We start from the raw sequence: 134,431 nt of genomic DNA on the forward strand, positions 1-134,431 counted from the left end.
TGTTCCTAAAATAGAAGTTGGTGGACATTCCTCAGTACTAACTGAGCAAAGAATGATGCCAATGTTGAATATTTAATCTATCTTTAATCTTTAAGCGATTTAGCTTGTCATTACAAATAAGGAACATTCAGTTTAAAGCAAATCAGTGTCTCTTCTTCCAATAACAGTTTGAGATCAAAACACATTACTATAGTTTTTCCTGCTGTCTACACTGAATCTTTAGAGCTTAGGTGCCCAAACTTTTTCCCCATGAGGGCCAAAACTGAAACTTGAATTGAACCTTGAGGCCGGCCAACTTTGGCCTGCGGGCCTTACGTTGGGCAGCCCTGCTTTGGAGTGTAAAAAACATTTTCAGCCAATAAATTGTTTTATACCTGTAAGCTTTACCACAGAAGGATTACTTGCTGTTTAAGTTGTTTCTTTTGTTTTTGTACCCTTTTACCTTTCCTTTTACCCCATGTCTCTGTGGATTTACAGTTTGATTGTCATGTCATTGTTATGTCACAATAGCATGGTAACTGGTAATCTGTCAGAGCTTGTACCCACCTCATATTAGGATGAGTCAAGGCAAGTTCATTTATAAAGCACCATTCGGACACAAGGTAATTCTGAGTGCCTTACAGAGACGTGGAAATATGTTAAAATTTCATTAAAAAGACAACAAAAGCAAAAAGCAGGAGAGTGGAAAGTTACAGATTAAAAAGAAGTCTTGAAATCTAACTAACAAGTGTAAATCTTGGTTAATTAACTACTAACTTTCTCTTGTCTTACAGCTCAGACTATGGTGATCAGTGGTAAATGAGCCCCTTGTTAACCCTCATCCTGACCCCCCCCGATCCTCACCCCCTCCGATCCTTTGATTCACCAACGATCAGAAAACCCTGGGACTCTCCACATACAACCTGCACTGGACTTTGTGACGCTCCATATTTGATTAGTTATTGTGCATGAAAATCTCTCTGTTTGTCTTCCTCTCTCTCAGTACAACTATCAGTTCTTTGGCCAAAAAAATAAAAAATGTAAATAATTTGTATCAAAAATCAATCAGTTTACAATAATTGAGTGGAATAAAGGTATTCAGTAGACACACACATGCTCTGGTCTTCATTTGTCATCCATTAAACGCCGGCTGCACCTGCTCCTCTCGCCACTAGATGTCACTGTATCACCAGGAGACGCGCTGGACAGAGTCAGTGTGTTACTGCTGCTGCTGCTCGGGGTTCATATCGACGGCACCGCGGACACGCTTCAACTTCACACGGGGGGTACCAGCCCAAAAAGGCGCGTTTGTCACCACAAAACCCCGTCCGGGACACCCTCTTGGCGACCAGCAACAGCTAACACACTGTTTTTTAATCAATGGAGCTATTTGTAAGAGCGCGGGAGGCGTTTTAGGTGAGGTCTCGTTTAAAGATAGCAGTTTGTGTGGGCTGCCGCTGGCTCCGGGCTGCCGTCAAAGTGACTGCACACATTCAAGTGGACCTGCCGAGTGGAGATACCTCACAGCCAGTCCCCGAAGAGGCATCCGGATAAAAGGTGACCGGGCAGGTGAGCGCTTCTACCTCTAGCTGCTTGTTATCGCCGAGGGGACGTTGTGTTTAATGTAGCAGGGACGTAGCACACCTCCGACACCCGCCAGGTGGACGCTGCTACACGCACTCATCTCTCCTGGGAAAGTAAGAGCTCCAGAAGAGATTAAATGTTATTGACGACATTAAAAAAAACACTTATTGTTTAATGTCGTCAAGCATTTTCCTCTCTCAACGCATTCAGCACGAGACAGCTACGCATTACCGCCGTGCGTTTGTCTCAATCAGCAGCCACATGCAGTTTTTTAATGAAGCTAGCCTCCCTCCGGCTGTTTACTGTGGCACCTGTATTAAACCCGGGGAGCACAACCCTGACCCTGACAGCCTATCTTACAGATAATGTAGACCTCGTTTGAGTGGCTGGAGATGAATTAAGAGGATGATAATGTTGATGGTGGACGTCGTGCACCTGTTCAGTGCCATTGCGCATGCCCACACATTGGGGACGCGCACCGTCCAATAGAAGGGCAGGTGTGTTGATGAGTGTCTGACATGTAGGTAAATAAACATGACATGAGAGGGAGCTACCCTGTTCCTCTAGGATTTAAATATACACACTATGTTTTGGTCAGAGGGATTCATCGTGACAGTTTATACAAAAAAAATTATAATAAAATAACATCAAATAAATACATAAAAAAATGGTTAAATTTAGATTTAAGCTACTTAGATGTATGTTTTCTACATTCGCTCTAAACTTTCACCCCCCAGAAATTGCAAAGGAGCCGTCTTTATGCTTCCAGCCATTTAGTAGCTATGATTTATATTTTATTTTCTATATTTTATTTTCTGAAAAATATTTTCCTAATTTATTTATTAGGAATGCACAATATACCGTGGATCGGTCTGATCTTTATTATCGGCTATTTATCGGTATCAGTGAAATTGCCCAGTTGCTTTCATTGACTTAACAAATGCAGCATTTACAGCAGTAGGTGGCTGTTTGCACCTCGAGAGTTGGTTTGTGGTCAAACAATAAACAAAGAAGAAGAAGGCTCTTGTCACAATCATGTCTGGTTAGGACTTTTTTATTCACAGTTTCAGAGGAAGACGACTCCCCCGGGGAGGGAAAAGTCTCAAGTTTTAACACAACAAATCTTATTAGAGCTGCGGAAAATTAAATCATCCATCTCTGCTCACTACATCTTAGCTTTTCTTACCCTCAGGTGTGCAGAAACGTTTTATGTTTAATGTGACTCATCTGTATCGGTATCGACTGAAATAAATCCGTATTGTGCATCCCTAATATTTACATAAGCAGCTTAATGTGGCGAGCCCTTTCCCTCCTCCTTCCCTCATTTTCTCATTAGGTTCATCTCCTGTTGAATATTCATTCATTTTAAATCCCTTGCACGGTATACAGTTAGTTTAAGCACCAACAAGCTGTTTCTTAGTTAATGGGTAAAATGTCCCCAGATTTCTTCATAAGCACTAATTTTGCCTCTCAAAGAATGCTTTATTTCCACTTCCATACATTGTGTCATAGTTTTTACTCATCCACCAGTGTTAGGCCTATATTATCACTGTACAATTGTGAGGTTAGAGCAACATTATGTAACTTTTTACCTTAAAATAACAGCTTCGAAATCAGTTTAATGGTACAACGTCACAGCGGCCTGCTTGGCTGGGCCCTACTCCGGAGCGCGGCGCGGCTCAATTCAGCGCGGTAAAACTAGTGATGGAAAAGCAAATCAGCGTGGCTTGGTTTGACTCGCTGTAGCCAAATGTGCTAGTGGTAAAAACAGCATTGTTACAGACCTGAGATTTGAATTTACGACAGTGGTGTTGCTCTCAGAAACTGTGGGGGGCGCCAAATCACACAAAATGCCAATTTCTGCATGTTGTTGCTTTAAGGTGAGCATTTTAAATGTAACCTAGATCAAAGCCAAACTTGATAAGTTTTCTCTGACAAGGAAACATCAGAGACTCTTTGATTTGTGATGATTATTGACATAACTGGATATCCATCTGTTTTGCCTAATGTTAAGTTTGTAATCTTTTGTACAAGTTCATCTGGTGCTTATGGATGTTGTTCAGATGTCTATGATCTCGTCTTTTCTGTCGAATGCTTTATATCATTGCACTGTGAGGGCATTTTATTACTACAGAGGAAGTATTCAAATGTTCTCTGCCAGCACGAGAGAAGTTATTGCCTTTTCAGTGGTAATAGAGATGTACCATCCATTTGTGACTCCTCTGGCTGATAACGACAGAGCAATCTGAAATTCATTCTGGGCCATTACAGTAACATGACTTTGGTTTACATGCATATTTATTTATAAACTTAAACCGAGACTGCTCATCAACATGCTTTCTGAAAATTTAAGGCTGACTTCAGTCTAATTTGGAGGACATTTATTTAGTCAGCAGCACAGCAAATAATATTATTGAAAACATAAATGAAAATAACTTGTAAGGGGTTGACTTTATGGCTAAAAAGTAATATCACATCACGTATGTAATTGCAATCTATGATCTAAATTGTGATCTTTTCTCTCAAGTTTAAATGCCTTACAGATTATAGCCAGTCTGTAGATTTCTTAAACATTCAAAAATCAGCTAATATTATCAGCAGAATGTGAAGAACTTTGGACGTTATGTCAAAGACATCTATGTATTGTGTTAGAGAGATAGCATGCTAACCAGCTAGCCTCAGTCGTCTTGTCTTGTAATGCCACTTTGTACCTCTTACTCCTAACAGGACCGCTAGCTGCATGGCTAACTAAGCTAACTAGCTGCATGGCAGCTAACGTTAGCAGCACTTAGCAGTTACTCTGGTGATATGCTGCCCCCTGATTGTTTGGAGTATGAATTCAACAGGTGGCCATTTCACCTACATATTACATCTTCAAAGATAGTTCCAGTCCTTCTGAGGTAATATGAACAATCACCTTAGCCATATATAGCTATACGAGTCAATTTGTTTAGTCACGTAGCACGGATCAGTTAGTCAGTGAGGTTATGTGAAGTTTTGAAACAACAAATCATTACATTGTCCACCCGTTAGTCTCATTTCAAAGAGCTTTTGTCTGGATTAAAGAAACTTCCGCCTTCTTATCAATTTCTGTTTTGGAAGTGGGAGGTTTACCATAAATTTCCCTGCTTTTGACAGCTTTGGGTATCAGCTAAAGGATCAGCGGGTCTGGTTCTACCTCAACAAGAACATCGTCTAAGCACTTCTTTAACGATTTAAGAGCTCCGCTTGAAGTCGGACTCTTTAAACTTCAAAAAGAAAAAATTATCCTTCACTTTAAATTCTCTCACATTTGAATACATTTTGTATGAGATATTAGATTGGATCAAATCAGAGCAAAAAGACCAGTGTGCCGGTGAAGACAGTGTGACCATGACATGTCTGAGCCTCTGAGTAATGCACACTTGAATTAATACAAGTCCTTTAACACATTCAGAGAGCTATCCCTGTGTGTGATCCTCACCCAGATGAATTCAGAAAGCTTCCTGGTTATTTAACATCACATATTGATAACTCTTAATAAAACACCTTCAATGCTGTGTGAGTATGACACTGTGCAGTTTTCCAGTGTGATTAATTACTGCATCAAACAGGAATTCTAATCAACTGTAGCTTACAGACAAGCTTTAGAAGTAGGACTCATCCACACTGGATTCCACTGGGAGATTAATCCGCAGCAGTTCACACAGCCTCAGCATCTTTTTCCAACCTCAGTAGTGTCATTCATAAAAAACGATCAGCTCATTTACTCTCACACCTGCCACCTCATCCCCTCCGGCACAGATCTTCACATATAGAGGCTGTGTCATTGAACTGCCGACTGCATTGTGAGGATTTTTAATGGGCGAATGTGATGTTTATAGACATGCCGGCATGACGGAAGAAAAACTCAGTTGGTCTTGTCGATCCACCGCTTTTGGAAATATCTCAGCAAGCGTTGGATGGACTGCCATTAAATTTGGAACAGACATTCATGTTCCTGAGAGGATGAAGCCTCCTGACTTCTCATCTAGTGTCATCAGAAGGTCAAATCTTTTACTTATTCAATTAAATATATGTTAATGTCTACTAGCTAGATTAGCACAACATTTTTACTGATATTCATGGTCCCCACAGGTCCCTAATTAGAGCGCTACAGGGATGATATATTTTTGTAGGCTAACCCGGAAGTTTGCATTTCTCTATGGGATCTGGATTATTGCAGGGGATGAGCTCTGTGGCGAAGACAATCAACAGACTGGTACCGGAGGTATAACTCTAACGGTATTGGAGATATTGGGGATATTTTCTTTTTCAGAGATCCTTTATTGTTTTTATTCGGGAAGAGGGTTGACATGGCATGGCCCCAATATTACAGGAGAAACAGGACTTTGTAACACACTTGATTTCTAGTTTTTGATGTTAATTGTTGAATCACAGAAGGATGTTTGCTCTTTGTTCTGGTAAATATAATATAAACTTATCAAACCCAAACCCGCAAAAGCCACCAGGATAAAGTCGAGCTGTAAAATTCCACCACCTTTTTTAAAAAATAATGAAAATAAAAGAATAATAAAGAAAATGAAATTGACATGGGCATAACAACAATGATCTATTCATATTTACAAACCCAGATGCGATAATCTAACAATGCTAAAGCCGCCAGTGCTGGAAAAAGTGTTTAAATTGAATATCAAACTGGGAGCGGGGCGCCTGGTTGAAAGAGCAAGTGCATGCATCACACAGCTTTTCCTATCTCTTCCACACGTCAGCGAGCACTGAACTTTAATTTACTGATGGTGGTTTGATATATAACGCTGTGCTCTTTGGATCAGCTGTCTGGAGGAAATGTCTTCAACACGCCGGCCAGGCGACTTGGCATCGTGTTATTACTACGTGACAGACAGTCAGACATCTGATCTGATACACAATATCATCTGATCCAATTCATGTTTATTTTTAGACTCTTTGTTGTGGTTTAGGGTGGGGTGAAGATATTACAGCGCTCCACCCCATCAGCAGAGACAGAGTCTGTTCTTAGTTTGGAAATTGAGTGGCTATAAAACTGTTTATCAGTTCTTTATTCAAAATGAGACAGTAGCTGCACTTTTACTACTCTTTGCCCCACTGAGATTTCTTGCAGTGTCCCTTTAATAAATGCCAATAAATGCATGGACAAGCCAATGTGCCAGCCTTAAAGTGTGGATTTGCTCTGTAATATTGGGGCTTTAACCTCCAGACTTTCTCTCTCAAGAGACTTGAGTGACATTCAAGCAGTGACATTCATTTAGCTTTATTCCATCATGGCTGCTTCCTCCGAAAAAATGGGGATCTTTAATGAAATCCCAGCAGGGTGGTGATTGTGAACGCTCCCCCTGGTCGACTCTCAGCAGTTTGCCTGAGTCCTTTAGCTTCTCAGTGGTACGTACATGACATTTAATTCTAATTACACTAATTACAATCTGTATCAGCTGAGGGAAAAGGAAGCCCCACTGCACTAAGTTCATCAGGTTTTATTCGATGTCGGGCATCAAGGGATGTCAATAAATGATGGTATCTCTTGTGCCATTGTGCCTTTTTAAAGAAGAGAATTTGTTGCTCTTTAGTCATAGAATCATACATCACAACACAATTACACAGGAGATAACGAACTAAACTCTCGATTTGAGGATCTCTCGGTAGCTCATGTGGCTGCAGTGGCTAATGAGTCCCAAATCTGTTAAGCTGCTGGTTGATCATTTACGATTAGACTTTTCAAGGCACGTTAGGTTTCATTGTTCAATCTGTGTGCCCAGGAAAAAGACAGCGAGTGCTCTTTTTCCACCAAGTAGTACCGCGTTGTGTGTATCAGTATGCGTGCTGGGAATATGACACACCTTCATTTTTGAACTCATTCAACCATACAGCACATAGCTTGAAGCTGCACTTAAATTCATCCTCTCCTTCAGAAGACCTCCTCACATTATTTTGATCTGTTGGAGTGACTTAGGTGTTTATATGAGCCCCTGTAGGCAAGAATGAATAAACTACTTTAATATTGTCTGTTGAAAAAGAGTTTAGCCTGAAATGTGGTTTGACAACAGACAGCTGGTGCTTTCTTTAACACACTTCAGGGCAGATCGTCAAAGAAAGCTCTTGTGGTAGTTTTCAGGAAGCAATATTTTTGCAAGAATGGTACAAACTCTGACAGGATTGTTTTTCTACATGATCTCTTATCATCTTTCATTTGAATCACCTGCATTGTATTGTAGACTCTAATAAATCTCGGTGCATAACACAAAAACTATTTGTGTGATTACATACCACTAGGAGTAAGTGAGTAAATATGTTATTTTGTGCTTTGGGTGAAGTGACCCCTTAAAGGGATAATATTTGGCCTGCTGTCTAACTCATATTTCAAACAAAAAGGGGGCAGCATATGACATTGTAACCGCTATATGCTGCTGACTGTAGCTGCCGTTAGCTAGTTAGCTCAGTTTGCCATGCATCTAGCTGTCTGGACTGGGGGCTCAGAGCACCAGCGGAGTGTTAGTTCACACCGCTAGCACAGGAACTTTGGACTGGACAGGTCTACAACACAATGCATACATGTCATGACTTCAAAATAACTATTTTCATATTCTGTCGATAATTTTAGTTAATTTTGAAAATGTTATCAACAAAAATCTTACATATTGCACCTTTAAGTTTAAATCGAATTTGTGACTTTACTTTCAAGATTACCATAAATGTGTAAACTTTTTAATAATAGACAGAAAAAACGTTTTCTGACTCTCTCTCAATATAAGAAGGGAAAACATATATGATTAAAAAAAAAATGTGTTGCTCTGGAGCTGTAGAAACTGTTAAGTTGAAATCACAGTAATAACATTGCTTAATTTAATTATAGAGCTCAACAAGTGCTGGTGAACACTGTCAAAATGGATTTCCTCCCTGTTATGTGAATGCTACGCTCTTTTTTATCCACTTATGATGCTGATTTCCTCTTATAAAGCAACTCTGTATTGAAGTGTAGCTTCAAACCTTTTAATAGACCCAATTTTAGCTCCAACTTATTATTATTTTACGCATTTTCCCTTGTTGCCATGGCAAAGCGCTGGGGGAAAAGGCGAAGAGCTGCTCGTGGTTGTCTTGGATACGACAGTTTTCCCTTGTAAAGTAATGAGAGGAGCTGAACCTGTGGGAGCACAGGGTTATTTTTAGGCCTGACGCCAGCCTGCATGTGTGGATTAAGACTTGTTTGGTCGCTGGTGCGTGTGTGTGTGTGTATGTGCGTGCATGTGTGTGTATGTATGTTTTCAGGCTTCAATGCAGCCTCAGTATGGGAACAGCTCAAGGCGTTTTACACTTGGCATATAAACACCTGGGCCACCACATGTGTCAGTGCTTTAGGCCAGAATGTGCTGGAAGATGCAATTAAAAAAAATTTCATCTTCAGATGTAGGCTTTATTTGTTGTGGTTGTTATGTTTTAGAAGTCTGCAAGTACTACCTTTAAACTACCTTGAAGGAAATGGATGCTTCCCTCAACATGTACTGAGGATCCTTATGTGTTATACAATCATTTTTAACACTAATATAAATTGTTTTCTTATCAGGCTGTAGGCTCGCTAATCTTGTAGATAGGGCTTGGCGATATGGCCTTTAAATAATAATATTGCAATATTTTAGCCTAAATCACAACATGATATATATCAATGTCATCAAAGGTACTTCATATATGCAATATACAGATAATGTCAAAAGTGTTATTTCTTCAGACTCTGTTGTTGATTCTTAAATGATTTCAACTGAAATTCTTGCATATTGCACCTTTTTAATATGAATATAATTAATGACTAAGTAAAGGCAAGTATTAGAACAAGTAGAACAATCTGGTAAGTTCAGATGGTTACATCAGTTTACTTTATATCTGGGTGAATCCTCTGAACACCACATGATGACATTCATGTGGATGTTCTTTGGCACATAACACCCATCTACACACTGCTGCAGGCAAAGTAAACTCTCTCATGGCTATGGCATTACCTGATGGTAATGCCCCGCCTAGCAGGACAAAGCATCTAGGGGCACCACACAAATAATTCACGAAAAGCTTGAGGAAGGTGACAAAGCGCTCAAGGCGACGTCGACCTGATGCCAAAACTCCCCAGATCCCAATATGATAGAGCATCCATGGGACGTGCAGTGTCAAGTCCAATCCATGGAGGCACCATCTTGCAACCCACAGGTGTCAAATCAACCACAACATTAAAACCACTGGCACTGATCCGCTGCAACAACATTTCAATGTTGTGGTTGATTTGGGTCTTGTTGGTTGCAAGGTCCCATGGATGCTTGATCGGGTCTGACGGCCTGACTGTCACCTTGAGCTCTTTGTCACGTTCCTCGGCCCATTCCTGAACTGTTTTTATGGTGTGGTATGGTGAGGTTTCCAGACAGAAAATTGCGTTGTAAAGACATGATCAATGATATTTAGTTCACCATTTAGGTCAGTGCTTTTAATGTTTTGGCTGATAGGTGTATAGTCTCATTTCACATTAATAATATAATATCAATACATTGCCTAGCCCGACTTGTAGACAGAATCCATCAGGAGCAATTTGAAGCAGATAAGTGACTATCCTAAATGGACAGCAGAAGCACAGTAGAGAGAGAACATCTGATCTTTTTTTGGCTGTAGCACTGACTTCCTTGAATTTTAGGGATATTTTCAGACAACAAAGCCTTAACATTTGCCCTCAGTTCTGGTTGAGTAAGATCTGGGTGATGCAGATATTTAAACTTAGTCGGTGCCTGGAAAGAATTTATTGGTAAGGAACATCCAACATGTCTAGAAATATAGCATACATAGATCACACACACGCACCCAACAGCTGGCCTCTTGTTTTTAATAGATTGACAGTGCAGAGATGATAGCAGGTCTCCAAATGTGATGTCATTGCAGCTGCGCTATTGAGCTGTGCTCTTTGTGGAATAGAGCGAGGGAGATGGAGATCTGTGTGAGGGTGTGTTACTGTATGTGTGTGTGAGAGTTGACTGATAGAGAGAGAGCAGAGACATTTTCTGTATACAAGGTTTGATTGGCGAGACGGACTGGCTCACAATGTGCACAGCTGCAGCAACCAATTTTGACCTCTGCGAAGGATCCCTTATTTACGCACTGTTCAACTTCAACATTAGTCTTAATGGTCTTATTAAGGACACCTCTTTAATCCTTGATTATAGGGAATGATGACTGGTTGCAGCTCTGAGTAGACATCCAGGCTGTTCGGCAAGAAATTGCTACCAATTACCAAGAAAATGCCACCGCTGCTGACGACTGCACCATCATTAGATCTTGGCCAATTATTCCTCCTCAGTTCTATAAAATAAGAGCCAGTGAGACTGACAGAGAACATCGTACCCACCCTCAAACCTCCTTTCTCCCAAACCCCCCTCCCCAGTGTGTCAGCACAGCTCCAGCACGGCCAAGCTCTGCTGCAATCGGCTTTGACTTCTTAGCGGCCGTGTGGTCTCTGCATACTTTTAACAAGCTCTGTCATTTCGCAGTGCAAACACGGGATGCCACGGATAAGCCTTGGGGACTGGTATGCGGCATTAAGGACCTGATCCGCATAGATCAGACTTTTGCAAAAGCGCCTGGTCCTTGAGCGTCTAAGACTGTGTGCTTCAATGTCACACCAGTGAAACTAATCACAGCTTTTCATCAGATAATCTGTTGTTGTCCTCACTAATGACGTGGGAGGCACTGCTTGGCTTACATATTTATATGTAAATATGCAACCCACTTCCTCAAAGAAAAAATTATGTACGCACACTCACCAATAAATTTGCCTAGTCCTGTCCTCCCTCCCGCTGGATCGAATAAAAAAACAAACTCTTACTTACCTCTGAAACCTAATGAAGTCGCCTACACACAACCAGAATTGATACACATACAGAAAGGCACTTACAAAATACGACAGCTTTTCTCTGAGTCAGCTACGCTCAGAGTTCAAGTGGTACTATTCCAAATATGATATGACATGTCCGTGGGTTAGGAAAAATAGATTTATTACATAAGGCAACGAGAGGGAGTTAAATATAGATTGGAATCCATTGACGGGAACAAAACATATGGCCGAACAAACCGGGTTATTGAAAGGATTAATGGACGATGGAAAATAAATTTATGGGAGGATACATTTTATGTAACGTGTCATTAGTGTGATGAAGTCTATGAAATATCTTGAAGGGGATCTTGATCAGATGGAGGTATGGAAAGTAATAAGTAGTAACAGGTGTCCCGAATCTCTTCCAGAATTCAGCAGGCTCGCCCTATTATTATGAAGCATGTTGGGATTATAATCAAAATATTCCCTCTGCCAGCAAGTTGACGTTTAGTAGTTTATAAGATGAATCTTTAACTGGTGCCCTGGGATGCGCTGACAAAATGACATAAAACCAGCAAATATCTGAACAAATTGGATTTGGGAATAGTTTGATCTCTGCGCAGAGAAGCAAATTAATAAAAAGGACATACCGCTGGGCCTGGAGACGTTTTTACCATTTCTGTTCAGTGACAAGGCTTGAAAAGAAATAAGTGAGTGATAAAAGTTTCTTTCCTAATGGAAAATGTCACCTGGAGAGCCAGTTTAGAAATATTAGTTGATAAGTAGTAAAAGAGAAATGTGACTCCATCTGAAGGAAGAAATGTATTCATTCAGTTACTTACAAAAATAATATTGGGAGTCAGACTGGAAGCACTTAGAATGTAGCAATCTTTTTGTTAGCGCCCGCATTCGGTCAGTTCATAGCTTCAATGCTGGAACATATGAAGATGCTTCATCTCTCAAAATCTGAGTAATGATTGTTTTTTTCGTTGACACATGCACACACTGTCACGCTCTGACCCTGTAGTGAGATTGCAGGGTTTTGGATCCATGGATTGCTCCTGTCATGGCAACCATGAATTGGCATCCTTGGATACCACGGTCTCATCGCCGTCGTCAGCTGCGCTCTTTTCTTCCTCACCATTGTTGTCGTTTGATCTCTCTCCGTCCCTTTCTTTCTCTCTCTGTTTCAACACAGCCTGTTTAGGTTCCCCACACCTGCTCCTTAACCCTTAATTGCTCTTCACTGTGTGTATTTCTCAAAGTCCATATCACCTGACAAGTTAATTTTGAATCTCTGGACAACAGATATTTATGCCCTTGTCCACAGGTATACGGATTTTATGCAATACAAACATTTTCCTGTGTTTTTCCGCCTCTCGGTCACATGCAAATGTAGCGACAGTCGGCCTAATTATAACTTAACTTAGAGTTTCTCGACAGGACACGACTGGAGACGCTGTGAGTGGTGCTGGCTCAGGCATGTGTGAGCTGACCAATCAGAGCAGACTGGGTATTCAGGAGGGGGGCCTTAAAAAGACAGGAGGTAAAACAGAGCATTTCAGACAGAGGAGGAATACAGAGCTGCAGCGCTGATGTGTTTTTTGAGGATTAAAGCATGTAAACCTATTTTAGTAGTAACCAAAAATAAGACCATGAACCTGACAAAGAACATAATTCTCCTTTTAAAATGAATAAGCTCACTACGCATGTAGGAATGTTTTTCTCTGGTGTATGACGTTTCATTGACATAGACTCTGTTGCCACCAGCTGGCCCGCTTGCTTATTTGAGCATGTGGAGTTCACTCCTCGTATGTTGGATTGATGTCACGGATCCACGCACCAACCCAGATTCCATTGTCGAACGTTTTAATGAATAAATGTAACCATGTAATAATGCAATTTTAAGCCCATAGCCATAGTGTTGTAGCACAAATTATTTAAAGGAGACATACCCCCTCCTGAATACACAGTCTCCTCTGATTGGTCAGCTCACTCACGCCTGACCCAGCACCACTAACAACCACAGACCAGTTGTGCTAAATCAATTCTTACGTGCCAGACTAGCTGCTAGGCATATATTTTGCAAATGTGTGACATGGTGACATAGTGTGTTGTCAGTGTTGTCAGTGTTTTCTGTAGGAGAGAGGAGCTTCTGTTGGTGCTGACTTTGACCTTTTTAACTTTTAATATCTTTTGCATGCACAAGTACCTATATCACTGAAGGAAAGGGGAAAAAAACAACAAAAAAGCATAATAGAGTTAGACAGACAGACCGGCCTTTCACTGGACAATGAATCTGCCATACTGTAACACAAGACAATCTGGAACCGAGTGAGTTTCTAGCTTTGAGATAGTTTAGTCTCGAACCACAGAAAAGTAGGACAACAACTTGTAATGTCTGTAAAGCCAACATTCTGAGGGGTGGAAGTCGTACTGCATCATACAGCCAGATGTCGGTAATTGGATTGGAACTCAAATAAAGTGGATCAGTACATCTCTAGTTTGCATTCTCATGTGTATAGAGATATTTTATAAAATGCCGGTTGTGTGGACATATTTTGTATTTTAACAGAGGACAGAATGTGTGTACAAGGCCTTAGTCTCCCAGTCCTCTGTCCGTGGTGCTTTTTGCCTTTTACTTGCTGCCTGATGTTAAAAGGATCAATTAGAGTCAATAGAGATCCTCACTAAGCTAATGTTAGCTGGCCTGCCCACTCACTCACCCACTGGCTCACTCAATTTTCCAACTGTTGCTAATAGTATTCCCTACGGACATGATGGCTAAACCTGTTTGGGTGTTACCAGAGCAACCGGCTACTCTATTTATAGGTATTAAACAAAGTTAGAGACCAGTTGTTGTGTGTGGGAGCGTGTTCGGACAAATTAGGAACGAGCTGTGCACGTACGTAAGTCCATTGACTGTGATTACGACAGAGAAGGATTTGTTTTCTTTGTCATGGCTGGATTTAGACTTGCACTGATCCCTGTGTGTTGAATTTGAAGGACCTCAACCTGACAACACAGTTTATAGCTACAAAAACTATAAAAAGCTCAAAAGAAACCTCCAAGCCATAAAATATGCAACACTCTGTGTGAAATAGTCCTTTTATATGCCCTTTATAGAACAGCCTCTTCCTTTCCTTGTTTCAACCTTAATATTCCGCCTCAGTGGTCTGACAACAAAGATTTTGCATTCATATTCACAATCAATACCTCATTAGTGTTTTCAATGCCTCTCTCTTCTCTCTCTCTCTTTGCACTCTCTTTCATTGCAGTTGACCTAACAAGTTTTGTGGAGGATACTGGGAGGAACCAATTTTCAAAATGCCCGTGGCGACATCCAGCTCTGACTCCGGTAAGTGGCTCTGCCTCGCTATGACGAAGGGCATCTCTGTGTGTGTGTGTCAGTGAGAGCGAGAGAGATATCAAGAGAGAGGGAACAGGGAGGAGATACTGAACGGCTGAAGATTATTCCCGCACTCAGGACATGTATCTCATCTCCTGAGTTCTAATGTGACTTAATGAGCTGGCTAATGGAGCGCTAAAACTCCAGCCTTAGATCAGTCATGCCTCGAAGGATTTGCAGTTGTATCCTTCGCGGCCCTGCACTCTTGCACACATGCAAGTTAAATCTAGCACTGGAGGCCAGTAGTGCTAATGCGCACGAGTGCATGCACAGACGCGCACATGCTCGCACACAAATACACGTTCCAATTTTCTTTGGAGGCATTGGGTGAGTGTTTTATTATGGATTGTACGACATAGTACGCTGTGAATGACTGATTGGCAAAGGTATTTGCAATTATTTGTTTGATTATCAGTTAATCTGCCAATTTTTTCACTGTTGTTTCATTATTATTTTAATAGTTTTGTTTTTTTCTTTACTGGCACAAACGCACAATGTGTGTATGTAGTCAGTGTTGTAAAAAAGTACCCAAAGTCATACTTGTGCTATTGTGGTAAAACATTACTTTGGTAAAAGTGAAAGTCACTAATACGAAGGTACTTAAGTATCAGAAGAAATTTTCAGGCAGTAAATAGACTTAAGTATCAAAAGTACAAGTAAAAGTAAATTCTACATACACGATGTATGTACGTATATATTGTATAAGTGTCTACCAACTGTCAGATCCGATATTAATTATTTTTCCGATTATCAGAATGTTTTCTTTATTTAAATCTGATTGTCAATAAAATAAATTAATTTAAAAATGTGCTTCTTTGGCTCTGATGCAGCATCACTGAGCCCAAGAAACATTTGCCTAAGGGGATAATAAAGTCGTATCGCATCACACCATATTAACATCGTAAAAAAATGCTCATCACAATCTCCAAGAACCCAGAGTGACGTCGGAAACAATTAATTTACAATCAAAATAGTTGGCAACTAATTTTCTTTCAATCGACTGATCTATAAATTAACTAATCACTGCAGCTCAATGTCACCTTTCGGGCCATAGTGACTTGTTCAATTCATATTTTGTGTTACCAAATTCAACATTTATTTGAAGGAGGGTGTTTGATATCTTTGAAATGGATCAAAATGTAATGGTGTTTTTCATGTTAGCAGACAGTTTGGTACTATTTCAAGGCTGCTGTGAAAAATTTAAAACATTATATAACTTTTTAACCTTTTTAAATAACCGTTTCTAAATCATATTGATGGTGCAGTGTCTTGTAACAGGGTGAATGGTGTCTCTGTCACAGCCACTCGACCCCCTTGTCGCTTGTTTTCAACACATAACACTGTCATGACGTAATGAGTTTTGTTTGTAGTTGGCACCTACATTACGTCTGACAAATTGTTACAGACCTGGGATTTGTATTTATGACAGTGGTGTTTCACTCAGAAACTGCGAGGGGCGCCGGATCGCACAAAATGCCAATCTCTATAATAACGTTAATGAGGTTAAAATACAATCTCCGAAATACTTGTGTTTTCCATAACTGAATAAAGCTGTTCTCAGAGGAAAATAAGGTCTCCAGAACACTGTTTGAAGCTAGAAAGGTGGCAGGGTCCGCCACATATAAACAAAAAAAGTCAGTATGAAATTGTGTTGTCTTTTAAGGTCAGTTTGTTTATTCAGTTTATTCAGTCATGAAAACAAAGAGTTTGTTTATTTAGTTTGTTTGGGCAATTAAAAAATCAGTCAATTAATATCTTTCTCTTCTTCTTCCCCAAAACTATGTAGTGCACCTTTTATTTAAAGCAATGATTTTGTACACACATTCAATCTGGCACCTCACAACAGACAGCAGGAGTCAGTGCAATAACTGAAACATGGCAACTGCACCCAAGAGTGCACCATGTGTTGCGCAGGAACCCAGGCTATATAAACTGGTGGATAAAACTGATCCCAGTATAGAAAACATGAGACTGAATTTGTCCAAAATACCAACGAATGTATTACACCCTTGATGATGAACCTATTGATGAGATTTTTTAGATATATGCCTTGACATTGACATCAGAGTTGAATATGTAGCACTGTGACAACAGTACAATTAAATTTCCTTGTTTGAGCGCCAAAAACGGTGCCCACATTAAACTCTAAACTGGCACGTAGCCACGCTTCCATGCATTTCCCCTTCACTCATCGCTGTAGGCATTTGATCGAGACACATAAAAGATTGAAAAGCCGCGGCCAGATGTCTGAGAAATTAAGAGTCTAAGTATATTGGTTAACAGAGGACCACATCTGAAACTTAAAGCTTTATAGTGTATTATCGTGTGGTAATAAACTGCCGCAGTCAGCTGGCGAATAGAGGAATAGAGGGAGAAAAGCGTTTTCCATGGAGAGTTAAAATATGTGTGGAGTTTCTGTTTTTGTAATGGGCTGTCAGTCAGTGTTGATTTGTACACTGGCCGAGGGCTTAGTCTGGATGACTGGCATTTTTAGTAACACACAGTAGATTGTTTCTCCAAACCAATTCATGTCTTTGTTTAATTTAAAAAGCAAGGCTATTTTTTGCACAAGCTTCAAGAAGGGTCAGAGAAGGGTCACCTTTATAGATATTCAGACATTTTTCAAAGGAACTCAGATAAGCATTTCCTGGATTTATAAGCAGAAAGCACAAATATAAATTCACCCAGTAAGCACCCATCACTTACAGAGCATCTGCAAGGCTCGCTTTGTTTGTACCTGTGTCTGTGATGTAATAGTAATGGAGGGTCATCTCTCACATATGTGTCAGCTCCCTACGCACCGCCTCTTTCACCGATCCCCCTTCCTACGAGCCAACCTTCTGCTGCTCTTTCCCCCAGTTAACCCCCACAGGGAAGCCTGGAAGGAAAAAAATCGCCCTGCCTCCTTTTCTCCATCCTCCAAGAGAAAGCATCATACTTCCCCCACCCCTTCCCTTTCTCATGCACACACAACCCTCTCTCGTTTCCATTCATTCATGCGGAGGAGAAGACGCTCAGCCAGGCATAGCTTATACACATTCATGTCAAGAGCAGGTGAAGAGGGAGGAGAGAGCGAAGGAGCCGCTTTGGCAGGAAGAGGAGAGAGGCAGGGATAGATAGGGAGGGAGAGAGAGGGAGATCTCTCAGTCTGCCTCAGATACCGTATTGGGTGTGTTACTGTAGAGAGGTGTTGTTCACCATGGCCGGCACCGTGTTTGGAAGGCTCTCCCTGGAGGAGGGGGACTCAGCCAACTCCCTGGAGGGCCTGGAAATCAAGCTGGGGGGAGAAGGTAAGCACACAAGAAGTCCCTACCTGCCGTGTGTGAGGGATACAGGACTGTTTATAAGACAGATGACTTCTCCGGCTATGGACAGAGAGCGTGGAGAAGCCGTGATCTACGGTTGAATCACTGTTTTCTAAGCAGGTGACAATGTGCTCACGTTGGCGGACGAGGGCATGAGTTGGTGTTTTAAATTCGCAATGCACCTGCACTTGATGCGCTGGTCCAAACCTCCAGAGTGTGATGAAGATGAGCAGAGACAGATTAGGACCCAGGGCAGCATGTGATGTTCAGGAACCTGAGGCAAGGAAGGGAAGAGAGCAAGGCGCAGTGAAAACAAAGCCATAGTTTCTTTTCTATTTATTGAATTTACAACGAGTGCCTTATTGTAACGTGAGGAATGCACTTTGAGACAAGTGCGGAAAAGAAACAAAGTCATTAAAAGAGGAAGAGCCTGTGTAAAAGCAAGTATTTGTTGTTTGAATGATAATGAACAGATAGTGGGAAGTACCATTCACCCTCTTCATTATTAATGCAGTTTGTTAATAATACATGTGGATGCATACAACACAGTCATATGTTCTCCCCGTATCTATTTATGAACTTCTGTCTGTTTGATGAAGTCATGTTGAATAAGTCGAGGTAAGCAGCATCATTACATCATTGCCAAGTGTATTGCATGTCACACAGTATACAGTGTTGCAAGATATCCTCTGCTTGGTAATGTAGCCTGACAAGACAGCAGTGACAGCCGTAATGAATCACAATTTCTGCCAAAGCATTTGCATCCTGTCTATCAGTTCAGAGTGTGTGTGTGTGTGTGTGTGTGTGTGTGTGTGTGTGTGTGTGTGTGTGAGAGAGAGAGAGAGAGAGAGAGATTAAGAGGGAGAGAGCGAGCGAGACCTCCTGTGCATTGTACATTCATGGTGAGTAGGTAGGGGGTCATTCATATGCAACAGTGTAGTGTTCTGATCAGAGATGGCATGCCTGGATGTGTCAGACTCACAACCTTCAAATAACTTGGTGGCTCTCACACTTTCTCCCCACACACACACATATAACACACAGACTCTCTTCTCTCCGAACCCCTCACACTATCACAGGAGTGTTCTGTGTGCCTACCGGACTAATGAAGCAGTAGTCAAACACAGATGATGGATCATTGAGTACTGCATGTTGGTAGGATTAGGCTGTCAGAGATAATCGTGGGGTTTCAAGAGAATGGGACAATTTAATTCTGTTCTGGCTGAGGGTATTCGATAATGTGGTGACACTGGCAATTATTTCATCCGCGTCACACCCTGAAGATCTCTGTTTGCTCTTTCATTAACCGCCGCAGGGAAAAATAAATGTGCAGTCAACGTCAAAATGTTTGGAGTTCAGTCGGTAAACTTGTTCGTGTCGGTTCCCCTGCAAAACTTCACATGAAATTATCCTGCCCTCGCCATCTGGGTGAGGTGTAATGGGAGTTGCTGTCCATTTGCGAAATGTCAACAAATATCACAACTGTTGTCTCCAGTGGTGACCTTCAGACGGCTAATAAGGCAATCCAGCCTGCACCCTGTATCATGCCAGCTTGGAACAAGCATCACCATGGCAATGTGGTGGCTTAAATGGCAGCTTTAAAGTCCCTCGTTCCTGCTGATTGGCTCCCCAAGACAGAAGGGGTCAGGGTTAGTGTTTCCTCAAGAAATGTTGCTTTTCATGGGACAGTCATGCACACTGCTGCAATGCTTAAGACAGTTTCATTTTCACAAATTAAACGAGAATGTCAGGGAGTTTATAGAAGAATAATAGATTAAAAACGACAAATTACAAACACTATTTACCTGACAACACACATTTTCAGTAAACGGATATATATTGTACAGTATTTTAAGGTCCAGTAAGTAGGATTAGGAAGATAAGGGTCATTACAAGGCAACGGATATACAACATGTCATGGTTTGAGTTTTTGGTTGAGTTATTTCCTGTTTCATTTTGAAGTTCTCTCCTCATGTGTCATGTTGCATTTTATTTTTTAAAAAAGGTTTGGCTATGTGTAGTTTTTGTTCTTCTGCAGAATGTGCTATTGCTCAAAATAACTGCTACAAGGATGTTTTTATGTGTCTTGGATTCGTAAAAACCTTCAATAAAGTTCTAGTACAATATCAAAAGTGCAATATATAAGATTTGGCCACCTGTTAAATTCATACTCCAAGAAAAAAGAGGGCAGAGTATCACCAGAGTAACTGCTAAATGCTGCTCACTTTAGCTGTTGCTAGCTAGTGAGTTCAGTTAGCCGTGCAGCTAGCGGCCCTGTTGGGAACTGGAGGTACAAAGTGCTATAACAAGACAGGATGGGCTGAGGTTAGCTGGTTAGCGTGTTAACTCATTTTTGAGTGTTTTAAACTTAAATTCATACATGTTGCACTTTTAAGCTTTATTACCAGGTTACTAGGACTAAAATCAATCAATCAGATTTTATTTGTATAGCACTTGTCACAGCAAGCACTAAAAAACATGAACTTAGTAACATGGAAATCTTGAGTAAAAGAATAAAATAAAACGCTATTGTTAATGAAATACAGAAATTAGACACTGTCATTAAAACAATACATAAATAAAACACCATAATTGATAAAATACATACAATAGGTCAGTAAGTCTGAGACCACTAGTCAAAACAAACCCTGCACCCGTCCTGAATATAACACGATCCTCTCCGCTACAAACGACAACACAGGCGCAAAAATCCAACTCCTCATATAGTGAATGCATGTGATCGATAGTGTTCAGCTTGCCTGGATAAGTTTATGGCCCTGAACATCCGTAGTACACCTACATCCACATTACGAGTGATTTCAATTATTTTGGCTGATTAGATGTCCTCTGAGGACTGTGTGGGCGTGTACACACTGCAGTTGATTGACTCTCACTCTCACACTCCTGTTATCTTTATTGAACCTGTTAGAGGGGAAAATGATCTCAATCATTCTTATGCTGTTTTCACGTCATTGACTGTAATTATGAGCAACTGAGCTGGAAAACCGGTTCTTGTCAGCCTCCAACTCGGCAGCAATATCTCCCACTTGGTGAAAAAAGATATAGAATTGTCAAAAAACAACTGATCAAACATTTACATCAAAATAAAAGCAAACATTAACACTATTACAGTCATTTCAAGTAGTCTAAAGGAGCTATGCATAAATCATTTGGCTGTAACTGTAACTCGTTATAGTTTCGAGAGTTTCAGCGATTTAAATAATGTGACTACAAGGCTAACAGTGGGGGGCTATCATGCTGTTGAATATCAGCCTGCGCGCACATTTGTTCGGCCTAACATTGTTGAAACAGTTGCTTGACATTAACTGCCTGGCGCTAGCACCATTCAAATGTTTAGGAAGGAAGTGTGCTTTGGGACAAGGTGACACAGAGGTGCCAGGGGAATTTTAAAAAAGGCACATAGTAAAAATGATGATATGGATTGATATTTTCACGTTGTATCAATCACATTGGATCATTGAATCTATAAATCAGTACAGATTGATGTATAATTACACCCCTAGTCTACAACTCATTGCCTGTATAAATATAGATTGAGCTTTCCGGTCTGAAAAGTGAGGCCCATGTGGAAGTGCCTTAAATGTACATTTTTTTCACTATTCAGAGGTGGCTTGGTGGTTGCAGAAGTCTGACTGTATGTAAGCTAATGAGAAAATGACCCTACTTCTCACTAGATTTATTACCTCTGTAAACAGTTTCTAATGAGTTTATGGTCTTGGTCATTAGTTTCAAGTCTTCTTCAAAACAGCATGATATTCATTTTGTAAATTAAAATACAATTTAGAGTAAAATAAACAATAAAGAAGAGTGTACTTCAGATAGGGGCTGCCTTGTGATTGACAAGTCCTACACTGCATGTTCTCAGGTTCTCAATCAGATCCAGTCAGAATATTCTCCCCTGGCCCACCCCCTTATCCAAAAATAGTCACTTCTGTCTCCAAAAAAACAAAGATGTAACGTAATACCAAACTCGAGGTTTCGAAGCTTTATCACAGTCGGTTTGCACTCGCTACAACTGCATTTGTACAGCAGATAATTCAAATAATGCAATTTTCTGCGGTAAGCTAACCAGATGAGGGGAGCGTTTTTATTTGAAAGCCAAGCCTGTTCAAGTTACACTAAGTACATTACACAATGGATGTGCCCACACATGCTTTCACACAACGTTCTCTGAACTTGTCATGATGAGCCAGCCTGTCAGCGCTGCTCCATGAGGAGGATGTTGACTTAATTTTCCTGAGTTAAACACACATCCACCAGAGCAGTGTTCTTTAGCTGTAATAGCTGTATTCTGCATGAATTTTGTATTAGCGAAAGAAAATACTTCAGACTGATTGCACTCTGCAAGGACATCAAGATGGAAAAAACTGAAGCACATGCCGTGAACAGATGAATTAAAGTTTTACTTTAGTCATAAATGATTAAACGGTTGTGGTACACACAATGGAATATGCTCCAATCCAATATAATTCTCCACCACTGTGTTAGACATTCATCTTTTGCTTCCTGAGGGATTGATAGTAATTATATTTTGCTGGAGAGCAGGGAGCAAAATCAAATCCAAGAGTAATCTTAAAGTATTTAATAAAGTCTGTCGAGGCCCAGGAGTATTTTAATTTAGAGAGGTGACTTTGGCGATTCGACATAGTTTCGATTTCATCAGTAACATGCCTCTTTTATAGAGAATAAGGCTGCCGTAACTTCCATCAGTGTGTTCGGGAGACAATGAGAATATCAATGAGTTTTTGAGGAGAAGTCTATTCAGAAATCTGCCGGTGTTTCCACAGGACAAAGCAGGTGTTATTTCTGCGGAGTCACTCTGCACACTCAGAAGCTTAACATTGACCTTATCATTGAGCGACCCTGATTAATTACCACCAGGTCTTTGCTAAGAATGACTTTCGATGTCCTGTTCAGTGTAATTCTGGACATACAATGAATTTTAAGTACGTTTTTCAGACTGAAATGTTTTGTAGTAGAATCACGATAACACAGATTAGGCACCTATGAATATACAGTTCGTCCTGGTTTTGTGAGAGGACTGTTAATCCAAGACCTCTAAAAGAGCCAAATAGTGTAAATCAAAAACAGCTGTAAGAGTTTTGTGATGAGAATAGTTTGAACTAATTGTGTTTGAGGAGTTTTTCTGACAGTGTTTCACTTATTCCTTCAGAATTTTACATTTGTCCCATTGTCTTTCATCACTGACATGCAAGTCTCGCTCTGCTTATCAAGTTATTCAGAATTCTTCAATTTTCTTGTTTTTAAGTAATATATGTGACTTCAAATAAAGTTTAGGACATTTAGAAACAAACAAACTGACAAAAAGTGAGGGAAAACCAGACTTAAATACACAGAGGGAAGACTAATAGGGACAGGTAAACGAATAAATGCAATCCAAAAAGGCAGGAAACAAACAAATACAGGAAATGTAAAACAGAACATGACACATGAGGAAGAAACCTACAAAATAAAATAGGAAATAACTGAACTAAAAACCCAAAACCATGACAAAAACTTTGATTGAGGTGAGTTGTCAAATTGATTGGGTAAGGATTCAGATTTGGTTAATAGAAAGAAACTTCATTTCTACCAAATGGGCTTTAACGACATAAAGAGATTCATTTTCACAGGTACGGTACAAATCCATAATAATAATGGACAATAACGGAAGGGTTGTTCGTCATACCCTGCCCTGTTCCCTAGGTTATGTTTTTCTTTGTTTTATATCATATTTTTGTGAAATACTCTCCCCTTGTTTCAGTTACTTCACTTCCTGCCAGTTTCCAGCCCTGATCAGTCTCACCTGTCCCTCATTAGCCGTCCCTCTCCAGTGTATCTAGTCTGTGTCTTCCCCTCTGTCTGTGCCAGTTCATTTTTGTTCCTTGCATCACACAGTCTCCTTTAGATTTTTGGATCTTTACTCAGTTGTCTGGACCTAGCCTGTTTATCCGACCTTTGATTCCTGCCTGCTCTTTGTTGGATTTCTTTGCCTGCTGTGAGAGCCTTTTCTGGTCCTTACCCATACCTGCCTACAGCATCCCGTAAGCCTTTTGTACTGTGATATTTTGCATTAAAATCATTTCAATGCACCAGCTCTGCAACTCTGCCTCTGAAGTCGGCTTTTTCGGTCCTATCCCTTGTATTCCTGTCCTTTTCACTGCTTGCACATTTGCGTGACATTGTCTGAATTGCATGCACCCAATGTACTGCCTAAGAATTTAGTCTCACAGATCTTCATCACAATATTACAAAGCATTTGCAAGCGTTACTATAAAGCAGTTATAATTAGGAATGCAACTAATAACTAATTTTGTTGTCAATTAATCTGTTAATTATTTTCTGGATTATTACAGCAGTTGTTTGGTCAATAAGATGTCCATCAGTGTTTTCCAAAGCTTAGGATGACGTCCTCAAAAGTCTTGTTTTGTCACAACCCAAAGATGTTCAGTTTACTCTCATAGGGGAGTAAAGAAATGAGAAAATATTCACATTTAAGAAGGTGGAATCAGAGAATTTTGATATTTTTTATTTCTTAAAGAAATGACTCAAACCGATTTATCAAAATAGCTGGTATCTATTTTAATAATTGACAAATAATCAATTAACTCCAGCTATAATCAATATTTTTGTAGTAAATGTATCATGTGACATGTGAAAGGGGCCGCATTTATTGATGAACTCATTGATGAAACGATCTGCATACAGTCATTCATGCATACAAAGCAATATTTTTGGCTTTTTTTTTTTTTTTTAAGCAAAAATGCTCTAAAAGCCAGTTCACTTCCTGTCAAGACAAATGACCAACATAGTTAGCAGCTAGTAGCTAAAGAGCCTCTTGCGAGTTGGTGGAAACCAAAAAACTACAACTAAAACTACACTTACTGTGATAGTCATGGTCTGCTCATTACCTGTTTATGTAATTGTGCCTCGTTCACCTCCCATAATGCTTCTGGGTAGAGTATTTACTGTATTTGCGTTTTTCAGCCCACTTGTTTATCTCAAGAAATTTCATCAGACCAAAAAGTGTTTATTGCCACTGAAAGGATAAGAGTCAGCTGCACACTGCACTCCTCTGTGTTTGAGTCCTCATGAGGATTCATCACGAAGAAACACCAACACGACCACATGTCCCACATCTCTTTCTCCCCTGATCCACCCTCCCTCCCTCCCTTACCGCCGCTACATAGCAACAGAACAACCTTCACTAAGTGCCGGCTAAGAGGTTCATGTTCCTGCGCTGTGCTTTAACCACAAACAATAACAGCCCAGATTGTTTGTCTGCCTCCGTGACATTGAGTTTAATTAGAATTCTCCTTGGAGGTGAAGTCGTGCTCAGATGAGACTTGAAGAGACAAAAGCCTTTCACTTTAATTCAGGTTCCTTGTGATTACAGGAAACTGTTATTCTTGTAATCTTTGTCAGAAGGTGACGCAGGAGGCCACCGCAGTCTGTTATTACTGTACATTTGTATTAGCTGAATGACACATTGCTGACAAAGTAGCGTTGCACCTTTTCTCTAAAGCCGTATTAAAACTAAATGAATCATTACGTGTTTGTTGGCTTTCTTTTTTTGTTGCTAACTTTTGAATGTGCCATGTCAGTATTGTAAAAAACAACATGTACTCAAGCATGAAAAGAGCTTTAAATTTTACATCATTTCCCTTGAAGAGTGTGTTCTGTTGAGCACATGTACATGTAGCTGGTTCAGTCTGTCTGCACAACTGAGTCACCTTTTCGGGCTCTTAAACCCTCACTTGCTAAATGGAGTCCTCTAATGGTATCAAGTTACAGTGTGCAGTATAGGGAATTTGGATTCACCGAAGCAGAAAATGACTTTCGCCTGGGTTCTCACCTGTAAAGGCTCAGAGGATGAGAAAAAAACAAGTTTATTATTACGCAAATGTCTACGTGCAGCTTTGAAGCTGGTGTGAGACACGAGCAGAGAGAAGATCAATAGTGTTTATGATTTAAAAAAAAAAAAAGTGTAGTTTGGTCCTGGCTGTGCAGTTTTATATGCAGGCTTATGTGAGGGAGGATGGCTTTGACATAGCGGTATACAGGATAAAATACTCTGCCTGAATGCTAAAGAGGAAGTTTGTTTTTTTAAAAATTTTGCAGCTAGAGAAGTAGAAAATAAATACTGTATGACATTCACACCTCTCCCTGTGTAAACTTTTGACCTGCAAGGCCAATCCTCCATCGTCTATGCTTGGATGCCTTCCAGTGAAATGAGGGAAGCAACCCTGTTTATCCATGTATATAGAGAGAGGAAGGGCAGCGAGACCCTAGAAAGAGGACAAGTTGGATTTTTAATAATCTCTATGAATAATAGAAAGACCTCTGGCTTACTCAGCACTGAGAAAATGGCTATTATTCTCCAGAAACTTTCACACCTTCTCCTGACTCTCAAGTTAAAGTAGGCCTATTATGCTTTTTCATTTTCTTTTTATGCTTTTCTTTTCCTTCAGTCTTTTATATAGGTCCTTATGCATATAAAAGTTAAAAAGGTCAAAGTCCATGCAAACTGGAGCTCCTCTCTCCTACAGAAAACACTGCTCCTGAAACACCTCGTCAGTAGTCCCGCATTTGACTTTGTGACATCATACTACGTCGCCATGCCACACAATTGCATAATTCATGCCTAGTGGCTAGTTTGGCATTAAAGAACTAATTTAGCACAGCTGCTCTGTTGTTGTTGTTACCAGTGCTGGGTCAGGCGTGTGTGAGCTGACCAATCAGAGCAGACTGGGTATTCAGGAGGGGGGGGGCCTTAAAGAGACAGGAGCTAAAACAGAGCGTTTCAGACAGAGGGGGAATACAGAGCTGCAGCACTGGACAATCTGAGAAAACTGTGTGTTTTGAGCATTAAAGCATGTAAACCTATTCTAGTAGTAACTCAAAATAATATTATGAACCTAAAAATGAGCATAATATGTCTCCTTTGAGATAACATGGGCACGTGTAAGAAAGTATAAGAATCCAAAAAGCGGAAAGTAGAGAAACAATGAGTAAAAGAGAAATAACTCCACTCATGTCAAGTTGATGCAGAGAGAGGCTCAACATCGGGAAAAGTGCCGATGTGGCAACAACAGCAGTGTACAGTTGCTGTGATTAAACAGAATTATGCAGGACCTGTAAGCCGAGCCTGCTGGTCTGATATTCTGTGCCAGGCGCATATCTGGCAACTCTCCTGCTGGAGCAGAGCCGCTCTTCATGGGAAAATACAAGAAAAACAAGACTTCACTGCGGAAGACTTGTCCAATTATTTATTTAATTTACTTATCTAATTGTTCAGAGAGAGGGCGGATGGACAGTGTAATCAAGGTCATCTTGCTCTGGCCTCTCGCCTCTTTCTTTTATTCTTTTCTCATGTCTTTACTTTCAGAACACCACAGAAGAAGACCAAAAATAGTTTTCTGTTCATTTTCAAAATATCTGTTACCTCATCACTTCTCTTTAAGCACCTTAACAAAAAAAAAAACTCCCACTGCGCTCTGCTGAGCAAAAGAAACATAAATCATCTGCCAGCTTCTTGACAGACCTGCTGCACACACATACACACACACACCTTGTGTTGTGTGTTAACCGTGACTGATATATTATCTTGTTCAAATGTACAGCAGCGATGAACAAACTTTTTTTTTGTCTTGTCTTGCTGACTTGTGTTTTCACTCTACAGTAACCGACTGAAAGCCGTGGGTTTGGTGATAAAAGGGATAAAAGTAAGGGAATTAGAGAACATTTTCTGTTGGAGTCGACATTGTTTGATTCCACAAAGTCATTTTGCTGTTTATTGTCAGAAGAGCAGCTTGGGGCTGTACATCAATAAAACCGCTGAATAGAGCGATGGTGCTTCAGGTTAGAGAGACTTTTTCCTAAATAATCATGGGTCCTTTCTCACACGAAAAATGTGAATTCTTCCATTGAGTGAGTTTCTGTGGATCATTGAAAACTTTATTTACTATTTGATAATGGTTTATTGGTTTTTAGAAATGCTAGAGGCATCAAATGGATGGCAACATTTCAACAGCTGTGGGGTGGACTGCCTTAAAATTGGGCAATAGACAGTATTGTAGAGACAGTCATGGTCCCCAGAGAATAAATCAAATTTTTGAGGACACTTTTGGTTTTGAGTGTGATGCCTTTACAATCGGTCTGAGGGAGTACTACTGCAGATGTGACAAAATAGTATAGAGCCTTTTGGGGCTCCAGAGGAAGCTGCACGTAATCTGAATTGCCTACAGTGATCTCAGTGATGTTGCGTTGTGGGTAAATTAGGCTCCAGTTGTGTGGAATGAAAAAGGTGATAGTTCGGGCCCCCCCTGTCAAGTTTAATTACTTGTTTTTAAACTGTCCCACAGTGTTATAGAGGCGCAATGGTAGACCAGTGGACTGCTTTTCAAAACCTGGTGCCTACATTACCTACAATGCAATTTCGCCACTGAGTGACATCACTGGCAGTAGTACTCCTCAAGACCTGTAAACACACTTTAATGTGTACAATTGGTAGAATTACCCTTTAACTTCTAATTTAATCATCAGGTCAAATTTCCCAAATACTACTAGGGTATGTGCTAATTATTTCCAGTTTGCTTCAGCTGTACTTTGTGTTTAGAGCTAATTAGCAAATGTTATAATGATAACATGCTAAACCAAGAGGTTTAACATGGATGCATGTTGACATTCTTATTGTTACCATGCTGGTGTTAGTGCTACTGCTGTACCAAAGAACAGCCTCACAGCTGCTGGAATGGCTGTAGAGTCTTGTTATTTATTGGCCTTTGTACCATGGCTCACTTTAAACGCATGGCTATCTCTATTAATGTACCCAGACCAGACCATCGATCTCATATGATCTGTTACTGTGCACAGGAGACTCATGGGAGCTCAATGGGAAGAACACATTGGTGCATTTCTGGCGATTAGGGATGGGATAAAATAGTTACTTGTACATGTTAAGTGATACATTTTCTTTATCGGGGTAATTGTGAATTGAGATTATCATGAACATCTTCACATGAATGACTTGTTACCCCCATTTATTTATCCTTTATTTGTGCAGGAGGACCTTATGTTGTATGACTATTTATTTAAAGGTGCAATACGTAAGAAGTGGTCACCTTGAATTCGTACTAACAATACAGAGTGGCAGCATATCACCAGAATAACAGCTAACTGCTAACTGCTGCTAACTGTTCTTTTTATACAGCCATGACTGTAGCTACTGTTAGCGTGTTAGCTCAGTTAGCCAGGGGAGTGTTGGTGCTACCTGGTTAGCATGTTAATTTTGGTGGGTATCTCTTCAACACAATACATAGACCACGTAACGTCAGCACTGTTGTTTCTTCACATTTTGTTGTTAATTTTAGTTCATTTTCGAAGGTTTTGAAATATAATTCTTATTCTTACATATTTCAAGCTTAAGATTCTTTGATGATTGTTTTTCACACAAAAAAAGTGTCCTGTCAGTGATGCAGTTAATGTAACAAACATACTGAGTCCGCCACTGTAACAGAGTAACTTTGATTGTATGATTTAGTATACAGTTGAACAGTTAAATGCACTTTTATATCACTAACAGGAAACATAACAAGATTGATAGGCATTAATTCAGCTGTAACTGTAAACATCCCTGCCAATTACAAAATGTGAACATTTCACAGGCTTTGTATGAACTATCAAGTTTTCACTTTCTTTTTCTCTTTATTTTGTTGTTTCCAACGTGTTCAGAATTAGTCCACAGAAATTGGGACATCTTCAAACGCAAAACTGATTAGCAGCCCTCTAATTGGACCAATCACCTCCTTGATGCTCTTTTATGCCCTTATTAGGACATGAGACCTGTGACGTGGGTCGTACAGGATCTGTTACAGGCCACCAGTCTGCCTGCTTTGTGAAAATTAAAAGCCAGAGTTGTATTTTTAGCTCTGGAAAACAAAGGCCTCAGTGTCTGCTGAGTGAATTACAGCAGAATAAAAATGCCCACTCTTCTGACAGTCACGTCTGCTGTGATTAATGCCTGCTTGTAGGTGATGCCACTGTGTTTGGCACCTTAATGCGTCACACTCCCAGTCACTGGAGATGCTTTTGAAGCTAGAACCGCACCATCTATCGAATTGTTGACGCCACCTTGCGTCTGCTGATTGATTGGTCGTCTTATTGAGTGACGTCTGTGGTTTAGCAGTTTGACTTTACATCTTTGAGATAAGGCTGTGTGCGTGCGCATGCAGTTCCTTTTATGTGCTTAACATCAAGGCTGCACCTTGAACGAGGAAAAATAATCTTATTCTTATCTCTCAGACAATGTGCTATAGTTTGGTGCAGGCATACAAAAACTGATGAACACAAAAAGTCATGGTGAAAATGTTTTTTCTCTCAGGAACTTTGTTGTTGTTAAGCTGGTGTGTGTGTGTTTGTGTGCGCGCGTTCGTGATTGTGTTGGAGGGAGGAAGTCGGGAGTTGTGGGAGAAAGATACTGTAGCTTCTGACAGACTTAAGAGGAGGGTGAGTGACAGAGGTGAAATTGCTTGGGAAAGGATGTGAGGCAGCTCCCTCCTCCCTCCTCCCTCCTGCTCACTTCCCCTCCCGCCTCCCCTTGTTGAGCCCTGTAGTGTGAACTACTGTAAACATGCTCTCCCTCGCTCTTTCTCTGCCTTTCTTCAGTCTATTTCCCATGAGAAACTGTAACATATGGAGGGAAGTGGAGAGAAAATAAACTTTCTCTTTTTCCCATGTGTGTGTTTGTAGCCATGCATCAGGCCCTGGACACTCTGAGTGACAGCACAAGCTCCACGACTGCCAATGACCTGGACCTCATCTTCCTCAAGGGCATCATGGAGAGCCCAGTGGTGAGAACAACTTTATACCCTGCACTTTTATGTATGAGAAGGAGTGTTCATCAGCACAGGCTAGTTATATAAAGTTGGATGCCAGTTAGTGATTATGCTGCAAGATTAGAGATATTTTATGCATGCAAATTAACAATTTGAATACATTTAGTTAAATGTCAATGCAGTCTGTGCACTGCATTTTGCACACTTGGCTTAACATTACAATTTTATTTCACTATCATCATTTGCATTAACACTGACACCCAGTGCATAACAAATTATCATGTTTTTCAAGAGAGTTGCATGTTTTATGAGAGGATTCATTAAGAAGATGCTGCAAAATGGAAATTAAATATTCCCACCAATTATTGCATTTAAATTTTTAATTTCAGCTTGCAATAGTTGTCCTAAAAAGACAGCTTAATTTAATCAAGTGCAATGGCATTGCCACGTTAATGCTCTTGCTTCATTGTTTTCTCATAAGTTTAAAATGCTGTTTTTAAGAGAGTAGTAGCAATTAATTTGCAGCCACTCTGCACAGGCCAAAATTAGATCAAAACCCAAAGCCTAGTTAGTTAAATTTGCCCACCTAGCTAAGTTATTTACGCGTTTAAACACAGTTTTATTCTCCCCAAAAAAGCCAGAATACCTTATAATACAATTGTCATAGAGTCTGTGCCTCCTCTGTGGTCTGTTAGCCAATTAAAGCACAGCAAGCCATACTATTTGTCTGATACTTGCATTAAACACTGCAAATGCTGTAAACATAGTTGAGCATTTTAACATGGGGTTTTATGGGGATTGATTTGCTTTTGCAGCCAACCTCAAGTGGCCATTTGAAGGACGGACATTATTTGGCATTTCCTCATTGGCTTCATTTTTCATCATCATCATGACGGTTTTATCTATAAAGCTCAAACTTAGTGGAGACAAAGGAGGTAAAATGCTTGCAATTAAATATCTTCCACCTCCTCATCTCTCCCGGTTGCAGAGAAGGTGGACAAGTTAGATGTAGATGGATATATTTGATAACAAGCACAGCAGAGAGAGCCGTTGATGTTGTGGTATATTGAATATGACACTGTCAAGAATAAAAACATCGGAAAGGATTTTTATTTAGATCCAGAAAAACTCGGCATACAACAATATTTAGCTAAACAACAGACAACAGACATCTTTCTCTCTAACATTTCCACTGTTTCTCAACTGTCAGTCATTTTAACAAGGCAACACAACATTTGCCAATCAGAGCAAAAGTTTGAAATAGCAGTCAGGGTGCTGCTCCCTTGACATGTTTGACAAATTGACAAGTGCAGGTGGAGCAGCAGCCCCTGTGATCAATGAAGAATCCAGGAATGACTGACAGCTATTAGGTTTGAGACTTATTTATATATTCCTGAAAGCTGTTTATGTGTTCAGTAGAGGATCTTTATTTGGTTTATAACTACACAGAACTGAAAATGACTCACCTGTGCATTATCCATGGTTCAGGCAAGTTTTGGATGAAATATTCAAGGCCACAAATTCTTAACTTTGCCTTTATTTCAACAATCTGCTACTATAAGTTACACATCATCCAAGATAGAGGCAGAGGAATATACATGGAATCAGCTGCACCTCGTAGCTCACCACAGTAATCCTCAAACACACACTGCTAAAGCACATATGAAAACAGCACTCAAGAGGGATTACAAGTATTTCCATTCCACCTAGATGTGGTCTACTTGACACACAGGACATACAGTACATAGTTTTTTTTGTCCGCAAAGCCTGTATATTTGTAAGAATGAAGAAGACACAGGTTCAAACGTTGTTGCATTTGTAGAGACTTCTCTTGGGCAGTTGCCCAGACGCAGGATTAAAGCTCATCCTGGATGGAAGCAAATCAGTGAAGTTATTCCAAGGATGCTCCGTCTATTTATCCAAGAAAACTCAGACATGGCTGGCAATTGGGGCTGGGCATCATTTATATCAGTATATTAGTTCCTTTAGAGATATTTCAGTAAAAATACCAGTTTTGCTTGGTATGAAAGAGATTCTGAGATAACTATTGCTGTAAATAATAGGAACCCTCTAACTTTGTGCATTATTAAAAATATTAATGTTTACGTGAGGAATTGAATCAGATCTTCTTGAGGGTCTGTGATTAAAACCTGCCTATGGAGAAATGAACACCAATGTTGTTTTAATTTTAGCATCCAATTCTTAAACATGCTGTAGAAATTCATTCTTCTCTTACAGGGCCGATTTTAAGTTGGAACAATCAGCTGTTTGTTTCAGGTATCGCCACAACTTCTGGACTTTGACCTGAAATCTTAATCCTACAAATTCTTCAGCCATTCTAATGTAGACTCCCTTGTGTATCAGATTGCTATTTACAATTCAACACTCAAAACAGAGTTCATAGTTTCATAGTTGATGACGAATCTTTCAGGTCTTGATTCGACAAACTCTCCCCAAACCTTGGTGCCGTTTGCACTAGATGTGACCACCGCTCTTCATCTTTTTAAACAGTTAAATCCACCTGCTATTTCCCCACTATTCAGTTTCTGCAGTGAGTGCACATGATCTATGTTTAATTACGTTGGATACCCGAGATAATGAGGACCAAACATGCTTTATGTTTTTAATTATACTGAAGACTCTAAAGGTACCACAAAGGTACACTTTCTGCAAAGAGCCCAGTATTATAATACATTTCTTTTTGCAAAGTACCTCTTATGAAACCAATTCCAACTCGTTCTCTATTTCTACATGGAGAGATGTGATGTCGCTGCTCAGGAGTACAGCCTTTTGTAGAAGAGTGAAAGAGCTTAGCAGTAGCAGACGGTCTTTTCAGAGTTTCATTCCACCGCGTCTCGTGTTCTTACTATTTGCTATTGCGCCAAGAGCACGGTTTCGCATATCTTTTTTAAAAAGTGCTCTTCTGTGTGTTTTAAGTATGCAAGGAAAAAAGGGACATATTCCGTTTATATCATGCACTGAGATTTCTTTGCCTTTTCCTCTCTCGTTGTCAATAGTCATTGGTGTGGATCTCTACATTTATCCTCCTAGCACTGCACAGCAGTCAGTTGGTTTGCTCTAAGGTGGAAGCTGTTTGTAGCCTTAAGGCTCCTGTCCAGGGAGGTCCAATGTGAGCTATTTCTCAGACTGAGACAGAGCCGTAGGGAACGACTGTGCACTCTTATTCAGTAATTCAGAGGCAGCTCTGTTCAGGAAATTTGGAGATGGACTATCCATAGGGAGCAGCAGGGAGTACTGCATCAAAAACCTCCCATACTTCTTAAAAAACAGCCTCCTCTTCTCCCATTCATCGCTTTTTCTCTCTAAAGACTGATTGATTACCTCTGCAGAAAACTGCATATGTATGTGTGTGTGTGTGTGTGTGTGTGTGTGAGATGTGTGTGTTTGTTGTTTGTTTTTGCTGGTACCAGTGTATTGATGAGCAATCTCATAAAAGATTAATCTGCTGATGCAAGCTATGAGTAAAGATGCCTCGCTGAAGGATGTGAAAAGGATTTCCAAGATAATAGTTCCTCTTGACCCCATGATAGATTTATAAACCTTTAACAAGCTATCACTTAATGTGCTGAGAGTGGAAAGGAGACACTAACGGAGGGATGAAGGAACAGCTCAAGCAAGGCTGCCTGCTTGTATGCGTATGGCGCAAGTGTGCTGATTACAACCCACGCAATACAAAACGATGCAATCAGCACAACCTGCAATTCTATAACAAATCTAAATGATGATTAGGTCCACAATGAGCAGATATTGACAACAGGAGCTATCAGCATGCAAAAGAGCTTCATCAGCGCTCGATTATTATCAGCCACGACTGTGGCACTGATTCAATGCTCGGCTCTTCTGTTATATCTAAGCGAGCAATCAGGATTATCGAGGCATTGAGGACAGCTCAATGAGCTCACACTTCTTTTAGACATTTGGTTATGTGACTTGTGCTTTTTAACCTCACGTCCAAGTTATCACACTTCCCCCATTCAGACTGTAAATGAGACTCCAAGGTCTTTGTAAAATCGTGCCATATGGTCGAAAACAATGAATTCTTGTGCTCTACAAAACAGCTTGTGCAAAACAATTTAGTCATCATGTCACAAGAGGTCAAATCCTGACAATTACGAACGCATTTCCTCCAAGCTCTTGACATTTAACTGAAAGTGCGGAACCTGATGAATATCATGCAAAAAAGCTTTTCTTCACATGATGTAGTAAACCTTATCTGATGTGGCATTCAGCGCTGATTTAAATACTCCCACCAGCCACAACATTACAACCACTGACAGGTGAAGTGAGTAACATTGATCAGTTTGTTACAACGCAGTGTGCTTTTGGGAAACCTTGGGCTTTGATACGCAGGTCAAGAACAACCCCTCATGGTAACAGCGTTTCTCGATGGCAGTGCCCCCCCAGGAGGACAGTGTGCCCTACCACGCAGCACAAACTGCTCAGGAGTGGCCCAAGAAACAAGACATAGTCCTCAAGGCATTGACCTGGCCTCCAAATTACCCAGATCCCGATCTGATCAAGGACTTATGGGATGTGCCAGAACAAGTCTGATCAATGTAGTCCCTACCTCACAACCCATATGCTGGAAGGATTCACAGCCGAAGCCCTGATGCCAGACACCACAGGACACCATAAAGGTCCTGTGTCCATGCCTCGATGGGTCGGAGCCAATCCAGATTCATGGTGAGGTCTCCGTGGATCAGACTTGTTTGGACATGTCCCTTGGATGCTTGATCATGCTTGGTGCCTTTTGCTTTTGGTCACGTTATAACCCGCTGTATAACATCAATGGACTAAAGCGACAATTACAGTATAATGGCTCATGCGAACACATACAGTAGTATAATAGTCATACAGTTTGTGAGCTGACTCAGTGATGTCAGATCAAGTAAGGCTGTAGCAGCTGGTACCCCTCAGTGTATTGAGCTGAGCGCTGAGCCTTTTATTGCTCATGAATTCAAGCTTTCATATCAAAGATGAGGAATATAATATTTTGTATCTGTAAGAATGCTACAACTAATCTATTAACATTATCAGCCTCTATTAATGACCAGTAGAGGCGATATTGAATGATTAAATCACAGTACAAGAAGCCACTGAGCTGAAGCGGTAGGTGAGGGTTTGTTACATTTTCACAGAGAAAGGAAGGCTATCGGTCCAACACAGACATCTATTATAAATGTCTCATGGAGATGAAAAATATAATGATAACGCTGCTTTGTCATTTGCTTTTTGCCTTGAGAGCAGCAGTGCTCATTAGCCTTTTTTAGCTGAAATGTATAAGCGGAGGGGAGTGATAAGCAGTGTCTTTTTCAGTACTCGGCAGAGTGATTGTGAAATAATTGGCCTCAACGATGGGCTGAACATGAAAAACTGATATTGTAAAATGCACAATACAGTAAGACAGTACAACAATATTTATTTATTTTAGGCATTTTTGACATAGATAGTCAAATTATTTTCAGGAATGTTGTGCCTCATGTTCATGGCTTTCACAGCAGTGCAATTATATAGCAGTTCCCATGCTGGCATTTTGTTCAAGTCCCAGACAAAGAATTCTGCCAAAACACCAAAGTCCTGCTGCCGAATCACTGAACAGGGCTGAAGAGCTTGCGTGTGTGTGTGTGTGTGTGTGTGTGTGTGTGTCTGTGTGTCTGTGTGTGTGTGTGTGTGTGTGTGTGTGTGTGTGTGAGAGTGTGTGTGAGTGTGTGTGAGTGTGTGTGAGTGTGTGTGTGTGTGTGTGAGTGTGTGTGTGTACTACAGTACATATAATGATCTGTGTGCGTGACTGTGTACATGCAGGCATTTGTGCATATCTGTATCTATTAGTGTGTATATGTGCACCATATCCTGTCCCTCGGCAGGGATTCTTCCTCTCTTCCTCAGCAAATAAACAACGTGGCTGCCAGACTAGTCCCGCCAGAGAAATCCTCTGTGGGATCGCCTGACAATGTGATTCTTCAGATACAAAAGTGCTCGGTGTACAGTTACAAGTAGAGCTACTGTAAATGTTTTGTTGTGCATGTTTGGTACACATAGAAGCATTTTCAAGGGTTTATATAGTAGCAGTGCTTTTTTTTTAACTTGCATGTAATTTGCTTTTACTTAATTTAAATGCACAGTATGTAACTTTTGCCACCAGGGTTCTCTCTGTCAAAACAATGAAAACAAGAGACATAGTTTGATGATGTCAGGAAGTAAAAATCTATCTGAAATTAAGAAAACGGCAGAGAGAGCTGCAGAGAAGAAACACAGCTGCCACCATTGTAAACGTGCATCTTAGGTTCACCTAGCTGATTATATAACTGGATTAATAAGAAGATAAGAACGGCAATGGTGACGTAGTTCATTGACCAGCAACATCAATGTCGCTTTATAATTTCTCCCACTTAACACAACTCCTACCGATCGTATCCTGCATAATCAAAGAATTGGCCAGCATATCACCAGAGTGACTGCTAACTGCTGCTAGCTGTAGCTGTCATTAGCTAGTTAGCTTAGTTAGCCGTGCATCTAATGGTCCGGACTGGGAGGTCGGAGCAATATAGGAGTGTTTGCATTCTTAGCATGGGAGCTTTAGAGCCAGGGCTAGCTGCTTAGCATGCTAACTTCAGTAGATATCTCTGCAGCACAATAGTCATTATATAGATGTCATTCTGTAAAAACTGTTATTTCTTCATAATCTGTTGGCATTTTTTAAATGGTCTCAACTAAAATTCTTACATATTGCACCTTTTAAGATAACTTTGAGGAGACACAGTCCTTTTTTGGACACTAGTGATGGTGGAGGGACTCTTAAATCACAGTGTTACGATGATAGAGGGCTTCGTTCTCAGTGACTGTCTGCCATCAGTGATGGACAACGGCATCATCCAGCAGCCCAAACCCTAACGCAACGTGACTCAAACTCAAACATCACCTTGTCTATGAACAGTGAGAAAAATTATGTATTTTTCTGGGTTTATTTGTTGGAAACAATTGGGATAACATGAGTACACAACTCAACAAAATACTTAATGAGTAATCTTAATCTTAATGCCAGAATGTTACATATTGTATCTTTAAATTCTATCATATATCAGTATAGAAATCTATCAACATTTAATTGCAAAAATTGAAAAACAAAAGTCAGATTTTTTGTCACAAAAATATAACTGAAACATCCCAAACCAAAATCCAGATGGGATTATGTAATTAATTTTATATCAGTGAACCTGGACCAGAGGTGTGAAAGCCATGTCAATAAGACACTGGATCCTGTGTCCTTGGCAGCAGAGGAGGAGAAAGTGAGAATGAATGCAACCTGAAATATTGATGTTCCACAGCAACACATTGAAAACAGCCACAGGGCACAAGATTTGACTCAAGTTTGTGCTTTTTTTTCTTGATTTTCATGTTATTCAGTGAAGATTTATAAGTATAGACTGTGTGTTTTTCTCAGCAGGGTGTTGGTTTGAGGTTGCTGTTTTACTTGCTTGTTATTATGTTCTTTTCGGTATTACTGAATAACAACAGTCCCGCAGAAGTCAGAAAACATTTCATTATACCTCGGCGAGGTGCATTAGCTGCTCACTGAGAAGGAGCAGAGGAACTAAATGTTATAAATCCCTTCCCAGAGACTGGACTGGTTTTTGTATTCATTAAATTCCCAGGCTCACGAGCAGTTTGAGGAGCCCAAGCTCGAGGCGGTGAGGGAGAACAACATGGAGCTGGTCCAGGATATCCTCAAGGAGCTTAGCCCGCTTGCAAACAGGAGCCAGGCGGCCGACGAGCTGGTCCGCATCCTGAAGGAGCCTCACTTCCAGGTTTGAGTGATAGGGCTGACTCTTGTTAACAGGCACTCGGGCTAAACCTTTGATTACTTTTCAAAGTGATGTTCCTGCTTAATGATGCATGTGTTGCTAACATGGATTAAATTGATTTGGAGCTACAGTAGTTTATGTATTACAGCCCATGCAGTGTCTGACAAGAGCTCTGACTTTTCCAATATAGCATGAATCTATTATCTTATAAGCTCCTGATGTGGAAAAACAAGTCTTTGCATCACCTGCTGTTCTGCTCACAGTCCCTCCTGGAGACCCACGATTCTGTGGCATCCAAAAACTACGAGACTCCTCCCCCCAGCCCATGTTCCTTCATGGACGCAGCCCTCAACAACCAGCCCGTCCCCCCAGACGCAGTCAGGATGGTGGGCATCCGGAAGGTGTCTGGCGAGCATCTGGTGAGTCTGCCGCTGTAATCACTGAGGCAGGATAGAGGCTTCTTGTAAATTATAAAGAGATAAAGCTCCTCAGTAAATGGTATGATTTGTGTTTTGTAGGCGGCACGTGCACTCAGTATAATGAGCTCTTTTTGTAGCATTGTTAAAAAGGGAGTCGAGTCAGATATATGCTGCTTTGTAGCACAAAAAAGAGGCACCTTATCTGCAGTAGGTTGACATTTTGTTGAGGACTCTGTTATAACATTAGTACATTATTCTTTTGTTATTCTATTATCTCACTTTCTACCCACAACCTCAGCCAACTGTCTGTCATTTGAGACATTCATTTTGTATAAAGGAAGTTCTCAGTGCCAAGGTGAGGAAGCATAAGTGGATCCTAAATGGGAAAAATGACAACAGCAACTGACTACCTGTGTTTATTAATCTAAATATCTCCTGAACGGAGCAGTTGGATGTTCCATTTGGCACTCAGCCATAGCGTTTGCTGCTTGTTCAAAAACACTCAACCTCACCCCCTCCTACTTGTACTGCTATGTAATAGAGGACATTGCGAGACCATTAATAAAAGTTAGGCTGTATTTGTTTTGAGGAGCCCACTTGATTATTATATTTTTGGCCTGTGGCTGTTTATGTAGGGAGTGACATTTCGAGTGGAGAGCGGCGAGCTGGTGATTGCTAGGATCCTCCACGGCGGCATGATCGACCAGCAAGGTCTGCTCCACATGGGCGACATCATCAAGGAGGTGAACGGCAAGGAGGTGGGCAACGACCCCAAAGTGCTCCAGGAGATGCTGAAGGAGGCGAGCGGCAGCGTGGTGCTGAAGATCCTGCCCAGCTACCAGGAGCCACACACAGCAAGACAGGTCAGCTGAGAGTGCAACCAACTGCCACAATTCACAACTCTATTGATCTTCTGGTGGCGTAGTCACTTTGGGTCTGGCTGATCGTGCTTTGGTTACAACCGATCCAGTTTCTGTAAAGCATTTTTAGACTTCCATGCACTGCCCCTGTAGGAGCATTGACTCCAGCCATGAGCTGATGCTGAGAAAGCTACTCTTTGCTTAGAGTAACAATTTAACTTCTGACACTTTGATTTACTTTCTGATTACCTCAAGATACCTGTACAAATCTGTTCATGACAGTGGCTACACAGCTCAAATTTGTGCTTGTTTTGGAGTTTTACTGCAACTCCTAGTGGTTAAAATGTCTCGCCATGTCCTTCCTTTCAAATGACCCATCCAGAGTCAAACTTTATATAAAAAGTTGTGATTAGTTTGAAAGGATACTGTTGTTTTCATCAGTAAAGTAAGTACCACTCACCGTCCTCCCTGGCATCCTCCCTGCTCTCTGTAACCTTGTATGCCATGCCAAGAATCATATATCTAATTCTACAGCGGGACTTTGTAGATGACATTGGCTACTTGGCTATAATACCTGCATTACAGTTTTGTCACTTATCCAAACGTAGAGTCATTTTCTGCTTATACATTTTAGAGAAATTATCAAAGTCCTTGTCCTTGTACTTGTTGAATCAAGTCCTTCCCTCCGATGGTTGTAAAGTTCACATCAAAAAGACGAGTTGAGTTGGTGGATACGAAATATTTGTTGGAAATTAATCAAGAAGTGTTGTATAACAGCTGAAAAACTTTTAGAGGGAAACGTAGTGTGGACGAGCTCTCCTTGGGTTATACTAACTAATGAACACTAGCTTTCTCAGGAGGCCTTTCACTGAAACTGTGACCCAGTTTAGAGTAAAGGGACATAAAAGGGTTATCTTGTGTGGTGATGTATTGCCAATAGGATGTGAGGATAGAGCACATCAGTGGATGCAGTGTACAGCTAGAGATGTGTTAGAAACAAGTCTCTGTGACTGATTGGTCTCAGCAGCAGAGAACAGGAACACTAGAGCTTGAAGAAGCCATGCCGAATTAATTCCTTACACCAGACCGAAATATACGAGAACATAATGTACAAGAAAATGATGTGGAGCGGGTTTATGTACCGAGATTATTAGCATCGACATAAATTTTTTTTGAAGCATATTGTTGCCGTTTGGTGAAAAATTGCATCCGTTTGACAACTAATTTTTCAGTTCCTCTAATTCCCAAAATTAGAGGAACTGAAAAATTAGTTTTCAAACGGATGAGAATTCATTTTCAGCCACACTATAATGTCGGCTCTTCAGGAGACTGAAACATCTCTTCACTGTCGGATGGATTATTTTTTTGTACAGATGTCCCAGAGGATGTCTCCTGCTGACTTTTGTAATCCTTTAAGTTTTCCTCCAGCACCGGCTCAGTTGACATTTGAGGTTTTGAGTGAAAACTATTTTATGGATTGCCATTAAATTGAGACATTTATTCCATCCATGAATTATGATACTTTTTGGTTAACTGAACTTTTTTCTTGCAGCTCAGGTCCAATTTTATGCATCCAAACTGTTGGTTTATGACAAAATGCTAAACTAAGATGATGAGGAGGGTGAACAATGCTAACATGCTGAGACGGTATAACCTAGCATCGTCATTGCGAGTATGTTGCCATGGTAGCATTAGCATTTCCCTCAAAGCCTCACAGAGTCCCTTGTTACACAACTCTTTTCGCTGTGACTTTGTGACATCACACTACGTCACCATGTCACACATTTGCATAATTTATGCCCAGTGGCTGGTTTGGCGCGTAAGAATTGATTTAGCATAGCTGCTCTGTTGTTGCTAGTGGTGAGCTGACCAATCAGAAGAGACTGGGTATTCAGGAGGAGGGGCCTTAAAGAGACAGGAGCTAAAACAGAGCGTTTCAGACAGTGGGTGAAGACAGAGCTGCAGCACTCGACGGTATGAGAAACCTGATGCCTTTTTTGAGCATTAAAGCATGTAAACCTAATCTAGTAGTAACCCAAAATAAAATTATGAACCTGAACATAAGCATAATATGTCTCCATTAATATTAAATCAAAACTTGGCAGGTTTACATTTGACAGCAGCAATACATAATTGAAAAAAAAAAAGAAAATCACATTTCCAGCAGTTTATCGGTGCAGGACCACAGCCCGTCTGGCAGAAATGCTCTAAGATTGCTTTTGTGTAAGAAAACTTAACACCCTCCAATTTGGTAGGCCTATTCACTGGAAAGGTATGTGCCGTGTCACGGCTCTTTCAAACATTTCAAAAGATGCCAGCTTTTCTGTAAGGACACATTTCTTCAGTATGTCATCTGAAGACCTTCACTTTGTGAAACCCGGAGTGTTAAGAGTGTTAGGTTTTCCTCTTTTGTGGTATCAGCTCCCGATATCAAAGTGCCCACTCGAACACGTAATTGCGGCCGCCTGTCACAGATATTAAAGAGTGATTTGGCCGTGCTCGAGCTGTAAAGAGCTGTGGAGGTGGATGCTGGCCGGCGTGAGGAGTTGCAATTATCAGAGTTGTTCCCAAAGGTTCTCTCTGAATGCAATCCAGCTGTCTGCGCTTCACGCCTCGAGCTCGGTCATCACTTGGTGACTAAACTCAGCTGACAGCTCCCTTTGGCCAGTTGAGACTATCAGAGTGTGTGTTTTTAAGTGTATGTGTCCTTACAGGGGAATAACACTCACTCTCACACACACACACACACACACACACACACAATGCCGTACAGTAAGGGCTGGCAGCCTTTTCATGCATCAGTTCAGTACGAGGAAAGGCGTCAAGTGCAGGGGGGTGGGGAGGGGGGGGATCGTTGCCATGGCTACAGATTTTGGCTCTCTCTCTCTTTATTTCTGTCTCTCTCTGTCTCTCTGTATGACTGTCTGTCCGTCTCTCCGACTCCTTGTCCTGTCAGTGGGGGTTGGGATACAGGGTTTGGTTTATGAGCTGAGACCTGTAGCCTTGAGATGAAGGGAAAGTGGTCTGAGAGATGGAGAAGTGTATTTCATATTGATGGACACTCCCCACAGATCATGTTCATATACCACATCAGAGGCAGCATAGGTTCATAATGTATTTCCAGCCTCAGTTGAATATGTATTTATCCTGTCTGTTTTGACATCCATTGCAGCAATTTTACTGACACGTTCCCTCTTTTCTTTATCCGTTTAGGCCTTTGTCAAGTGTCACTTTGACTATGACCCATCTCATGATAACCTGATTCCCTGTAAGGAAGCAGGGCTTGGCTTCAACAGTGGAGACATCCTACAGATTTTCAACCAGGAGGACCTCAACTGGTGGCAGGTCAGCAACGCCTCAAGAATATTTCAACCAGAGATGTTAAACATCGATCGCTTGAGCTTAGACCAAAGAGTTTCTATCCGTATGTGTGTTTCCCTCGCAGGCCTGTCACATCGAGGGAGGCAGTGCAGGTCTAATCCCGAGCCAGCTACTCGAGGAGAAGAGGAAAGCGTTTGTGAAGAGAGATCTGGAGCTCGCCACCACAGGTACGCCTCTCAGCAGCACGCAGCAGAGCAGAGAGCCACTTCTCATTATGCAGATTCGACGCGGGCTCCTCGCCGCACAAACACACCGGCAACAAAGACAACATCTGTTCCTCTCCGTATCATACAAGCATTTCATCCTGCGCCGGGGCCGCTCAGCCTCCTCTTGCCTCACCGGTCTGCTGCTTCGTCAGTCAGCACTGGAGAACTGGTAATGAGCATCCGCCGTGACTTAGCCAGGCCCGATCCAATCTGCTGGTTATTAAGCTGCAGCATCTGACATTCACAAACAGCCCTCAGGAGTGGTGATAAGACCCCTGTAAATACAAGCAAGCCTGATCAATAATCATCTCTATGAGAGTGAAAAGAGGCTCCTTTCGATTTATCTGAGTCCTCAACAGCCAGGTGGTGAGTCACAGCCGGCTGCGTGCCCTTCACTTGTGGAGGAGAGGAAGATGACAGCCCAACTGTACTGCCCTTGGAGCCTGGGAAGGACACATCTGTGTGTTAGCTCCTTTTCCATGTATTATCCCGACTGAGAGGATGTTTTGAATAAAAAATCTGAACAGGCCTTTTTCGGATGGTTTAATCAAATCATAAATTAAGGAAATTACGTCATGTTTGGCACGCAGTAAAGCTACAAGGTGCACACAGTATTTGTTGTCACAGCTTGAAGTGTTCTGAAATGAGGCGTTTGCCTTCATGCATGTCTCGGCTCAGGAGACATTTTCCCCCCTGTGGCTAAATAATCTGCCATATTGAACAGACGCTCAGCAGATCGCCGAGTCACAGGTGTCCTCTGGCAGGAGACATAGACTAATCAATGTTAGTGCACAGTGCCATCTAGTGGTGCTGTCTCCCTATAACCTTCGCAGACTTTGGATTTATGACCCAGCAGTGCCTTCAAAGACATTTCACCTTGATAGTACATCATTCTAACAGGGGATTTGTCGAAGTGGCGGGCAGACACAAGCACCAAGGTTGTAGGTTTGAATGTGTTTTATGTGTCTGTCTCAGGTCCTCTATGTGCTGGGATGGGTGGTAAGAAGAAAAAAAAGATGATGTACTTAACGACCAAGAATGCAGGTACTGCCACAGTTTCTGTTTCGCATAAATTGGACTTGTTTATTGTTTTATGTGTTTATTTATCATGTTCATCTCCCCGACTCTGAATAGAATTCGACCGCCACGAGCTGCGGATATATGAAGAGGTTGCCAAGGTCCCGCCCTTCAGGAGGAAGACGCTGGTTCTGATTGGTGCGCAGGGGGTCGGCCGTCGCAGTCTGAAAAACAAGCTGCTGGTGTCAGATCCCCAGCGGTACGGCACCACCATCCCCTGTGAGTGCATCCATCCATCATCACTGGGAAACCACATACAGTGATACACAATCTGTCATTTAGCAGCTTGCAACATATTCGTCTTTTATTGTTGTGGTGTTTGATGAATTTTTTGCGTACTTCTTTCTTTGTCCTCATGATCTCATATCTCCTGGGGCCCTATTGAAATGATCTATGGAGCCCTTAATGTTGAAGTTGAAGTACAATAGTATTTTTTTATTTATTTATATATTTTCCCCTCGTTTTTGTGATTTAATCCTTGTATGTTACCAGTTAATATTTGTTCAGAGGATCAATTTCTGCCTCTTTTTATCCTTCAGTCACCTCCAGAAAACCAAAGGTGGACGAGAGGGACGGCCAGATGTACTCCTTCATGACCCGCAGCGAAATGGAGTGCGACATCAAAAACGGCCGTTTCTTGGAGCACGGCGAGTACGACGGGAACCTTTACGGCACTAAGATCAACTCCATACACGAGGTGATAGAAACAGGAAAGATCTGCATCCTGGACGTCAACCCACAGGTAGAGGAAGCTCACATATGTACGCTCTCCTTCTTTATTTCTTGCTTCTGATCCTCTCTTTGTTCTGCAAGTGTATTCAAACAAATTATGTACAGCTTGTTGCTACTGAAGTATTTTCAGGCCGAGCACATCATCTATATTTATCAAAAAGGTTCTCTTAATGATCAGCATTACTCGCTGGAAACACTCAGCTAATCTTATTTACGCACATTAGCTTGATGAATGTGTTGGATGAAGATGCTGCAGTTGTGTTGTAATCACATTCTCAGCTTTATAATTGCACGTTAGTCTCAGCTTTTCCCATTGCTCGCTGTGCATCGATGCAGTGATTGTAAAATGTCTCACTTAAATTAGTTTTTCTCCGAAAGGCTCTCAAAGTCCTGCGGACGTCAGAGTTCCTGCCCTACGTAGTGTTCATCGAAGCTCCGGATTTTGAGGTTCTCAAAGCTATGAATAGGTCAGCGATCGAGTCGGGAGTGGTTACAAAACAGTTAACGGTGAGTGTGTGTCTCATTTATTGTCTCCTGTGACAAATAGGCTCCTACATAAACACAGTCTTCTATCAAAGATGGATTTCACTTTAGAGAGTGCTGCAGCTTCACTGATTTTAATTTTAGGATGAGATGATGGCTAAAATAAACCTAATTGTGTTCCCGTCATGCAGAAACACAAACACTTCATCTCTTGAAATCTGGCTGTTATTGTTGTAGAGTTTTATTGTTTTGAAATCTTATTGATGTGGTTGTTGTTGGGGTTGCTGATGTTGTTTTACAGTGAATATATATTGTCTTCTGTTTTCTTCTATACTATAGTCTTAATTTTCTTAATGGCCTTTGTTTCTACTAATTTTGAGTTGAACAATTGTAATCAAGGATTTGTCATCAACGGAGGCCGTTTCACAATGTGCGTGAAACGGTTCCACGTTGGTAGAAAATTTGTATGCTTCTGCTGTTTTGTCTCTGCGCGTCACACTGGTTTGATGTTTGGTGGATTATGTCATATTTGAACATTTCCAAAAATCACGTTGATATGCAAATATTTCATAATGTTTATAATTAGGTACCAGAAATGTGGTCTTTTCTGTAGTCTCTTTTTTTTGTGTGCGTGTGTATCGACCGCCGCCTTGCAAATGGTTGGCCAAGCAACGCACAGAGCTGACTGTAACCAGGCAGGAGACGGTGAAACTGTGATAAAAACCCTAATTGTGGCACACATTCTGAATAAATGCTCCTAAAACCCGAATAATATCAGCATATCACGTCCTTATCAGAAAATGTTACATTTGGAATAAGGCCTAATTTAAAATATCCAATCAGAATATGTTGTTTATATGACACAAATCAAATTTGACACATTGTCACGTTTGGAATATTATTGGAAAATGATTGTGCTTGTAAAGGTGATCATTGTTGGTAATTGAAATGCCTAATGTTTGCATATTTGCATTCCTCTTCGCAGAGCAAATCAAACAAGAAAGTTTCATTTCGACCATTTAAAATGAAACATTTGTGTAAACTAGTTTCAATTTCACTGTTTACACTGATCTTCCATCAAAGTAACTGGCCACTCATTTTATTTATTTTCGCTCTGCTCCCTCCAGGACTCTGAACTAAAGAGGACGGTGGACGAGAGCGAGCGCATTAAGCGAGCATACGGACATTACTTTGACCTGTGCATCGTAAACGACGGCCTGGAAGCGGCGTTCCGAAGTCTACGGATGGCGCTGGATAAACTGTCAACGGAGCAGCAGTGGGTGCCTGTCAGCTGGGTCTTCTGAAAGTCACCGAGGGCTTACCAGCAAGGTGCCAGGGCCTCAGGGTCGAAGGGCGGAGAACGATTTAGCTCCAGAGGGGGGGGGCCGTCTCCATGGAGTCGTGGGTGGTGGAGGGCCAAAGCGTCATGATTCAGTGCAAATGACCAGCCTCATGTAGAGCGTTTTTGTACAAACTTAGTGTTCCTCTGTTGAGCCTAATGTCAAGTTGTATTTTTATTTGTCAGAATCTGAATAATTTAATTGATATTTGTTGAGAAGGATTTAGAGTTGATTATGAGGTTTAGTGCAATAGTGTGAGTGAGTCATAAACGTGGAAATAGACTTAGAGTAAAGAAGATGTTTTGAAGATAACACTGCTCTGTTGAAGGTTTTAGTTGAACTTTTTAGCCTTTTCCTACTTTATGTAGTGCAATGTTTACATTGGATCAGTAGGACAGATTGGTTGAAGAAAGGTAGATACCAAATGTCATATTTGTATCAAATCCTCTATATTTTACCATTTGATCATACGGTATGATTGTACGTGTTCAGAAATGTGCTTTATCTCATCTGTCTCCACTAATTTGAAAAATGAACAGCAATAGATGATTTAAAACGAAAAAATAGACATGCAATACATGTGCTCACACACTCACTGATATATACGTAAACACAACGGAGGCAGTGGAAAACTCTTTTATTGAGACATTTTGCATTAATCTTAAAGTCTCAACTTGTTTTTGTCTCCTTTTCAATGTTGATTACATTGTACATTTGTTGTCTTATGCTGGTAAAGCGTCCGGCTACAGAGAGGATCAGGCGAATGGATCAAAGTGTCCGACTACTGCCTGCTCGATTCGGTTGGAGTTGTTTTTGTAGCACTGAGAACACTTAAACCCTCAAAGAAAAAAAACAAATGACTAAAAATGAAGAAGTAGCCTACAGTATGCACTGATTGTATAATGAAGGCAAACATATTCTTTCACAATACAGGCTGGGCAATTGATGGAAACAATTTTTTTTTGTTATTTTCAATGTACAAACAGTAAAATATTTATCAGTGGCTTCAAATTCATACTTACTTTTGCCTTAACATGGTTCAAAAGCCAAGGAATCACTCTATCACTGTTCTGTCTTAGAAAATAGAAAAAAATAATACTGGCAACTTATTTACTATTTATTTTATTTTCCCTCAAACTTGTAAGTACTGTATTGTAATAAAGAGTATATAGTATAAAATAGAGAACAACCTGGTGCTTTGATGATTCTGCTGGTGTGTAGATGCAGTCGGACAACTACACTGTAGTTTTGATGTTCATATAAAAATGTATTAAAATCGAAAATGTTGAGAATAATGCTTCACTGTCTCTACAGTTAATAATAATAACGCTAATTATTCTAAGTTAAGATCAAAATATTACATGAAATAAATTACTACTCTTCTTCAAAACACACGGTAACAACACAAACGTTTGTCGTCGGTTAAAATAGAGTTTAGCTGGTGGATGTCTGGCGTATCCTCCGTGGGTGGTTATGGGTGCTGGGTGAGGTTGGTGTGGTTAGTTGCGAAGCTCCTGTGGGTGTCGTCCAGTGATGAGGTGCCAGAGGAAGCGTTATAGGATACATCTCGTAGGCAGGTGGCGGGCCGCCCGGCCATACGCTCGTCAGCTTGGGGTCAAACTGCACGAAAGAGAAGTTAAATTATGCTCTGGTTAATTTCAAGGTTCTTACACATTGTTTTATACTCTTTATTTCAAATAATGTAAAGTAAATATGAGCCTGTAGCTCTACATTAACTAACACAAAACATTTTTCAGTGTTGAGGAAATAGTTTGACATTTTGGGGAAAACACCTGTTGACTTTCATCCTGAGTAGCAGATTAGCCTAGCCTACAAAAAAGGCTAAAAAATGGCTAGCCTTGGTCATCTCGTGGTGTCAACTAGACTATAAGAAGTTACTGTATCTGGAAAAACATAGTCGGACAACCCTGAGTAAAACCACAAAATGGTATCAACACATTTACACTCTTTAGTTTTTAATCGGGCACTAAACACGTTAATTAATGAACTTCAGTGGTGGTTGGAGCCAGATTTTGTCACATTAGGACAGAACCAAGCAAGTTAACTGACAGCAAGCTTGAGCCTACACACAAGTCAAACAAGAACATAAATAGTATGAAAGCCCGTTCAGCAAATGCGGTGGGGGAAAACTGCTGCAAGTCATTATGAGAAACTTTATCGAAATCATGAGTAAGTATCTAAAAAAATGACCTAGTATAGCAAAATAATGACTTACTGAGCTTGAAGTAATGACTTAGTATCTTCAACTGATGTGAAGCCTTCTTAAAATAATTAGTATCTCAAAAATAATGAGAAACTTGAATCAATATGTTGACTTGCCGTCACAAAGTAGCATGCATTAACTAGCTTTTTGGCATTGTTTTGAGAAAGTTCTCATTATTTTGAGGTAATAAGTCAAGTCATAAGTCATTTGGGTCTCATTAAGTTTCTCATTATACTGTAATGACTTACATGATCTTTTCATCACACAGGAAGACGTCTGTAAATAGGCATATTTCTCAAAATGTCCAACTAGTAAACACGTGTTTATTTCAGAGACATTAAATTGGAGTATAAGAATGTTAACAGTCATCCATTTATAGTATCATAATATGTCTCTGTCACAACCGTCTTCTAGGAGTTCAACTGATCTTGTGACTCTTGGACTAAAAAAGCTATTGGTGATTGTTAGAAATATGAACAAATAAAAGACCAATTGTTAAAATCTTTGTTTAGATCTGTGTGCAGTCACAGTGAGGACTTACGCACCAGTGAGTACGGTGGTGGGAGATCCACAGTGCTGTACCGAGGAGGGAATCTGTCGTAATGTACGCCCTCTTCGGCCTGATCTTCAGGCGAAGATATCGTGTGGACTACTGAAGACGTGTCGCCATCTTGCGTTGTTTGTTCGTTGACGTCATATGTTTCTCTTTTCTTTCTCGCGTGCATATAGAGGCAGAAGAGTACCACAGCTATGGTCACCACAAAGACTGGGAATCTAGGAACACATTATTATCATCATCCTAAGACTTAATTACTTTGTGATTCAAGTCAAAGATTCACAGAGAAATTCATTCTTGACTTTATTTGTCCACTTACAAGTACGGAAAGATGTTCCCTAGTAAAGTCATGGCTGGAATTGAGTCAACCTGCTGACATTACTGTGAGGAAAGACAGAAATTAAGACATGCAATGCAGCAGATATGACAATAATATAATAATATAACTTTTATAGTCATGGACAAGCTAGAAAAATATATACCATGTCAGAATTAATACAGTATATACAGTTACAGAATAATACAGAAACAAGCAGTCTTTTCCGAATAGATATAAAGTCTTTGCACGTGCAATTATCAACAATAATCAACAAGTGGGTGTGCTGACATCACAGGATATGATAATGAGTCAGGATTTACATGTAAGGGAGCCCACTGGAACAATAGGAGATTTGTGCTACAGTGACCCTGCAGCAACAATAACACCATTTTAAGAAGGACTCAGCAGCGTACGGCTAGAAAACTGAAATCAAGATTGGAGCTCAAGAATTAACATAAAGATCAGCGTACTGTTTGACTTTATACTGTCGGAGTTTAACAACTGACAGTGGACCTTCATCCTATAAATCTCTTGCTCATCACATTTCTAAGTAAAAAAGAAATTGAAAACACATAATTCTAACAAAGGTTACCCCGATGTAACACAATTAGAAGATATTTTGACTTTTCTTATCATTGTATTCCAGTGATTTGAGTCCTTACCTTACTGAAGAATCCAAAACATACAGAAACTGTCCTGATCTGTGGGTGGCTATCAAAGGATAATGTGTCACTTAGTACACAACGTGAAGAGCTTTTACAGCATTATTGTCTTCTTTAAAGACACAGGACTGAGAGGTGTGTTTAGCGTCTCGGATGTGTCTCGTGTACCTTGATCATGGCCATTCGGAAATCTGTTCAAAGCAACATTATGTAACTTTTTATATCTGAAAATTACAGCTTCAAAATCATTTTGATGGAACAATGCCCTTTAATAGGCTGAGTGGTGTCTCTATCACTTGCTTCTGCACTGAGGGTAAGATCACAGCGTTATATACATTTTTACTTCAAGATACATGTTTTCAACACATAACATTGTTATGATGTCATGAGTTTTGTTTGTTTGATAAATTCTTACAGACCTGGTATTTATTTACGACAATTTTTTTTCTACTCAGAAACTTTGGGGGCACCAAATCGCACAAAATGCCAATTTCTGCATAATGTTGTTTTAACTCTCACTATGTGCCCTAATCCCAAATCTTAGCTTTGTGTAAAACAAAACAGGACACATTTATTTATTCAATTTTAAATTTTAATTACTTTCACAATTTTTTTCATGTGTATAAACGACATAATTTTTTTAAATTACACACACTAAAAAGTAACACAGTTAACAAAACATATAAACAATAAGTGGCACAACGCAAATGTTTTACCTCTTAAAGGTGCAGTATGTAAGAATTTTAGTTGAAATCATTCAATAAACACCTGAATTGATGAACAGAATGTGAATAACAGTTCTGACGTTATGTCTCTTTATTGTGTTGCAGAGATGTATGCTGAAGTTAGCATGCTAACCAGCTAGCCCTGGTCCAATCTGCTTCTCGGGTTAACTCCCAGTTTGGACATCTAGCTGCCAAGCTAACTAAGCTAACTATCTAACAGCAGCTACAGTTAGCGGCAGTTAGTTGTATCACATAACCTCGTACAGTACATGCCTTAAAGATGCGATATGTAAGAACTGGCCACGACTTGAATTCATACTCCGAACAAATGGGGGGCAGCATATCATCAGAGTAACCACTAACTGCTATGTGTAGCTGCAGTTAGCTAGTTAGCTCCATTAGTAGTGCAGCTAGTGGTCCCGACTGGAAGCTCGGAGTGGTATTACAAGACGGGACGAGCAGGGGCTAACTGGTTAGCATGCTAACTTCAGTAGAAATGTCTTTAAAGTGACTACGAGGAACGTGTAAAGACCTTTGCTATAGCGTGCCGGCGGCGCGTGCATTTGTTTTGGAGGCAAGTGACAGAGAGACCGCAGGATGGATCGCGATGAGGTAATGTATTTATATGTGATTTTATATGTGATGTATGTGATCGACCCGAGCACAGGCATGAATGATAACTATATAAAAACAGCGGTCTTTTTGCGGATGGTCTCGTCTGATGATTATAAATGACCTGTAACAGCAGAGGCATCACGAGGCGGCTTCATAAACACTAAGACGTTCCCAGTAGTAACTTTGACACAATATGAAGTTGACATTAAAACTCTTATTTCTTCATTTTTGTTATGTTTTTAATTAAAATTCTTACATATTGCACCTTTTAAAGGTTATTCTACGGGCTCAGATAGGAGTAAAAAAAGAGAGTTTGGGGGAAAAAACAGAAAATAGTGCCAAAACAGGAAGAGACCTGTTGAAAAAATATCAGCTGTGTAGTTACACAAAGACTTTTAGAGAATCTGAGTACAGATTCAGCCAAGAATGACATTTACAAAGGTTTAAATTGCAACTTTTGGCCCTAATTCAAAAAATCGGTAAAAAAAAAAAAGTTATTTGTAACCTCACCATTGATATAATTTGTGCAGTCATTTTATTTTGACGTCACATTCACAATCGTAAATCGCCCGTGCCGACAGCTTTACAAAGGCGTATATACAACCACACGTTTTGAAATAATTTCTCAACATCATTTCACAACGTCAAGTCTTATTGCCTCTTGTCTGGTTTCCATAGACCTGCCCTGTGATACAAGGTACAGTGTGTTCGGGCTAGCAGGATGATTGAAGTGGAGGAGGAAGATGAGGGAGGTCTGTATATGATGGTGGTGGGTCTTGATAGGATGGTGGTTCAGGCTGAAAAAAAAAAGAAGAGGGGACTTAAAAATCAAGATCATCTTTAGCAGAAAAAAAACTTTATACTCCAAGTACAAATCTAAATTACGTCTTCATGATGATATATAGTAAATGTATGCATGTGAACAGCGCTGTACCCTGTATGGAGGAGGTGGGCTGACATTTCCTGAGCGGTACATGGGCGGGTCTCTGTCATTAGGTTGAAAGTATGCTTGATATGTTTCCATTACTTCCTCGTCCTCCCGCTCCCCCTCATATATGGGGATGATGTATACAGACCGAGAGTCAGCGGCCCAGTCTTCTGCTTCTCTGTGCTTCCTTCCAAGATGGCAACAGAAAATCCACAGAGCTAAAGCAACACACAATGCGGGAATCCTGAAATGAAGGACAGTTAACTGAATGAGCTGAAGTATAAAAGTCTGTCACACTCATCTCAACATGCTGAGAACAGATGAAATACTCACACAATCTCAGGATGAAACATATCCACGCCAGTTATATTTTCTCAAACAGGTGTCACAGCTGAGGGAAATGAAAAGAAATGAATGAAGAGAGGGCAGATCTGTTTGCTTTTACTGTTTGTCAGGCAACTTTATGTTTAGTTTTACAATACAGTTCTACACGGAGAGTTCAAAGGTAGCTCTTTATCTTTCCACATCCTTAAATAACACCGGCGTAAACCCAATGTCTTAAGGAAGATATAATTACAGTGGGCAAGCTTTATATCTAATACAGTACATTTTGCTCATCTTCCTCATGCAGAATGACAACCTTGTCTCCATAACACTACAGTTCAAAGTTACAACTGTTGAAATCCAATCGGTGAAAGTAAAAGTAAGCCACAGTGAAAGGCAGTAACGACACAGTTCCTTACCTCGATGTCCAGCTTCAGGCCTCACTGATGGTTTGGATAAACTGTCCCTTACTCAATATAAATTCTCCAAACAAAAAATAAACCTTTCCTTCAGGTACAGGTCATGTAGTGGCGGTTACAGAGTGTGGACTTGCAACAGAAATTTTTATAGCTTCATTGACCCGTTCAAAGTAGCACAACTCACAGTTTACAGTCAGTGACGTAAACCACTTGTTACCCCTCACCGGCAGGCTAAAGGCCGCTGGCTGTTAAAGTGGCTCTTTCTGATTAAGACGCTTTGTTTCAAAGACCAACTAACCCAATTGAAATCAGGTTTCTTACCTTGTTCACCTGTCCTAATGATGTCTCTTTTATATTAATAGACATATCATGTGCAAAATAACCAATCGACCACACATCTGAGCATGTCTGCTTTACAACTGCAGTGCACCACTGACAATCTGACAGCCAGGGTTTCATATGTCACAAACCTGAGGAACCAACCCCATCAACTTGTGCAGTTGGACATTCCACCTCATTATAGGTCATATTGATAACATTTTCATGTGGACAACTAATTTTATAAAAATAATACATCTACAGAGCTTGTAGAAAGGTGCAGAATAAAAGTATCTCCCTTCCTTAAAAACATATCATGATGTGAATTAGTCATTTAAAAATGTCTGTCGGGTCTAAAATTATTCACTAGGTGGCTCACCCCCCCCTCCTAACCTTGAGTCCACTGGTGGTTTTAAATAACAGAAATATGTCATAATAAAGGGCAAATCCCAAACCAGGAAAATAGATAAGAGCAAACACGAGTCCCTGTTGCAGCTTGTTACTTAGGAATGCAGCCGTGGTGTTGTCAAAACATGTTGGAGGTATCTCTGCTGCAGCTGAAGGAGGATTCTTCATCCCAGAAACAAAAATGTACAATTTGAGACTCACATTGTGCCATTCACCATAGATGAAACCGCTCGGCTTTAAGCCACAACACACATCCTTTCAAACGCTTTTATTTATGCTTAACGTTGATCTCAGGCCTGAAAATATTCTCCGTGCTGTACACGCTTCACAGATTCGTCTCACAGTGTTAGTCACCAGAGTCACTCTATGAGGAGTAACATCATCCAGTAACACGCACAGTAATGTCTGTTAGTGTAGAGGAGGAGGTGGAGGTGGAGGAGGTGGTGGTGGCACAATACCAGATGTGCCAGTCTGAGATGGTGGTGGTGGCGGTGGTGGAGGAGGAGGGGGCACAGCTCCAGATCCTAGTGGCGGTGGAGGAGGTGGTGGAGGAGGAGGAGGGGCACCTCCTGCTACAGGAGGTGGAGGAGGTGGTGGAGGAATAGGGGAGCCTCCCGCTACAGGGGGAGGCGGGTACATGCCATTTGATGGAGAGAATGGCGGCGGAGGGGGAGGTGGCGGGATGCATGTGGGTGAGGTCAAGGAGGGCGGAGGGGGGAGGCCAGTGTCCATGGAGGAAGAGGGAGGCGGTGGCGGCGGCGGCGGTGGTGGAGAAGGCATACTGGGGTCCGAATTGGCAGTGGGGGGAGGAGGGGGAGGCAGGCTGTCGTTGGTGGGGTCGGAGACGGTTTGCAAGGTGGGGACTGAAGGCGGAGGCACAGCGATGCCGAAATTGGATCTGTTTGCAGGAGACGAAGAAAATAAAGCTTCAGCTACAGTCATGACATCCTGAGAGTGAAACTGTAGGGTCCTAAAGGAGAAGTTAGCTAACTTAGCTTAGCTTGGTGTGAAGACTAGAAACAAGGGGAAACAACCTGGTGTGTCCAAATGTAACAGAATACACCGACCACCACCTCTAAATGCACTAATTAACAGGCTAAATCTCACTTGTTTCTCGGTTATATGACTATTTTTTGGCGCGGCAGGTCACTTCCTGGAGTCTCTGCTATTTTTCTGGAAACTGGTTAGAACCAAAAAAATCTGTGGCACAGAACTGCCTGTAAAACCACAACATGTAGTTTCTACACTTTGGTTTTTGTGTGGCCTAAACAAAACGGATGTAACACGTTAATTTGCGAGCTTCAGTGGAGCAAGCCGGTGCTAGCAGGCTAGCTGTTTCCACATTCACTATACTCAGCCTACATGAGAGTGGTTTTCTTTTTATCTAACTTTCCTAAAATGTCAAACATTTCCTTTCCAACAAAATCATTATTTCTCACAAAAAGCCAGACAAAAACTAAAGTGAAAAACACAAGTTAAAGAAGATACATTATACCACGTCGTAATCAGTGAGTTTTAGAGGTGCTGGTAGGCTGATATTGTTACAGCTGAACCGAGTCAGGCTAGCTGTTTCCCCTTGTTTCCAGTCTTTATGCTAAGCTAGGCTAACCTGCTGCTGGCTGTATCCTAATATTAAACAGACAAACATGACAGTTGTATAAATCTTTTCATCTAACTCTCTACTATGCCTGTGATATATGTGTCTACTTACACAGGGATGTCGTTGGATGCGGTGCTCTGTATGCTCTCTGTTGTCCCTGCTCTCTTTCTGGGCTGCTGCTCAGTGACCTGTTGGGAGAAAATGAAAGAAGGGAAAGAATGATGGTATAGCACATCTCTGCACTGCAGTCAGGGGGATAGCAATATGCTATAAATCCATAGTCCCTAATGGGAATTAATGAGAAAGTGTATGAACTCAAACTCTGTTTTCAATTTAGTTTGCGATTTACCTGAAAAAAACTGTGTCCAATGGAGTCCAAGATGGAGTACGATATCGACACTCTGTTGTAGCTTTTCTCTGGCTCCTTGCCTGAAGCTGGTGGGGTCAGAGGCTTGGAACGAGTCTTGGGTTTGGGAGTCGTAAAAACACCAATCTCTCTCCTGGCCACCTTCTCGATGTGGATAGCTGCAGCCTGGAGAAGAGAGAGCACAGGGTGTGAACAGCCTCCATCAACAACACACGACAACTCCATTTTCACATCACACATTTTCCCTTGAGAGAGTCTGAAAATGTGATGAGAATGGTTAGGAAACCTGTTACAAACCTTTTTAAAACAAGAATGAAATGAAGTGTGTTCCTCACCAGCGACAGCAGGTTGACCGAGGACTCCATATCTTTGATCTGCATGGCCTGCGTGTCCAGCAGCCTCACCAGGGTGCTGGCCAGACTGTTGATCTGGTATGTGACACTGGCCAGCGACTGGGTAGCCAAAGCTTTGGCCTCTTCAGCAGCCTTGGCCGTGTCCTCTGCCTGCAGGAAGTTATCTTATTTAAATACCATGATAGGTTATACATGTTGTAGTAATGCAGTGATGGAAGACGTACTGAGATCTTTCACCCCATGTAGAAATAGTAAAACCACAGTATACAAATAATATGAATCTTGTTCATGTATTCATGAGCAGACAGGACCGCCTCTTTACGGAGTTCCCTGTGTTGATTTGATAAAGTTGGCAGGGATACCAGAAAAAAATGTGTTTTGTTTCTTTTTAAACATATCTCGAACTTAACAGTTCACAAAGCCAGTGGCGCCCCCCAGGGAAGGCCAGGGGTGACCATGGCCCCCTGGTAAAATAGTTGTCCACCCCACTGGGCCTTCTACGTGAGTCTCCCCTTCACTCATGAATTGCTTGTATCTGATATTTGACAATAGAACCAAATTATTTACTGTAAATCAATGATGAATATAAGATGAAATTAAAAAACGCATAGCCAACCAGTCGCTTTTGACAGTCCGTCGCCTTTTGGTGGCCCCTTCTGCCCCCCCCCATGAAGAACTTCTGGGGCACCCCTGCCTAAAGCTTGTCAGATAATCGTAGGTAAGTTTAAAAAAGTACAATATTTCCCTCTGAAATGTAGTGGGGTAGAAAAATAAAGTAGCATGAAATACAAATACTCAAGTGTAGTACAAGTACCTCAGAATTGCAAGTACAACACAGTAGTTAAATTCCACCACTAAATGCTTCAAATGCTTTTCATGTCTTAAAAGATGTAACTATCATAAAGTCAGTGCTCTCAGAGGACATTGTTGTGGCTGTTCTTTACGAGCATTACTCACCTGAAGGTAATTGTTTTCGCAGTAATCTGCCACTTGGAGGAGGTTTCTCTGGTTATCAACCAGACCCTTCCTGGCAGCCGGCGCCTCTTGAAAAATCTGAGCAATAACTTCAGAAAACTTCTTCTGCTCCGTCATTTCTCCCATCTTGACTGGCTGACAAAAGCCCTTTAAATGTTTCTCAACGCCACCGGAGGAGGATGTAGAAGAAGCCTGGCAGGAGTCAGTCGAGGCGGGGAGGTGTTCGCTCTGCGGTGAAGGCGGAATTCCCGCAGGGTGAAGATTTTCACCGTGTCAGAGCAGCTGGGCTCAGGGCAGGGCTACCTGTAGACACCCGGAGACACCAGGCAACAGGTAACACCTGCCTCTGAGGGCCAGAAGATGTGACGTAGCTATGTATTATTACAGGATACGGTGGTATAAAGATAACAACATATATGATAAAACATAAAATATGATTCCAGGTGTATATCACATGTTATGAGCGGACGTGACAGTTACTTGTAGTATCTGTAAAATCCACTAGAGGTCAGTGCAGTCTAGAGAAAGTGGCTCTCACAGTCTGTGGATTATTAGCTGGTGCTTATTTTACTCGATGATGATGATGATGATGATGATGATGACGCTACAGACAGTATAACCCAAACAGTGGAAAGTTCACTCATAAGTTTTATTATCAGTTTAACTCAGCATCAGCTGGTCTGGATGATGCTGGAACATTGTTATTACAAAATATTCAGCCAAGTCAAAATACATTGTATTGTTCAGGATATCCTGTATAAACAACTTGAATTCCACAACATCCTTGATTCTCTCTCTCTCTCTCTCTCTCTCTCTCTCTCTCTGTGTGTGTGTGTGTGTGTGTGTGTGTGTGTGTGTGTTTACCGTGGCCTGACTCCAGTTTATGAAAGATATTTCTTTTGGCTTGTACTGTATGTTTATGGTTGATGTAAGGTCTAATACAGTGGTGTGTTTAGTGCACATGTTTCACCATGTGTCCGTTCATCAGGACACTTTCAAGCTGTTTGGCCCTCACTTAATCGAGCCATGTGACAAACCACAATAACATTTTATGGCTATATCAGTATATATATATATATATATATATATATATGTAATAAATAACACATCTGTAAAAAGGTCACCTGACTGTTTACATGCTGCAGCTCTACAGAGTTTGGCACACTGAGCTCAGCTATGACTCAATTTGTTTTTTGCAATTATGATATTTTTTTAGATTCTATTCTTATCTAAGATGAGAGCCGACTGAATGACATTCAGCAGCGGGAGCAGGGACACTGCAGTTGATGGTGTCGCAATAAAAATCACTCGATTCTGTTCTTCAGTCATGCTTTTAGCTCTAGGAAAATATGTGTCATTCTGTGAGTCAGTTGGTCAGCTGGTCGGAAATATTTCAACAACTATTTGATGGATTTCCAAGACATTTTGACAGTCATGGTTCCAGGATAAAGAATCCTAATGACTCAGCTGATCCCCTGACTGCAGAGTGCCACCATGACCCTGGTATAGGTTGCTTTGAGTGAAATATCCCAATAGCTATTAAATGGATTGCCATGAAATTTGGGGCGGGCATGTCCACAACTTTGACACCATGACGCCCCCAAGGCCACTTAACAGTAAATTCATTAAGAAAATAAGATGAAAATAAGAAATGCATAGCCAGACAGCCAGTTTCGACCATCCATCAATGCCCCCTCTTCCCCCCTTCTGCCTTTTGGTGGCCACCCCAAGATTTTTAGTGGCCCCTTTTGGTTTTAACTGACTTGTTTTTTAATCTTGCATGTGTTATGAACAGTATTTTTATACCTACCTCTTATGTGATGATGATGATAAACCGAGTTGCACACTGTTTAATCGCCTCAGCTGACTTTCCCTGCGCATTCAGTCACGTTGCAATAAAGCTTTGAGAAAAAAAATCAAAAAAAGAAAAACTTTTCTCTCATGTTTTGCCTTTTTTGGTTAAATTATTCTATTTTCCCTATTCCATAAAACATGCATACCAAATCACTCTCAGCTTAACCTCTAATGATGTGTTCGTGAACACCGAGGACATCATTAGCTAATGTTATTTTAAAAGGATCTGATGATCGTTCCTTTGAGCCGCGGTCTCTTCTGAAAGTAATCCAAACTTCTGTCGTGTTTCATATGATTTATAGTGTTTGCGGTGAGTTTGTTGTTTAACATTATGTGCTGGTATCACTCTGATGTAATTTAAATTACACAGTCATGAGGACCCTTCGCTACTGATAAGAGATTATGGACGACTTTATTACTTTATTGAACAGTTTGTTCCCCTGTGCTCAGCACAATGTGGAGTCATCATTGTAAAATACAAATAATTAAGCTATCATGTAACTTATGCATGAAAAAATGAATTGGCTGAAAATTTAAATCATGCAGATTACAATGATATAGACTGGCGCTTATTTTTGTGCAAACTATACATCTTGTGTGTTGCAATGTGCAGCGATAAACCCTCTCAGTCTCTGACAGTGACAAATAGCTATGATTCTGTCGCCTGCCTATGTTGTTCTGCATGATATAATGCAGCTGGTAATGTATACTCACACAGAGACTAACAAAACTCAACACACTACCCAGACAACAGACATGGCCTAATGATATAACACACAGCAGAGACACCTACTGCAGCCGAGCAGAGGGAGGACACTCTATACTTACCTTCCTGCCCTCTCGCTGACCTCAGACATTATGTCATTTTCTTCCTGAGACTCGAAAGCACAACAAGGTTTTGTAACCCTCAATTACCAGTTCAGTGATTATTCCACACTTACACTGATGCACTTTTTATCCTCTGGAATCTCAGTATTGGAGAGGTTACATTTGCTGGAAGTCTTCATTATTAAACACAGTCAGTGTGTTTATCCTGGACCATCTGAAAAGTTACTTAATCACTGTCTGCTACAGATTAGCTGCAGTGAAATCCAAATCCAACATGCATTTCAGTCAGGAGAGCATGAACAGCACACTGCTGTGTTCTGGTCTTGTTTATAAAGCCAAGCCTTACATGTTTAAAGCAGTCAGAATTGCTAGTTGTGAATCTTGTGGAGACCACTGGTGGGTGATCGCCCTCCCCATCGCATACATGTGGAGTCCCTTCTATTTTATCCGGCACCGACTTTACCCCACGTTATTCTCTCCAACTCAGATTATATATCGGTATCAGATAGATTGTTATCTCTCTAGCAATAGCACATAAAGACACATTATTTTTGACTCTATGAATATCTCACATTTCAGGAGGAGGAGGCAAACCCGCTTCACAGCTTTTCCCTTTGTCTTCACACACAAATCCAAGGTCCAACCTATGCAGTAATTCTTCTTAGCTTAACCTCTGATTAAGTTGATGGTGGGTGGAGCCGTGCTGGGAATTACTTAAGGTCACCAAACAACTAATAACAAGAAGCACTTGGTTGCTACAGGTGGAACAAAATTGGCAGGAGAACGGGGGATTTTCCATAGAAGACATTCTGTCATATCTCAGGAGGTGACATGACAGCACAGGGATGAATAAGAAAATGAATCATGGTTGAATTCATTTAAGCTGCTTCAGGGTCATGGAAATGAAAATCAGAATACAGAATGTGTATGTGCAAACTTGAAGCGTCCAGTGCACATACACTGAAAATGGACTTTACATAGATGTAAGAGACAGCTTGTGTCCAGTAGTTAAATTCCTGAAATTAAAAAATATTTGCGGGATCTTAAACATCCATGTTGACCCACAGAATTTCATTACTAACAATAATTTATCTTTAATACCTTAAATGACAACAACAACATTAATACAGCAGTATATGACATCAGAATGAGTATTTTGAGACCAAGGTATTTTAATAATTCCTCAAAATCCATTGGCCTTGAAGTAATTAAAGATCCCTATCTACCATCTAATCACTTCTAACTGCACAGAGGCATAACTAATGACTCTTTTAGCATAATCACCTTGATATATTAAGGATATTGCAGGAGATATGCATTATGCATTATGAATAATACCTCTTTTAGATTAAGTTATTCGAACTGCGCACTGCAACAGAGTAAACATGTCATCTTGTACCCCACAGTACACAAACACACATGTACTGCACGGCTCCATCCATGTCCAGTGGCGTGCAACATATTGGTGTTTGTGAAGATTGGATGTTCTGGGCCATCACAGCCTTCTCCACACTTCACAGACTTCCATTAAAGGGAAAGCCAGATTCAATTATTGAGTCGGTGACTGCAGGAAAACTACATTGTCGGAACACACACACACACACACACACACACACACACACACACACACACACACACACACACACACACACACACACACACACACACACACACACACACACACACACACACACAGACAGAATAAGGCAGCAGCTAACTGTTTGTGGGCAGTTTTATTGAGCCTGTAAGCTCAGTTTCAAACAGTCTTCAGGCACCTGCTGCCCTTTTCTCAAACTTGCATCAGTTTTTAAGCCTCTGGCTTCAAAAAATAGAATAAGAATCTCATTAGGTACATTTCTTTTTTCATCAAAGATAGATAGATAGATGGATGTGCAAATCGAGGTGTAAAATCATTTGCTTTACTTAGATTGTCACTTGACGCTATCGTGACAGCACGTGTGAAAAGTCAGCAACTTAGATTTACAAGCCCTGATCACTTCATCACAGCGTTCCGTCCATCTCTATCAGCCCAGATAGGATGTACCCCATCAATAAGTAACCGGTCCAGGCTGTTCACATGTTGGACATGTGCCTCAAGTTTCTTAAGACATCAGCATGTGTGTGTAAAACAACCTCGAGATATGTTATCCCTTTTAAGATATCTGATATATGGCTTAATGGATATTCTTCCACTTCTTCCTCTCTTGGGCAGACTGAGGCAGATCTCAGCACAGAGAGCTGTGACTTTAATCCGGTGATCCAAATCTGAACTCATTGTGACCCTGTAGACTCACGTAATTGCTCCCCCTGTCTCATTGTGAGGTGGTAATGACTCCCTGTGCCTTGAACTGACAAACACCACTCAGCTGAGCAGATTCAATCTCACTTCTGATCAAGCTGACGGTTCAGCTTCAATCAGTGGTTTTTAAAGCAATCACATCACAGTCGGTGTTAATTCACTTATTTCTCCTCTCTCGTATCCCTCAACCTTGTGTCTGTTAGGCCAAGTTCTCTTGAGTTTACTTACCTCAAAAGTAAAATGTCGGCATCTTTAAAATGGCATCTTTATCTTTTCCAGAGAGAGACATCTTATCAACAGCAACACTACAATAATATCACCATAAAAAACATTCTGTTTTCGATGTTTCAATTAAGAGACCTTCACTGAATGATACGTATCTACATATTGGACCTAATAAAGCCATAAATATGAATTTACTGTTCACATGTGAATATCAAGGTTCATAGATACTTTGATTGACTCATGACTTTCACTAATCAATACCTGCAGATTGACACGAACCTGGGGAATGAGCTGCAGCCTTGAATTTAACTGTCAGACAACCATGTCTGATTTTCAAACACTAAACCAAACTCTTACAATTGCTATTTTGTTTAGCCATTTAAAGCTGAGGTTGGTAAGATTGTAAGAGCTAGCAAGAGCAAAATACATTTTGAAATAATCCAACCAAAAAATCACACCCACTGCCTTCAGGCCTCTCCCCAAAACACACTGAGTGTGTAGCCCACTGCCTGAGTACAACAACAGCAACTGCCCCGTAGCTCTCGCTGGTTTAGATTTGTGTTAGTTCGCTATGTACAGCTAGCTCTCTTAGCTTTTTTCCTCTAATAAATACATAAATAAACAACTCTGTTTAATGCCACAATCATATAAATACAAGAAAATTGCCATTAGCCGGTTAGCTGCTGTACAACAGACTCAGGGCTGTGTGCGCAGCGCATTGTTGTCGTCGCTAACCATACCAAAAACAAGAGAATTGATTTAATGACTGGGGGCGTTGGAGACTGTTTTAAGCTAGAAAGGTGGCAGGGTCCGCCACACATAAACAAAGTCAAACAGTATGAAATTGTGTTGTCCTTTAAGGTCAGTTTGTTTATTCAGTTTCTTCAGTCTTGTGAAGAAAGAGAGTTTGTTTAGACATAAAAAACACAGTTAATGGAGATCTTTCTCTTCTGATTAAAACGTCATCACCAAAACTACATAGTGCACCTTTAAGAGATTTTCCACAAATATAAAGAAAAAAGAAGCTTCCAGAATAAGATAGCTTGAAGTCATTCAGATTTATGATCGTTTCCTGATGCAATATAAAATCACTCATTTCAACATTATCGTGTTTTATGGCCTCATTCAGTCACTGCTTCAGCGGCTTCACCGAGGAGCTCAAAGACACTCCCTTGTTTTGTTACTGTGCTATCTGTCAGTGTTTTTCCTGTTCAACACAGTTCACCCCTGAGATTTGAGCGCAGTGAGCTGCAGGGAAAGTGCGTGTTTGTTTTCGCCTGTAACGGATTCAGAGAGTGTATTGTGTACGGGTGGTCTCCTAATATGAATTATATTTGCATCTTCTCTTGCAAAACTCAAATAGACATTAACTTAACGTCAGTGAGAAAATATAAACACTTTTGTAATTTTCTTTTGTGGCTTAACAACTTAAAAACTTAAAATATGGTATTACTCAAACATAAATGTTACTGAACATTACAAAAATTGCCAAGAAGAACAAATATATTCAGGTGTTTTATGTGGACTCACGATGGTTTATTTTTTAATTCTTGTTCAAAGTTCAACAAATTCCTGTAATTTGACCGAGTCTCCTGTCAGGGTCAAGTGAATGATCAGCTGGTTGGTAGATATTCAACAGTGTGTGAACATGTAGGTGTGTCAAAGCATAAAATGAATTGCAGGGTAAATGTGACAGTAAACTTTCACTGACTGAATTCACTTATAATGAATGACAACTGTGGCGTTATTGAAATTAAACACATCCCATGGTTACACACAACACGGTGTCAGAGACATCTGTCATACTGGCACCCTAGACACATCTGCTTAATGCCATATCGAAAAACAGTGTGTGACAAGCAGCATAAATTTAAAGCTGCTGTCACTTCCACATGAACAACGGATCAAATAACTGTGCGTAATGTGAAATGGGTTACGAGCCCGCAGAGAATTGTCGTTTGGATCTCCAGTTCCCCTCCTTTGGTTTTACAACATGCAGCATTAATGTTTTGGTTCGCTCTCAAAGCTCTCATCAGCGTCCTTTCCAGCTGCAGAAAGCAGCTGTTTAAAAAAGAAAAAGAAAAAAAGTATAAATCTGCTGTGAGTTAGCAATAAATGGCAGACAGACACGGTTAGCAGCTAGCTGGTGAAGAAAGAGGGAGGATTTAGCAGCTAAAGAGCCGGCCATTTCACTCAGGAGTTGGTGGAGACCAAAACAGAGACATTTATATTCATCAGCTTCAAATGATGTTCTAATATTTCTCTGTGTGTGCTCAAAGTATAAATAAGCTACCATTTGCTAACAAGTTTGCCAGGTTTTAATCCTTAAGAGTTCAGTCCAGGTCGACATGGTGAAGGGGAGCTGATTGGGTTGCACGCTCATTTTTGATGAATATATGTGGTCAGCACTAAAAACAATGACAATTAGTTGTGTTTCCTTGGGCTGCTTCACAATAAAAGTCTACTTATGTCTTGCCAGTTGGATGTCTTTAATGTGCAGCAGCAGAATTGCAGTTTCGACACAACACGAGGAGTGTGAACAGCGAGCATTGAGGCTGTAGTCGATAACATCAAATCGTGCTGGATTACTTGCGTTCATTGTTTTCCTGTGAATCCCTCAGGTGTAGTTAGGCAATCTGACTCTGGCGTGGGAATGGTGGACCCCACCACTAAAAATTAAAGGGGCTGAAGGGAACTTCTGTGTTGTGCTCATTTATGTTAGCAGACTCCATTTCTAAACTAACGTAGAAAAATACAAAAGACACAGAAATCCACGGTCCAGCAGCGTTGAACAACTCACTTGAACATCACCTACAGTCTTGTACAGGCAGACGAGAGAGACGGGAAGGTCTCGTTATTCATGTCACCTTACGTTCTGCTCACACGTGGCCAATAAAAACGTGATCAACGCATGCAAATTGCCACAAATTGCCCCTTTAAACCCACTATAGACCGAATCACAGTGATGTCGTGCTAGCATCAAAAATGGGATTTGATCTCATAATTATCAACGATTTAAAAAATAACTTCAAAACGTCATAATACATCAGTCAGAATGAGTTAATGCAGGTTTGCCTGTGCCAAAAACATCCTTTGTGATTTGCTCAAATCGCTGCAGTCATGTACAGAATGGGCTTTAATATGCCTTCATTAAATCTGCACTGAGCGGCTCTGTGTGCGGTAGCCTCGCTCACTCTGCTCTGAGGATTCCAGATGAATGAGACAGTGTAACAGCTCAATTTGAGATGAAGAGCGACTCAGTAAATTTGGTTTGTTTATTCAGGACTAATTATGGCAAGAAAGTGCCCACGTGTTTCTTCTTCCCTCAAGTGGAGGAAATAAACAGCTCAGTGGAATATTTCCCCGATCACTGTAATGAATACTTTATGGATAAATACATGTGCAGCACACGCTATCAGACGGTGACTGATATAAGCTGCTCTGACAGTTGCTGTGCAACAGCCAATGGAATAAGGCTTACTACATGCTACAGTACGGTGGGACTGTGCACTTTGGATTTTTACTCTCAAGATGCCAAAATTGAAAATCCCTCCCCTGCCTGACAGCTGCGAACGCTCTCGTTCTCAGAAGAGAAACTGCAACTGTCAAAAAAAATCATTTTTGAGGAGTTTCTTGCTGACTTTTTGATCACTGATAGGCTGACCTCATGAGAGAAATTGTAAGAGTTCGATAGACAGACATTTTCTTCCCTCGGATCAGGGAGTGAAAGCTGTGCTGAACTAAACTCAGGTTCTGCATAAAAGAGCCAATTCAACTTGAGCCCCTTTCACTGTTTTTGTGACTCTATCTCACTTTTTCTGCCAATCTCTTCCAGCCTTTTCAACCCTCAGCCTTCAATCCTGTCACACTCTCCCGTTTCATTCCCCTATTCCCTCTCCCTTTCACTCACCCCCTCCCTCTGTTGTCACTAAGCTGAAGGAGGGAACTGAGAGCAAAGTATGTGGAGTCCCTCCCAGACTCTCCAGTGCGGGTTATTGAGGATCCGCCGCTCCACAGGCAGGCAGGCAGGCAGGCAGGCAGGCAGGCAGGCAGGCACACTGCTGCACCGGTGTGTCATTTCTTATCTCTCATCTCCTGCAGTTATAGAAACGTGGATCTTATCAAAGATACTGCCAGACGTCTGAATCCTGACAGGCTGGTAAATAGAAAAAGAAGGGAGGGAGAAGAGATAGTGGGGAGGAAGGCAAGTGGGGGCAAATGTGTCCAGTGCTGTAAAGTGGTAAAGAGGGGAGGCTGCAGTGAAGTGTGGGCTGGGTTAAACTGGCACTTTAAAAGAAGCTCACTTTGGCTTTTGTGCATTTAACCAGCAGCCAGACTGGGAGGCTAAGAAGGGAGCAGTTAGGGAGTGGATGAGACAATAGCTCCAGGGGGAAGGTGTGCTCTCTAACACTTGAACAAGTGTATTTTTAGCTCCACAACTCGTTCACTTTCCAGTTTTCTCTCCCACTCTTCCCTTGGTGGATGCTAGCCATGGGTAACAGTAGGGACAGGTTTGTGTGGACGGTGCTGCTGCTGCTGCCAGTCTTGGGACACTCTGAAGCTCTGCGAGATGAGTGGCTGCCAGGGACTTACACAGACACTGTTGCTAGTGCACAAACGTTCCTTGATGACTACAACAGAACTGCTGAGGAGGTGTTATTCTTCAGCGTCTCCGCCAGCTGGAACTACAACACCGACATCACAGACCACAACTCCAAGCTTCAGGTAAGACGACTCCTTGGGGCCAAATTTATAAAACTCTGTGTATGTTAAGGGGTAGAAAATCTGTGTACACACAGAACAGGAAGCATGCGTATGCAGTATTTTGGACAGATTAATAAACCCCATGTACGTCAGTTCCCCGCTCAGAGCCACAGGCTTTGGAGGAGTTAGAAACAAGTGGTCTGATTTCAAGCGAGAGGCCAAGAGGCGCATCTCTGCACACAGTGAGAGTGTGCGAGCTTCTGTAGGAGGAGAGGGCATTCCCGCGCACCCCCTGTTTGATGAGCGGTCATCATCACGGGCCAGAACATCAGTACGGCCCCTGAATACTCGCTCTAGCCTAAATTGCGCATTGCCAGTGTCCTTCAGCAATGCCATAGCAGCCACTTTATCATGTGGCACAGCCATTACGCACAGCCACAGCTCTTAAAGACGTGTGCCAGTACGCACACCAACTGAACCTTTCTCTCACAGCTGGTATGCAATTGGCCCGTTGAGATCAGCTCTCGCCAGCCACTGGCACCTCGTCCCCATAAATGCATGCATGGTCAAGGGCTTCTGTGGAGCTGAGCCCTGCATGACTTGGAGATCACCCCTATTCATCTCTCTCCAGAACTACATGCTCAGTTTCCTCCCAGTGCAGCCAACTCAGCTTGTGTGTTACTGGAAATATAAAACAGATCTGTGCGCCTGCGGAGCGAGCGTCTACAAGTTTTGAATACATTTCCAGGGGGTCTTACGTGCTATTATGTCGGCTGTTTATTAGTTTAACTGTCTGTTTTATGATATTTTCCTGCTTCATACAGTTTCTCCAGATGGACGCACTCGCTCCAGATTGCAGTTTCACACACACTTATAGTCTTTATGGTCTCATGAGGCAATATAAGCAGCCAATAAAACACCTCACCTTTGGCTATTTAGAGGCAAGCTACAAGACATTACATTAAAAGCAGGCTGTAATGGTGTTAACAGTTTTATCTCATCATGTGCCTAAGAGTCATTTGCATAAACAAAGAAGACAAGGCTACCAGCCATAAAGCAGGAAGCGTAGAGGTGTGTATCGGCTTGCCTTCAGGTGAAGGATATGTGCAAACAATAGAGTTACTCATCTGTAAACATGTGAAAGCAAATAATCCACATGACACACTCAGGGAAAAGTCCCTCTTTTCTGTTTTTTCTTTTTTTTCTGAGTGTGCTTGGACAGCTGTCACAACAGGATTTCAGTACACTACCCAGAGCTTTGGTCTCCTCACATATTGAACAGGTGTAGATGCTGCCCCCACCCCACCGGTGTCAACAGGGTCATGCTGCAGAATGCGTTCTGCTCTCCAGGATGAGCCGAGATGTCAGGTGAAAGATGAGCGGGCTTGTAGTTGCCGTGAAGGGGCATGATTTTTTTTTTTTTTTTTTTTTCCTGGGCGATTCAAAGATGGGATCAAAGTGGATCAGAGCACTGAGCTTCATCAGATGTGGCAGCCAGGGGGAGCACGGCAACTCAGCCTGACAGAGAAATGTTCGAATGTTGGCATTCAACTGTAAATCCTAGGCATTGAAGCTTTCAGAATAAACTAGCAGATTAGATCTCAACGTGTACAGTCCACTCATGCATTTAAAGGACACATGCAAACACACACACGCGCTTTCTCCACAGTCCCATGCAGCTTCGGAGGTGAGGGTAATTTGCTGCAAATGAGTCTCAGGTTAGACGTGCAGAGGATCAAACAGAGTCAGGATCGGCTCACAAGCTTCTAATCATGCTGAATAAAAACCGATGAGAGTGGATATCAGTGACTGATGTCCTTTGAACCCCAGTGTGCAGCCGTCTTCACATGTCACAATCAGACCTGTCACCCGAGGCTCAGTACGTCAAATTCAGTGCACACTGCCAGCTTTTTCTTGTGACTTGAATGTCAAGCTTAAGAATTACCTACACCGCGGTGGAGTTTTCTCAAAAGTCAGATACAAATACCTTCAAATAACTCTTTATTTTAATGTATTTACCTTTAAAAGAGAACGTGGAGGCTCCGTTTGTAAAGAAACTCTTACATAAGTGTTGCATTCAAGTCCACTTTTCAAGTGTCCAAAGTGTAAATGATTAGGAGGATTTGTTTATAGAGAAGTTACCTTGCTTGCCTATTAACAAATGAGAAGATCTTGAGAGGGGAAGACAATCAGCAGAACAAAAAAAGGCATTTCCGCCTTATCTTTACTGTGTTTCTTTATGTGAGTACGTGATTATCTGGGTGGATGGAGGATGGAGTGGATGAAGGCTGGCTGGAAAAAGCTATTGAGAAAAAGACTTGAGAGGAAGAGCACAAAGGTCAGAGTTAATACTTCAGCTCACTGCCTGTTATTTTAGTGAAGGCATGGGAAGAAGACAGATAAGAAAGGCTTCAATGAAAACATTAACCGGAATGAAGCTACTGACCTGTAGGTTTTATCAGGGTGTGTGTTGAGCAACTGGTAACTCACCACTCACTCATGGTCACATGGACGTTAGTGTTGGGGAAGAGATTGTCAAGTTTCCCAAGTTTATGACTAAACTAGCGCAGTCTGCACTCCTTAACTGTAACATGACACAAAGTATAGAGTCACAACGAGAAGTAGTCAAAACAAAACAATATCGCAATCTTTCCTAATTTTTTAAATGCACTGTGGACAATGGCCAGACTTGGACTAGCCAATGAATTTCTCCATTTTGAACCATTAGAGGTGCAATATGTAAGACTTTTAGTTCAAAAAATTCAAAACATTAAAAAAATGACTAAATATATCGACAGGATGTGAAGAAATTAAAGTTTTGACGTCTATGTATTGCAATGCAGGGATATCTATTGAAGTTAGCATGCTAATCAGTTAGCCTCTAGCCACATTGTCCCTCAAGAGATGGCAGACCAATAAAAAACAACACTACACGACACAACACGCCAATACAACCGCTAGCGACAGGGTTAAATGAGCGCGCTAGCTAAGGGCAGTTAGACAGTACAGTTACAGTTAGCAGCAGTTAGCGGTTACACTGGTGCTCTGCCGCCCCCTGTTTGTTTGGAGTACCTTTAAAAACTTAAGATTGCATTAAAGATAGACAGCACAGATCTGCAAGTCAAAGGTAAAGTTTGAAGCAGAAGTAAGAGGACATTAAATATCGAGATCGCCTCACAGGTAGATTGTGAATGACCTCTAGGTCGATCACAATCTTAAATCACCAGGTGGCCTGCCCCTTGCTGCATTACAATAAAACTCAGGCAAATAAAATGTCAGTGGTTCAGCACCAGGGACACATAGTGCAGTAACAATACAGCAGTAGGTCATCATTTCGAATAGGAGCAAATCAATGTGAAACACATGTACTATCTGCAGCAGCCTTGACTCCATCCATTCTTCCAGCACGGTCGTTGAGAACGCCTACAGTGTGTCCGTGACCTTCCTGAAAGCCATAAAGAAAAGCTCCTGAGATTCATTGAGGCCACATATGAGCATGTGCTCTTGAGCGATGAAGGCGTTTTTGAAAATATTATCCTTGAGGTCAGGTTATTCTGCCTCTGTCCTTGCCCCCGATAGACAGAAGGAGCACTTTTATTGAACCCAGGGGGAAGATGTGTTGGTGCAGCTGTCAAGGAATTTATTAAGTCCCAAGACGAAGACATGCTGTTGGTATGGGAGTTACATATCAAGACTGGGTGGCCATGCTAGGGCCTCGATCAGGCCATTTTGGAAACTGTTAAGAAAACCAAACTACTGGATAGGTAAACCAAAGTACAGGACAAATTAAAGTTACAAGATAAAGGCTTAAATAAAATTGCATTCATGAGTTGAGACATTTCACTGTGAGCCACAAGTATCAAGTTAACACAGTATGTACTCCTAATCCTAAACTATATAAAACTCAAGAATTTGAGTCGACTCAATCTTGTTCTTTCCCGTCAAATATGCCCCCTTTTTGTCCACCATCAGTTCCTCCTCCATCTTGGCCTCACTGAGCTGCAGGTGGTTAAACTAAACGACTGACTCCGCAGATTCATTTCCTCCTCTTAGATTGTGGCAGTAATTGCAGAAATGAGAAGATTTAGTGTCACCATTCACTTCCTCCTCTCGTCTTTAGGTAAATGCATCCCTTGAAGAGCAGGCCTTCGCATCAGCATGGGGGTTAAAAGCCAAGCAGGTCTTCACTGAAGCCACTCTCAATGCTCTCCCTGACCCTAAAGACAAGAAACTGGTGGAGAAGATCAAGATACTGGGAGTTGCCAACCTGCCCACAGCAGAAAGGGAAAAGGTTTGTTTGTCATTCTCTGAGAACCTGCTGTGAATTCTGGTAATCATATTTTGTGTTTTGAACAGCAAAAAACAGACTTTAAATCTCTTTTTCTTGTCTCCAGTACAACACAATTCTCAGCACCATGGACAATATCTATTCAACAGCTAAGGTCCATCCAGAGCCGAACGTCAGCTGGAGCCTGGAACCTCGTGAGTACATTTAGTACATAAATGCTCCGTTTTGAGGATCAAAATGCATGAACTCCGTAAAACAGATGTGTTGGAGATCTTGAAGGGAAAAAACAGGAACAGAGCAACTTTGAGGAATATGGAACAATGTGGAGGGGGAAGTCTAGAAAGAAAAACAGTTGTAAGTGGTTTAGATCGTATCTGCACGAGGGAAAGTAACAGGATGGGCAAACGACTTCAGAGAGGTCTCCAGAGGAAGTGTTATGGATGTGCCCATGGGTGTTGAGTAGAAAGCTATGGAAACAGCATGTCAGTAGCTTTTAACGCTGGCGATATGCTTTGCGAACAATGGCTCTTTGTTTCCCTGCCAAAAGTCATTGTGAGAAATACTTGCCAACACACACAATACAACAAGATGGCAAAAACAATTATTTCTACCTAAGAAATAAAACTTGTAAACATAAATAAGCGTAATTGTTGTTGTAATGCTGCGGTCCCCATTATAGTCATTGGTTTCTTGAACCTCAGAACAATCTTGGAAACTAGAAGGAACGTATGTGCTGCATGCTGTAACAGAGAACAAAGCGCCATTATAACAACAAACAGACCATTTCCACCATCATCTGTGGTCTTTCTCATTTTCTTCACCTTCGTTTCCTCCCTCTGGCACTTTGAAGATAAATGTTGTTTTACACGACGCTCAGAATGTCATGGAGTTGTCATAACTCAAAGCTAATCTCTAGCATGATGTGTCTGTTTCCTGCTGAGAGAGCATGAAGTCATCTAAACGCCAATATGTCTTGATTGTTTTAGGAAAAACTTACATTTTTTGCACATTTTTCTGTTTGTGCACCAGATTAGGTCAGCTTCCCTTCATATTTAGTCCTTTTCTGCATTACTGAGTCCTTGTTGTATGTTTTTTTTTTATCTTGCAGATCTCACTGATATCATGGCCAACTCCAAGAGCTATAAGAGGCTGCTGTACGTCTGGGAGGGCTGGCACAACGAATCAGGTGTACCACTCAGGGAGCACTATCCCAAGTTTGTGGAGCTCAGCAACAAAGCCGCTAAAGCGGACGGTAAGAACTTCTTTTGACCTTTGACACTGTGAACATGGGATTCAAGAAATAGCATTAGCAATAACATTTCATCCTGTTTAGGATTTGCGGACACTGGAGCTGACTGGCGCTCTTCGTACGAGACTGAGACCTTTGAGCAAGATCTCGAGCAGCTCTACCGGACCATTGAGCCCCTCTACCAGAACCTGCATGCCTTTGTGCGCCGCCAGCTCTACAAACAGTACGGCCCCAAGTACATCAACCTTAAAGGACCCATCCCTGCTCACCTGCTAGGTACGACGGAACATTTATGCTGCTAACACAGGGTTAGCCAGGAAAGCGAGGGTCTTTAATTTTTCCACACCCTAGATTTTTATTTTATTTAACCCTTTCATTAGGGAATTTGCCTAAACATAAACACTCATAATTTAATTCAAGCTTGAAAATCAATAAGCACTTAATCACACATGCTCGAGACAATACAAACTCAAATTATAAAAGAAATGGCAACACACCGTGGCAAGTCATTTTATGTGCTTATCTCGTTACTGTGAAGGAGGCATTTCCTACAGTGCCTCTGAGCGGAGTATCACATAACAAGCTAGGCTTTTTGCTTAAGTGTGTTTTCTTCCTCACACTCAGGAAATATGTGGGCCCAGACCTGGAACAATATTTATGGTATGATGATCCCATTTCCTGACAAACCCAACATGGATGTGACTGATGAAATGGTCAAACAAGTAAGTCAGGGGGAAAGAGTTTGTGCTTCTGGGATGACTTGGAAAAAAATAATAATTCTGTTGGCTCTCGCAGACAGTTACATCACCAGCAGTAATGCCACCATAAATCAGAAATCAATCCAACTTTCTCAGTATTTAGGTGATTATAATTCCAATGCTGACCTGATTTGTGACTTGTGTGATTTTGCTCTTCACAGGGATATAATGCCACGCACATGTTCCGTGTGGCCGAGGAGTTCTTCACCTCTCTGGGTTTGGAAAAGATGCCGCAGGAGTTCTGGGAAGGATCCATGCTGGAGAAGCCTGTGGGTCGAGAGGTGGTGTGCCATGCCTCCGCCTGGGACTTTTACAACCGCAAAGACTTCAGGTAAAAATAACTGATTTAGTTACAAGTGAGCTGTTTGAGTGATTTAATGCATTGCTAATGTACAAGCTGAACAGAGATACAAGATATAACGTAATTATTGTACTTGTAAAGGTCCAATTTTATGCTAATTTTCAGGTTTTATACCAGAAAATGTTTACATGCTTTATGTTCATAAAAGACATTTTTCTCATACTGTCCATTGCTGCAGCACCTCTATTCACCCTCTGCCTCAAAGCTTCGTTTTACTGCTTGTATCTTTAAGCCCAGTCTGCTCTGATTGGTCAGCACCTAAATGCCTGAGCATTGAGCTTGGACTTTATCCACTGTTTATTCAACTTGATAAGTCCAAAATCAATCATATTGCTATTTCCTCCTCTGTAGGATCAAGCAGTGCACCACAGTAACAATGGAGCAGCTCTTCACTGTGCACCATGAGATGGGGCACGTCCAATATTACCTGCAGTACAAGGACCAGCCTGTGGGCTACCGTCGTGGAGCAAACCCTGGTTTCCATGAGGCTATTGGCGATGTTCTGTCTCTCTCCGTTTCCACACCCAAACATCTGCAGACCATTAACCTGCTGGACACTGTAACCTCTGACAATGGTAAAGCAACAGAAATAAATCAAATCCAACCCTTTGAAACAGATGTGCACGAATTGCCAACATTTGGCAATTAGAATAAATCTTCTTATTCATCCTCAGATAATTCAAAAATTAAATGCGATATTGTGTTCCTCCAGAAACTGATACCAACTACCTGTTAAAGATGGCTCTGGAGAAGATAGCCTTCCTTCCCTTCGGCTACCTCATCGACCAGTGGAGGTGGGGTGTGTTCAGTGGACGCACACCTCCAGACCGCTACAACGCTGACTGGTGGTACCTCAGGTAAGCTGTTATGCAAAGGCTTAATATACTAACAATAGACATTTTTGGGAAACATTGATACTTACTTTTTTACCGAGAGTAACACAGATGACCCTCAATACTACTCTCATGTCCGTATGGGATGTAAGAAGCTAATGCTAGCTGGTTAGCTCGAAGTTGCACAAGGACTTGAAACAAAGAAAATAGCTAGCCACCCATATTCTGACCCATCTGTACTCTTCCTCTTGGCTCTGACCCTGCATTTATTTCTTACTCTAACCACCAAACCAACCATCTAAGAATAACACTAACCAAACAATGAACACTAGCCAATTAGAGGCAGAGAAGGAAGGGTCTTACTGGGATGCGTGAGAAGGAGCAATGGGTGTTTGTTTTCGGGATAAGGTGCCATCAGTAATTTTCCAGAACTTCATGTCTCCGTTATGTAACCCATACCAGTGTGCTCTAAATCTGTCTATTTCATTTTAAAGGACAAAATATCAAGGCATCTGCCCACCCACCAAGCGCACAGAGGACCACTTTGATCCCGGGGCGAAATACCACATCCCTGGAAACACACCTTACATCAGGTAACATCCTGTTCCACCCCCATGACAATTTAATAGTTTCCACGCAGAGGAGATCAGAACAATCGATCTGGGCTAATGGATACTTTTCCCAGCTGTGTGATTAATGCATTACTCGTACTGTCACATAGAGCTTTAACGTTTTAAATTTCATAAAATTGAGCCTCTTCAGCGCACAATCATGATGAGTGTGTGATTGTGTATGTGCCTGCACATTAAAACAAGGGTGGGAGGGATATTACAGTAAGGTAAGAGGAACATGAAAGAAGGGCCGGTGAGCTGGGACTTAAGTCATTGTGTGCTGAAATCTGGACTGAATTACTGGCACTTGAGTCCGCTCTTAGACAATACAGTAGGTCTACAATAGCAGGAAGCTTGTTGCAGAGGCAGGAGGATCTATAAGAAAAGCCTCTGACCCCAGCTGGTTTCTCTAACAATGTTAGGAATGACCATTCACTCAACACACACGTCGTGGTTGCTGAAACACATGCTTACAACATTTTTTATCATCTAAAGTAAAGGGTCATTTTTGATTTCTTAGTATTGGAGTCAATGTATTGAAGTTTGACAGAATTTAATAGTCTAATGCACTGAATTCTTCCCCCTTGCAGGTATTTTGTCAGCTTCATCCTGCAGTTCCAGCTTCATGAAAAACTGTGTGAGGCAGCTAATCACACCGGTCCCTTGCACACATGTGACATCTACCGCTCCGCAGAAGCAGGCGCCATTCTAAAGTTAGTAATCTGATTGGGCCTCCATTGTTTATTACACAGAGCACGAACAGTGGCTGATGGAAGCAGTGGTGGTGTAATACAATCTCTTTCTACCTCCTCCAGGAAAATTCTTGAAGCTGGCTCTTCCAAACCTTGGCCCGTGGTGCTCCAGGATGCCATTGGCACCGACAAGTTGGATGCCAACTCGCTGATGAAATACTTTGATCCCATTATTAAGTGGCTGGAAAAACAAAATGAGGGTGAGACGTTGGGATGGCCTGATTTCAACTGGGTCCCACCCATCCCTGAGGGCTACCCTGAGGATATTGGTAAGAGTACTGCTCCAAGTGAATGGACAGCAGGATAACAGAAGACGAAATACATTAACATTATCTGGAAGGATAAAACCAAGATAAGGGCTAAAGCTGCATTTTAAATAAATCAGCATGTAAGAGAGTGAGGATTATAATTTGGCTGTGCAAGATGGATCCGATTCACTGTTTCCCACAGGATTTTGTAAGACTATGATAGTAGGACCTGCTATGACGCAGGCATGCTCCCCAAAGGAACATTCTGCACATTTTTAAGTTAAATGCATCAATCTAGTGCACTTTGAGAACACTGACTCAGAATGAAAGATGCTTTGTGGAAACACAAGTTCATTCTGAACGTGGGCTGCCACAGTCGAGGTAATTAATGGGAAACAGTGGCGGTGCAACGGTGAAAATGTAAAATGTACCACAGTCTGGTCAAAGATTTTCTCTGCATTCACACAAGCAGAAAAGTACAACTTTCTTTTCCATTTGAAGCAAACGCCTAAAGAAACGAAGAGGCTAGGGCATTTACACATTCTAATTACTAGTCATGCATTGTAATTTTCTTAGATGTGGCAGTACTGTTCAGACTTAATGACATGGATCTTTATTTACAGCATTTCGGCTAACTTGGCCTTCTACTTGTTTACTTAGACAAGAATACAGATGAGCTTGATGCAAAGAAATTCCTAGACGACTACAACAGGACAGCTGAGGGGGTGTGGAACGCCTACACCGAGGCCTCCTGGAAGTACAACACCGACATCAACGAAGACAATAAGAAGGCGATGGTGAGAGCCTCTGATGGGCAGACTCCAATGAAATCACCTTAATGCTGTCCAAACATCCTCTATCATCAATCAGATATAAAGGACCTTTGCATGTAATGGTGATTTCGTGCATGAAGTAAAATAATCAATAAATTGATTGGTTAATCAAAACTGTGTCAATCAATCAACGATTGACTGAATCAATGAGTCACTAATCAATGTGTGAATGTTTCTATCTATGTAAGTACCCATCTGTCCTATTTATATAAAACATCCATCCATCCATCCATCCATCCAATCACTTTGCTTCTCTGGCATAGCATCTAAAAATAAAAAAGTTAAAGAGTATTCCTTATTCTGCCTTAGCTTCAGAAGAACCTGGAGATGTCAGCCCACACCCTGCAGTACGGAGAGAAGGCCCGAATGTACGACACCACTGACTTCCAGGACGCCTCAGTCAAACGCATCATCAAAAAACTCAGCGACATTGAGAGGGCCGCTCTGCCCGCGGCAGAACTGGAAGAGGTGTGGAAGAAATAGTTTTCCATTTATTTATTTATTTATTTCTTCAACACAGAGCTGCTCTGGAAGCAGAGATTGTTTGTTTTTAGCGGGGAAGCCTCAGTTTTCTCAGAAAAGCGAGACGTGTTGGCTGTAATGAACATAACTGCAATGATAGCCTTTGTCTGAGAGACATTTAGAAACAACAACCAACTGGCTAGTTCACTAGCTCACATTATCTAGCTAATGCGAGACCTTGTAGGTAGTAGGCGTAATGATGCTAACCCAAAATAGACAAAGTTAGATCTTACAGGTAGTGAAAAATGGACTGTATGTAGCAGACCATTGATGGAAAGCACTAAACTTTCCTCACAATGAGGCTACTAACATTAGCATGAATGCTTGCCATCAAAATACAATATCCAAGATGACCATTAATATCAGATGCCTGAAGTGTAAGCAAAACTACACTCAAAGGATAAGTATTAACAAACAGCTCTGCTAAATGCCGGAATGCTACAATAATGTTAACACAGGCAGAATAGCCGTCACAAACGTACCTCAGTCCGGGAAGTCGACCCAGCACGACAGTTAATCCAGGTATGTGTTCGCAGGTGTGTGCGTGCAGGTAACGTTAGCTGCGACAGTAGTGTGTTGCTGCCGCAGTTATTGAGCTCAGGGGCTGTGTGCGTAGTGCTACTGAGTTAGATGTCGGGATGTCAAGAGATTTTCTACAAATAAAGTTGGTTCTAGAATGACTTACCAACCCAAGCTTTAACACGCAATAACTTGAGCTCTTACCCTAAAACAGGCTTAGAGCTGTGCAAAAGCAGAGAAATCATTTCAGGCAAACAGGTAATTGTGTATCTCACACTCCTCACAAATCATCTTTAAGAGAGGAGATAGAAAGGCTTTCTTTAAGATATCTATGCTGGCTTCAAACATCTAACATTCAAAGCAAAGTTCAAACTATAGACTGTCTACTAAAGCGAATAAAATTAGCTAACATTAGCCTGCAGACTTAATGAGATAATATATAATCTAGAAAAAATTTTCTCTGGGTGCTCCCCGTTTAGATGAAACCCAGCCAGTCTAATATGAGTGTGGTAGAGAGACAGCATTTAAAACAGTTACAGATACACTGCAGATATAGGTGGGGTATACTTATGTTTTAAACCTGATTTCCTAGGAGCAAGAGCTTACATGAATCTGTTTGCTTGTGTGCAAAATGTGCTATGGTAATGAAGGGGAAGACACTTTTTGGACCAGACGCGGAGCTCTAGGAGCTTGTCAGACAAGTGTCCGCCTACGCAAGGCTGGTGCACTCAAAAACAACCTGTAGTATGTAAATTAAACATATTGTTTGGAGTAAAACGTTTTCCTCATCCAACTGGGCACCCTTTGGAAAGCTAACGTAGGTAGGTGTTTACCAAATATAAAAACCAGATGATTTCTGACAGTTTGTGTGTGTGTGGACGCCTTTACCTTTTCAGTACAACACTCTTCTATCAAACATGGAGACCAAATACAGTGTGGCTACGGTCTGCAGAGAAAATGGGAGGTGCCATCCCCTGGATCCAGGTAAAACTATAATATAAGCCAGTGTGAAGAGTTTTACCCCCAAAATATAAATAAAACAAATTATGAAGCAAATGTAACATATGTGCAAACAATAGTTAATACTTGAGATTACCAGATTATTAATGGCAAATTATTGTTTAATTAATAGATATAGTCACATTAGGCTTTTTTTTAAAATTATTATTATTAAAAAGCGTATACAGTAGGTGAAGTGTGTGTAATATAAGAAGGGGCTTTGTTTCAGATCTCCAGAAGATCATGGCAGAGTCCAGGGACTATGATGAACTGCTGTTTGCCTGGAAGGGATGGAGAGATTCTGCTGGCAAAGGACTTCGCGATCATTACAAGAGATATGTTCAGCTGGCCAACAAAGCTGCAACACTCAATGGTATGACCTTTAATTTCACATCCAATTTGAGAAAAATACAACAATAGCAGGTGGCTGGTTCGAATTCTCTGGGCTATACGTACAAAATTTTTGGAAATACACTTTTTTGGTATTTGCTTTCTTACTGAGAGTTACATGGGAGGATTATGCCACTTTCATGCCTGCAGGGTAAGACCAGTATGAATCTTCAGTTAGCTTAGCTTAGCACAAAGACTGGAAACAATGGGAACAGCTAGTCTAGGCCTACCATCACCTCTAAAACAAGTTATATCTTGTTTGTTCAATTCTGTACAAAAACTAAAAACTGTTCTCTGGAGTCTCCACTATTAGCTCGAACAATGGTCCTCAGTAGTCCGGCACAGAACCCCCTTGTTGTGTTGGTAGGACAGAACTTCAGCTCTGGTTCTGAAAACCTCGGTCCAAAGCTGCTGTGCAACGGGGTCAAAAACACCAACAGTCCCCCAGTAGTCTGGCTAGCTGTCCTGCTAATTGAGCTAACTAGCTAACAGTAACTACAGTCATGGAACAGAATACCCTTAGCAGCAGTTAGCAGTTACACTGGTGAGATGCTGCCCCTATTTGTTGGCAGTATGAATTCAACAGGGAGCCAATTCTTACATACTGCACCTTTAATTTTTCTGGATGTTTTTTGCTTCAGAAGCACCTTTTCTCAAAACCATGTTTGCATAACTGCATTGCCATCATTACTGACTTTGAAAAGACACCTCACTGATGAATGTTTTGATCCTTGGTACTGTCTATAGGTCACTCCGACAATGGGGCTTTCTGGCGCTCCCTGTATGAAACCCCAACCTTTGAGGAAGACCTGGAGACTCTGTGGAAGGAGCTTGAACCACTCTATCAGAACGTGCACGCCTACGTTCGCAGGGCTCTCTACAAAAAGTACGGCGCCAAGCACATAAATCTGCGTGGACCCATTCCCGCTCATTTGCTAGGTAAGAAACAAGGAGGAACTTTCTGGCTTTCAGAAGTTGAGGCTAAGGTCACAGGCCAAAACCACACTTCAGTCAGTATTTCACTATGGAATTTAAAGGATCTTAGCACAAACCCTCCTATTATGTGGAAGCATACCCCATTGACATGCTGTCGTTGGCTGTAGATGCGTTTGGATTTAGGCGGGATTAAATTTGCTTTCAGAGGAGCCAAGCGTGAGATTGTGTGTGACAGTTCCACACGGTTATGGATTGGACCGACTCGCAGTCACAAATCCCACTCGGTTTAAGACTGGCAGAGCAGAGGACGACTTGCCCCGTAGCCTTTTTTTTTTTTTAAATCGTAGAAATGCGATGTAAGAATGCTGTCTTCTGTCCTTTCAGGCAACATGTGGGCACAGACGTGGTCTGGCATAATGGATTTGGTCATGCCCTTCCCACATGCCACGCAGGTTGACGCCACTCCAGCTATGGTGGCACAGGTGAATGAACACATCAAGCAGCTTCTTCATAACGATCACCGCTGCAACAAAGAACACACACACATATTCCACCACCCGCTAGCAGGTTTAGAGGTCAAGGATCAGTTTATTTCTCTAAAGCGATGCAGATGTGGTCCAAAGTGGATCAAGCAGAATGAGGATAAGCAGTCATCCATAACTGACATGAAGTGTACTTAACGCATGAATATACTGTAAACATATTTTCAGTATCCTTTTAGAACTATCATTTATTTTGTGCAATCATCTACTTTCTAAATATCTCATCGCCTGCAAAACTGTTTATACATTCACACGGAAACATACACATCTTCACTGATGCTCTTCTTTTCCCGTTAAGGGCTGGGATGCCATAAGAATGTTCAAGGAATCAGACAATTTTTTCACTTCTCTGGGTCTGCTGCCTATGCCAGAGGAGTTCTGGAACAAGTCCATGCTGGAGAAACCTTCTGATGGACGACAGGTGGTGTGCCATGCCTCTGCATGGGACTTCTATAACCGCAAAGACTTCAGGTAAAATACGCCTTTCAGAACCTAACTGATTGATAGGCTATTGAGTGTGTGGTTGAGTACGCGAATGTTACGAAACACTTGTGATCTTAGCAACAAAACAAATAAGTACTGAGTTCAGCGCAATCAAGCACAGACATGATTTGATTGCCTGATGGGGATTTGTGTTGTGCTTTATTCCGGTGTTTCTTGATCAGTTGTTCCACGTTAGTTTTTAGAGGTGTAAGACTGCGTTAACTGTGTCTTTGTTTATGTCCCCAGGATCAAACAGTGCACCGTCGTGACCATGGATGACCTGATCACCGTGCACCATGAGATGGGCCACGTCCAGTACTTCCTGCAGTACAAAGACCAGCCCGTGTCCTTCCGCGATGGAGCCAACCCCGGCTTCCACGAGGCCATCGGCGACGTGCTGGCCTTGTCTGTGTCTACGCCCAAACATCTGCAGAGCATCGGCCTCCTGGACAAAGTCGATAGCAACTATGGTGAGTGACCACGACCGGGAGTGCGACCACAGTTCTGCAAAAACATTCTGCGACATTCTAATGTGACTTTGACGTTTCTGTCTCCTCCTCCAGAGAGTGATATTAACTTCCTGATGAGCATGGCGCTTGACAAGATCGCCTTCCTGCCTTTTGGATACCTGATGGATCAGTGGAGATGGAAGGTATTTGACGGACGCATCCCACCGACTGAGTACAATAAAGAATGGTGGAACCTCAGGTAATGTTCACTGGCATTTTTGCAATGACAAAGTGTAATGTTTACTATCTAGAACAATGAAAATGGATTATTAAAGGTGCAATATGTAAGAATTCCCCAGCCGTCATATTCATAATCAGTGGCAGCACTGACTGCAGTAACCGCTAACTGCTGCTAACTGTAGCTGTCCGTAGCTAAGTAGCGCAGTTATTCTCTTGATAATCTAAAAGTTGATTTTTGATTTTTTCCAACTAAAATTCTTACATATTGCCCCTTTAAAGTTAATCAGTAAGTTGTGGACTGAATGTGTAATTATAAATGATTTACTTGAGTGAACATTACATTATAACTTATCGCTTTACAGAATGAAGTACCAGGGACTGGCTCCACCGGTAGCACGTACTGAAGATGACTTCGACCCAGGTGCAAAGTTCCACATCCCTGCTAACGTGCCCTACGTGAGGTAAATACTCATGATTCGGCAGAACAGGCTGCCTGATAATTGAACACACTCTGATTGATAACTGCTTCAACACACTGTGGATAGATAAGATAAACACACTATAGAAGATAATGAGCTTTGATTCACATGTCCTGAAAAATCAGCCACCATCACAAACAGGTGACCAGTTTGTTTTGTGTTTTACTGAGTTTTTCTGGCATTTAAAGCCCCAGTCCTGACTGTACACTTTTTATGATCTTCAATCAGGTACTTTGTCAGCTTCATCATTCAGTTCCAGTTCCACAAAGCTCTCTGTGATGCTGCCAAGCACACTGGCCCTCTACATACCTGCGATATCTACAAGTCTAAAGAAGCTGGGAAGCTGATGGGGTGAGTACACGAAGAATGATACAGTATGCAACCACTGATTCTGTTTTTCACAAAAAAAATATCCTTTATGTATCATTCATATCCCATGGTGCATTGGGGGCGTGAAAAGCCTTGAAGTAATTAGAAGTGAAGTTAAATCTCAGCCCTCGTCACCAAAGCCTGCTGACTCATGTTATCCCAGCATGATTGGACAGTGTTCCACAAAGCTTCTCGTGATGTCATAGAGGACTGTGGAGGAGAAGCCCCATGACTGTCAGGACTCCACAAAGCTTTGCAAGAACTACTTGAAGAGCAAAGAAGCCAAAGGAGTCCTGACTGTCACAGACTTTCCTCCACAGTCTCCTCTGAGCTCAACCCCACTGAACATTTATTGGGGCATGTTAAGACTGAGAAAGCCAAGCGTTACCTGACATCATGAGAAGCTTTGTGGAAAGCCTCCAAATCATGCTGGGATAACATGAGTCAGCAGGTTTTAAAACAAACTTGTGGAGTCCATACCGATCAAATGAATGCTGTCATTTAAGCATAAGATGTTTTGATCCTATTGTATACATTTGCATACTAGAATTGACTAAGAAACTATGTATCTTATTATATATTGTATATATTTTGTTCCATTGAAAACAGACATGATTGTGTCTCTGTTGTTCTACTGCTGATATGTTATTTTAGTGTGTGTCTGTGCAGGCAGCTGGTGAAAACATGCTTTGTGCCACGTGTGTAATTATCTCTAAAACACACTCTTGCTGTCTCCTCTGACCCTCCTCTCTGACCTGTGTTAACATCTGCAGTGATGTGATGAAGCTGGGCTTCAGTAAGCCCTGGCCAGAGGCTATGACCATGATCACGGGCCAGCCCAAAATGACTGCCCAGCCGCTCATGCAGTACTTCAAACCGCTCATTGATTGGCTGGAGAAGGAAAACAACAACAACAAAGATGTTCGCGGGTGGCCCGAGTTCGACTGGAAGCCTTCAAGCTCCGGTAGGCCCAACACATTCATACATCTGCATACTTTGATCCTTCCTCAGAAACATAAATAAAAGCATGTGCATGTGGGAAAGCAGCAATTCGTGTTAACTAAGTTTTCCAAGCTCAAAGCCAAATGTTTTTTGTGCTCCTTTCCAGAGAAAAAAGGCACAACGTCTTCACATCTTCATGCAGACACATTAATTTTGTTTTTCTCCTGCTGCGGCTTGCAGGGAAATCAATCTCCTGCTCCTCTTGTTTTACTGATGAGATCCTGCTGAAAGGATGTGTACAGATTAGATTGATGAGATTCTGAGAAACAGAGAGTAAGAGGGAGAGCGAGGAAGGGATGGTGGGAGAACGAGAACCCAGCTGTTGTTGCACAGATGAGGAGAGAAATACAGAATTTAGATGCAAAAATATAAAACAGATGAGAAACAGGAAGAAAGTCACTTAGTTTCTTCAGACTACACTGGTTAGTTATGTGTCTTTGTCGACTGACAGCAACAACAGTGTTGTTAATGCAAAACAGCTACATATCCTGAATATCATCCAGTTAGAGAGCTGCACCAGCTCTATTTTCAGACCGGTTCAGTCCGACACGGCATGTTGATGTGCGCCATCTGTAGGTAGGAAGAGTAATATCTTGTGTATTTTTTCCAAAAGTAAGTCTTCCAGCTAGGGATGCAATGATTATAGATTGTGATGTTTCGGTTATTGTCTGAGTTATTGTTTCCCACAACATTTCTTTGTTGACTTGACTGTTTTTAAAACAGTTTCGACCTAAAAAACCTTTTTGAAACAGAAATAATACAGTACCCATATAATATAGAACAAAGGAAAATAAACAACGAGCGCAGAATTAGTAAAAATAATAGAGCACACAGAAAGTCGTGATCTATTTACAGTGAAGACAGGGCAGTTCACCACATGTTGTCCACCCTAGAGGGCACTTTCATGGCATCTTTTCGAACATGCCACCAGCTGTTGGAGGTTTTAGATTTGGACTGAAAGCTGCTGCTTGTTAAATATGTTCAATGTGAAACAATGAGCTTTTGAGTGCATGAAAACAATCAGCCCAGCATTGTGCTTACTTTGTATTTTCTGTGTTTGATGTTTCAGGCGATGTGAACTTCTTGGGTATGAACGTGAATAGCGCAGCTGCCGTAGCTGGCCAGTGGGTCCTGTTGGTCCTCGGTGTGGTCCTCCTGTTGGCTACTATTCTACTGGGCTACAAGTACAGGAAGTCAAAAAAGCGTGACAAGTCCTTATCCATGATGGAGCTGAAGCAGAAGGACTAGGTGGTGGCTAAAGTAAGGCCTGAATTACTGCAGCTAGCACAGTGCCAACCTCAATGTGAACATCAGTGTTTTTGTGTACTGTACAGAGCATCTGATCAAATTAGATTTTCTTTTGGTCTGCCTACTCCTTATCTAGTCTTGTATATTTATTGTATACATTTTGAGCCCAATTATATTTTGCCTATGCAAAGGAACATTACAATTTTGTAATTTATTTGCAATATTTGATGGTCTGGGAGGAAATGTTTTAAATGAATGTTTGTAAAGTCATTGATACATAAGATTTTTGAATATTTGATTTTGTTCTTTTTTTTCTGCATTTCTACAATAAAGACATGAAATATATATTCCGACTGTGTGTTGTAAATAAGACAGTATAGTATACAGTTTTTACCATGAACCCTGGTGACTCATCCATGTGATCCATCCGATGAGGGAATCAATGAAACTACAATGGTTGATAAAAACAATTTAATTACAGTGAAACTGCACAGTAAAGAAACAACACCACCACAGAGAACAGAGTTTGTGCATTGGTTTCAGCCCTTCCCTCTTCACTCCCAGAGTCAATGGAGCCTCTGTAGCAGCCACAGTCACAACCTGTGGGCTCTCAGGTAACACAGACTAGAGCTGTAATGCAACACTTAGTCCCATCGGAGACCGTTCAGTAGCTGTCTTCTCCTGCCTGTCCAATCGACTCTCAGCACTGCAGGTTGACCTCAATGGGGGCCACGATGTGTCTGTCTCATACAAAAAGCCCAGGGACAGCGAAACAACAAAGGCCGATGACGTATGCATTCATTCAGTCGATCCAACTTATTGTCACTATGTACAATTCATCTATGCTGGAGCTCGCAGTCTCCAGACATGTTTAACATCACGTATTATTTAATCCAGTGTCACGACTCCCTGTATGTGATATTATTAAAGATATTCTTTGCTGTAATAACACAAGACAGTGTAATAAATAATAATCAGGTGAGCTCCCATCATCTCATCAACACATGTTGGCTGATTCCACATACAGACATGAAGCTATTGCTTTTCAACTTGTTGCAGGAGGGATTGGAGGAATTTAATGTGGATTATAAAATGTAGTTTTCACCAAAGAGGACAAGTTTTTCTGCGTACCTCTCTGTATTTTTCTCCATAGCTTTGAAAAATTGTCACTTTTTGCATATAACATCCATGCCACCAGTGTAACTCCATTTTCGTCATGCTTGCCAAGCAACGACATGGACATTCACATGAAGACACGCGTTCACTCATAACAGAGTGGATTGCTAAGTGCAGTTTGAGTCTCTCAAACGACTGCTGTATGTTTGAAAGCCTTACATAGTCTACAGCCGCTGACCACAAAGTGATGCCTGGGGACAGACGTACACAGTCACAGAGAAAATCAATAGACTCACTCCTCTGATTAGAGAGGAAAACAGGCGGATGTTGGAAAAGAACATGATGACTGACCAGCAACTTAGCTCAGAGACCTCAGATAGGAAAAATTACATATAAACAACAAGTTCATCACATAAAAAACCTGCAACGTAATCAAATGTACGATTTACTTTTGAACGCAGCCCCGATTCCAATGTACAACGCTGCACTCATGACAAATTACGCAACAAATTACAATCTCTGAAATGTTCAGTATATTGCACTGAAAAAGTTGAAATCTTCTGAAGTAAAAAAAAAAATGAACGCACTATCCACAATTGGTCCACGCCACTCGACCGAGCCCAATGTTCTCAGTTTGGCCAAACCAGCGTGACGGTGAGTGGTTCAAGGTCCAAAGTACAGGCCTCAGTAGTAGTAATGCTGCATCTCTGTCCAGTTGGTGATCCAGTACTTTTTCTGTGGCTCCTCAGGCTGAAATCCCAGATTGAACTGATAGCGCTCAGCCTTGCGAATTTTCACCCCCCGGTGCTTTGGCATTATCCGATAGTAGATGGCTCGCTTGAAGAATCCAAGCTGGCGGGGAAAAGAGAGAGAGAGAGGAGAGGGTGACATTAAAGAGGATGCACGGCAGGAGAGCCGGGATTAATGACGTATGGAGAGGGAGATTTAGGATTCTGAGGAAAATCAGGTTAGGTAGAAGATAAATGCACACCGAGTATAAAGGAGAAGATAAAGTAGACAACAGACATAAATATCGGCAGCAAATGCACAGTCTGTATTAGCCTGAAACTGAAGCAGAGGAGCTGTTAGGTAGACAGTGGACATGAAAGAGAAAGAGAAAGTTAAGTGGTAAGCAACCCCAAAACAGTAGCCAAAAGAAAATCCATTTGGAGGGGTGTTATTACCCAAAAGCCCCACTGGTGTGTGCTGTTGGGGGGCCCATGGGGCCCCTCAGTAGTCCTCAGTCAGCCTCTCTGTCTCAGAGGGCTGGATCTTCATCTCAGCCTTCTGGGCTTTGGCCTCATACATCTCCCTCCTGTTGGCCCTCTGGAAGAAGCCACACTGGAGGCGGAGGAGGAGGTGGAGGAGGGTGCATGGGGGAGTAAGTCAAAGGTTAGACTAATGGAAGGTATATCAGTCAGATGAGTCATCAACGGCAATCATATAGTCCAGAGATTGCTGGTCTTGAACTGACTTTAAAAATGGTACATGTGCAGAGATTGGGAGATATTCAAATTCTGTAGAAATTCTGCAGAAAGAGTGTAATAGGTGCAGCGGTCTCACCTTCCAAAGTATAAGAATGATTATTCCGAGGAGTAGAATTCCCGCTACAGCTGCAGAGATGATGATCCATAGTGGGAGCTCGTAAGGAGTCTCCACCCCCTCCACTGGCTCTATGTCTACTGAGAACTACAAGAAAGATGGAGAGTCACGTAAAATCATCAGAAACAAATTAATGTTGCTCCAGGAATATCATAACAGCTGACCGAAAAGTGAAAAAGTCATTTATTATTATCATTTTTAAAGTAAATTGACGTTCTATTTTCAGTTTATTTTTTATTTCAAAGGTGCAATATGTAAGAAATTGCATGTTTTTCAGTTAACAATCCTCTCCCTCCTCTCTACGTCACCACATGAATGTGCAGCGGTAATCGAGGTTTGGAAAACATCATGCTTCGGGTTAACAACAGACCCTATAAAAATGTGAACCACCTGTGAGAAAGGCTGACTTCTCCCATGTGCAAGCTATGACATCATACAAACATGACTGGTCAGTTGCCATGACGATTCGGGAGCAACTTTAATGATGATGTTGTGGGCACAACACCAGCGCAGCGATGTCAGGTGTGCATCACCCACCTTGGTGGTCTCACTGTCCATCTTGATGGTTGGTTTATCTGTAATGAGCTTCAGTGTGGCTTGACCCTTGACCACGACTCTCAGGGCGTGGTTATAGTCCTGCAGGGGGACACACACGGCATCAAAACATGATCACAAAGAAGTCCCAGGGTTGTAGAAGCACAGGTTTACTCTGATGAAGTGCACAAAGCTTTATAGTTTATAGTTTTATGGTGTTATTCTAATTATTATTATGATTATCATCAGTTACAATGACTTTTAAATGAATGTAAACATAAGGGTTTTTTTTTTGAGCAAATGCTTTATTACAATATCACTAGATATAAGACGATCGTCTTTCTTTAATTCCATGGTACACCGCTACAACCCCACTGCGGAGCATAGGATTATATGGGAAACTTTTGGATTCAAATATCGCCAGAAGTGAGCAATGAGCACAGAATATAATAGAAGAATTTAATGTATAAAAGAATATGATGTAATGTTACTTTTTGACTTTGAAAATGGCAACAATGCTTAGACAGTAAAGCAATAGTTGACCAACAGGAGGTTTATCCCAGTAGTACACATCCTCTCAGCAAGAATGCAATTGTATTAAATGGATCAGCGAACAGTATCCTTCTGTGGTAGTAAATATGCTTATACTCATTACTGTTTTTCCTGAACCGAAGCAGGCAGAAGCCGTGGATGATTTTATTGAATTATTATCATTATCTGTAAGTGTGTGTGTGTGTGTGCGTGTGTCTGTAGCTGGTGAGCTAACCTCTAGCATTGTGCTGTTCCACAAACGGGAGCGGACATAAATCTTGGCTGAATCCGTCATGTTGAGCAGTGGACAGGTGAACGTGACGCAGCGTGCTGTTCCCTTGGAGCAGTCCTTTAACACACGATGAGAAAGAACAACTGTTATACAAGTGACACGAACGCGGACACCATTTTTCTTTTGCAGCCTAGAAGTGCTCAAGCTTTCGGGGGACTTCCAGTACAGTGTGAGATCCACTTCATCAGTCAGTGATAACACTGTATACTCCAGTATATGCTGAGTGAAAGTAGGTTGTTGCTGGTGGCAGCTAGCCGCGTGGCTCTTGGTCTGTCGGTCAGTCAGTGTACGAGGTTGAAATATCTCAGGAGCTATTGGAAAAGTTTCCATGGCATTTGGTACAGATATACATCATCCCTGGAGGATGTATCCTGCTGGCTTTGGTGATCTCCTGACTTTTCTTCCGGCCCCACCAGCAGGTTGGCATTTGTGATTCAGAGCGAAAAGTCTCAGCAGTTGCTGGATGCAATTTGGTGCACACATTCATGAATTCTGCGAGCGTTTGATAAGGCAGATTAACTTCTTACCAGCAAGTAGGTTTCCTTGCGAGGACCGAGCCTGATGGCTGCCTGTGGCTCAATAATATGTGGCTGGGTCGTATCATCATCCACCGCAATCTGCCGTTTAGTGCGCGTCCGTCCGCCTCCTGACAACTGGAAGACGAGGGAGGGAGAGGGGAAAAACGAAAGGAGGAAGCAGAGGAGACAGAGACATGACATCAGAGGGCTTGGGGTAATTACTGGTTTTGATAAAGACATTACCAAATTCTTCTCGGAATAGCATTGTCTTTTCCACTGTCTATATCTGGGCCGCACACGTTATGACTTTCTATTTGGGGCTCTGTGAGGTTTGTGTGTGGCGACGCACATGTTTTTTCCAAAATGTATTTCTGCACTGCTGTGGTTTGGCTTGGAGACCATTTTCACACCACTGCTCTACCACTCACATTTAGTCATGCTGCTCCGACCGCTTCAGTTCACACACGCGTCCGAATGAATTACAGGCACATGTAACCAGCCTGTGAACAGCACTGTACGCTCAACAGTAGCACAGTTAAACCTACATCTAGTCCTGTTTGCCTAGTTTAATGTTTGTACTGTTAACGTACATCACCCAAAGGTGTTTGAGCAGTATAATCATCCTATTTAAACTGTGAGTAACTGTCACACCCTAACCCTGACAGTATGGCTCTAGGGGTGGAAACTTACATTTACAGCTAATTAGCAAAAAGTTTGCATGCTATTACGCTAAGTAACATGGTGACATGGTAAACTGTATGTCTGCTAAACACCAATATTCCAGCACTGCGTCACACTTCATAATAACCATCGCTGATAAATGGTAAATTTATCGTTGAGGCAAAATATGGAAGAATTGGCCTATAGCATTTATCTTTATAATTCATGATTGTAGTTGCTGTTAGCTGGTTAGCTCAGTTAGCTCAGTTAGCTGTGCAACCAGCCGGACTATCAGGGGAGTGTTGGTGTTTATGCCGCTAACACAGGAGCTTTGGGAGAATGAGATTTTTAGGGCTCAACAGCCTCCTGAATGTTTTAAACCAAAATTCTTATTCTTTTTTTTTTTTTAAACTAGCTGTTAACAAACAATGAAGTGCTTTATAAACCATTTGTTAGGCACATTTCAAGGTTAATAAATATCAGTATATTATAATTCTATAATGGCTATCCACATAGTGTTACAGATGTACTACTCAATATTTATTCAACATTTCAGTTGCAACTTCACAATAAACAGTTGCTTAAACTCTGCTGATGGAGATGGTCCATCAGTGCCTACATTGGTATTTTTTTGCATCTTGTGATGTAATTTCTTGCAGTATTTTCAAATGCTTCATTTCCCTTAAATCTGTACAACCTCAGCTAAAAGGTCATGCAGGTCAAGAGACTTTCATCATAATTGATGAAAGTATTGAAATTCTGTCATAAACAAAAAATAAATGTATTTTCATTGCATTTTACGAAATAAACACACAAAAGATACTGATCCAAAACAATTCTGAGCGTAAAAACATTTACACTTATTGAAACTGTGTACATTTTTTAGTTTTTGAGTGTTTAGATAGCTACATCTGCAATTTCCTCATTGCCTCTATGCGTATTTTTGCTTATTGTGATGTAATTTCCTAGATTATCTTCAGATTTCTTCATATCCTTAAATATGTACAATCTAAATCAAAGGCTGTGTAAGTCAATAAACCATAATGACTGTAAAGATAAAAAAAAAGTAAACTACGTCGTAGAAATCAACCTGCTCCTGTACTCCTTTAGCTGTTTTTAGATTGATTTAAACAGGACTGTTCAAACGACGAGTCAGTGCAGGGCTGCCCACAGGAGATCTGTTCTCACAGGGTGAATAAATTATTCTATTAAGTATTTTATTGTTTGTTGCAATATAATAACTACTAACCACATTTTAATTAGCTATAAAGTTTCCATTTTTTAAAAGATGATTATCATAAAGGGTTACCCAGCGTTTTCACAGCGAGCATTTAAACTAGCTGCCGTTAGCATCGAGCTCAAAGCACCGCTGTGCTTCTGTACAGCGTCACAGAGCTGCTGGCATGGCTGCAGACTCATAGTCTTTGTGTTTTTTTCTTCTAGGCCTTTCATTTAAGTCAGTACCTCTCTCTGTTTATGTAACTGTGTTTGTGGCTTTTCAGTAATGGGACATTTTGGGATGTGCGTATGTCGTGGGTGTGGGCATGAGTAAACAGTAAAAAATGAAAGAACAGACATGTTTTGACATAGTTGACAGTGCACAGAGATAGGACAGACTTGATGAGAAAAGCACGACATATAAAGGTCCCGGGCTGAATATGAACCCAGGATGTTTTTATGTGGTTCATACAGTAGGAAGCTGACTCACTAGCATTGTTTTGTGTATTTTTATGTTTCTGTCAATATCCGTTTCAGGTTTACATGTTACCTCGATCTCATTCTGGACACTGTTTTAAGGTGTCCAAGATATATGGGCATAAACCTGAACAGCCAAGTGAGGGAATGAGAATGATACGATACACTTAAAAAGGAGGACAGTGTGGCTGTAAACTAAATCTAATAAAAGGATCCTTACAGTGAGGTTGAGCAAGTTGACAATCTCTCCAGGAGGGTTACATTCCACCTCGGATTCTCCCTCAACAACAATCTTCGTCAGGTACAGCAGCCACTTGCCGTTGGCTGCCTCAAAGGGCCACTCGAATTCCACGGCCAGGGTCCCCATGTCTCCCAGGGGCTGTCCCCTCATGTTCACCTAGTGGGTAAAAACATCAGCAGCACAAAAGAAAAAGGGAAACCTCAGTGGAAACCCAACGCATGGTGTGAAATAACAGTTAAGGCTGTGACTGTGCGACTCTGTAACCCCTAAATAGCATCCACCCCTCGTCATGCTTCCACCACAAACCATAGCTCACATAACAATCCCTTCCCCACGCAATATTAAACTTCTGAAGAATTAAAGTTTGGGCTTCAAAGACAGGGTGGAGATCAAGGAAATGTGGGTGAGTGGCACACATACTGCTGATGCAATATACAATCTTGGAGGTCTAATATAGTTCGAGTGGTCGAGGTGACTCACGTCGAAGGTGAACTCCACCAGACTGCCCACGTCACTGGTGTTGACCATGGCCGACTCGCCCATCACCGTCCCGCCAAATTTAGTTTGCACCTGCCGGTTCACCCTGGAGAGGGCGAGAGTTTAAAAATGATTTCTGTGCTCTTTACTGTACATACAGTGCATCATGTGTTGTTAGGTAATGGGACTCACACGCTGAAGGAGGGTTGGATGGTGTTTTCAACCAGCAGGGTCACATGCTCAGGCTTCAGGTCAGTCTGTTCACTAAGACTGAAGACAAGACCCTTATTACAACATTGTGTGCTAGCGCAATATTTAATGATTATAGAGCCTCAATAACCACTGAGAATGACAATGCAACTTAAATAAAAACAAAATGTTCTGCTGTGGGATCAAAACTGAGACGCAAGCCTTACACAAAACAGGAATACAGTGACGCATCACTGTCAAAGTCAAACACTTACGTCTCCAGAAGCAGCTGGGACTCAATCTTCTGTGTGTACAGGTTGATCCCTGACGTCTCAAACTTGAGAATAAGTTTCACCTGACAATAGAAGCGAGAGAATGACAAGTCTCAAACGTATCTCAGAGGAAAGCTGAAACCTGTCAGAATCTGTGAGCGAAAAATCCACAACAACAACTCAAACTTACCTTTTTGTTGCCTTTAAGCGGATTCCCCAGCTCACAAATCACTGTGTTGTCCAACCTGCATTGCACATCGTGGTCCTGAACACAAAGTTATCAATTCAAGTGACGGAAGATGCATGAGCGAGAGAGAGAATTGCAATAAAACTATTTTTACGTACTGGTGACAAACAGAAATGTAGTAACTGAACACATGTATAACCCAGGTATGTGTATGTACAACTAATGAATGGACATTTCTCAGTTGTCCGCTGCCCCCTAGTGGACGTACCTCAGACCTGACACCGGAGTATCTCAGTGCATCAGGGATGGTGATGTTGAGCATGGCCTGATGGGCGTCCTCACCCAGCTTCCCTTGACCAGGAAAGTTGGTCACCTCCACCTTCATCCCGATTATCTTCATATTGCTGTTGAACTGGAGTATCTGGGCTTTGTCCTGCCTGCAAACAGTGGGAAACATGTATTATTCATTCACTTTTTTGCAAAGATAATCAATATGTTGATGAAGGGTTCTCAGTCATCCAAGTCATGGTCATTCTAAGTGCTATATCGCAGGCAGCTGGACCATTTAGGTTAGCTTTAGACATTTTAGACATTTTGTGAAATATGCTTATTCACTTTCTTGGCAAGAGTTGGATGAGAGGACTGATACCACTCTCATGTCTGAAAGCTAAATATGAGGCTACTGATAGCAGCCACTTAGGTTAGCTCAGTGTGAAAGCTGGACACGGGGGGGAGACAGCTAGCCTAGCTCTGTCCAACAGTATACTGTAGAGATGCTGGTAGGTAGGTAAGCTAACCAGCTGCTGTCAGTAGATTCACATTTTTCATACAGCCATGAGAAGAATATCAATCGTCCCATCTAACTCTTGGCAAGAGACAAGATAAGCGTATTTCTCCACATGTTGAACTTTTCTTTCAAATGTCAAATGCTATTTGTGATCTTCATCTAAAAATATGGTTTCTGTAGCAGCCTTTAAAACCTGTATCAGTCAAAGAGGGCTTCATAATTCAGATTATCATCTCACCTTGGGTAGGACTTATTCTTTTCGTCAACAAACTCGGCCGTCATCTGCAGGTTACTGCTGCATTTGTTGTCAGAGCCACACTCCTTCTGAAAGTCAATCTGCAGGAAAAGGAACAAATAATATTATAACTCACAGGGAGACGAAGCTTCACGTTCTTTAGTTATTTAAATTGGGACGTATGAATGTGTGCAACGGTCCGTACTTCAGCTCTTTGGGAGAGGATCTGCTGCTGGCTGAAAATCGGGAAGGAGTCCAGGTTCTGCAGGGAACCTCCGGATTTAGTCTTCTGTTTTGTAACAACACTTAAGTTGAGGGAGAAGATTACCGGATCCAGTTTGTCCCTCACAGGCGTCTGTAGAATCATCCAAGAATCTTATATTACTTTTAATCACACGAGCACATGGAGATTGGGCAACATTGCCCGAGCAGAAAATAAAAACACACATTTATAAACGCGTGAAGACACAGTTATGTACACAATAACAACAACACTGTAGTAAATTTGTAAAGCCTTACCACTACAGTCAGTTTAAGATGAACACATTTGGATTTGGAAGCTGGCAGGCTCAGGCCGCCTTTTGACGTGGGACTACCGTCCAAGAAACGAACACGAGGGCTTCTTCTGCCCATGTCGGCCTCCACTGTGTAGTTCAGCACTTTACAAAGGAGGAAAAAACAGGGTACGTCACAGAACATACCAGCTAGAAATTGAAATTATCATTCATTTACACATTACATGGTTTGTCATTGAAAGAAATGAAATCAATAATTGAAATAAAGCTAGACTGCTTACTGATATTTTTCTTGAAGTCTTTGTTTCCATTGCTTAGTGTGAAGGACATACACAGGGTCGCTGTAATGCTGTAAAACACAGAAAAATTCATCTCTTCTCAAATACGATTCAATCAGTCAGTTTCAGAGTTAGACATTCTGCACAGACTTCTCACCATGGTGTATCTCCACATTCGTTAGGGTCGACGAGGGTTGGCTTAACAGTGAACTCCTGCTTAGTTAAGTGGATGACTGGTCGAGCCCTGAAAACAAATACAGCGAGAAGAGGATTCAAACTCAAGTCATAGTAACAACAATACACACGTTTACCATCTACATTCAAGTCATATACATATACATCAATTGCATGGTCGTGCCTCTCCTTGTATATTATAATGATCGCCAGGTAAAAGCTTTGTCCGTCAATTTCATATTTTCAGGAAGAAACGAGAAGTTTAGCTAATGCTACGCTAACATAAGAATATACAGATCAAGGCTAGTAGGTAATGGATATCGTGCCTCTGTGGGGGCAGCTCTACAGTTTTGAAATATCCTTTCAGACAAAACTCAAGATGTACATGATTTCAGTGGCCTCTGGTTGTTCTTAGTGGTTTTAGTCAGTGGCTGACTTTGTTGGCTATTGTTGTGACATCCACTTTAATTCCCACAGCAATTTGGTCGACTGGTTTAAACAAATACAATTTTCTTCATCTGAAAGGTTTTTTCAAAAACCTACAGATTACAGAACCTTGTCAATTAATACAATCTATTATAATACCTTATTTAAGTTAAATCAAGAAATTAAAGAGCAACACTTGCTCAACAATGTCACGCCAATGTTTATCACTCTTATGTCTACCTGAGCAGAGCCAAGCGGTCGTCCAGAGAGCCGACTAAGATGTCAGGGTAACCGTTGTCGTCCATGTCCATCCCTCCATTGATGGAGTAGCCGAAGGTCTGGAACTCTCCCACCGACTTACCCTCGATAACCTGCAGAGGGCAGCAATGACACATGAGACATCAAGACAAATCAATCTGGGTCCTTGATCTCTGAAGAGCATTAGTGGCTTAAAATCAGATGTTACCTGACTGGGCCGCTGTGAGATTCCCTCTCTACTTCCCATCCATATGTAGACCTTCCCGGTGTCGTGGAATGGCGCTCCCACAGCAAAGTCTGCAGACGGGAGTGAAATATTGAATGGGAAAGAAAGGAAAGGCAGGCCGCTGAGCTGAAACTAAAGGAGGTCTGTGTATGGAGTTTAGCACGCATAATGTCTTAATATACTTATAGTGAGGATTGGGCACTTTATTATGACTGCATCGAACATGGGGGCACCGGGAGGGGCAATTAAGCTGTGTTTTTTGTTTTGTTTTTTAAATACTGACAATCAAACAATCAATAATGTCATACAATAAAAGAGCACAAAAATACAGAGGTAATAGTGAAAATAATTATAGTAAAAATAAAGCGGCATGTGAGAGTGCCAAAATATGTCCAGTCCGCATATGTGTACATTTTAGAGTAACCAGTCATCAGAACCACATCATGTCACATCAAGGTCATTGGAGGGGACTTCCACTCAGAGAAGTGTCTTCCCTTTAGAAGCAGATTCTTCAGGTCTGCAGGTAAATAATCTAGAAAAGGTGTCCAGATCTTTAAAAACAGATCATCTTTCCCCTTTAAGACAGCCTGTAATCTTTCATGGGGTAGGGTGTTAAACACCTCTCTGTACCAAAGGGTAATACTCGGTGGGAAATCTTTAATCCAGTTGTGTAAAATGCACTTCCGAGCAATTACATTCATTTTAATGAGACTGATCCGACCCATCAGAGACAGTGGGAGTTTGTGCCAGCGCTCTAAATCCTTTTTAATTGATAAGCATATTGGGGCAAAATTTAATTTCGACATATCCTTCAAATCGGGGGACACTTTTATTCCGAGATATGTGAAACCACTAGCAGTCCATTTAAAAGGGAAGTCGTCCGCAACATCAGTTCAGCTCAGAGTGCCCAGTGGCATAGCTTCAGATTTAGTAAAATTAATCTTGTAGCCCGATATGAGACTAAATTCGTGGAAGATTTTAAGAACCGCAAAAATTGATTGTCTAGGGGACGTCGTAAATAAAAGGATATCGTCAGCATACAAGGCAATTTTATGTTCCACGTTTCCCATCTGCACTCCCCTGACCTCAGTATGCAGCCGTATACCTTCAGCTAATGGTTCTAATGCTAGGGCAAAGAGGAGTAGACTAAGCGGACAGCCCCGGCGAACGCCTCTTGCCAAAGGGAAAGTTTCGGAACGCCATCCATTTGTTATCACACTAGCTGTTGGGGAGTGGTATATGGTTCGGATCCACTTAAGGAAATCCCCCCCCAGTCCCACTCTCCCCAGTACATCAAACAGGTAGCCCCATTCGACCCGGTCGACGGCTTTTTTAGCATCTAGGGAGATGGCCAGAGCTTTCTGTTTCTTCTGAGAGGTAAACTGTACAATATTCAAAAGCCTTCTCATGTTGCTAGTTGAGAAGCGCCCGCGAACAGAACCTGTCTGTTCCGGGTTAATAAGAGTTGGGAGTAAGTCTTCTAACCGCCTGGCAAGGAGTTTTGAGAGCAGCTTACTGTCAACCGATATCAGACTAATAGGCCTATAAGAGCCACACGCATCAGGTGGTTTGTCTTTCTTCAAAATTACAGGAATACTGGCAAGGTTTAAAGTGGGGGGGAGATAGCCAACTAATATCTTACCAAATGTTTTATAAAATTCAGGCCCAAAGCCATCCGGTCCAGCGGCCTTACCTCCCCTGAGAGTGGATATAGCCTCTGAGACTTCATCCTTGCTTATCGGCCGACATAGAGCCGCCTGTTGTTCATCGGATAAGGACGGGAGCCTTATCTTATTCAGAAATTCTGCTCTAGCTTCGTCAGAAGATGTACATTCAGAGCTATAGAGGTCTTTGTAGAACAGTCTCATGACTTTATTTATATCGGCTAATTTAAAGTGCCTAGATCCATTTTTATCTAAGAGGGAGGAAATTACATTTAACTCGGTTTTATTGCAAGCAAGGCGCGCAAGCAACCTACCAGGTTTATTGCCGGACTCATACAATCTGTGTTTTGCAAAGAAAATTTGTGTCTCCGCTTTCCTGGTTAATAACTGATTCAAGGCGGATCGGGCGGCTTCAAGTCGTTTTGCCAGATAACTACTACCAGTTTGCTTGAATTGAGTTTCCAAGTCAGCTACATTTTTTTCCAGTTCTAATTGTGTCTTAAGAGCCTCTTTTTTCCATGCTGATGTGTACGATATAATAGCTCTCCGTATGTATGCCTTCCCGGATTCCCACAAAACAGAAGGGCTTATATCTGGAGTTTTGTTTATAGCTATAAATTGCTCCCATTCTGTAGTAACATAATCAACAAAACGATGATTGCTTAATAAAGTGGGGTTCAGCCGCCAGTGTCTGCAAGCTGGATCTCTATAAGGAGGGGAGATGGTTACACTGACAGGGGCGTGATCAGAGAGAGACTGGGTGCCGATTGTGCAGGTCTCTATCCTATCCAAAACAAATCTTGAAGAAAGGAAATAGTCTGTTCTTGAGAAAACATGATGAGGGATTGAAAAAAATGTATAGTCTTTATCTACAGGATGTTAAATCCTCCACACGTCATATAGATCCAAGTCAGTAACAAATTCACGCAATTTTACAGATTTTTGCGACAGAGTAGAATGAGGGGGAGACCTATCAATATTTGGATTCGAAACACAATTAAAGTCACCTCCAAGAAGTATATATGGGGACGAAAATGTGGCCAATTCTGACAGAAGCTGTGGGACAAAAGAAGCATCATATGTATTTGGAGCATATAAACATCCAAAAATAACAAGCTCCCTATACAGATAGCCAGACAGAAGTACATAGCGGCCATCTTTATCTGTTATAATTTTATCAAGAGTGAAAGGCAGGCTGCGATGTAGGAGAATAGCAACCCCCCTACTTATTGAGTTGTATGAGGAGTAGAACACCTGACCCACCCAGCTCCTCCTTAACTTAATATGTTCTAAATCTGTAAGGTGGGTTTCCTGGAGAAAGGCTACCTGACATTTTTCTTTCTTAAGGAAAGCTAGAATCTTGTGGCGTTTGACGACATGGTTGATACCTTTCACATTGAGTGAAACGACTTTAAGATCACTCATGAAATAAGTAGAATAAAATAAAAATAAAAAATACACAGGTAAGAAAGAGAGTTATAATGCACTTAGTAGACACATGGGCTGTAGCAAAATACAGTACATGCACAAAAAAGCAAGAGATAACAGAATGAGTAAGACTGTCTATGACAATCCATCCCCAAACGATGGATTGCATCCCGATGTAACCACCACCACCCCCAAACAAATGTTGCGTTCAGAGTCGTACCTTGGAAACCGTCTTGGTTGACATCCCCAATGGCAGCCACTGCAAGGCCGAATCCAGAGTTCGACGGACCCTTCAGCACCACGGTGGCTGTCTTTTGGAACGATCCATTCTCATTCATGAAGATGTACACTGCTCCCCCCTGATCCTTCATCCGGTCGAAGTAAAACGGGGCGCCAACGATCAGGTCATTCCAACTGGAGGGAAAATATCCCAAAATATACATTAATATGAAAATACAAACACACACATACTGTACCAGAGGAGGACCTACAGAAGGTTCCCTCATGCATTAAGGCAGACACGTGACTTCACCATGATGTCATGATGAACACCTTATCTCAGCTGCTGGAAGGACAGGTTTTCGTCTCTCATCTAAGCTCATATATACATCATGCATTCTCTGCATAACAGGGCAGATCATAGCTGCAGAGCACTGGAGCATGAGGCGGCTTAAGAGATACAGTTACAGACACGTGCAAACATAACACTTCTGCTTTCCTCCTTTTCTGTCTGCAAAATTAAGATCTATAAGCAGTTGGTGCTTTAAATATGGCATTAAATGGGAGATTATTTCTAAATGAATGGGCTCCTTTGGGCCCCTGTGATGAAAGATGGAGGACACTTTAGATTTTGATTAAAAGTGACTTAATTTGGAGGATTAGGGCCACTGAAAATTGTTTTTGGGGTTCTGCCTTCTTCGTTTTTCACAATTCTGACTTTTTTCTCAGAATTAAAGTCAGAGACAAAATAGTCTGAATTCTGAGATTTAAATCAGAATTGTGAAAGTTAGATTTTAAGTTTACAGTGGCCCTAATCCTCTTCTGTAATTCTCAAACCGAGGACATAATGGATAAATAAAGCAGTCTCTTTAGAAGAACGTCCATTATGCATTTGAACTTAATCCCTGTCCTTGTGATACGCAGCAGTAATCTAATCAGGTGCACAGTGGAGGGCCCTAAATGTGCTATACAAGACAGAAAAAGCTAAAGATAGTGTAACATTTTCAGTGTTCAGAGACGCACTCGTCATTGTTGAGGTCGGTGGAAGCCAGGCTGCTCCCGAAGTACGAGCCCACTTGTTCCCCGGGGATGGTGAGTTCCAGCTTGATGTTTGTGTCTGTCATATTCCCCAACATCACAGAGCCCTTGGATTCGTCCCTGGGAGACCCTGTCACCACTGTATATTTGTCACGACTCAGAAGCTTTTTATCCTCAAGAACTGAATAACCTGCGGATGAAAGCATCAGAGATTCACTGTTAAACTGTCATCCGACAGCAAACCAGAGCTTTTTGAGTACCACAGATAAGATGGCATGTACTGTAATATAGCTAACACTGTAATGAATGGATACATCATCTTGCTTTGTATGGTTCTTTTACAATTTACACTGACAGAAAAATGACTGAAACAGTTCATTGATAATCAAAATAGTTGGGTATAAGTTTCTTTTCGAGCAAATAATAGCTTGATTTAGTATGCCCTAGATGCCTTAGAAGCATGAACTTTTGTCCACAAATGATTTTACAATAATCAGATGCAAAACATACTGAATATTTACCCATATAACGGTTTCGTCTTTGTTTCGTTTCGCTTTGCCATGCAATCTGTTTGTCCCAGACATTCAGTGGATCTGGATCTCTCCATGTCACATGAACATTTCCTTTATAACAAAGCAGAATTAGACAACAGTGTTATGTCTGCTTGGTGCACAAAGAACAGGTTTCCCAGACAGAGAATAATCCCAGTGTTAGACTAACACTAGAATTTAGCAGACTTGCTCAGGCTTTAATCCCAGTCTGTGCAACCAGCCCATTATTTCAAAAACAAAACGCACTCTTTTTGCCGTTAACTCCTCAGTGCCTACCTTGCCACGAGAAGCTGCCTGGAGTGCCGACGTAGACGTCAGTCTCTGTTATGCCGCCTGAGATGCCCAGGTTGCACATGCCCTCTAAATTCATGTCAAAGTTGGGGTTGCATATCTCGTTGTTATCCTGCCAGAGGTCGTTTGCGTCGTAGGTCAGGTCATTACTCCTGACGTAGCACTTTCCTACCATCCGCCGCTGCGCCTCGATGCCACCTTGGATACGCACATAGCGATGCCCGCATGCCTGGACACCAGAGGACAGTGTGCATAAACTGTATAACTGCTCTAACTTCAGTCAAATCTGGCAACCTCTTCTAATAATGTACCCATCCCGCTATTTTTTTTTTTGCCATTTTGTCCCCATTAAATCATTGAATACTGTGTTTTGGACTAAATATGTTACTAAAATATCTAAAAAATGTAACATCTAACATCTAACAATGTATTTAAAACTGTCTTAAAATACGAAATAAGACGTTGCCCTGCAGTGTCTAGCAATAAAAGACGTTTTAGATGTGTGTTCTAGTGTATTACAATTTAATATTAAAGCTGCAATATGTACTTTTGGAAAATAAATTCAGAAACTCTAGGTAACTAAAGGTAATACTTACATCTGATAAGGTAATAATACAAACTCAGAAATATTTATTTCCATAACTGAATAAACAAGCTGTTCTCAGAGGAAAATAAGGTCACTGTTTGAAGCTAGAAAGGTGGCAGGGTCCGCCAAATATAAACAAAGTAAAACAATATGTTTTTAAGTTTGTTCTGTCATCATTCAGTCACTTTGTTTATTTAGTTTGTTTAGACATGAAAATCAATCAATGAGGATTTTTCTCTTCTGATAACATTTCTTCCTGTAACCAAATGGAAAGAATATAATGGTTCATCTACCAATATATCTACCTCTGTATATTCATTGTTCAGAATTGGAGAAAAATTTCTCAAAAGGTAAAAAAAATATTTGTCTTTGCTTCGTGCGTGCTGAGTGTAACATCTGTTTTTCAGCAAGCGGCACTAAATTTTGCAACTGTCAATGAGTCATCTGTGACAATAAACATTGAAATTTGAAGGGTTTTATCCCTCTGCCTCTCCTCGGTGCTACAGTAAATGTTACCCTGCGCATAATATGCCACCTGTGACACTGACTAACAGAGTAAAACAGGATGTTGTCTCACCAGCACGCGGCCCGCCGGCAGGTCTCTCTGACTGGCCACTGTCACACCCAGCCACATGCCCTCCACCATCTCAGTTGGGTCCGCTGTGGATGTGTCATACCGGTTGGGTCAGGTGTGAGAATTACCATTACAATTTTTTAAAAGGTTGATATCATGCAAATAAGTATGCACACCACAGCCCAAACAGCAACCCACGCTCCGTTCAGCCTGGCTCATGCCCTGACAAATATTTACCACAAAAATGCAGCAACTCGAACCTCAGGATCAAAAGTGATGAGGAATCCTTTTATTATGGTCTCCTTACTTTTAGCCTCCGGTGGGCCTATTCACCTCCACGTAGAGGAGCGGCAAGTCTATAAGTTAATAACCTTCAATTAAGAAAGGATGCGCCTCGAAGTTTCACACCCTGGAGCTCAATGTGTAGGTGCAGCAAATGTTTGTGAATGCTAAAGAACACGCTGGGTGATTTTTTTGACACACTTCAGCCTTGATGAATTAAGAGGGAGCCGGCTGACTATCATTTGCGTGTGATTATTTACAGTTGCTCACATAGCAATCAGGCAAATCCCCTACAGAATCCTGTATGTGTTGTGTGTATGCGTGGGAAATTCCACCGATTTCACACATAAAGGTCAGTTTACTCATCATAGTACAACTAAGCCTGTGAAAACCCTTCTGTGGCTCTCAAAGAGGGTTTTTCTAGTCTGAGAAAGTAACACCTTATGATGTCGTCAGACTCATCTTGGTTTGGGCTTATGGCCATGTTGGACAGGGTCACTTCCTCTCCCACTCTCCCTCATAGTCTGCTCAGGTAGTCTACAGACAGCAGTCAACTCACTGTGTGCTTTCAGGCTCACTCAAATCACAAACTGGACCTTTACATACCCAAATGACTTATCACATGTGGGAGCTCTGCTTACTTTTGCTGACCAGGTCCATTCTGAAGCAGTCACTGGTGTCAGTTGTAATGGGACAGGAGTAGACAGCACCTGTTTCATTGACATTTGGTAGAGATAAAGATTTCTCTTTGGGTGCTCCTGCAAGAAGCCTGTGCACACAGAGAAAAACAAAGAAAGATACAGATAAAGACTGTTAGATTGTATCAGAGCTTTGTCACGGTGTGAGACAGCACAACACAGAGACAGTCGCAGCAACATAACACTGGATGATTCACAGGTAATACTTCTAGTCTAAACACAGACAGGTTTGAGTTGCAGTACCGGAGATAAGAGAACCTATGAGGACTTTGGTATTACATTTAAAGCAACTGTTCTACCTTAAAATAACAGCGTTAGAATCATTTTGATGGTACAGTGACTTGTAGTAGGGTGAATGGTGTCTCTGTCTCAGCCACTCTGCCCCCTCTCACTTGTGCCTGCACAATGTAACTTCCATTAGCGGGTAGAATCACAGTGCGCAATGCTTCAAGGCAGTAGCCTACAGCATACAAAAAACTCCAACTATTTGTGGTTTTGGTGAAACGTACTGTATCATATTTGATGGCAAAGAATATTTTCTGCTTTTCCCTATGATGTCCTCCGGTTGCTCTGCCTCAACTCACTGTGAGTTTCCCGAAAGCAATCTGTGGCTGCTGCAAGTTAGCTCTGCTATCTGACTCTGCTTGGATCGCTATCACAGGGGCTCCAATGGGCACCATAACTGGAGCCGAGCAAACGGGGGCAACGGAAACAGGTTCAGCAGCCTCCGCAGACATCATGGCAAAGGTGAAGAGACCAAAAAGGATGTTGACGGAGGAAGCTAACGAGATAAAAAGAGACTGAGCAAAGGCAAGACCAGAGAGCTCAACCAGATAAAAGGCTGCAAGACACTGACCTCAGTAGCTAGCGGTTACTCTGGTTATATGCTCCCCCCTATTTGCTTGCAGTATGAATTCAAGAAGTGGCCGTCCATCTTCCACCCAGCATTTAGCAGTCCAATACTTTGCCCTAATAAAGTGTATGAATTATTAAGGGTGACGCCTTAGACACTGAGTATACACTCGGCCTCACACACACACACACACACACACACACACACACACACACACACACACACAGACTGAGGCAGTTAAAGTGGAAAGAGTGGAGCAGTCAGAGCATGACCCGTGACAAGTCTGGGCATCTCACACACAACCTAGCTCCTCGGTGATGGACCTGATCTTTTTGTCCACTCACCCAGGCACGCCCTACATCAGCACCTTTTAACACACCACAGAACTTTGAAGTAGAGGGATTACTCCCTCCACAAGGCTCTGCTGGGACACACTGTTTACTGTCAGCATGAGATTTATTAGCTCCACTTTGTAGGCGGGAGGTGCCGACAGTCTTGTTTACAGCGAGGGTGACACATGGCCTGTTGTACTATATAGGGGAAACTAAAGCATATAGTAAAATGCAGAATTTAGGTTTCCTTTTAATCAAACTTTCTGGAGGTGTTCACGCGTTCATTGTGGATGAATGCTGACATGTTTCTGGCCGTGGTGGAAAGTAGAAGAAGGTGAGTCAAGCTGCTAGTCAAGCCTGTGGCCATACTAAGTGCAAGGGCAGCTACTTCCCCTCACACGCTCTGATAAGTAAGAACAAATAGAGATAACACCTTTACAGTAAGGTCGTTGCGCCAATTAAAGTGTCTCTTATGAGTCATTCCTTCATTGTTCCAACTTGATATGATGGAAGGATGAGGCATACTCAACTATGGCAAGAAAACATTTTCATAGATCTGCTCACACATTACTCACAGGTAATGCGGTGGGTTTTCATGCTAGTCAAACACAGTGAAACTGTGTACCAGCCTCTACCACTTCTCTATTTATACACACCCTTATATAGACAAAATGCCCACATTCATGCTTTAATCTAATCATGAGAATATCTCAAGAGCCCAGACAGAAATATTTTTTCTTTGATGCGTCACCTGAACACGAACAGACAGAAAGTTTGTCCTTGCGTGGAAATCACTCATGTGAGTTTGTTTGTACTGATGATCTCGGATCAAATTACCCTATTACTGAATTAAAACTCGACCATCTGGGCGATGGAAAGATGTCTAATCTGAGTTCAGGTCGGTAATGTATTTACCCACTGGTGCCCTCGTGTGAGGAAAAAACGCAGCAAAGGTGCCCACTCGGATGCCCTATGGTAGATAAAACATGATAAAGTTTTGTGTGTACCGGTGCCCCATGGCTTAGAGCTGGTGCCTTTAAAAAAAATAAAAAATCACCCCAGCCCCTCATACATCCAGAGTCAGTGACCCTTAACTAGTCTCATTACATCCAGGCTGAAATGTAATTTGGACCAGAACTTGATTAAAGTGACCACACTGCCAGACTACAATATGACAGCCGCTAGCTTTACACTGACTATTTTCCACTGATGCATGAAAAACATGCAGCCTCCAGCTACGTCTGCATCATTTGAAACAGAAAGGTACAATTATCCTGTCTTTCTGCTACCAGCTGGGCTTTATCAGCAATGAATCAATTATCTTGCCACAGTGATGACAACCAGGAAGAGCCAAGATGGCCTCTGAGGGCTGGCAGTTTCCAGCGGACCGGGAGGAAGAGGTCTTGGTTCAGGTAATCATTCAGTAATGTAGACAGCACCTGAAATTCCACAGAGGTTTGTAGTCGTTAGTGGGGCTGACAGATATGTGGAGTAGCAGGGCCACAGAGTCCCACTGTGAGTGTGGAGGCCCATTCTGTACATGTGTGCTCCCATACTACGCCACATGCTACTCACCTTTCTACTTCCATAGCCATTAAACGAGAAGTCATGGCCACACAAAATGTTTCTCAGCTGTTAACGACACAGTGTCTCAAAACACTCATGTACAAGGTTGGCCGTCCTTGTGGGAAAATCAAGCCACAGTTCCCAAGCAGAAAAGGCAAGGCTGTTATAAAACACTTAGAGGCCAGTGAGTGCGGACTTTGCTCTCACAGTTATGAAGAACTGGTGCACGGTGCTAATCACACGTGCTTTAGGGAAGCTTGGCTGGCACAGTGCTTGCTGCAGCACACGGGAGGAAAAGGCCCAGTCCGACTCGACTTTATAAACATTGTCACTGTCGCCTCACCGTCTCATTAGAGCCGCGATCACCTGGGTTTGTTGTGAAAATGTAACCCTGTTGATCAGTGCCATGAGGCAGCAGAGGCAGCTTCAGAAGAGACATATGCTCATTTTCAGGTTCATATTTATATTTTAGGTTATTACTAGAATAGGTTTACATGCTTCGTGCTCAAAAAACACATCAGTTTTCTCATACTGTCCAGTGCTGCAGCATTTTATCCCCCCTCTGACTGAAACACTGGTTTAGCTCCTGTCTCTTTTTTACATAGTGCACCTTTAACCAGCACAAACATGTTTCCATTGGTTGCCTCTGAACTTCATGGTGACAACAAGACTGGGGGAGAAATGGACCCAGCCAAGACATATTCTGGCACATAATGAATGATAAAGCTACACAGGTATTGTTTGTATAGGTTAGTTTTTGTACCTCATCTAAATTGCATCAAGAAAGCGACCAAGTGCATTTCTCAAAATGTTGAACTACTACTTAAACAGGACCCCTAACATAGCCTAAACTCTCCTTGCGATAATAATGAGTGAAAGATTACTCTCTTCAAATACACTGCAAGCCAGCTAGACCAAACACTAGGTGAAAACCTCTCTCCAAATGTCAACAGAAAGGGCAGTTTTTCAAATGAATGACCTCAAGTCTGTCACTTTATGTGTGTGGACTTGAAAGGATTTCTTCAGTCTTCTCGACTCATCCATAAAAATCACCAAAACCTGAGTTACAACGCGTTGACTCGGCCGCGCCGACACACCTCATGTCCTGTCCTGCTCTGACTGCAACAATGTGTGCTCTCCTCCTATCTCCCTCCCTGCTCATCACCTCCTCATAAACAGGCTGTCAAAGGCCCAGAGAAGGGAAGAGAAGGGAAGGGAAGGGGGGCACCAGCAGCTGCATTCCTCCTCTGAGGACATGTTGAAATTCGCCCCCTCTGCCTAACAAGTGATCCGAACGGCTGGCTAAACCAAACATTTACTGCGGCAAACACACCCAGCCAAGGTGAGAGCGTGTCTGCATTCTTGCCATTTGCGAAAAACTCTCATGAGAAGGGAGTTGGATGAGCTACTGGATATACAGTAGTTCATCTAATATCAGTGGTGTTTGGTTAAATAAACAGGGGTCAACTTATCCAGTCATCTGCACACCAAAGCTCCTGACAGCGGCAAAAACCAGAGTAGAGGGAAAAGCGTGGGAGTGATGGAAAGGAGGAGAGAGGAGCGGCTAGAACTGAGGGTGGAAGAGAAAACACTACAAGGTCTTGTCAGTTTTGTAAACAGAAATCTGTCTATAAGTCAGTCAACACAACACATGTAGTTATCTGGTAGTTGATTAAATGAAGCCATAATCTCTTTGGCTCTCTGACTCAGGAGGGTACCCCCAAAAACACTGGTGAGTGCTCTTGAGGTGACCCACCGCACACACCTGGTGCCCTGTCTATTCTTTCACCCCTGCCCCTCAAACATCCTGAGCCCGCCACTGCTCTCGCCCCCACCTGACTGCGTCTGACTCAGAATAACGTCAACAACACTGAACCCGGTTAAACCCAACTTAATTAAACATGACTAACCCCTTTTGGATGGCATTTTCACTCAATCTCAGCGGGTTTCGCAAGATTTACAAGAACAGACAACGTGCAGGAGCAAAAATGTCGTCACTTGGAGTACATTCATCTTCATCTGAGCGCACAGGAGTGTGGCCAGACACATGATGTATAATACTAGCGCACAACTCCTCACCCTGCTGCCCTCGCCTTAAATGTCAAGAGGTATAAATATTTAAAAATGGGTAAGTGGGAGACAAAGAGAACAAGAAAGAGCTCTCTGCTTCTAGCTCTCTACAGACGGTCTGTAGTGTAGTGTGCCAAACACAAGTGATGCATCACCTGTACAGATAAGGCTTAGGGCGACCTGTTTGTGGCAGGGTGTGGCTGTGGCCCTCAGGGCAAAGAAAGAGGAAAACCTCCAGCTTTATTTTAAACAACCTCAGGGCTCAACTTTTTTACAAACCACTGATAAAGATCAACAAAAAAGTCATCTTCTATCAATGTCTTCTTCTACAGTATTTTATGGCACAGTATACAAATTCTACTGATGATAGTTTAAGTGAATTGATGCATTTTAAAGGAGCAATATGTATGAAAAAAGCTTTTGTGCTAGCGCTGTGAATGCCAACACGTTAGCGGTTACGCTAGTAATATACTGCTATGCCTATTTGTTTTGGGCATTAATTGGGCTTGTGGCAAAATCTTACATATTGCACCTTTAAACAGCATGATTCGAGTTTTAGACGAGTCATGATTCTGCTCTACAACATCATGTAGCGCAGCCACGGGTCTACTTCTTCTGCAGGTAAAATGTGATAAGTCAAGCTGCTGCTGTCAGAATCTCTGAAAGCAAGCAGACACACAGATACTGCCTCTGGAAACAAGGTGTTCTTTGGTAGAGGATACAGGGGGTTGAATTATTGGAAATGAACGGAGGAGGCTCATGATGGGAAGAGGAGAGAGAATTTAAAGAGAATTGCGAGTCGGTGTCAGATGTGTGGTCATGACGTCTCCATCTCCAAGAGCTGCCCTTTCATTCACGGATCAGGAACTGGAGAGCACAGCCCTCCTGCCTTGAGGGTCTAAGGACAGAGGATGTCGTTCACTGTACAGATTGTAAAGCCCACGGAGGCAATGTGATTGTGATTTTGGACTATATAAATAGAACTGATTTGATTTGTCTATGGTGACCACAGCAGGTATTTTAAGCTAAAACATGATCTTTTCCTAACCCTAACCCGTGTTTCTTATGCCTAAACCTAACCAGAGCATAAGTGCAGCACTGTCACAACATAAAATTGAAAACTGATCCTAAAGAAACTTAAGTAGCAACAAAGAAAATGCAAAGTTTCAACAAATCTGTGCGGAAACGTACACCGCCAACATTTATTCCACTGATCGGGTTGGTACTTCCCATTTTACACTGCGGTACATAACAGGTTACCTAATTGCCAAACAAGTACAGGCAAGGACCAGGCGCACAACAGCCTATTAATCCTCACCCTTAATCCTAAATCCATTTAGCCATACACAAACACACGCATACACACACCTGACCTGCATCCTCAGTATTTTTCATTTTGCACTACTGGCAACTCTCATTGATTCCAGGGAAACATTACTACTTAGACCCACTAAGCAAATAAATGGAGGTAATATTGAATGGAGCGACTCAATTTGCAGATTGAATTAAGCATGAGGACGAGAGCAGACCGGGGCTCGGGTCTTTTTATGCTCTTGTAATGATGTAATGACTTCAACGAGAGAAGAGAGGATGATTGGTATGACAGGCGTGGTGTGTTATAGTGTGGTACAGGGACTAAGTCGGGACATGAACTCCTTTTTACAATAACTCCGCACCCAGTGTGGTTTCACTTGTATTACACTAACGCTCTGATAAGCCTTTTCTTTGTACTTGCAGGAAACTCTGTCATAAAGCGGTAGGTGGGGGTGAGCCACACATTGCTATCAGACTATTCACAGTAAGCACACCTAGTTGTTAACACACTGACCGTGTGTGTGCATGTACAGAACATGGCTAACAGATGAGTCTTCTCTGGACAAACAGTGAGACATTAACCTGCTGCAAGTATTAAAGTGTTGGTCACCAGCACCTGCCCTCACAGCATCTGTGTGCTCCAGGAACACTCATTATCAATATTTATGAATATTTCAATACTTCTGACAACACAAAGATAAACAGTAATATGGAACTATCCATCCATCCAGCCTGAACAACATCCAACCACGAAAACACAACCTCTAATACCATCAGCACACATAATGATCTACATTCTAGACTACATTACACCTCCTGTATTCAGACAAACCCTCCAGTATAGCTGTCAGAGGGTGGAAATTATTAACAAAGCAAACATGCACAGAGTGAAAGGAAGTTTGTGGTGAACTTTGGGCACACCTAGTGCGGTTAAACTGTGATTTCAACAGATTTGTTTTTCAGTCACATTTCTCTAAGCTCACCTGCTGTCACTGGATCAGAGCTATTTCTGTGGTGTATTTTTATATATTTTTCGTGTCTCAGAGCTAAAACCCCCACAGTGTAGCTGCTGATGGTGACGTTAGAGAAGATTATGCAGTATGCATAAAAAAAAGAGAAGTAGAGGAAATTAAATGCTCGCATCGTTGTGATAAATGTTCATTCAGTCAATTGATGGAAATTAAATGCAATGGATACATTAGCGCTGATCAAAAGATGGAATGGTATGGAACAAATGAGTAGCGTTAAATCAAATAAAAAATCAGTCTGCGCCTGTGTTCTACACACACACACACACACACACACACACCAGTCTAACCGGGTACCTCAGCTGGACAAACATCCTGTTTGAAGACCACCATCTGCCATTGGTGAAACAGTAACAAAAGAGCAAACTCATCCGTACTCAGTGTGACAAATTAAACATGGCAGGTCATCCCCTGATAATAAACTAACTCACTTTTCATTAGCAACGAGCAAAACCTCGTCTGACAAGGACAATGTTAGCTTGGTCTGTTTGTTGCCCACCCAGTCGGTGTCTGGTGTCCCTGCATGAATTATGTCAGACTGCTACACATGATTAACACACACACGCAAACATGTTATCTACCAACCTGACACAAATCCAGACTCGCACAGCTGGACTGAGCCTGGACACATGTTTCTAAGTGACCCCTCGCCACACAGGGACACATCTGTCCTGCAAGCTCACATCAGCAGCGCAGCGGTTCACATGAGACTATCAGTAACAGCATTTCCATTAACACTCTGACCTCAGATGTATGTGAAGGAGATAGGGAGGGGGGTACAGGTGGACTACCTCACAGCTTCAGACAGCAGTGCCTGTTAGCGTGCCTGCTTCGTGCCAAGTTTTCACACAGATATTACTCATCTTATATAAAAGCAGTGCAGGTGTGTGACTGAAACATCTGTTTTTACCTGCTGAGGTAGCTGGAAGACTTCCAATAAAGACCACTGGAGCAGATATTTGTCTTTATCTATCATATGAGAGCATTTACGCATTTTTTTCAGTGCATTTTGTATCGTTATGGACAGGCAACAAGTTCCACATACCAAGTGTAAACCAATCCTCCAGGATCGTTCCCCCTTCAAAGATGAAAAATGTCACGAGGAGTGAAAGGTATTGAAGCAGGCAGTGTTTCTAGCTCCAGGCAGCTCCTCATTAGCCCGGAGGCCGGCCACATCAGCCTCTTTTCCATGCTGTTCGAGGGCATTTGTACAAGCAGCGGAGGAAAGGGGGATCTCTTACACTTCTGTTAAGATAGAAACAGTCCTCACTGCAGGTATTTCCAATGAAAGCCCCACCGTAGAGAATCTCCTCTGTGGAGGTCAGCAGGAGGCACCAGGTCCCGCTGGGATCCATTTCAACATGTTATTAGAAGCCGTCATTCATTCTGCTGCTACACAAAATGCAACTCATGCCGTTACCAACTGATTGGATACAGGCAATAAATAGCATAAAGATTAGGGCCAGTCACCACGGACAAACTTGCACTTAACTTTAGTGAGGTCTTGTACGGTTGCAGTGTCTTGGCTTAGACTCTTAGACTCTCTCTTAATTTGTTTATAATTACATTTCATGCTTTTTATTGTTGGTACAGCTCTAAATAAGGCAGCCGTCATTATGAGCTGTAACAAATTGATTAATTCATGTTTAATAAATCAATTACTAATGTTCCATACATCAGTTATAAGACAAATTCTGGGTTTTCAAGTTGTAAACAGTCCCACTGCACGGCTCCAAGGTGCGATTATTTTGGTCGCACACGCACCCGAAAATCTGTCATAATTATGTGAACTAACATTTTGGTTGGTTGCACCTGTGCGCCTGATATTCAGCAGGTCAGATTCAACCTGCTCATCAGGAGCGATACAGTGCCTCTTAACCAAAACGCCCTCCAACATTTCTGTACTCAGCCAATAACGCATCCACTCACACACCGATGGAACGGTCATTGGGAGCAATATGGGGTTCAGTATCTTGCAGGACCGAACCACTGACCCTCTGATCAGTGGACGACCTGCTCTACCTCACTAAATTTGGAAATCCTTATGACACTGACTGCAAATTTGTGGATCAAACGTCTTTCTAATGAACATTTTCACTGCTTCCTCTCAGCAGGGACACATCACGGACTATTTCCAGCTGGCTCTCATGCAGTACATGTATGCGGGTCGATCAGACAATACAGGATTGTTATCTGAAAGTGTTTCACTCTGGCATGACACACTAGTGCTCTGATAGGCCTACTTCAGGGACAAAGACCCTGAGCGTTTGTATGAGGGGGAATGCTGGACCACAGCCAAGTCAGACATACCCACCTGCATCATTTACATTAGCCGCAGCATGTCCTATAGCACGTTAGCTCGTTCACTTTAAGTTATATGACACCGAAAATATTCTGAGTTCACCGAAGCCACTCAGCGGCAGTACTTCAGAGGTTAGAAGCCAAAGTATAATACTGCACTGAGCATGAAAACGACCAAGTCTATGGATGTTTTCCTGTTTCCTGTTCCCACTGGGATCCATTGTAGCTTACATGAACTCAAACTGATCACCACCGGCACAGTTATTCCCAAAGGAGCAATGTTTCCACAGGGTATTCAATATTCAGAAGTTTAAAAGTTCCCATATCATATTGCAGAAACTGCTGTGTACGGAAGAGTTTCTTCTCAGAATTCTGACATAACCTCAGAGAAAAAAGGTCAGAATTCTGAGTTTAAAGTCAATTGTGGAAAAAAAAGTCAGAACTCAAATGTTTTGCAGTGGCCCTGATCCTCCTCCGTAGCTACGTGTCATCAACTTTGCAAAAAGACTGGTTAGATTAAGTGATTAGATGTTTCCAATTCAAACTCAAACTCAAACTGCAGGAGGATGAAGAAAAGCAGAACGTGATCCTGTGCATGTTCAAACTGAACAAGAGACTGTTTGCGTCTATAAACCTTACAGCAGGTTGACCCATTTAATCTCTACCTCAGAGCAAAGAGGGAAGGCCCCGGCAAATTAAATGGCTGACTTTCATGGCCTCGGGCCTCTGCAGTCAGACAGAGATGAGCTGGAAAAGCAAAGGCACTTCAACTCTGATTAAATATTCATCAGTGCGAGAAATTAAATTCTTCCCCTCAGGTCACAGAGGTTCCCAGCTATAACAGTCAGTAAGCTTTGTCTGCTGAAGGACGACCAGATTTGAAATCATAGCGGGTTTGTGTGTGTGTGTGTTCTCCGATTGTCCCCAGAAACATCGTTCTCACCCCTGTCTTGTCTCAACCTGAAACCTGGCAGGTTGTGACTGTGCAGAGAAGGGTAATACATTCCAAGCATACCATGGGGTCAGGGGACTGGAAGAGCCAATAGGTGGCCAGCTGACTGGCCAGCCCCTCCTCCCCGCTACAACAGAGAACAAAAAAAGGCCCTCTCAGGAAAAATCTCTAAATGGGTTGATTCAAAGGGAAAGAGGGAGCGGAGAAGAGAATACCCCGTACAAATTGGCCTCAGGTAGCTTTTAGATTATTCAGGTGCAGCTCTTCCCCGAGTAGAATCAATGCCGGTCTGCTAATTGGTCGTGCACCCCCCCTAAATTCAAAATACATTTTTTAAATTGCCTCAGCTGAGACAAAATACACTGCTAGATTTAGACTCATTAGATAATAGCCGGCATCTTAAGAGGTTAACTTTATTGCACTCTCTTTATTGCAGAGCTGGGAGTGGAAACCCTCCGTCTTGACTTTTATCCTGGACTCTGTTTGACTCAAAGAGCGGCCACTTTAGACATGGTACATGTCACAACTGGTTTATGTGCCTCCTTGTTGCATTTTTTAAACATTCACACTGTAGTTCGCTGCGATAATGAGGAAGCACGTAACAAACAGCTCTGTGGTGCGGTGAGACGGAGCCACAAAAGAAGCTAGACAACACAGACAGGAAAACAGACGGGACTGTAAAACCGGCCCTAGTCAAACATGGGACACACCATCAGCACATTGTGGTGTGTCTTTACAGAATCACAGAGTAGGTACACAGTGAGGTCTGAGAACTGAAAGACTGTCTTTACTCAACTGCAGTGGCTGCACAGACGACAAATGGGCTGTTAGAGAGGACGGTGTTGAAATGAGAGATATTAACATGCTACTCTTTGCAAAATACACGTACTGATAACAAGTATGAATAATTTTTCTTGGGAAATTCAGAGTGAAAGCGAGATTATGGTTTCAGGTATGTCGGTTAACACTCTTTTGAGTCACAGGTTAAAGTCATTCGAGGTGAAAATCACGGTCTAACTTCTTCAAATACACAGATAGACTAGAATGACATAAAACAGCAAAACACACCACGAACTATGTATTTAATTGCTGACATTGATGAGCTGCTTAGCTGATGTCAAGCTAACAGACAGTACAAGATGACAAAACAGTTAAAAGAAAGCCGAATATCAGACAAACAAAAGAAAGCGAAAATGTTTCCCAAAATGCACAAAAGGAAAAAGAGCATTACCTGAAGTCAACACACCTAGCTAAACAAATCTGGCACACACAACTGGGCCAGATTTGTATGATCTTTGGTGAGTCGCTGCCTGAACACAGTACAAATGCGGCAGCACTTAACCACAATCGGTAAACTTCAGCTAGCTACCTTTATTAAAGAGGCTCTATATAACACTTTTTAGCAAATGACATGTATTAATCACTTTTTTTATGCTGCTGGACTATGGACCTATTGTAAAGGACTAGGGTTGAATTGTCCGGGAAGAGAACATATCCTAACCAATTAAATATACAAAGCAGTGTCGAATTGAGCACAAATGTGCTTTAACATCGTAGCTGGCAGCAGACTGATGAGCCCCCTTGTCCCTGCAGGCCTCCAGTCTCATTACCATGTGGTCCCCTTCTTGGGTTGCAGTCTGTGGACGGTGACTCCATCCCTCTGGGGACGGGGTCAAGATGGCACATTGATCAAGTGTCAGCTTGACACTGCTTTCTATTCTATAAACTGGGGGAAAATCTCTGTAACGCACATCAATCCGCCACTTTTCATTCAGATCAGGCTGAAAAACGTTACATTCAGGCTTGATTTGCTCTGATGACAACAAAGAGGAAGTGGGCCCTGGTTTGCTAATTTTCTGCATTACCCTTCAAAGCAGAACGAACACACAGATAACATCAAGTTATGAACACGCCGTGCGGAAGGATGAGGGGGCCACTGTAATTGTCCGAGGGAAATCCTCCACTAAACAATGATACAGTTGAGGATCTTTCATTAAAGAAGCCACGGGCCTATAGGAAGACAGCAAAGATGCCAACGCACACTTGAACGTCAACTATTCCTGAAACAAAGAGCATTTACTTTTATGTAAATCCTCCCAAACACTGTTAACTCCACATGAGCCTTCGCGTCTTGGTAATAACAACCTACAAGTGTTACAGGCCAATGAACACCTTTATTGCGAAACACTAACCTGCTTGTGTCTTAGCTGAATGTAATAGCCCCGGGATAGGTGGAAAGAAAGTAGAGCAGGCTAAATGTCAGAGCTGTCGAGAATACAGAAGTGACAAATAAGAGAAAACAAGAACTTATGAAAGTGACTGCTATTACTTAAAGGGGCACTGTGTAGCTTTGGAGAAGAAATTCAAACTCAGAATTATGAGGTAATAATACAAACTCAGAAATATTCATGTTTTCCATAACTGAATAAACAAGCTGTTCTCAGAGGAAAATAAGGTCCCAGAACACTGTTTGAAGCTAGAAAGGTGGCAGGGTCCGCCACATATAAACAAAGTAAAACAGTATGAAATTGTGTTGTCCTTTAAGGTCAGTTTGTTTATTCAGTTAATTCAGTCATCAAAACAAAGAGTTTGTTTACTTAGCTTGTTTAGACATGAAAAAAAAAGTCTATAAAGACTTTTCTCTTCTGATTAAAATTTCTTCCCAAAACTACATAGTGCACCTTTAAAATCCAGAGTATAGACAAGCCCAGATTTGGCCCAGTGGAGAATGAATGCTGCAATAATTGGTTGATTGAAGGTTTTGGACTCACGTCGGCCTAAAAAAAGCAATAATTTAAATGGAGATTGGTGAGATATTCATGTTAAACTGCAACTGCCAATTCTGCTGCCCACATGCATGGGAGGTAGGAATCTTTTTTAATACTGACCGAGGTAACAACTCCCACATCATTGTCATCCAAACCATGACACAGAACACCTGTTGGACACATTTTTAGGGTGGACATGAATAAATCTGTGAAGATCTAAACCGCTCCGGTGTCCTTTAACAGGTGGCAGTCTTGAGAGGAACTACTTTGCGTACAGTTAAAGGGGAAATGGTGGTACTGGTGAAAGAAACCGTGGAAGTGTTTATAAAGCAGTAAGCTCAGTTTATAAAAGGGGAGCACAGGTGTTAAAACGCAATAAACTGTGCACTCCAAAGCCTCATCGCGGGTTTTTACGCAGTCAGTGCGCGCTATGAGCTTCTCCGGTAAAATGGTTGTTTGCCGTTACGCCTCCTGGTCCGAGGAAGCAGGTGCGTAACCTGTGTGAACGCGGACATTATTTAAACCTCCAAATGAGAAAAGAAGAAGTGAATCGTTGTCTCAGACAACTTACAGGTACTTTCTGGAGCCCTTCGTCTGTAGATGCATCGCCACAGAGAATCCAAAGAAGCTCCCCTTGGTTTTGCCCACTTTGATCACAGGAAACTGTTCATCTATGTTAAATCCACTGCATGTTCGCGTCCCGTGGTACACGGCCAGAACCGCGCAGAGCAGCAGCAGTCTCGGACCCATGTTCGGGCTGTTCATCCTTCCCCCCAGATCCACGATCAGCGCGGGTACCGGCACGGCAGTGTCCCGCAATGAGCTCCAACAGGTAGGCTGCGCTGCTTCACTGAGACCTCCCCATCGAGAGCCGCCCGCTTCCCCTCCACTCACTGTTTAACTGACAAGGTGTCGGTGTCTGCCTCCCCCTGCCTCCCTCTGCCTCTCCTCCCTCCCCTCCCCTGCTCTCCCTTCCTTCCTCTCTCACCTCCACACGCAGTTGAAACAAGTGCGCTACGTTCACAGACTGACTGCTCTCTGTGGTTAGTCTGTGAAACCTCCGTCTCTCGCCTTCCTACCTCATTGTTTCTGCTTATCTCTTTCACACGCGTATTTTGATTTCCTGTTCTCTATGGCCTACATGTAATATGTGACATGGACATAAATTTGGTAACACTTGAAGGTTCACAAAAAGGTTAACTAATGATTAAGTAACTAGTATGTAATAAGTCTAGTGGGTAACTACTCATTACTATGCATTACTTTTCTCGAAGGTGCATGAATAGAGTAACTAATGATTAAGTAATTAGTATGTAATAAGTTTATCGGGTAACTACTCATTATTTTTAGCTTTACTTGAAAGTACGCAAAAACAGTAACTAATGATTGAGTACTCATTCCTCAGTAATTACTCACATTTTTTTACTTTAAAGTGTTACCAAAAATCTCCATACACCATTACAGCAGGACTGTGTCACCTGTTTTTTGTTTTTTTCCCCCTTAAATTAAAGTTTAGTGTCAGAGAATCTTTTTTATCACAAATCAACTATGGCTTGGGGCCATATTTGCTGCCTTATACAATATTCTTCACAATATCAAATATCAAACAGCTGTTATGTCATCTTTGGGCTTTTATTTTGAAAAGAAAATGCACGCTGAACGGTCCTGGCAGCAGAAGCAATGCAAGTTGATATTTTAGAGGTTACTACAGGTTTATTGGCCTGTTGTAGTGCCTGTAGCTCAGGAGGTGGAGCGGGTCGTCCAGCAATCAGAAGGTCACTGGTTCGAATCCCCTCCCCCGGTGGCTCATCGAAGTGTCCTTGAGCAAGATACTGAAGCCCAAATTGCTCCTGATGAGCAGGTGGCAACTTGCACGGCACCCTCTGCCATCAGTGTATGAATGTATGTGTGAATGGGTGGATGTGACAAGTGTTGTAAAGCGCTTTGAGCGGTCACTAGACTGGAAAAGCGATATAGACATGCAGATCCATTTACCATTCACATACAAAAGCATTTTCAGCTGATAGAGTGGGTTCAATTCATAATTATATGGGTTGTAATTGTGTTAGCTCAGCCCAGGAGTGTAGGATTGTGTAGGAGGGACTATATTATGGGAGGCAGTCTGTCAAAACTCCTCCAAACCAACTAACAGACCCAGGGCCCGCCCTCACATGAGGGCTCTTGTGACAGCCACTCTCTGCCTTGCTCCGCTGCCTATCGCTCCAACCTCTGGCATCTAACAGGCAGTTCATTAAACCCTTAATCCCCTTAGAGAGTTCATGGAACAGGCCAGAGTTTTTTAAAGTATCCTTTCCTTGCCATGTACCCCCCCTCCCCACCCTTTCTCCTCTCACCAACTGTAGCTCCATCTCCTCGTTTCCGCGTATCTCTGGAGCAATGTGCAATCTTTCATCGTGTCTGCTTTTTATTGGCTGACTCCCGGCTAAAATCTGGCATTGCTGACCTCCTCAAACTGATGAGCTGGGCTACCACTCTGCATCTCCTCACGCTCCAGGAGTTTCTCTCACCCAGAGGTAATCCCCAGTGAAATAATGCCCGATGGGGAATTTAGTTCACTGTGCACATTCTTAGGTTGGTGTGTGCCTCAAGAAACACTGCCCGTGTTTCGAGATATCGATGCTCTTTCTTACAGTATGGTCGGTGTTCAATGTCCTTATTTGTGCACATTTCTAAACCATATGTAACTTATCTTTAGATACCAAGAAACAACAAGTTCACAATATAAAACAGAGGAAATGTACTGCAACCAACAGGTTAAGGTGTTTCACAGAGTGTAATGCAATAAAAAACTACCTCCTGATCTTTGTTGGAGGTCATATCTCTGTCTCCACACCATGAACCAAAAAACCTAGCGCATTTGAAATCAAACATGTTTCCAGAGTTAATCCAGGCTTAACCTTTGTGTTTTTTTTTGCATTACTACATTATCTAGTCAGTGCTTTTCGGCCCAAAGGTGAGCGCACAACATGCCAGTGTATACACTGTCAACATCCGGTTGTTCCTTATCAAGACGTGCATCTGGTACGGCCCTCTGACGCTGAACAGAGCCATGTGGAATCGCCCTGACTTGACACAAGGCAAAAACGTCCTGAGAGAGACATTAGCAGCGAGGAATTTAAAGCAGCCAACCCACAATAGACTAGCAATCTGACCTCCCCTTGTATTTTGTGATTGATTCCCATGCTTTTTGGCTGGGGAGCACCTGATCCTTAACCCCTCTGGGTCTTACACACACCCTCTGACATGAGAAAAGTGTCACTCTGAAAGAAAAGTGACAGCTGATACTGACAAACTGCACTCTTCTTTATTTACAGAATATCTCGTTTAAGGTGTGTAATTGCACAGACAGCCAACTGTTAAAGGAGATATGTTGTATTTTTTCATTTCTTCCATTCCTTCAGTGGTTTATACAGGTTCTTGCTCATGTGAAAGATTTTGAAAGTTAAAAAGGTCAACAGAAGCTCCTCTCTCCCACAGAAAACACTGCTCCTTGTCAGTTATCTCCCTTTAAAGGGGCATTATGCAGTTTTGGAGAAGAAATTCAAACTTATATTTACAATTTTAATGAGGTAATAAAACAAACAGAGAAATATCTATTTTTTTCCATAACTGAATAAACAAGCTGTTCCCAGAGGAAAATAAGGTCTCCAGAACACTGTTTGAAGCTAGAAAGGTGGCAGGGTCCGCCACACATAAACAAAGTAAATCAGTATGAAACTGTGTTGTCCTTTAAGGTCAGTTTGTTTATTCACTTAAAAAAGATAGTTTGTTTATTTAGTTTGTTTAGGCATAAAAATCAGTCAATGAGGATCATTCTCTTCTCATTAAAATGCATCCCCCAAAACTACAAAGTGCCACAATCTGTTACATTGTGACATCACATTATGTCACCATGTGACACATTTGCATAATTTATGTCTATATTCAAGGTAGAAGTGAAGCTAACTGGAAGCTCAAAATATGACAGAACCTACCAGAGACACTGGCTCAGGCGTGTGTGAGCTGACCAATAAGAGGATTTGGAAAGGAGCGGGGGGCCTTAAAGAGACAGGAGCTAAAACAGTGTGTTGAAGGCAGAGGGGGAATACAGAGCTGCACGATGGACAGTATGAGAAAACTGATTTGATTTTTGACCATTAAAGCATGTAAACCTATTCTTGTAGTAACCCAAAATAAAATTATGAACCTAAAAAAGGGCGTAATATGTTTCCTTCAAATAGCTGTGATGGCTGTCTCTATTTTCATATCTGATAATGAAAATGTAAAAAGTTCAAAAAAAGTGTATATCTGATAACTTTTGGCACAAGAGCAGTGAGCTCACTTTCAGCCCCTGCCCGGCGTTACAGTAGAGAGAAAAACGAGTTCCGGCCTTTAAATGTGTATTCCCCAGACCCAACTGTAAGCCAACACCGTTCTCTGTGAACCGCGGGGACAAAGACCTGAATGCAGTTGCCGCTGCCCCCTGAGTCCTCCAGTCCTAACCCACACAACACACATGGAATCATGGAATGTAATTTGCAGTTTATCTCGCAGTTTCCTGTGTTTTTTCTCTCTCACCAAACCCACCGCCGTCCTCCCCCGTCAACAGAAACCCCCCCTGTTCCTTCTCTTCTCATTATTCCTGTTTTTTCTTTCTGCCTCATAATATCCATTTAATTGAGGAGGTTAAGCCTGCATAGTTAAAAACATCTTCCTGCTAAGTTTTCCTGCTGCTTTGTTGTTTGTCGTACATTCGGGGAATGGCCTCACAGAGTCCTCACTCATGGCATCCTCTGAGGGCTGATGGGATGGGGTGGGTGTGTGGGATGCTATGTGGAGTTCCTGATGTGATTGTGTGATAATAGAAATGGACTGGCTTTTGTCGAGTAGAGCAAATGTAAAGACTGAGTGCATCAGTATGTTCCATAATAGTCCCATTACGCTTATCTCTCTGAGTTGTGGCTGTACTCACTCAATAGGCTCTGTCAGAACTGCACAGTGAGGCCTTGTGAGTATGAAAATAAACCGTCAGTGGCCTCAAAATAACAAGATGTCAGCCTCATGTTGTATTTCCATGAATACTAATCCACATTACCCAGACTGGCGAACATAACGTACGGAGCAGGACATTGGTTGAATATGAAACACAGCACGATCTCACACCGAGTCCTCGCTGCACGCCGATGACAGAGCCGGTCGTTGCCATGGAGCTGTGAGTTGCTATGAAGCCAGTATGTTCAGGGCAGTGGTAGGAAGACAGTGTGGTCTGTTTAAAGTCGGGCCAGGACTCTTGCTGCGCTCAGATGACCTTTCACAGGCATAAAACTCCATCTTCTCACTCCTGTCCACTATATCAGCAATTTACCAAAGAAACGTACACGCATTTATGTAAATGCTCATTGCACATGCGCACAGTTCTACAGATAATATGCAGCTTCATAACAATGCCACAGCTTTGTCCCACTGTGAAGAGCTTTCATACTTTGGCACTTGGCTAAATTGCAGAATATCAAGTGAACTTTTGCATGCCCGGGGAGACAAAAGACAATGGGCTCAACATTTTCCTGCTGTAACTTTAACTCTCTGGCCCAAACAAAATCTAATTTTAGAACTAAATATGAATAACACATGAGCAAAATCTAGTAATATGTCTTTTTGTTTCATAGACAAAGATTTTGCCTGAATAATCAAGTTAATTCTCAGCCTGTGTTCCCACAAGACGAGACTGTGGTCACCCGACAGTCCACAGTGAGACATATCTTTCCTAACATATGTCCGAGGAAACAACTGACACGGGCTTATCTATCAATTAGTTTTGGTATGAAGGGAAGGATGGTACACTGTAAAAAATTAAATATGCTATTCCAATCATCCATTATTTATCCTCCAGAATGCCACATTGTTTAAAGTTCTTGTATCAGGTTACAAACTCATTTTTTAGACTGATCTTTGGATTCAACTTGATGTAATACATGATGGAAAAGCCATTATTACGGCCCTCGTTTGACCACATATGTTCATACTATATATCAAACATAGAACAACTGGGCTGATGTTATATGATACCGCTCCATACAATGTCTCTGCATGTGAAAATTGTGTTTTATGACTTCTCTGTGGGGCAGCAGCCTGGTGGTTCTGAGTGTTCGCATACATGTCTACAGTATACACATGCTATATGTCTATGAGTGTGTGTGTGTCTGTGTGTGGGACAATTTGTGAGTATATATTCACATTTGTTCATCTGAGTGCGGGGGCTGCACGTCAGCATCCACATGTGCGAGTTCTTTGCCTGTTTGATGTATGCATGTGTGTGTGGCAGGAAGGAAATGCAGCAGGGGTTTGGGACCCACACAAGGTCTCGCTGTTCTTCGGGTCTCCAGTTCGTGTAAGTGTAGGAATGTATAGCCTGAGGAGGAGGGCGTGGCTGCGAGCGCTCTCCCACTGTCCAGTGGCACCTGTTTTTCAGCTTAGATCTCAGGCAGACAGATAGAGCGATGGGAGACAGCGGGACACAGTCACTGTGTTGTGGAAACAAAACAGCTGTGATGCGAACTCTTGTTATAAATACAATACTCCTGGCATAACAATGAACCGATAACTTATATTTATTTCTGTGAAAGGAATAGTTCAACATTTTGGAAATAAACTTATTTGCGAGACTTAGATGAGATGATTGATACCTCACATGGCTGCTAAATATAAAACTTCAGCCAGCAAGGAGTTAGCTTAGCTTAGCATAACTACTAGAACCAGGGGGAAACCGCTCGCCTGGCCCTGTCTGGCATGAGAAAATCTGCCTACAAGCACATCTATAGCTCACAAATGAACATGTTATATGTATAGTTTGTCTAATCTAGCAGGGACCTTCTGGCAACCTCACAGTGACAACAAGTCTTGAGGAGAACAGATCAGGAACGACGTGCTAATTGCTGAGTTTTAACTTTAGAGTGCTGGTATAGGATGATTTTTTTTAGGTTTGGTCAGTGCCATGCAAGCTGTTTCCCCTTGTTTCCAGTGTTTATGCTTAGCTATGTTAACTAGCTGCTGTCTATAGTCTATCTTACGGATATGAAAGTACTCAAAGATCTCGCTAACTCTCAGCAATAAAGCAAATAAGTCTATGTCCCATGATGTCAAACTATACATTTAAGCTCATGGTCCACAAAGTGCGGCCTGCGAGCCAATGACAAAACTGTGCCATCCTAACATGGTTACGACAACTTGTAGAAAGCTATATGTTGCATGGTGACAACTCCAGCAACACACCTGGGGAGTGCTACGAAAATTTTGTTCTGTTATCAACTCCAGCGCTGCATTTCAGTGGACGACTCAGCAGTTTAATATGGAAGTGAAATGGAAACGTCACCATGGATAAAACACTGTTTGGCTGAGACAAAGGAAAACAAATATTTACTTATACAGCGTCAGTCTCAGTTGGAATCCTGCCGACAACACCAAACTGATGCGGAAAACTGGTACTTCATGCCAATGTTCACTTTGATAAAGAAAAGCATAAACTTCAGTGGTCCAATGTTGTCTCTTAGTTCATTATTTTTATTAAGAGAGCCTGGAATCTCTTCAAGGCTGATCTTATCTGTACCTCCAGACACAGAGAGTCTGCTAACATAAGTATGCTAATAGTGAAGGACACTGAGTAAACATCATCACACAACGGCTGAGGAGGATAGGAGGTTTCAGGATAAATGTATCAACTCTTATATCGTTGGACATTGCGGCACAGATAAAGTGATCTGCCTTATCCACAAACAGGGGAATTTGGTGCTTAAGGAAACTATTAATATGTTGAGCACCATTAGGAGATCAATCACAAATATTAAGATATTTCATTTGTTTTCATGTGCAGCCCTAAATTGCCATCCAGCCATGAAAACTTTGAGAAACCCTGTTTTAGGAAGTTGTTTGGCTGGGACCAACCACTGTCAGAAAGTAATGTACAGCAACCCACAGTATGAAAATGTTTTAAAAATGTTAATGGGATTTATATCTTTCTAAAAATGCACTTAGAGCTGAGTAGTTCACTCTTCCTGGAGCTCCTTTCCAGTTTTTAAAGTACTCTAAAGTGATAAGACAAGTCACTGGTAGCAAAGAAATCATAAACAGTAAAAAAAAAAAAAAAAAAAAGCCCTCTCCAAACCTTTCTGCTGCTCTCTGGAAAAGTTGCATTAACAATGATAGGAATCCATGATGGAGTTAATGATTTATTAAAGGTGAAATGAAATTGAAACACTTGCTGCACAATGGTGCACTCTCAGTTATGTTTAATCATTAAGAAGGGAGTCACTCCATGCAGCATTCCTTTCTCTGCCGTAGAGACACTGCTGTTGAAAATGAACAATTCCCTGCAGAGGAGTCATAGGTAAAGAAAGAAATGTTTGAGGGGAGGCTGGGTTTGATCTGGCTTTCTGCCCAGAAGACTGATAACCTTGGGCATGAGCTCTCAGCCTGAGAGACAGAGACGCAATATCCGCCGAAAAAAGCCTAAAACTATACATTTATTCCTCACCCAGTGCAGCTTTTATGTCGGCTAGATCTCTAAAGGGAGGGTACGGGTGAAAGAGCTATCTCTCTAGGGAGTGATACCGGCTTGACCTTTAGCCAGAGCTCAATCATAACAGGACTCTCACCGTGTTTTCTTTTTTCCTCGGACCACACTCGTTAGTGGGATTGGCTGCTGCTTGTGCTCCGAAAAGGTCAGGAGTGCATTTCACCTTAGTCAAGACACATTAACTCAGAACTTGATACTTAACAACCTTGTGAAGCGCCACGCCATCACTTGTCTGCAGTGTTTACCGGCGGGGCAGTTATCTTGTCTCTGGAACCCAAACAGCTCCGTCTTTCAGAAAGTTAACAGCTCAAAGCTCGGCCCAACTCAACCGTTTATCCATTTTAGCTAAAGATTTCAGCTGTTGAGGCTACCCAACACCTTGGCTAACTCTTCAGAAAGGGCCGTATTATCTTTATGGGTACCGAGCAGAAAAAAACACACATGGCCACGCTTTATTCCAGTTACCACAACAGTCTTGTCTCCGGAGATGAAATATCATGAAAGGACTGGGAATATTGGCTTTCAATTGTCTCTGAAAGTCACATTGTCACATTGACAAACTGGATAATTATATTCCTATCTACATTCACATAATGCAATTATTACGAGCCCCGCTATTCTTCACCCTGGATAATCGGTGAATATATAGGGCAGTAAATCTGATGCATGGTGCTGAGACAGAGCCTAATGTAATCTGGTGGACAGACCATTGAATAATGGCACAATCTGGAGGGTAGCTGCAGTAAATCTGACCAGCAAACACAATGCCAGCTTGCTCCCACATCGCTCGTCCTCCCGCCTGTGGTAAAGTGAGTTGATATGATTTACAATGCTCCTCATAAAGCCTCCTTCCTGGCTGTCTGGTAGCCCGACCCCTGTTAACTCCACTGGTCATCCCTTAGACCTCCTATAAACACTCAGAGGATTTGTTTTCCTGTCGTCTTTTGATCGGCTGTTTGCAGCGGGTCCTCTCTAACCGCATGGTGCCATTTTGTTTATGACTGGGCCTGCATGACCTGCAAATAAATGTTGGAACATGAAAGGTTGGGTTTATATTGGACACATGTGTTGGTTTTCGACAGGCAAATCTGTGGTCCGTGTCCCTTTGTTTGCTGTGAGTGTGTGGGGATTGACAGATGGTTCAGATTTGATTGGTGGTGAAACAGCTGTAATGTTAATAAACTCATGAAATTTTAAATATAAATGTGTGTGTCTCTGAGTTCTGATGATGAATTAGAAGACAATATAGTGTGGATACTCTTTAACTACAATAATTCACATTAAGAACACATAATCCATTGTTCTAGTTTGGTTCTCAAGGGATCTGTGCTAAAGCGTGTGAAAACTACCGAGGCCATGCACGCCGTGTGTGTGCGTTCAGCCTCCTCTCGAGCCAGTGTGTGAATCCACTCCATCCCTCTCGACTGTGTGTGTGAGCCGAGCCCTTTGTTTCCTATACGACAAGTGGAGCAGTGCTCCACAGACCTGCACATTTTCCACTCAATTGAATGGCCCTCTCAGATCATTAAATGTCCATTCATTAGCAAGGGGACACAGGCAGGGACTCAGCAGTAAGGCAAACACAGAGGGGACCCTTCTGGGGGCACTGTCCCTCACACTGTGGCCTGCGACACTGTGGGTGGTACTAGGCTTCAAGTATAGCACCTGAGATGAGGATTGTCACGATGTAAAAGGGCTCAAAGGTAGCTGTGATTTTCCTGTGAGCACGTACAATCCAAGCTTTCAGTCATTAACAGCTGAATGTAAAGCAAAGAAGTGAAGGCCTGTCTGTTGAAAGATGCTCCAGGCCAGTGGTTCCCAACCTTTTCTGTCAGACAGCCCCATCAGTTGAACTTGCTTACTTTGAGCCAACTATGTGAACCGTTTCACCATTTATCCATCACTTTAAGCCAATCATTTCAACTATTTACCCAGTATCCACTATTTGAATGGTTCATCAATCAGGCCTAGTTTTAGCTTTTGCACCATTTATCCATTAGCCTACTTCAAGCTAACTTTATCCATTACTTCACACCTTTTCACCAATTAGCCATTATTTAGCTGACTGTTTCAGCAGTTTATCCATTTCTTTAGGTTTTAAAACAATGTGTCCACTATTTAGCTAATTATTTTGACTATTCATTTATCGAGCCAACTATTTAAAAGTTTATCCTTCACGCTATATTAACTGTATGTCATTTTGAGTGTTTATCACTTAACCTAACCTAACTATTTCAACTGTTTACCATCAGCCTACCTTGGCTTACTCTTTATTTATTTATTCTTTCTATCAATTAGCAATTTTAATCATTTGTCCATCACCTTTAGCTAACTGTTCTCTGCTTGCTTGCCAACTAGTTTTCATTCACTCTCAACACCTGGTGAGCTGGTTTACAGCTCACCCAATATGTGGTTTGTTTTGAATTAAAACTGTAATCTCTTATGTCATCTTTTCCCAAAATTCAAGCTACCACATGATCAGTACACGTACCACCAAGCACCAAGTACCCCCAACAGGTACTTGTGGTTGGAAATCACTACTCTTGGCGGAGCAGTCACTGCTGCATTTCCCCTGTTTCCTGGACTAAACCTGACGTCCTCATCACTTCCCTGAGGACAAAAGCTGTACAGGAGACAAGGGAGTGGAGGCAGTACGGGGGAGGGCACTCACCTCCTGGGGCTAAATATTTATGCAGAAACTTACTCATGGTCAGATGGATTAGTGTGGATGTAGACTAAGACTTTTTTTGTTTCAACCTGCTTTAACAACCTGACTGACTCACTCTGCCATCTTTGATATACAGGGTATGACTGCAAGTTTATAGGACGGAGACGGTGGAGTTCTTGTGTAAGCTGAGGAGGGAAAGGGGGCAGAACGGGAACTCCCGAAAATCTGCCGTGCTCAGGCATGCCTGGAAAAATGACGGCTCTCTACGCTGTGTTAACAAGCCCACCAAATAACTGGGTGGATGTCTTACACAAGACTTTTCTGTGATTTTCCTGCCTACAAAAGGCATCTGAGTGCGTTTTTGTTCTGGGCATTTGAATCTGGTGTATGATAAACACCTAAACAAAAGTGCAGGGTCTTTATGTACGTATTGCCCCTTTAACACCAGGGTATACAAATGTTTATACACTTAGGATGCTTGCAGTGAAGATCACAAGAAACCGCTTCATTCAGCAAACTCAACCTCAGAAGGCTCTTTTCACACATGGTTTCTACACTGTGCACTTGTTTAGTCTCAGAGTGTAAGATCACACATTTGGTGTTAAAACCAATCCTCTTGACACCTATTGTAAACCCTTTGAATGGACTTGTATGAGGCTAAATTACTATAGCCATCAAGAAAACCAACAGGAAATGCATTTTCTGGTGTCCTAGATGAAAACTGCTGTCATCCAGCCTGCAGATTCGGTGGAGATAATCAGCAGATAGCAGGGAGCAGTTTCATCTAGTCCTCCGTGCGGTTTAGCCCGAGCCAAAACAAACATGCTTGGATCAGGGTGGAGCTTCCTGCCAGAATCCTGGGAGAGGGCATCTCCAACCCGGCAAACTCAAGGAGAGTCTCGCCGTAACCAAGGTTACATATTCACCCTTCATGATAAGCACCGAAAGAGATTGTAACAAAGGGGTGAAGGGTCAAGATGAACTCCAGGATATCATGGGGACTGAGACATTTGCAGATATTATAGTTAAAATAGATGAAATGGCTTAAAGATAGAGGTAGATGCAAGTATAGCCTCGCTCCAATAAGCATATCATTACAACCCTGTGCATTCCCTTGGCTCGCAGCCCACTCAGAGAGAGGCCTTCGTGAATGCGAAAGTTTGAGTGGAGGGCGAACAAAGAGCTGGTAATCAAAGAAGTCTCTCCCTTTCTTTTGATCACTCCCTGAACAGCTGTTTCTACAGGCCGCTCTTACTCATCCACTCCTCGCAGAGTGGAGCCGCAGAATAGATGCATTCTTGTCAGAGGGGCTGGGGTTGCCAAGATGGGACACTTGTACGGAGGCCTCTGTGCAGTGTCTGGCGTTCGTGCCAGCTGAGTGGAAAAGATGGAGAGGACTAGCAGGACGTGACGGATGGTGTAAGGAACATGGGATCGAAGAGGAGAGTGAAGAATCAGGTGGAGGAAAAGCTGTTACACAGCAAAAAAACAAAAACAAAACAAAAGTAAGGATAGGAAAGGAACAGGAAGAGGACTTTTGCATCAGAGCTTCATTAAGACATCTCGTCTTTCTTTGTATGAACAAGCAAACTAGTGGGTCGTTTCATCGCCATTATCCTGCTCACTGTGTGTGGCTCTGCTCACAGCCCAGTCGGACCGGACCTCTCAATTAGCGCAGTGCACTGTTGCAAATGCTGATTAATGTCGAATGCTGTCTGGGTCAGAGGCCTGTTGTGTCCAGCCAGGAGGTGGTCTGTTAACATCCCTGCATTCAAACATACTATAGACTGAATACTTGTTGGAGTGTGTGCTCACATTAGGAGGCCTAATTACTTATTAACTTCACTCAGGACTCTGAGAGGGCTGAAAATAAAGTCACAGAATTAATAAGAATATTTTTCTTAAGTAGACTGAACCAGTACAGGGCAAATGTAGACTAAATCTCTTTTCTCTGTCATCCATTATCCATGACTTTTCTATTACTTATCTTACTTTTGGCAAAAGGTTTTAATTGTTTTATTTCAACTAACTATTTAAACTGTTTAGCTAATAAACAGTTTGTATAGCTTGCCATCATTTATCCATCTTTAAGCTAACTATTTAGCTGTTTTAGCTAACTATTTAATATAATAGCACGAATTGTATCAAGTTGTCGCGGTCCAATGAGGCTACACTGAGAAGTGAACGACCACAGGCTATTGACTCATCACTCTGCATCAACTTCACTAAACTAACTTCTCTGTTTTATAAACTGCAATATGACGCAGATGTAAATGAATGTATTAACTTGTGATTTCAGCGTGAGATTTAACAAAAAGCAGATTCTCAGATTACAGAAAGAACATAATTGATCTCAGAAAAGGTGCACATGTAAACAAAAGCATGCATACAACCACTCAAATTACCATTAAAGATTATCTAAACTGCACATCTACCAGGGCGGAAGTGAAGACTGCTGCCCATGACTACAGAGAGACAAGTGTCATTAGTGCTCCATTAAAGGCAGCAGCTGACCGATAGCATTGACCCACTCTGTTTTCCAGCTCACAGGACAGCCGGTGTGGGTGGAGGCAGACCTGCAGGGGGGCATTAAGCTTCAGAAGGTGCTTGGAATATGTTTATGTGCATGCATGCATGTGTTTGTGCATGGGGGAAAGGGCATGCCCTTTAACAACTGGCCACATGTGTCTTCCATTAGCTTTTAGACAGCTGTGGACCCCTGGGAACACATTACCCAGGCCTTACCTGGTCTCTTTCCTCTGGTCCCCTTTCGTGAACAACACACACACACTCACACATCATCTCTGCACAGTGCGCTGTCCTGAGAACAGCGAGGCCTCGATTCCGTGTAGCCGAGCCAACTTACGACACCGCTGGGAGGCTGGAGCGGTCATTTGTTCCAGAGAAATCCCAGATCAGGTCGAGTATTTTTAGTGAGGAGGGATGGGAGCGCTGGGCTGTTGGCTGGTTTCAGGGAAAGCCAATTACCGTATTTTTCTGATGGCTTTACGTTTCCCACCGTGCCATTACGCTCCATGTTCGGGTGATGCATTTTGCAGATCACACACTTAATGGATATCTGGAAACATTTGGGGGAAAGAGTTTACTCATGAAAGAGGGAAGAAGTTAAAGGCATCAGGTGATTTTCTCTGTCTGCACACACAGATCAACATTACACAGATGGCTCGGAGTCCTTGACTCTTTGCCATTTTCCTCTTTTTTTATCTCTAATCAGGACTGAGGCGAGAGAAGGAGGGAGAGAAAGAGAGAGTTAGCGGTTAATAGACGTCCACTTCTCCCGGTCGTGAGAGTGCCTCGACTCCCCGACCGTTTCAATCAGATCAGCACAAACTAGCCAGTGGCGCTTCATTATCTCAGGGAGCTCCACGCCGCCGCTGCTGCTGCCTTGAAGTTTTCAAAGGGAGATGAAATTGCATTGATGGCGGCTGCGTGGGTGTAGGAAGCAATGAGGGGAGTTTGTTTTTGTGATGTCGACGTCCCCCTCATAATTAAAGTCTAAACATCCTCTGCAGTGTAGGTGTACGCATGTGGGATTATGTGCACATTATACTGTGCCGAGGGGGATCCCCGTGACTTGTTTGTGTGCGTAGGGGGTTAAACACAGTGCTCAGTGTTGCTATAGTGCAAATTAAGCAGTATGTAGTAGATGTATACATACATTTGAGTGAGTCCTGCAGGTGCGTTGCTTTTCTTTTCATAGACCAGTCAGCTTTCTGCACCAGTGGAAGTATTTGTCTTGAGGGCTTCATGTTCCTGTGTACGGTCCGAGGGAGAATCGATTCCACCTGGAATGCTGAAGCTGGCATTTTGAAATTGAAATACCAGAGAAGATCTGGAGAGAGGTACATCTTGTACTTGAAGGGAAAAAAGGGAAGTTTTTTCAATAACTACACCCATTGTCGCCCTGTCAAGCTCGTGAACGTTCCTGACTCTCCCTCATGCGTCACTGCCATTAGCATCGCTCTTTCTGTGCCAAAGGGGCTTCAGTAATCACCCTGATGACTCTCAGGAAGATTTGAGAAGTTGAAAATGGGAAGAAAATTACCTTCTCTGAGGGGGGAAATGGCTCCATTTGTAATGTACAGTACAAAAGGTACGCTTTTTTTTTTCTTCCACAGCGATCAGACCAAACCCTGGTTAGTTCACCAGTAATTGCCGAGGCTTCTCTGTGCAAGGTCTGAGCTTTTGTCCCGTGTTGGAACCGAGCCAGCTGTTCCACTTTTACACACTGCATTAGAAAAAGTACAAAACATGTCCGTGAAAGCCGTCTCGTGTTACCGTGTTGTGAGGGTTTGATTGGTTGAGTTCATCTGACTGTGTGCAGGGTAGATTTTCACCCAAACATAAATTAGGTATTATCTGACAGGAAGGATGATGATTTATACCTCACAGAGGAGCAACTGCATAAGAGACACGGTGTCTACCAGTTTGTGTATGCAGGTTGCAGCAGGGGGAGTCTCTTCACTGTCTGGGGTCTAGATGACATTTGTGGATCATTGACGTACATACACAAGTTTAGAGACGAGGGGCTGGGCTCTGTAATAACATGGAGGCTTTTCACAGGTGTAACCTGACATGAACAGAAACTGGAAAGATACAATGAAGCAGTAACTCACAGTAGCTGAAAATGTGAATATATTTGAGATAGAAAACTCAAGAGGGCAATTTTAATCCATTGAAAAAGTCAAATAATTGAGGAGCCTGCTGGTACCTGCATGATATTTTTGCTTAAAGAGACACACAGACACATGATATTGAACAATAATCACACACAAAGCCTCCTTAATAAACTGACAATGGAAACAGCTCAAGTTGATTTATTTTATTTGCCCCATTTCACACATTTATACCTGGTGTGTGCACTGTGTCCAGTAAAGTTTTCTCAAATTGACATAACCACATTGAAATTATAGACGCAGCCTCCATCTACTGGATGTTACAGGACACTACAATATCATGACCGTTTCGCTATAAAACAGCAACCTAGACTAGAAGGACAGAAGATGTTTTGATAGATTATTACTTGGTGACACATTCCTGGGCTTTCTAGAAGAAGTTATAAATATGTAAGTAATATGACATGTTCTGTGTGTGCTTATTCTGCTCATAAATCTGAAAAATGTGGTCGATTCTTCTTGTTTATTGGCTGGATGTGCCTCTATTTCTTCATTTATCTGGTGACATAATGTCTTATCTGCATTATAATCCTCCACTGCTTTTTGTTGCAGTAGTTTAAAGCGTGAGACTTGATGAAAGCACAGATTGTGGGAAAGTCTTTGCTTTAATATGCTCGGGGAATTGCATGAATATGCAAAAAATAAAA

General features: G+C 41.9%; 5 protein-coding genes across 7 annotated transcripts in view; 3 read left to right on the plus strand and 2 right to left on the minus strand.

Moving 5' to 3' along the window:
- Positions 1-1,091, plus strand: part of pyyb (peptide YYb) — a 3,958-nt gene extending 2,867 nt beyond the window's left edge. Inside the window, exon 4 of the mRNA XM_084341845.1 lies at positions 774-1,091. Coding sequence (XP_084197971.1) covers positions 774-798 — 25 coding nt within the window. The 3' untranslated portion in view covers positions 799-1,091. The remainder of the gene's footprint in view (positions 1-773) is intronic.
- A 114-nt stretch (positions 1,092-1,205) lies between these two features.
- mpp2b (MAGUK p55 scaffold protein 2b) lies at positions 1,206-48,605 on the plus strand. Of its 2 annotated transcripts, XM_084342416.1 has the most exons (13): positions 1,206-1,548; positions 14,695-14,774; positions 30,902-31,002; positions 38,661-38,813; positions 39,074-39,229; positions 39,865-40,092; positions 43,303-43,434; positions 43,535-43,637; positions 44,652-44,720; positions 44,811-44,972; positions 45,293-45,495; positions 45,864-45,992; positions 47,096-48,605. In XM_084342416.1, exons 2-13 carry the CDS (start codon positions 14,744-14,746, stop codon positions 47,270-47,272), a joined length of 1,644 nt encoding a protein of 547 aa, XP_084198542.1. In that variant the 5' UTR covers positions 1,206-1,548; positions 14,695-14,743; the 3' UTR covers positions 47,273-48,605. The 2 variants fall into 2 exon arrangements, with proteins under 2 accessions (XP_084198542.1, XP_084198541.1); XM_084342415.1 differs by lacking the exons at positions 1,206-1,548; positions 14,695-14,774 and adding an exon at positions 17,828-18,115.
- A 6,483-nt stretch (positions 48,606-55,088) lies between these two features.
- abi3b (ABI family, member 3b) lies at positions 55,089-58,342 on the minus strand. Its single transcript, XM_084341575.1, has 5 exons — positions 58,084-58,342; positions 57,109-57,276; positions 56,756-56,938; positions 56,518-56,594; positions 55,089-55,704 (listed from the first exon to the last, which is right to left on the minus strand). Exons 1-5 carry the CDS (start codon positions 58,225-58,227, stop codon positions 55,215-55,217), a joined length of 1,062 nt encoding a protein of 353 aa, XP_084197701.1. The 5' UTR covers positions 58,228-58,342; the 3' UTR covers positions 55,089-55,214.
- A 9,008-nt stretch (positions 58,343-67,350) lies between these two features.
- ace (angiotensin I converting enzyme (peptidyl-dipeptidase A) 1) lies at positions 67,351-86,461 on the plus strand. The gene is made up of 25 exons (XM_084342328.1): positions 67,351-68,032; positions 72,132-72,302; positions 72,406-72,493; positions 73,408-73,551; positions 73,633-73,824; positions 74,173-74,270; positions 74,468-74,637; positions 75,019-75,242; positions 75,380-75,524; positions 75,995-76,093; positions 76,702-76,824; positions 76,927-77,132; positions 77,772-77,908; positions 78,254-78,412; positions 79,882-79,969; positions 80,214-80,357; positions 81,122-81,313; positions 81,695-81,792; positions 82,151-82,323; positions 82,582-82,805; positions 82,899-83,043; positions 83,387-83,485; positions 83,732-83,854; positions 84,646-84,836; positions 85,944-86,461. Exons 1-25 carry the CDS (start codon positions 67,790-67,792, stop codon positions 86,120-86,122), a joined length of 3,855 nt encoding a protein of 1,284 aa, XP_084198454.1. The 5' UTR covers positions 67,351-67,789; the 3' UTR covers positions 86,123-86,461.
- A 118-nt stretch (positions 86,462-86,579) lies between these two features.
- On the minus strand, positions 86,580-118,727 carry itga3b (integrin, alpha 3b). 2 transcript variants are annotated; one of them, XM_084342096.1, is made up of 26 exons: positions 118,422-118,727; positions 104,610-104,737; positions 103,690-103,772; positions 102,512-102,755; positions 102,206-102,307; positions 101,670-101,874; positions 100,648-100,841; positions 97,318-97,406; positions 97,092-97,222; positions 96,409-96,495; positions 96,255-96,322; positions 95,978-96,117; positions 95,664-95,813; positions 95,462-95,559; positions 94,705-94,873; positions 94,440-94,514; positions 94,253-94,332; positions 93,981-94,058; positions 93,792-93,894; positions 93,291-93,467; positions 90,725-90,850; positions 90,141-90,254; positions 89,378-89,476; positions 88,802-88,927; positions 88,423-88,579; positions 87,957-88,090 (listed from the first exon to the last, which is right to left on the minus strand). In XM_084342096.1, exons 1-25 carry the CDS (start codon positions 118,613-118,615, stop codon positions 88,469-88,471), a joined length of 3,171 nt encoding a protein of 1,056 aa, XP_084198222.1. In that variant the 5' UTR covers positions 118,616-118,727; the 3' UTR covers positions 87,957-88,090; positions 88,423-88,468. The 2 variants fall into 2 exon arrangements, with proteins under 2 accessions (XP_084198221.1, XP_084198222.1); XM_084342095.1 differs by lacking the exon at positions 88,423-88,579 and having other exon boundaries at positions 86,580-88,090.
- Between the last annotated feature and the right edge of the window lie 15,704 nt (positions 118,728-134,431).

Source organism: Pagrus pagrus, assembly GCF_965226575.1.
Source record: "Pagrus pagrus genome assembly, chromosome: 21".
NCBI classification, from domain to species: domain Eukaryota; kingdom Metazoa; phylum Chordata; class Actinopteri; order Spariformes; family Sparidae; genus Pagrus; species Pagrus pagrus.

Coding starts and splice junctions, on each gene's coding strand:
- ace (XM_084342328.1), top strand. CDS start 67,790: ATGCTAGCCATGGGTAACAGTAGGGACAGGTTTGTGTGGACGGTGCTG. Junction 74,271..74,467: donor CTGATGAAATGGTCAAACAA/GTAAGTCAGGGG, acceptor TGCTCTTCACAG/GGATATAATGCCACGCACAT. Junction 76,825..76,926: donor GAAGCAGGCGCCATTCTAAA/GTTAGTAATCTG, acceptor TACCTCCTCCAG/GAAAATTCTTGAAGCTGGCT.
- abi3b (XM_084341575.1), bottom strand. CDS start 58,227: ATGGGAGAAATGACGGAGCAGAAGAAGTTTTCTGAAGTTATTGCTCAG. Junction 56,595..56,755: donor TTGGACACAGTTTTTTTCAG/GTAAATCGCAAA, acceptor TTCTCCCAACAG/GTCACTGAGCAGCAGCCCAG. Junction 55,705..56,517: donor GCATCCAACGACATCCCTGT/GTAAGTAGACAC, acceptor TCCTGCAAACAG/ATCCAATTTCGGCATCGCTG.
- mpp2b (XM_084342415.1), top strand. CDS start 18,025: ATGGCCGGCACCGTGTTTGGAAGGCTCTCCCTGGAGGAGGGGGACTCA. Junction 18,116..30,901: donor AATCAAGCTGGGGGGAGAAG/GTAAGCACACAA, acceptor GTGTGTTTGTAG/CCATGCATCAGGCCCTGGAC. Junction 44,721..44,810: donor CTTAACGACCAAGAATGCAG/GTACTGCCACAG, acceptor GACTCTGAATAG/AATTCGACCGCCACGAGCTG.
- itga3b (XM_084342095.1), bottom strand. CDS start 118,615: ATGAACAGCCCGAACATGGGTCCGAGACTGCTGCTGCTCTGCGCGGTT. Junction 96,496..97,091: donor GACCGCTTGGCTCTGCTCAG/GTAGACATAAGA, acceptor ATTTGTTTTCAG/GGCTCGACCAGTCATCCACT. Junction 95,560..95,663: donor TCCTCTCCCAAAGAGCTGAA/GTACGGACCGTT, acceptor CTTTTCCTGCAG/ATTGACTTTCAGAAGGAGTG.